The sequence below is a fragment of the Rhopalosiphum padi genome, chromosome 3, assembly GCF_020882245.1.
Source record: "Rhopalosiphum padi isolate XX-2018 chromosome 3, ASM2088224v1, whole genome shotgun sequence".
NCBI lineage: Eukaryota > Metazoa > Arthropoda > Insecta > Hemiptera > Aphididae > Rhopalosiphum > Rhopalosiphum padi.
This window is the reverse complement of record NC_083599.1, coordinates 54045763-54189941: the sequence shown is the minus strand read 5'-3', so window position 1 is coordinate 54189941 and position 144179 is coordinate 54045763. Positions and strand designations below refer to the sequence as shown.

General features: G+C 25.8%; 6 protein-coding genes and 1 long non-coding RNA gene across 9 annotated transcripts; 4 read left to right on the top strand and 3 right to left on the bottom strand.

Moving 5' to 3' along the window:
- Positions 1-12031: 12031 nt before the first annotated feature.
- LOC132926360 (protein wntless) lies at positions 12032-22990 on the bottom strand. Its single transcript, XM_060990711.1, has 12 exons — positions 22692-22990; positions 22433-22605; positions 22248-22353; positions 20605-20729; positions 20397-20552; positions 19939-20116; positions 18517-18644; positions 18389-18394; positions 17367-17525; positions 17059-17286; positions 16836-16986; positions 12032-12766 (listed from the first exon to the last, which is right to left on the bottom strand). Exons 1-12 carry the CDS (start codon positions 22798-22800, stop codon positions 12660-12662), a joined length of 1626 nt encoding a protein of 541 aa, XP_060846694.1. The 5' UTR covers positions 22801-22990; the 3' UTR covers positions 12032-12659.
- Positions 22991-34072: 11082 nt separating this feature from the next.
- LOC132927569 (nuclear transcription factor Y subunit gamma-like) lies at positions 34073-37620 on the top strand. Its single transcript, XM_060992119.1, has 6 exons — positions 34073-34687; positions 34753-35067; positions 35539-35670; positions 36707-36802; positions 37309-37413; positions 37476-37620. Exons 1-6 carry the CDS (start codon positions 34595-34597, stop codon positions 37548-37550), a joined length of 816 nt encoding a protein of 271 aa, XP_060848102.1. The 5' UTR covers positions 34073-34594; the 3' UTR covers positions 37551-37620.
- A 10560-nt stretch (positions 37621-48180) lies between these two features.
- On the top strand, positions 48181-54866 carry LOC132927561 (transcriptional adapter 3-like). The gene is made up of 2 exons (XM_060992112.1): positions 48181-48455; positions 52971-54866. The coding sequence occupies exon 2, from the start codon at positions 53006-53008 to the stop codon at positions 54506-54508; it is 1503 nt and encodes a 500-aa protein (XP_060848095.1). The 5' UTR covers positions 48181-48455; positions 52971-53005; the 3' UTR covers positions 54509-54866.
- A 5915-nt stretch (positions 54867-60781) lies between these two features.
- Positions 60782-64353, top strand: LOC132924960 (uncharacterized). Its single transcript, XM_060989394.1, has 2 exons — positions 60782-61233; positions 62961-64353. The coding sequence occupies exon 2, from the start codon at positions 63009-63011 to the stop codon at positions 63873-63875; it is 867 nt and encodes a 288-aa protein (XP_060845377.1). The 5' UTR covers positions 60782-61233; positions 62961-63008; the 3' UTR covers positions 63876-64353.
- A 3765-nt stretch (positions 64354-68118) lies between these two features.
- LOC132924548 (aspartate--tRNA ligase, mitochondrial) lies at positions 68119-74932 on the top strand. Of its 2 annotated transcripts, XM_060988924.1 has the most exons (14): positions 68119-68552; positions 68612-68792; positions 68867-69028; positions 69395-69536; positions 69632-69808; positions 69881-69978; positions 70055-70153; positions 70641-70811; positions 70872-71048; positions 71650-71829; positions 73710-74000; positions 74217-74396; positions 74484-74670; positions 74746-74932. In XM_060988924.1, exons 3-14 carry the CDS (start codon positions 68963-68965, stop codon positions 74907-74909), a joined length of 1932 nt encoding a protein of 643 aa, XP_060844907.1. In that variant the 5' UTR covers positions 68119-68552; positions 68612-68792; positions 68867-68962; the 3' UTR covers positions 74910-74932. The 2 variants fall into 2 exon arrangements, with proteins under 2 accessions (XP_060844907.1, XP_060844908.1); XM_060988925.1 differs by lacking the exon at positions 68867-69028.
- Positions 74917-115851, bottom strand: LOC132924547 (protein eyes shut). Of its 2 annotated transcripts, none has more exons than XM_060988923.1 (22): positions 115733-115851; positions 100619-100964; positions 98297-98445; positions 97678-97791; positions 96343-96459; positions 95214-95327; positions 94932-95100; positions 91689-92610; positions 90928-91137; positions 90698-90801; positions 89938-90157; positions 89684-89835; positions 88981-89117; positions 88141-88551; positions 86231-86474; positions 84193-84575; positions 77815-78006; positions 76917-77158; positions 76679-76823; positions 75573-75748; positions 75228-75468; positions 74917-75166 (listed from the first exon to the last, which is right to left on the bottom strand). In XM_060988923.1, exons 2-22 carry the CDS (start codon positions 100771-100773, stop codon positions 75009-75011), a joined length of 4755 nt encoding a protein of 1584 aa, XP_060844906.1. In that variant the 5' UTR covers positions 100774-100964; positions 115733-115851; the 3' UTR covers positions 74917-75008. The 2 variants fall into 2 exon arrangements, with proteins under 2 accessions (XP_060844906.1, XP_060844905.1); XM_060988922.1 differs by lacking the exon at positions 115733-115851 and adding an exon at positions 114685-114909.
- Positions 115852-122469: 6618 nt separating this feature from the next.
- On the bottom strand, positions 122470-127265 carry LOC132927774 (uncharacterized). Its single transcript, XR_009661833.1, has 4 exons — positions 127105-127265; positions 125536-125671; positions 125193-125349; positions 122470-122731 (listed from the first exon to the last, which is right to left on the bottom strand). It is a non-coding gene; the product is annotated as an uncharacterized LOC132927774 (long non-coding RNA).
- Positions 127266-144179: the final 16914 nt, after the last annotated feature.

The following is a 144179-nucleotide window of genomic DNA, read 5'->3' as shown; positions in this document are numbered from 1 at the left end:
TCTAGCTTCCAAAACCTTCGATCCACGGAGTCCGATCGACAACGATATTTAGGCGGCAAGTGTATCGGTCCGGTTGGTAAAACTTACACCGCAACCACGGTAAACCATACACTTGTGCGCCAAAATGCTAACAAATTGATAAATGATAACGACAAATAATACATTTTGAAAAATCGATTTATCAGTTACCGTTTACGCACTAAACAACTTAAAAATTAGATACTTAGAACTTAGATGTATATTATTGTACGTAAATTATTACTAATTAGACTCGTAGCCCATAGGGTATAAACACTTAACAGTTTGATCCTGCTCGTGGGGCCATGGATTTAAGCCTTGATTTTAAACACAATTATTTGTGGTTTTTTGCCAATTATAAAATTAAGTTCTAACATTATATCTAATTTTCATCACTGTTTTATTTTCTGTAGCCAATATTGTAATCTTAAACAAACAAAACTGTATTTTTTTTTCCATGAGACAATAAATCTTTGTGTATTGAAAATTTTATACAAGATTACACAAAGATACGTTGTTCTTATTTACTCATATATAAATTTACGTATTTAAACGTGAATAACGAAATTAATTATTTTTTTTATAAACCAAAACACTATTTGTGGAGATAAAAAATAAAAAAAAATTAATCGTTTATTATATTATTATGAAGTTTTTTACTATACCTACGCAATAACATTTATGATTTTTTTTTTTTGGAGATATTATTTATTTATATAAATGTATTTGTATGGACCTTTCTAACTGTATTTACAAAATTATTTTATTACATTTCGAGTTATATTTGTTGACATAATATAGTATAAATATTAAATACCTATAATAATTAATAATAATAAATATTATAATTATTAAATACCTACTATTTTATTAATAATATAATAATTGCAATATTTTTGGTAAAAATAATGTCAACTTACCGTAATACTAAGAAAAAAAAAATAGCTTTAATTGCTATATCAAAAAATAAACTTAGTGATAAAGGCTGACAAGCTGTCAACATCTAAAACACCTTTCATCTATATCACTACCAGGTACAATACATAATAAATATTGTATACAATATACATAGATTTATAGGTATATTTTTAGTGACTCGAATCGCCCCCGGGTGTTTTCAAAGCTGCTGCGAATTGCGTCCCGGTTATCTGTTATCAATTATATTTTATAAATGAGTATCTAAATCCATAATCGATATGATTTTTAAATCACGTTTTTCCTTAATTCTTACCTCTCTAAAGTACAAACTAGATCCAGTCCAAAATCATACTCAAAATTGAAACATTTTATTGACAACTTATCATGCACCTACTCACGCACACACACAAATATAAAAATAAAACAATACATCATTGTAAAATCAATATATTTATCGCTCCGCTCAGAATCTAAATATTAATGTTTGTGATTTGAACTAGAAGTCTAGAAATCAATTTATTATATCTATCGGATGTGATTTAAGTACAAGAAAGTCACTTAAAAATAGGAAAAAATTAAAGCGAATAATATTTCTCAACCTGGTAGACAATTCATGCGCACCCTATTTTTTACTTGAAATAATTTCAATTCATTATTATATAAGCTATTTATGATATTATTATTATTTATTTATTTTATTTTTTTATTAATAAGTTCCTTAAATAGGAAACATTTATGATACATACCTATTTAATAAAGTTTTACCTAAGTACCATAGCAATAATCTTCACTATTTTTATTATGTAGCTACTTACCTATATATGTTATAGGTGCAAATAGTTTGAAGTTATAGGGGGCTGTAGCTCGTTCTGTACTGGATTTCCAATGTATTATGTAGTTAAATCATTAGTTTTTTTTTGGGGGGGAGGGGGTTAAGAAATTCTAGGAAAGATGAGCCCCCAAGCCCAACCCTATTTGCGTCTATGAATTTTATGTATACAATTAATAATAAATATAATATATCATCCATGTAATATAGACATATTAAAAATTATAACATCATCGAATCACCGGTTTTATAATTCATATTACTATATTAGGTATATACTCTATTTAATTGGTGACATATTTATTAAAATTCAGTAGTCTACCAGTTAGTTTATAACTAAGTCATATGGTACTTTTGCCAATGCACATCATAATTTATTAATGACCAATGACCATGTCTTAACTTGTGTACCATTTACCGACAATCGACAAGAAATAACCAGTAAGGCAGTAACCAACATTTTTCTACTAACTTAACTTCCACACAGGCACACAGCAAGTAGAGTAGGTAGACACTAGCACAGAATATAACAAAAACACTAGTGGCCAACATTGGCCAAGTAAATCAATCGTGTGGACCTACTTAAGACCTACTTTCTTTTACTTATGAATTATGATACACATACAATCTATGCATTTAAATAAATAAATAAGTTATTTAAACTTAGGATTTTACTGATGTATGTACCTACAATATAGTTAAGTTCCTAATAAATAATTGTTTATACCCAATTGTCCTATCAATGTGTTTATGCACGAATTTTTAATTTATTATACAATATATTATTTGAAAAATACGAAGTAAAACTATTTAAATCGCAAACTCAAATATTTACTCAAGAATTATATTAATGTTGTAAAGTTTTCACAGAGTAAATAAATTTGAATAACAAAACACACTTAATCTTGTATGTTTCACAAAAAAAATCCAAAATTGATCATAAATGAATAGTTTACTTACCATCTCTTTAATAAACAACTAACCAGAATAATAAATAGATAGTAATAGACACCTGTTTAAAATTCAAAATTAAGGAATTCTTAGTAAATTTATGCATCATAATATGTAATAATAGTTAAATTTAAAAACAATCTAATAAATTATTAATGTTTTTACAATAACATATTAAAGTACTATTTGTCTATGTACCTATACTCTACAGTATTATTTCAATGTAGTAGCGACTACACATTTTAGAAACTTAATTTTAATATTTATTGTTCATACTAAAATTAACCTAACCTTTTGTGTCATAGGTAAAATCACCCATTTCATGAACTGGACAATACCTACATTGTGTACTTATTGTAATTATTATAAAACACATCTTTTTATGTTATTTAATAATAAATTATATTATATTATACTTTAATTTGATTTATTTTTCATAAGCCACAATTACAAAAAAATATTATAATTTATGACTGCATCCGAATTGCATGCCAAAAAAATGTCCACCCCTCTTAGAGGGGTCTATCCGAATTGCATGTCGTGTACCCACAAGTTTATTTGTCAAGCACGATGCACTTATATATGTGCACAACTTAAACTTTATTTTTATATATTTTATAATAGCATGTTTTACTGTCCAAGTCCTAATATTTTTTAATTAGCCGATGTCTTAAAACAAGTACAATATGATATATATGTAAAAATGCATAGTTAAAATTTAAATAATAGACGTTGGAAAATATTAGATAAAGAAAAATGTATAAGTTCAGTGATGACGGAATTTAAAAATAATGAAACAAGTTGGCATGAATTTGGATGCACCGTATTTTATAAATGACAATGTTACCTATGAAGTATTATGAAATACATAATATCCTTATTATTTATTTTTGCATGAAGATTTATTATGAGTTCAACTATTACATAGCATGTTATTTTTTAGACATGTACAGCTACTTTATTAACAAGGAGTTTTTGCCTTACGCAAACAAGACAAAAATCCTTGCCTTCCTAAAAATTTTTTAATCATTTCTCACACTGAAAATTGTCGAAACGCGTATTGCCGATATATTATGCTGATACATTATCACCATAAAACATACTATTATATTGTAATACTGTGATAAAGTCGGTGCAACGCGAAAACAACGCATACTGTAGCCGACCGGAATTTGTCTTCCGCTGAGCATTCTCAACTCTCGGTTCTCTCGCACATAAAGGTTGCCCCATAGTGGGGAACTGGTGAGTCGCATGCGTTTTATGCGATTGGGGCGCGTGAACATTATTTTGTCATGATACGTTCTCTCGATTGTAGATAATACTTATTACTTACGTCTTACATAGTTCCATGATATAATATATAATATCATGCATAGTTCTATATCATTATTATCGCGAACTAGAATATACCAATGACGAGGGCCGGTACCGAGATATACAAGTAAACAACGGTCCAGATAAAAAATGTGGTATATTTCGGTTTCAAGCACGTTTCAAGAAACGGTTAAAGATATTTAAGAAATATCTCAAGTTGTGATTACGAGGCAGTTATGTTTCAAGAAAAAATCGTTAGATGGCGTTATGAATACCGTACTACAGTCACGTACTCACCCGGGCCTGGGCTCGTGCGTCTAAGGTTGCGCGTCGATGTATTCAAGTGTCAGGTATACGGACAATATTGGTGTCGTGTGCGGACAATTGGTTCCCGGCCATTTTTTTCTTGAGACAGTGAACATTTTTTAGTAATATTTTACTAAATATTACTAACAAACACGGTATTGTATTAGTTGTAGTTAAATCATTGTTGAAACCACTAATTTTTCCATCACATCTATGGAGTGTATATTATACATAATGCATCAAAAAAAGGTTATACCCTCACTCTCACTCTAATAACATATTATCCGAAGTATTTAACAATAAATTTCAAAATATTATCAGGATTAAACATCCAAATATTAATATTTTTATTGAATTGATACAAATAATTAATTCTACTAAAATCTTTGACAAAGAACATTGAAAATGTTTTTTAAATGTAAAAGTACATTTTCGTTTCTCGAGTCGTTATTTTCCTGCTCAAAACCCAGTACTATACATATTTCGTAATTAACTAATAAAATTACAACGCAAAAAAAAAGAAAATGTAATTTTAAATATACATAATGAGTAAATATATTTAAAATTTTAATTTTTCTCAAATTGCTATTAAATTTCCTGAATGAACTGTTTGAACTCTTTAAAAAGACGGATGAGTCATGAGTGACGTCTATTTGTTGGTAAAAAAGCCTCAGGCACCACTGCATCAGGGTCATTAAATGAGAAAAAAAATCAATAATAATATATATATTATTATGTTGGTCGATTGCGTAAACCAACAAACGTAAGGACCAACAAAATTGTGTCCAGAATACCAGGGGCGCACGCGCTTACTCGTTTTTTCACGTCGTCGGTGGCAACTACGGCGGTAGTTGTAGACTTCAACGACCATTACGATCACAGCATACATTCCTGTTATAGTTCTTCCCTTATATGTTTCTCAATAACCAGTTAAAATCCGATTCAAATCTAGTTGGTAATGCTGAGTTTTGGAACAAGATCCATCATATAGGTAAATAAAACATAAAACATTTTCTAATTGCTGAGTTTGTATAAAGTATAAACCACAAAAAAAGGAATATTAACTTTAATATACTCATGTAAGCCCATGTATAAGTAGATGTATATATCGGTGCATCCGAATTGCGTGCCAAAAAAATTAACATAAATTGAAATGCCCAAATTGCACGCTGTCTCTTAGAAAGGTGTGTCCGAATTGCACGCCGTGTACCTATTACCACCTACAAGTTTATCTTTATTTATCATGCACTTACGTGCACAACTTAAACTTTATTTTTGATTTTACATTTTTACGTGGAATTTTAAATAAATAATAATATTATAAAATTTGGTGAACTTTTTTTGACAATAATACAATGTAGTACAAGTTCATGAATAATAATAAAATATGTCAATATGGAAAAAAGAGGGAATAGTTTAAAATCATTTAATTAACTAAATTACACTGAAAAATTACAAATAATAATAATAATAAATCAAAAAATATTTAAAATATACGGTAAAATATTTACTGGGATATAAAAATATTTCAATCTAGAAACTAATCAGTTGTAACAACCATATCATAAAATGTTTCTATTCATGATTTTTTTTAAAAAATTAGAAAAATCAAAATTAAAGTCTAAGTTGTGCATATAAGTGCATCGTGCATGATAAATAAAATTGTGGGTATACGGCATGCAATTCGGACATTTTTTTTTTTGGCATGCAATTCGGATGCAGCCGTATGACTTATAACGTTTATATTGCAAATCACTTCCGCTTCCTATATGAAAACCGGTCTGAAACATTTCAATATTTCTAATAAAATGCGTAGTTTAATTATTTATTATTTTTTATGGTAACTAATTTTTAAATAGAGTAACTGGTAAAAAATTACATACATATGTGATGTGTAAGTTCCTACACGGGAAAAAAGGTACGTATATGTTAGTTACTACACGGCGTAAGACAGGTTGGTAAATATGTACAAAAAATATACTATATTTTATACAATATTAGGAAGTTATCAAACTGATGATACTGACTTAAATAATTTAAATTTAAATATCATTAAATATTTTATTTTTATACATTTTAATAGTAAAAAAAAATATATATATTATATTATATTTTATATAATATTATAAGTTATAACTAGGGCTAGGATTTATATGCATTTGCATGTTTTTTTCCTTAAGTCCAAATCGATTGTTTGTCAAATTTGTCCACGATTTTGCTTACTCTCGTTTAAATAAAATCAATTTTTTTTTGCATATTTTTGCATATTTTAAACACAATGCATATAATTGCATATTTATAGATTTTAAGGTTTTTTATTTTTTTTTTAACTTAAATTTTTAAATTTTTATAAATTATTGTTAATTTTAAATGGCGTTTATTTCATAATACCGATAGTTTTTGGTTTATCCGTCGAATTGTAAATATATAGTATAAATATTACCCATCTAATCTTATCTTATCTACGATCGATAGGATTACCTAAACATTATTTAGTCAGTATAAATCTATTCTACGTTCGCCGGTCGTTCATATTTGAAAATTTGAAACAACAACTTATATTTAATGTAATAATAATAAATTATGAATTATGATAAAAATACATATCTAGAAATAATAAAAATTTGTTTTTGCATATTTTTGCATATTTTGGTAAATCAAATGCATATTTTACAATTTGTTATTGCATATAAATCCTAGCCCTAGTTATAACTATAAGTTATCAAACTGATGATGTGAAAATAATATCATTTAGAAGAATATAATAGTGTGGAGTAAGTAAAGATGAAATATTAAAACCACATAATCAATGAATTATTATTATATTAATATGTATGACAGTAATCAGTATTATATGATATTAGAATCTAGGAAAAAACGACACGGAAAAAATATAAAATATGATATTTTATAAATAAATATACATTTAAATAGATAAATAATAATAAAAATAAATTATATAGATATCATATCGAATAGTATACGACACGACAAAAAATGTTAAATGCAGTTAACTTTAAAATTTCAAATAGGTATTAATTAAGTATAAATATATTATAAAAAAAAAATTATTTTTATTAAATTATTAAATTTCCGTAAAGTATCGCGTATTCACGTCGAACGATCAAGACGTAACTGACGCCTAATGTCTTACAAAATATAGTAGAACCACTAGAACCTATAGTAGTATAGTTTATATCCATAATCTTACCATAAAACCCAAAGTCGTAACTTAAACTTTTATTATACTCAATAAGTAATAGGTGTCTGTTCTCTATATTATTATTATTATCGATGCAACTTCACTCATCAAAACGGGAGTTTACCAATTGCGCTTAAAATGACCTTTTAATATACCAATTGCGCTCTGTCTTTTTTGGGTTGATATACCAATTGCGCTCTGTCTTTTTGGGATAGATAGACCAATTGCGCTCAGTTGTTTTCAGGGTTTATAACATTATTCTACATTACACCTAGTATATAAAAATACTTTTATAAAAATATGTATTTTAAATTGATTTATAGGTACTATTATCAGCTTGTAGCTTGTCGTATTTTCCCGTAATTTCGTATACGTTTTGCTTTAAATTAAGTATATTTGAATGCATATTAGTTAGCTATATTTAATTGTGTATATACATATGTAACTTTTTCCGCCGTATAGTAACTTACATATGTCCATGTAAAAATATGGAGTACCTAGGTGTAAATTACGATTGGTTTATCGCAACCATGTTTATCATTGTATAGGTATACAAATATAACTTTAGGCTAATGACCTGTGATGTTGAAGCCTTACTACTACTAATAATATATATATATATATATATATAACTTACATATTAAAAAAATTAATATAAATGTAAAGTTTATTTCAATAAGTGTGCTTCCGAATTTCTATGTAATTTAAAAATAATTTTATTTATGACGACAATTATATTTAACTTTTAACCAAAATTAACATTTTTTGAGTTTTTCACATAGTTGTTTTTTTCCGTGTCGTTTTTTTACCGATTACCTGATATAATACTGATATTAGATTAATAACTTATAAAATATATATACGTACCTTTTTTTACGGTATATAGGAACTTACATATTACTGTGTAGGAACTTAGATATATGTACCTATTTTTCTTTGTAGGAACTAACATATGTATTTTTTACCTGCTAGGTCTCGACGTCTCGTGTAGGAACTTCCATTTGCCCCTGAATATTATTATGATGTCTATAATATTTAGGTGGGATGTTCACAGATATACCCGAGTACTGGGAACCATAAACTCATTTATCTCTTAAATCGTTCTTTTTCTTTATTGGAAACTCGTATTCTGTAAAATATATAATACAAATAATCAGAAGGTTAAACCAACTGTATATAATAAACCATTTTGAGAGGGTTACGATTGATTTTGAGGGGGCTTAGCTCCCCAAGTCCCCTCAAATTGCGCTTATGGTTATACCTAATTTTAATTGTCGTCAAGCGTCTTTATGTTTTAATAAATAAATAAAAAGCTTTTGTTACTTCTTGATAAATATTTTATAACATTTTAAGTATTTTTCGGACATTGTAATCCGATGGCCAATAAGTTGCCGCGTGAAATGTCATACTGAGAAATAACAAATAACAATTATATTTTGTATACACTTTAGGTTTATATTTGTTATAACTGTTTTACGATATAAACATCGAATATAAGTATTTTTTTGATTATAATTGAAGTGATCAATGGATAAAGGTGTTAACTGACATTATTATTACAAAAATGCATTTTGTTGCATGAATTAATGTATTACAGTGTTATAAACATTAAATTAAAGTTAGATAAGATTTTATTTAGTAGTTAACATTATAAAAAAACTAATAAAAGTGTTAAGAAGAATTTATCATTAGTTGTACGAGTAGTTGATAAAAGTGGTAATGTAAGTTACTCCCTAGAACAAAATTTTGATGTCAGTTAACACCTTTATCCCCTTCAATTATTAATAAATAAACCACTATTTTTTAAAACGATGAAAAATATAGAAAAAGAAAATTAATATAAAATATATATAATTGTTATTAATCATATTAAATATCAATCATACAAATACAATACCTAATTTCAGTTGGTAATTAAAATATATTAAAATAATAATGTAATATAAAATATAATATCCATTACATAAGTATCATAAGGACCACCCCATACGAATCCCAGGGAAGGAACAAAAAAAAAATAATGGTAGAAATTAAGAGCTGTGTGACACGGTTGTCACCTGCATGTTTGAAATTAATTAATTATAATTGAAATCAAATAATTTTATGATTTATTTTTGTCCTCTTTATACATATTTTTTTATCATTACTAACTACATTATTATTTCTGCATTTATGTATTGAATCTTATTTAAATTAAATATAAAAAATATAAATATATACTAGATCCCGGAGTGGGTTTGGTATCTTCCCTATGGACCTTTTTGAGCTTATATAATTATACTTTATACATGGATATAATATATTAATATGATATTTTAAAATGTATTGTTTTTGAGAAAAAATAATTCAATTTATTGTATTACATACTAATAGTAAAATAAATTACCTGCTTCATAGCAATATCACAGGACACATCGTAATTTATACTTGATGATATAAACTGACAATTATTGTTTTTCGTATACAACAATATACCTATCACTAAGTTCAAATTTAATACATCCATTACTGTGACCAGTGGATATTTTAACTAATATACTGGGTGACATTAATGAGAAAATTTTTTGTCGCCAGGTAGATGATATATTTAATTACTGGGCGTCGGGCGACAACGATTTTTTGTAAAAATGACAATGTTTGAAATTATTATATAATTTATTTAATAATATTATTTCTTATGTTTAATATTGTTATTTAAATATATATATACATCATTTCGTTTGATAATTTGAATTTGAAAGTACAAATTTAATAATTACCTATTGAGAATGGAAACCTAACCCATGTGACCGTTCGCTGCATGTACCTAGGCGCAGGGCCTAAAATTGTGTGCAGTAGCAGTAGTAGCACACACCATGTGCAGTAGCAAATTTAAAAGTCAATTGTATAATACGTATGAAAAGACAACTGACAAACATAAAACAAACTAACACTTTAGCACAGATGTTTTCACGTGTAATGTTCTAATATTTAACTTTATTTATGTTTATTAAATAATTTATATCAATTTACTTCAATATCAATGGTAACAGCACATAAATTGTTCTACTGAACACATATTTGCTATGAGAGGGTATTATATTTTATTAAATACAGCACTTAAACTATAATTTTATCATTCTTTTAACTAAAATAAATGAATGATATTTACAAAAGTTTCTAATAATTTGATAATTTATACTTAATTTTTCTAAACAATAATTGTATAAATAATGTATAATATTATATCTTGTATTAAAATAGTTTTAACTACACTAAATTTAAGTTTAACGTCATAGGTATTTATTTGTAATATTAAGCTGACTTCAAAATATTTGATTTCATTTTAAAAATAATAAAATTATATTTTGTATTTCTTTAAGTATAAAATTGATTATTAATTTTTATTTTCTTTATCATTTATCATAAACTATTGATTAGCTACTGAAAATTAATTTAGGCAAATAAATATATAATGCAGACAATAATTAAAAAAAATATTTTAAATATATTATATAAGGTTAATTGTTTAAACTAGCTTATAAATATTATCTATCTTAGTTTTGTGAATAATAGTATTGAAAAAATAATTAAATTATTTTTCTCTTTTAATGATAGATATTCAGTTAAAATAGAGCTATTCACAAATTATTAGTGTTGTTGTGAACTTTGTATTTATTGTATAAAATACATATGTATACATATAGGCACTCAGTCAGAAATTTATTCTAACAATAATAATCACAAAAATAGTATTTAAGCATATAAATAAATATATTATATACATTATACATTATACATTATATAGAATTTACTATAGTGCGTTTCACATTAAATGTGACTCAATTAGAGCATACCCACTGATGGTTTTTACTCAAATCAATGGTTCGTAAATTTATAATAATAAATAATAGTTCTAAATTGCTCGCCTCATTTACGCCCTATTATAGATAACTCTGACCAAAAACTGCCTCCTGGTGCGTTATGATCGAATTGTATTTGATGTGAAACACACTATGACCTAACATAAATGCTGTGGATAGCAGGCTCATATAAACATATTATGAAAATGCCCAGGTTACAAGTCATAACTATAGAAAGCCATCATAAAATCCTGGAGAGACCATTTACATAAAATTAGGAGGGGGACAGGTACTATAAATATAAATTAACAATTTAAATTAAATAAAATTCAATATTTTGCACTTCAAATATTTATTCAAGTTTAATTTAAATAAATGAATAAAAGTTATTTAATTTAATTATATTATTATTATATAAATGTTATTATTATTTAAACTTTGATGAAGTTAATCAGTTAAAAGTTTGTTAGTATTGGCACGCAACATTATTATCATTAAGATATACAGCAAGTATTTTTATTGTATAACGCAATGTTGGTAGGTTTTTTTTCTATTCTAAGTTCTTAATAAAATAATAATTGATAATTGATATGATGATATGTTAATAATTTATAAAAAATGTTTGAATTAAAATAAAATTATACACTTAAAATACATAAAATGTATTTATTTTGGTTTCAAGCAATACAGAATTCAGTGAAAGCATGGATCTAATTGAAAACTATTATAGAAATAATTCATATTTTTTTTTTATGGCAAAGTGTATAAGGTGACAAAATTAAAATACCATCATTAATAACACAATTAGCAGTGACAAATCTACAGTGCATAAACAACTTATTATTTTGTAGGTTTAAAAAAAATGTATATGCTTAATACATCCACAAATAAACTTAGTAATACTTAAATTAATTTAAAAAGTATATAAAATAAAACTAGTATTAATCTAAGTAGGTAATTTAAACACATATTCATACAATAATACAACGCATACTAAATTTTTAAATGTTGTTACTTATAAATATGCAGTACTAAATTAAAGTACTAAGTAAAGTTATAAAAGGGCATAAACTAACTAAAATAAAATTCAGTAAAAAAGTACAAAAAAAAATTTTCAAAATAATACTGTTGTAAATAAGATCTTAAGTGTAAATTAATGATAATTGTACTGTGTTTGTCTATCACAGACATAAAAATAATAAGTAAGGAAAATATTAAAAATGTCATGATAAACTTAAAATTAGGGCATAGGAAGATGTCATGGCATTCGGATGGATGTTCAGTCAAAAGCAGATTTCCTAGAGAATGAAGCTAGAGATGACATTTCTGTTGGCTCTGTAGGAAGACGGCTAAATTCAATTGTGTCACTTGAACTGTTGTTCACATCTAAAACAAAACATTTTAAAATGCACAAATATAAAAACAATCACAAATTAAAATTGATTTGTTGTTATTTACAATTAGACTGTCTATTACTATATAAACTATAATTAATTCTTGTCATTTTATGTCACTATTAATTCATATCATATACATTAATCTATAGGATTTCACTTATAATAATAGTATAAATAAGATTTATAAAAATGTATTCTAATATAATTTTTTAATATGTATATATCAGGGCTTGAAATCAATTTCAAAATCGACTTTAAATATCGATAAAAATCGTTAACATTTTTTAAAATAATCAAAATTAATATCAAAATTGTAAATGCTTGTTAATGATTTTCAAAATTTCTATTAAAATTGAAAAAAGTTAAAATCGATAATTTATATCAAAATCGAAATCATTACATAATCAAATCGATTTTAAATAAATTTAAAAAAAAAATCAAAAGTATATAAGCATACAGACATCAGGTCTATTTATACTTAATATTGTTCATATGCACACTCATTGTTAAATTGAGTAATAACATTGACTATACATATTGCATATCATGCGCAATATAGTGTGGATTATAGTAATAACTACTAATAATTAATAACTAATGTCTAATATTTTGTTTTCTGAGAATAGAATATTTACAATATAGTATACATATTATAGGATAATACTACAATAGCAATCGGGGTTCGACGAGCGTTTGTTGTTGACTTGTTGTTATTGCAAGTTTTATTTTTATAGGTACCTACACACATTTGACTTATTATTATTATAAAAATATTTTTTCCAATATTGTACATGATTTATTCCGTATTTAGATATTTTGTATTATGGAGATAAGATAACATCTTAGTCGTTGGCTTGCGTATGTCGTGTTTTAAACCAATAATAATATAATATGCAATTAAATAACCTAAAATAGTTTTATTTTGCTACGGATCGTCATCATTATATTTTTTCCGTTTGTCGTACTCGTACAGATTGCTGATGCGTGCCGTGTATACCGCTCACGCTAGTTAGTAGTTACCACATTTTAAACTTGTCGTCAATTGTCACATATAATTTAAAATGGGTAGACACCTAACAAATCCCGTAAAAAAAATATTTTTGACTTACAACATTGACAAAAATGAGTCGGTATGTAAGATTCAGGGTGTCGTAGACCTGTACTTAAGAACAGTATTAGTCATAATTTGGAAACGCACATACGAACAACTCATCCCGATGAAGCTATCATGTTGGATAAAGCTAAGGCAGATTTAAAGTTCGTAAATAGTGGTGTAAAGCGTCTAAATGATGAAGATAATTCGTGCTCATATAAGGTATGTATTTAGTATTAACTAATTTTTTTTTTAATTTTTAACTTTGTATCTACCTAAAAATCTTTTGAAACAGAAACATGGACCTTTAGATAAACATATTAAAATTGAAAAAAAAAATTAAATGTTAATTTAAATAAAAATTCATTGTTAGAGACGTGCACTGAAATGATAACTGTAAATGGTAGACCATTGACCATTTTCAATGATTCAGGGTTTTCAAAAATTCTGCGTCCTTTAACAGAAGCCATTAGTGGAGGTAAATAAATTATTTTAAATAAAACATTTAAATATTTTGGCTGTACACTGATGAGTGCATAAGATTTTTTATTTTCTTAGATTATATAATAATATATATGTATATATTCTGTGCAAGAATAATGACTGTTGTTGATATTACTAATGATATTGTTGATTCAAGTGATGAGAATACTCCAAACATTAACAATAATGATATGAATAATGATGACCTGATAGACGGTGATGATGAGTACCCTAATGGTGGCACACCAATATCAAATGAAGATATTGAAAACAAACTTTTTATCGATTCATTTAATACAGGTATATATTTGTTACAATAATCTGGTTTACAAAGCTTAAAAAAATAATATGAAAATTTATGTTGAACATTTTTCTAAATTTAAATAATAAGTACATAGGTATATTTTAAATTTGTATTCGAACTTAACAAAATAATCAGCTATTTATCAGTTAATATTTAAAGTATTTATTAAAGAAATATAAATGTTATTTATATTTACATTTTACACACCTAAACTTAATATGTAAGATAAATTGTTAAGATTATCTGAATTAAGATCAAATAAATTACATATATTAAATATATAAAATATTTTCATGAAAAAAAAACTAATATATTTTTAAAAGTAAAGGAGCTTTGTATTTTTAAATAAACAAAGCCTCTTTTATATTTAAGAGTCAGATGTTGGTAACTTAAATGTAAAAAAAATGAATAAATCTATTGATACCTTCGATTTTGAAAATTTAACTTTATACAAACTACAAAGTAAGTAGTTATCACATTATTGCACACACTTAAACACTCAATCGCAGTAAACCATAAAACAAATGTTGGTGAAGTGACTGGGCAACTTTTATAAATAAATGAAATTCACTTTAAAATTTACAGATGAAGCTAACATCGCTATTCAGTCTTTAGAAGACGATGTATTTTATGCCATATAATATGTCCTTCACCTATTACTTCATGTGTGCGGTGTGCTATGCATACTCTACAACTATGTATTCTGGAAGGGTTTAAAAATGTACCAACAAAAATTAAAAACATTTAGGGTATGAATTATGCAGTGGTTTTTTTTAACTTTATATTATTAGTATACTTTTTTATCTAAATGTAACTTTTAAAGTTTTATATTTTCTTACTTTTACTTGTCTTAAACTCATTAAAAGTATTATTTATCATACAGTTAATATTGATTGTTATTAAGTTTTGAATTTTTGAATATATTAGTAACCAATAAATATATTATTTGTATATAGATTGATGCATTAATGCCTGTTAAAATAGCTACTCTTGCTCTTCAAAAACAAGACATAAACCTAGGTGACTTCTATGGAATATGGCTTAAAGCATCCCATGGTCTCCAGTCTAACGGTACCATTTTAGCTAAACAGATTTTGAAATCTATGAAACAGCGTGAGAGGTGTTATTATTAAAGAATCCTGTTTTTGGCAGGTTTGTTTGATGAAATATAATAATTGTCATAATCATACACAATACCTTATATTTATATCCTACAGTTAAAAATTAATTTAAGGACTCGTAAATTGGTGCTGCTGTTTACCAAAACATTATTTATTCTTAACAAAAGCTTAAAAAAGTTTGTATGTTCTTATGTCTTATATATTTGTTTATATGTTTAAAAATTATATTATAAAAGAAAAACATTATATTATTGTGTGTACACACGAGTCCTAAAAACAGTGTACACATTACACAATGCTGTTTTATGCTGAATAATTGGTCTCTATTTAGTATTTGGTAATAATTGAAACTTTTTTTCTTTAGCAATTCCTCGATCCATGGTATCAATGTATGTTAAATGAAACTGACAAAAGTAGTCTTACTATTTTTTTTTCATTATTTGTGAATATTTTTAATAAAAGAATATACCTGTTTAAATTTCTACATTAAATTTCAGTTAAACAAGTATAAACAGTGCAATCTATCAATATTCAATCACTAAACCTTACAATTTAGAAAATAAAAAATAAAAAGTTATGTAGTATACAAAATTTTGTTATCTTTATATTTTATGTATTATACTTTAAAATTAAAATATTAAGTGAAAATAATTGAAAAAAAATAGTGATGTAGATAATAACAAACATTAGTGATAACTGATAATAATAAGCTTTTAGAAAAGGTAGTTTGTTAAAATTTGATTAGGTATCTACTATTGATATAATTAAGTTTTCATACATAAAATATAATTATGCCACCACTAAATTTATATATCAAAAATATGATACCTAATTCTTTTGTACTAAAAATATTTGTAATCATATTTAACATATTTTCCATACAACAAAATTGTATTCATTATAAACTATATTAACCACACTACGGAATAAATAACATATGTAACATATTTACATTTGTTATGTAATCTACATATTTATAGCAATAAATTAAAATTTAATTAATTCAGCATTTATATAACATATAATTTAGACTAATAATAATTATCAGTAGCTTTACCAATTTCTGATGGCCAGTGCTTGTGAGAAGGAGAGTAAAGAACAATGAGTGCAAATATATAAATATTCCACATTCCATAGACTCCAACCAAAAATGCTGATGCATAGTTTAGATTGTTAGTATCATTCCATTTCCAATGTCCTTCTGAAGCCTACAAGAACACACAAAAACATGATCTAATTATAAACATATTATAATTTGGAAAAAAAAATGGATATTTTACCTGGCCCAATATAAATCCAATTACAGTTAATGCAGCACATAATAGTGTGGCTATCATTAAAAATTTAAACCTATAAATACTGCCCTCATAATGTAACCTCCGAGCATTTGACATAGATGGTAATGCTGATCTTCGTGCACTTATATTACAGAAGACTTTCCATATCATATATGATAAAAATAAAAAGTACATTCCGCCAGATAGTGCTGCCAATATTATGAAACTTAACTGTATTGGTCTAAGTTAAAGAAAAATTTGTTTTCAGCAAATAAAAATTCCCAAACATAATATGCTTATAAAAAGGATACAGCTAGATTTGTGCCAGTATTGGTCGCCCATATGGAGTAAAATGGATTTCTTAATTGAGCTCCTCTTTCGCACATGTCAAAAACAAACAGTGAAATACAACCAACAGCAACTGCACTCAAATGTTTCCAATATGTGCGTAGATTTTTTTGTTGAGAATCCTATGAATTTCAAAAATATAGAAATTTGAATAATTTTCAATAGTTAATATTCTAACATTGTTAGTACATTACAATATTTATTGAACTTTTATTAAGTTAAAATAAAGGTTATAAGTAGACCGCGGATTTTTAGGCAATTGCATATTTTTTTTTTTTTAATATTTTTGGATTTTTGTCAGTTATCTCCACGAATCATCATAATTTGAAGTTAATAGTGAAATTTTTTTTCACATATTTCTGCATATTTAAAGGTTATTACATATTTTTGCATATTTTGGCAAAATTAAAAATTTATTGCATATTGAAGCGAAAATTTAAAAAAATGTATAAAATAATATTTTGTCAAGTAGAAAAATTAAAACTAAATTTCATAGTCACTAAATAATAATTTATATATATATTTAGTTATAAGATAAATAATCGATTACGACGTAAACTTCAAATATGCCCCAATTGTTGACGTCGAACGTTCATTCTCAGTCTTTAAAAATATGTTAATCGATAAACGACACAGCTTCACAGAAGAAAAACTTGAAGTGCATATGATTATTCATCTTAATAATAAATAAAATTTTAAAAATAAATTAAGTTCAGAAAATTCCCTAAATTTTTTTTTATTAAGTATTTAAGTAATTAATTATTATAAGTTTTATTGTAAATTTTAAATAAATCAAAAATTCTTGCATATTTTTTACATATTTTCATGATTTTTACTGCATATTATATGGCATATTTTGATACTTTTAAGTGCATAAAAATCCGCGCTCTAGTTATAAGATTGTTATGAATAAAAAGAGTTATAAATAGTGTTCTTAATAGTCATTCTATCAATACATACAAGTGTTAAAATAAATTAAATTTACCTGGATCTATAGAGTATGACAGTTTGTATGGAGAACATAGAAAAAAAAAAATTAATAAGTTTTCTATACATTATTTATGATAATACAAAATAATAATTAGTAGATTAAACCACAATTAAATCACTTACCATGAGATGTTCACCAGCAAAAATTAACCAAAATGAAAGTAATGCCGCATAAAATATACCTTGTCTTATATCTTGCAAAAGCAACATGAATGGCATATCATAGTATAATGTCAAAAATTCAACAGGAACTAGATAAAAAAAAAACAATTAAAAATATATTTTAACATGTATCTTGTTTTAATACTTATTACATTGTAAAAAATAGCCAACAGTTTTTATTTTTAAAAGGGTGTTATACCAATATGTGTTATTACTGTCATTTTAACACGTACTAAATTTAATATTCAGAAAAATCCAGGAAACTGTTATTTTTAATACTAGAACAAATTACTTACCACCAATTTAAAAATAACAGTATTATCTAGTTTACCACACAGGCCTTTTTTTTAAATTTTGAAGTGAACATAACATACTCTAAAAATCATGCGATATGTTGAATAATATATTTAATTTTTAATTTTATAAATCGGTTCACTCTATTCCAGCAGTTCTTAACCTATGGTCTGCAGCCCCCTGGGGGTCCTCAATACTCATGTTGGGGGTCTACAGCAGCTTTAAGAATATTAAAAATAAAATAATTTATACACAGTTTTATGAAAAATTAAGTTAAATAAAAATAATTATAAATGTGTATGTTTTGTTATGTCTACTTCTATAATTTGTAATATAAAATAATAATTATAATTTTGGTTATGATAACATCAGATGTTTTGTAAAAAATTGGTAGGGGCTCCACGATTTCTAAAATCTTTCATCGAGGATCCGTATTCTACAAAAAGTTAAGAACTGCTGCTCACCTCTAATATTAAAATTAATAGAGTAAAACAGATTCTTCTGAAAGTACAATTTGCAGTTATGAGTTAGTAAAACTGAGACCACATGTGGATATAATATCCTCACAACTAATATATTATATTACTATTATTTATTTTATTTTATAATAATTACGGACAAGTGCCCAATATAAACAGAGGCATAGTATGAGTATATAACAAAAAACCAAAAATTAAGTGAAATATATTAACAAATTGATCTAGAAGAGAAATGACGGATTTTCATAGGTGATTCTTGTCGTCCTAGTGAGAGGCTTTCTTAAGTAATTAGCTGAGCAGTATGGAATAAGAATTTTTGCAAGAGGATTTGTAGCATTTGCATATTTGTTTTGCTCAGTCACAAAAATATCAAAATACAAAACAAATGTTTCATGTTTTCACAGTTTTAAAATTTTATTTTGCATATAAATGCATATTTGGTGTTTTTTAATGGCTAAAAGTTCTCTGCCCTAGTAATAAGATACGCAATTAACATTAAAAAATGTATAAAAACTAAATTTTTAATCTAAATTATTGTATTCATTATAAACTCATGCATACCATTTAGGATTTTGTAAATTTATTTTAAAATATTTTAATTTTTACTTACGGTTCAGAAGAGTTAGTGCAAAACCAATAGTCATCAACATGCGTTCAAGCAACACTGGCTTACGGGCCAACATATGAACTCTGTTCCAAAACCATATCATTATAGCAACAATAAATGGGAAAAATATTGTTTTCATATAAAGCCATACGCTAGTAAAACCACCATTTTGATTTATAACCTATTAATAATATAATATTAAATAATATTATAACACCTTAATAAAAAAAGTTCAATAAGTATAATGATTAAATTTTTTTTAATCAGATGATAAATCAAAATTATAATAACTGTAAAATTTAAGCTATATTTTTAAGTATCAAATTAAAAACAAATAGTATAAATCTGACTTTATTTTTTATTATAATAATACCGCTAAAAATTGCCTAATATGTAATTATTACCTAAAGAAACATAATAGTTAAATTATTTATGAATCTAAAACATTTATTATTCCTTACCACAAGCCAAACATCTTTTAAATGTCCTAAACCAAAGTTAATTCCATTTTCTTCATCTACTGGTATTTTTATATTGATTAAATAATAATCATGATGTAAAGATCCGAGTTCAAAAAGCGGTACTAAACCACATTGATAATTATGACCATCTATTTTCTAAAACATAAAATCATTGAATATAACAAAAATTAAAAGTAAAAATATTTACCTCTTCTGAAATACAATCAAGATTACGCTTCTCAACAGAATTAGCAAATAATTTCCAATCCCCATCCTTGTCTCCTATATTACGATAACCAAGTTTGGTATCTAACGTTATCTCAAGATTACGATCTAGAAAAAAAATTAACACTAGTTACCCATAATTATTTTAAAAAGAAACAATTTGGTTTTATGATCTGTAAGTAAGAAATAAAGTATCTCTTTTTTTAAATAAATAGTTAAATAAATAATATTATTAATAAAAAATGTGTATGTATGTACTTATTAATATTTAATATTCAATAAACATTATTTAAACACACTACTTTTTTGATTAAAAATTTTATTTATTTTATTAAATTTTATTACTTTATAAAATACTTTTCATTGCAATAAAAAATTATATTTGGTGGCATATGGAGACAATTAATTAAATTATAATTTATAATCTATACATCATTATACTTAATAGGTTTGTTTTAATTATAAATGTTCATAAAAAAATGCAGGCTAAATATTTGAAACAATGAATATTATTTTAACTATTATATTTCAATCCATATTGATATTAAAAAGTAATCTCAAAATTAACAACAAACTATTACAGAAAAAAAATTAATACAGCATAATAATAAATTATTCTTACATTACATATTAATTTATTTTACCAAAAACATTCTAAAACAACCACTTAAGTATTTAAAGAAAATAATTCAAATCTGATCATCATATTATATTATATTATGGTCAAAAAAAAACTAATATTTTAAAATATTTGAGCAATATTTGAGCAATGAATTTTTATTTAAATTGAATAGAAATTAAATCATATAATTATTTTTAATAAAGAAAAGAAATATTACTCAGACTTTTTCTACCTTGACCTCTAAAATTGGATTCATTTATAGTGCGAGATTTCCTAATTTGCCAGTAATATTATACCAGAGACGGTTTTAAACTAGGAAACTTAATCTATTCTTAAAAGGACGCTACACCCATGTGTGCATGTGTTCTCTGTCTTACAAATGTAAAACAAAGCAAAAACTTTTTTGCATAGGAGAAAACCGAGAAGACCACAGTCATAAGTAAAAGACGGAATTTTCACCACATAAAAAGAACTTTGTGTGTAAAATATTGTTTAATTTTTTTTTTTTGGAATTACAAGATAATTATTTCTTATAAGTGATATTAAAAAAATCAAAATTTCACAAATAATATTCTCAACTATATTGTACGTACTACGTATATCAATTTGGAGTCTTAACTATCACTACAGCCCGGGTAATTCTATTACGCACAAAACAGTTATTGCTAAGTTTTACATTTTTAAGATGCAACACATGCCGGGTGTAGTGTCCACTTAATAATGTTATAATTGTTTTAATAAAACTGTATACCTATTTTTTTCATAATAAAAATGACTCAAATATTGGTAATCTATACCATATAGAATTTCTATTCAATAATTGCAATTTTTAGGACAAAATGCTTTTGTTGAATAGTGCTTTATTATAATTATTGTCATTAAAATATCGCAATGTACAATTTTTTACAGTAAAATGTGAACATGACTTTATGATCACTTAATATTAATTAATATACTAGCTTAATTTGATAAAATGCATAATTCATAACTCGTTATATTCATACCCATAATAGTGCCAATATGATACTCAATGTCAAAGTTGAGGACACCTATGAGATTCTGTTGCCATCGAGAATAATCCAATGTCTGACCATCACGTGGAGTGGGTATCTAGAAATTAGTAAAACAATAATTAATATATACAAAGTGAAACGGCATTATGCCATCTTCTAGGTGCGTAATTATTTACTTGAAAAGTGAATACAATATCATTGGCCATAGTGTTGGCGACAGGGTTGTCCTTATAGATGTCTGAGTGATATGAGAAGCATTTTCCTTCGCCTCTAATGTACGACCATGGATTGCTGTCATTGTACAAACACTTTGACGCCAATACCATATCAGTAGCGGACGGCGTTGGAGCTGTAAACGAAACAAAACATGAACATCGAATAAAGATAAAGTAATATTTTTAGCCTTCAGGCTTTATCGTATGAACAATGACTTACCAACAAGTCCACCGATCAGGAAACACGCGAGCTGGCAAAAGAGCAACGACAATACGAGCACAAACAACTTCTTTCCGCTCAAATTCTCAAGTATGACGCCGCCTGCCATTTTGTTATTTATCGATATGAATTATGAATAACAATCTCGGTCCAACTCTTTCCGCCGTTACTCTTACGATATTTCCTATAGATCTGCTGTACAAGGTACAACAGCTAATGGCGATTATTGGCGGCGGTGCGTCCGAATATTCGGCGGCGGTGATAACAACGTTTTTTCGTACTAAACAAACGCGAGCTGTTGATAAGACGACAATGAACAGACGCGAGACTGACGCGGTGAACGTTATCTGGACCGGCAAACAATTCCCTACTACTCACCGACTATGTACCAACCTTCTCATGCCACTTAAGAATCGCTTAAAGAAATTATTATCTATGCTTTAATCACTATTATATAAATCATACTACGGTTTGAAGTATACTGTATACTGTGTACAGTATGTCTGTATAGTATAGTCAATCACCACCAAAACACGATATAATATTAAAAAAACAATATAATTTAATTTAACTTATATGACATATTGACATAATACATTTTGTAAGCACTTATAACTTACATTCCGGGCCATTTGCTATACACGTCTTATATATATGTATATACATAAATCATAATAATAATATAATATAATATATATATATATATAGGTACTCTGTATACGTAATCTATTCATAAAGACTAAGGTAGTAAAAATATCTTTAATATTCATTTACAATCTTGAATTTATTATATTATAATTTTTTAACTAATGTTACCCGGTTACGGAGTTTGTATTTCTCTTTTTATAAAATACATATAAGTACATAAGCACGTAATAAAATCACTAACAAGTAAATAGAGGTACCACCACCTGCCTTACCTATATAATATTATATACCCATTTATAATATTAATATACATATCTACTATCGTATTATACATTTATATGTATTATTATATACCTACCTACATGCATTATGCATATTATAATAGCTAGGTAAATAAAATATAATATTAAGCATACATTAGTATATTACCATATTTTAGTATTTATATACCCATGTAAATATGTAAAATAATATATTCATATTACTATATTAGGTGCATGCCTAGGTACCTATATGATATATAAATATTAATAAATATACCTACTATTTATGTCTTATAAAAATAAAACTATATCTAAACAATCCATCACTCAGGAATGTGTTATGGTTATAAATTATAATAAATATATTTAAATTCATAAGGATAGTGTAAAAACACTTCTATAAAATATGTATTTAAAAATAAACCACATATTCGTAAACCGAAGGAGACGATTCTTGATAGTTGATCAAAAATCAAAATATCGTGAAAATTGCTTGCATCGTGACTACAGACCGAATATAAATGTATTTTAATAAGTTTTAATTTTAAGGTTGCAGGTTGATGGGAATTAAAAATGTTGATGACTTACCTATTTAACAGCCAACAGGGAATATTTTAAAAATAACGATTTTATATTTGAATAACTGTATATTTATTATTTGATTATATATTTTGTAAAAAAATAATTTTTCTTTTTATGCTTTAATTTTTTTCTATAAAAAGGTACTTTAAAAAATAAAATTGACTAAAACAATAGATATTAATTATGTTATTTTTTGCTTAACCAAAAAACGATAGATACTAATATATTACTACGATATTATAATTTAATTTATATAAAAGAGTACATATAATATTTCAAAAATAAAACCGCGTTAAACATAGGTAGGTATTAATTATTTAAAAATATTGTTAAATAGGTATATTTATGTCATTCGTAAAAAAAGCAGTATTTTTCTTAACTACCGGTAAAAACGAGAATTTTTACTCATAATCGATTTTGTTATTATTATTTTTTAGATTCTGAACGAAGTGAGGAATGTATTGATTTTACAACGACGTATGTTTTTTTTGTGTCTGTCATCACGTTTGGAGTAGAAATAATGCTTTGATTTTTGACTTCAGCCGCCTTTGAAAAGGAAAATTCATCTAGTTGGTACTTAGGGGGGGGGTCAAAAGTAAAAAATTTCCAATAGTTTTCAAAAGCGTCAGGAAAAACCATGAAAAAGTAACGGAAAAAACGGGAATTTTTACGCATAACCACTTCGACAAAATCGATTTTTTGGTTTTGCTGTAACTCAAAAACGAATCATTGTAAATACTTGAAATTTTCACCAAATATTTATATTAGCGTTATCTATCTACGATTAAATTTTCAAAATATTTTGACTTTTTTAAGCTACTTATAGACAATTGAAATTTTCGATTTTTCTAAGTTTTTTTTGAAATGCCTATATATAAAAAAATTAGTTATCCAAAAAATCTTTAAAATTTAATACAAGGTTTATTATAAGTTGTACTTATCGTAGTAAAAAAAATCAAAAATCGTTAGTCACAGTTTTTGTTTATAAGCATTTTAAGTTCAAATATTTACAAAATATGTTAAAATCGCGAAAATTTCAAAATCGCAAGGAATTTTGAAGTTGAAAATTCATAAAATATTTGTGGTTTATATCTAAGGTTAAAAAACCCAATACAAGGTTCTTCATAAGTTTTCCTTCAAGTAACTATAAAAAAAAATTCTAGCGTCCATATGGAAATAATTTTATGAGCATATTAAATTTAATTTTTTATGAAATCGCGTAAAATTACAATATATTACGATTTAAATATAGGTAATAATATAATATATCCTACTAATTATTCTAGACTGACAAATCATCTCCGTTCAGAATCGTTTTTCGTATACAATGACAACTGTCATTGCATTCAAATTTAACACATCCATTATAGTGACCTACTCTCCATCTCTACGCTCTACCTACTATACAGCACTAACAGCAGAGCGATACCCACTTGCCCACATTTTTTAATTTGACGCCCACTGGCATTTTAATACGTTTTTACGGCATAGAATAATATATAATATAAATACAACATAAGAATATAATAACAGTTTGTTTACTATAATTAAACATCGATTAAAATATTTATGCTCCGCCAAAAAAGATTGAAACATTTCACAATCCATACACACTGAAATTTTCAAAATATTCAGACTATCTATAAAATATTTAAAAACATTTAAAATGTTAAAAGTGTTAATAAAAAAAGTTAAGCTCTACATGCCAAAAAACTTGAAAAATAAATATAAGATTCCACCTAGGCACCTAACTTTAAGTGTTTTTTACGAGGTTCCTTATTAGTTTTTATATAGCAACATATTACCTACAAATATCAAAAAATACTTTGCAAAAATTGTTTAATAGACTTTTAAATTTAAATTTAAATTATAATTACAAATTTAGTTATATTATTATAAAATTGTAAATAGATACAAAAATATTATTCGTATGAACTTGGAACTGTTTATCACCATGTACATTATTGTTTACCATACACCATGCAATTTTCAACCATATTTACGTATACACACATTGGTTTGTTGTAAAAACTTAAATTTATTTTAATTTTGTTACTTATTTATTTATTTTTTTTATTATGGTAAACAAAAAAAAATAAACAACCAGTAATAAAAGGTTAATTGGCAATATACTTGTATATCGTGAATTCCTAGTTATTTGATATATTTTTTTAAAGCTATATATATTTTAAGGATATATATTTGATAATTTAAATATTTATATTGTATTATTCATTACTTATTAAATTGTAAGTGTATTTATACGTAGTTATTATTATCTAGCCTAGATAATCTAGATTCTAGGTAGTGCGTTCCTGCGTTATGTTAATAAATGTGTTACTTACTCAGTGGCCAGTGCGATAGCAGGACCATATTGTGTTTTTATTAACTTTAATCACTTACAAAAAACAAAACAAATCGTTGTAGCAATTTGACCAGTAATTTTATTCGCAAGTATCAATAGCCTTAGATATAATTTATACTGATTAGTTTTTTATAATCGATATTGCTGTGTGCTGTGTCAGTTAGTAAATTAGTTATCGACATACGTATCTACAGTTACCACTCACGATCGACACTCCATTTAGTAAGTTTAGTTTAGTCCATAAATCGTAAATGTGTCGAAAAAAATGTTCAATAAATTTCGAGAATGGATTTCCTCAGCAAATAAAGAAACCTATAAACCTTTATGGGAAATCTATGAGAAAGTCTCAGGTTTATTACATATAAACAGGTATTTATTTTTGTATAATTTTAAATTTTATTGTTTTGTAGTTATTGGCTTTATTGTTTTAACTATGTATTTTAATTGCCCGTACCTATTTATATATTTATTTTGTGAATTAAAAATTTAACTTTTTTATTTATTGCAGGAATCTATTAAAGTGTTAAATATTATATTGTAAACAAATAACAATAATCTTAGGTACGCTCCTATGGAACGCGTCAGACTAGATATAAACGAAATACGAATTTCTCCAATACCACGACTATCTGCTACTCCGATACATAAATTAAGATGGACATCAATGACACTGCTTCGACTTTCGCTCCAATTATCAATTACAACGATATTCAATGATATAGCTAAATAGCTTCGATATATTTTGTACTATAACCACATGGGTCTATCTGAAAAATATGCATATATAATAGTTATAATACCACGGTCTTGGAATATTAATCACGAATTTTAATTAACCTTGATTAATCACGTTCACGGCTATAAATAATTGCCTACATCACAAACTAAGATATATATGTATAGTAGTTCGTGGTCTATTTATTATTTGTTAAATTGTGATAATTATTATAATTTATATTATTACACAGATATGTATATATTATTTATTGTACTATTATTTGTTAATGCATATTATGCAAAACAATAATAATATATTAATATATAAGATCTTTGTATTTTGTATTTACAGAATATATACCTGTGCTTGTAGTAAACTAGTAAATAGGTATATGTATAAAATTATAACTTTGTAAGCTATAATAATCGTATTATAATTTATTCTACATTAGTATATTACACGTGTTGAAGTATTGTTAATTGTGACTGTTAATACTTAGGTAATTACGATAACATGATAATTTTAGAAAATATTTTGTTAAACAATTTACAATTATTATTAGGTAGTGACTAGTGAGGTACCTAGTCAATAATTGGTAAATGTTTTTAACTTATGAATTATGACCAGGTTAAGGTTCAAAATTTAACGACTTGCATTAAATTGTGTATCTAACAGAAACAGTGAGGAATTAGAAATCCACTAAAATCCAAATGCCGTGATTTGTAATGTGAAAATAATTTGTATTTTTTTCACTTGATTTTCCATAATATCAAGGGCGTAACCAGGGGGGGTCAGTGTTTAGACACCCCCGAAATTTTTGCTTGAAATAAAATCGAATAGGTTTAAATGCCTATTATATTTTAAACTTGTATAATATAACTTATTTAAATTCTTAACCACCCCCCCCCCTAAAAAAAAAAAAATTTCTGGCTACGGCCTTCCCTAATATGTTATTTTATGATTTATGTCACCAATCTCAACTTCAAAGTAGACGTCTTTAATATTTTACTAAAAATATTTTTAGAATATATAGACAGAATAATTTTTGTATTTAAGAGACTTATAGCAAATTATTAGCAATAAATCTATAATATCTCAGCTCTAGACATATCTAATGATTATTAGTTTCATGTAAGATTGCTGTAGTAAATCTTTGACTCAATGATAAAATTAATACACCTATACACCTGTATCTTGAAACATAAATTACACAACAACTAATAATATAAACTTTTTTAATTGATATAAATGTAATAAGTTCAACAATAAGTTTTATACATTTACTTAAATATACGCGGATGATATCATCTACTAAATCCCCGCAAACTTCATACAATTCTGGTCGAGGGTCTATACTATAAACTCTATAGTATAAATATTGTATAGACTCTATACAACTGGAACCTAACCAACCCCGGCTATAATTTAGAAGGAAGTATATACCTGATACATACTGAGGAGCACACATAGATCCTAGACACACAGGTACTGTAAGGTCCAACGGTAGTGTATTTTTGCTTCAAGCACCTAAAATATAAAATGTATAAGTACATTAAACCAACATTATTAAACACTTTAACTTCTAATAGATTCACCTTCTCCTATTCTAGGGAACATTATGTGGATTGGTTATGTTGTTGATAACTGAGTTTTACAAATTGGAAAACTATTTGTACAACAAGCTTTACAAGCATCACAACACCATCCATGTCCACATGGTAGAAAAATGTTTATACCTTCAACATCTTCATTGTTCCCAAGACATACTTGGCATCTGTTGGAAATCTCGCCTTGAGTAAAAGTAAGCGAACAATTTTAAAATTAATATATAAGTATAATAGTATAATATTATAATTATATCATAATAATAATATTATGTATTTGTTATATTTCATAATACAAAATAATAATATACCTATTACCTTACCTATATATTAATGCTGCAACTAGCACTAAATGTTAGCGGGGGAGGGGGGTTACAGCTCCACCTCAATAGTATACCAAATCCCGACTTTTGTATTATATATGCATTATTATGGTATTTTAGCATTTATTATTTTACTTATACAGTTATACACTTATACGTTTATTATATTATATATATATATATATTTAGTGTCCTTATTGACCTGTTGGCTGTTGCAGTGTAACGATATTGAAACTGTTGACCTACACCCTTGTTCATATCAAGAGCATCGAAGTTGCCTAAATGGCTAAATATAATTTTATTTTATTTTTATTAATAGCTTTAATTTATTTATTGTATTGTAGGTATATGATATTCTTCTAGTATACTTTGTACTTACCGTCGATTTGTGATACACGGCATTTAACATAAGTATACCCTCGTGAATCGGCATACACCATTGTGTCCTTTGAGGCCTCAGAATTCTTATAAACGAAGCCCCATAAAAAGCGGTATTTTCATTACCACCAATTGGCGACCTCGACCTCGATCTTTCATCTTAGTTAAATTTATAATACTATTTAATTAATATATACTAAGTTTTTGAGAAAAGTGTTGTTGAATCCAGTAATTATATTCACATATTTATAATTTACTAACATCTATGAAAATTCGTAGTACCTATTTTGTGCAAGGATTGAAATTGGTTCAATATTTTGATCACCTTAAAGTATATTCCTTAAAACTGTTCTCTTTTTATGGCTGTTATGTTATTTAGTATAGTCAGAATGTGGATATAATATACTTAATTGATGACGGAGAAAAAGTTCCAGACGTCATTACCAACACATAGAAAATCAACAAATATATTAGGTTAGCTGCTGGTATGCGAAAAACTTGGAGTAGAATATTATAAATTCTCTAGCACGAAAGTAAAAGATGCCAAACCATAGTAGTGATGATTAGGAATATTGTACTATGCAAATTATAGAGACAAACATAAGTAATATACCATATGATATTAAACCTAATATATTATAAAGTTGTTTTAAATTATACATATTATGATTTCAAATTATTCTGCAATAAATTAAAAATAACTTTTATTAGTTATTTCTGGATTTTTACTTATAATATATATATTAATATAAAATACAAAAATAAAAATATCATTTAAAATCATTTCATAATATTTAGTGTTTTTTCATTTTTAAAATATTAAAAAAATGTTTTATAAATCATTAAAAAAATAACTTTTTTTTTTTATTAAGAAGATATTTTTTAAATTTTTAAATAATATTTGAAATGTTTTTAAAATATTTTATTAATATTTTTAAAAGATTGATTTAACATTTTATTTTAAATGGAAAACTGGCTCTTTAGCATTTAAAAATATTTTCTACGACTTGGGGGAGTTGTTTCCAAAAGTTAATACTTTAATTAATAATGTGAAACAATATTCTTAAAAGCGCAGTCGAATCTTTATTTTTAAAGATAAAATTAATGATATCCCTTTACCACCTGTTGCAATTCTTACTGGGTGGGGAACACGAATTCTTGCATCGTTGTAATATTATGCTGATCATCGTAGCAAACAAAAAATTTAACGAGAGACTGTCAAAAGATGATGCACAGTATTAAAAAAGTTTTAGATAAAATTTAAGATAGTACTGTTGTCAATGAATTAAAATTTGTATCCACTCATTTGAATTTTTAGTGATAGCAAAAATGAAACTAACATAAAATGTTAAAATATGACGTTAGGTACATGCAAGCATTTCAATAATAATTATTGATGAAATAAACGAAGAAATTCAAGCTATTCCTGAATCGAAGGGGTTAACACTTCAAACATAATTACACTATCTTTCCAATAAAAATAAAGGTCTGGTAATTCTACAACAAATTAATGCAGTACTATCAGGCGGAAACGTTAAACTTGATATTTATCTGCAAGACCCAACATTAGGTACTTAGTTGTTTTAAATATGCCCCAACTACTTTGGTTGACAGTATCGTTCTCAGTATTTAAAAATATATTGACAGATAAAGGCCACAGCTTCACTGAAGAAAAATTAGTAATGCATATGGTTATTCAATTTAATAATAAATAAAATGTAAAAAAAATCAAATAATTTATAGTATCTTTTCTACGATATTTAAATGTAATTGTAACAATATTTTAAAAATGTGTGATGTAAATAATTAAAATTTTCTAGTATATTTGTTATAATTAATAAAATACATTTCTATATATTACAAATATAGAATATACTTATAGTATTTTTTATTTCTATTTTACATATTATATTAAAATAACATGAATAAAAAAAAGTTAGGTCTTAACATACAAAACAATAAAAAAAAAGGCTGAAAAGTCAATTAATGTTCTTAATCGTACTCAAAAGGTAGATTCATTTTTTAAACCGAAAAAAGTGTGTGACTTAACTCATCATTACTGTATGTAGATAATATCATTAATGAATTTTTTTAAATGAAATCTAGAAAAAACCTTTGTAAACAAAAACTATGAATTGTTAGCATTAAAATCACTTATATTAGTATATCATTATCCAATACCTATTATTTATTATATTTTTTAAATATTATGTTTTTTTGTATGCATTTTTACTTAATACAAATAAGTAACAGAAATTATATTTGAATTAGAACGATTTTTATTTAAACTTTAACTTAAATATGAAATATATTTACTGAATTTTGTTATATAGAAGTTATTTTTTGGGGGATAGGTGAAGGCAGCAGATATATTCCATTTGGGATAAAGGCGGAAAATTGTTAACCATACATGCATAAATAGTTGAAATAATATTTCCCAATTCAATGGTAATTTCGGATAGAAACTGGAATCTAGTTTGTACTTTAAAAGGTCAAAACTAAAAATTTCTAGTATTTTTTAATACAACAAAGAAAAACAAAAAAAATAAATTATTCCTACGCAAATCCAGATTTTGATAAAATTTATTTTATTTATTTGGTGCAACTCGAAAATTAATAATCGTAAAGGTACATGAAATTTTCACTAAGTGTTTGTATAATCATTTTACATACATAGTACTATTTTGAAAATTTTTGGCATGGCAATTGAAATTTTATTTTTTTTATAAATGACGATAAGCAATTTATGAATGAAGCCAGAAAATCTATAAAGTATATTTGCATAATTTGTTTTTATAAACATTTTAAATTAAATATTTTAATATATGAGTAACGAAATTCATTATTTAGTTATAATTCAAAATTAATATTATTCGTAAAGACTTATTATTTTTACATTTATTATTATATTTATACACGAGATAATATTTTCGCAAAAATTAATTCAACTTACGTTGTATTCTTAATATAGTAAAATAAATTACTTTACCTAATAAGCTATTTACTATATTATATGTTTTTTACATATAATTAGTGATATGACAGACCGTCTTCACTCATAATTGTTTTACGCGTACAATGAAGTTAATGCCGTTATATCATTGAATTCAAACTTAATATCCCATTAAACATACTTAATCGACACCCAATATATAACGGAGCGATACTCACTTACACACGTTTTTATATTTGACATGCTAATTCTCTATTTTTAATAATATTTCTTGCACCTGTTGACGTATGTATAACAAATTTTAAGGAAAAACACAATCAAATATCTGGAAATATTTTTCAACAAAGGTATTTCATATATTCAATATAAAGATAGTTTTTCCTACACTATACGTTTAATTTATTTTTAATTCTGAATGAATAAATAATGTATTGATTTAACAATGATGCTTTTTTTGTTTCTGTCATCGGAGCTATAAAAATACTATCGTTTTAAAATTTGAGGTAGACCAAGTATAAAAAATTTTCCGTACTTTTCAAAATTATAAGAACAATAACAAAAAAATAATAATAATAAGGAAAAACCGTAATTTGTATACAAATAAAATTAATCAACTATCAACCGATAAATCTTAATGATATTTTATTAAATAAGAATATTAATATTTATTTATACAATACAAACTGTATGTATAGCAATTATTTAGGTATAATTCATATTAAAATAAGTTCACAGGTACATAAATAAATTATAAAATATATATTTAGTTTAGGTATTCAATATTAAAAATTATATACTATTGTATTTGAAGTACATTTACAACTACCTGTAGTAAAATATTCTAACAGGTGTGGCAGTTGGATACCAGGTATCCGACACCTTAAAGTTTATCAATACATCAATACACCTTGCCCGGTCGTAACCATTTTCCTCCGAAAACAAGATACCGTTTACCTCCACTGTCCATTATCCATCAAAAAAAGGTTGGTTTCCGTTTTCCTCCACATTATTTTTGACTAAAATTATGTCTATTTTCCTCCAATATTTTAGCCAGTGTGTGTTGAGTTCCGAATTATAAAGATAGAATATGGCTAGGATCACATTTCGCGCGTATCTGTTGATTAAATTCTGGTCGCTTAATTTCTAGGTATGTAATTACAAAAAGTAAAATAATTATTCATATTAAGTCTAATTTTTATTTTCTTTAAACAGGTGAACATTTGTTGCTTAAAATGTCCTATAATTATAAAAAAATATTATATTATATACTGTAGTGGTTTTACTATATTTTATATTTTACATAATATTGTATGGTTGCATTATCATCAACCACTTATATATTATATATTATATATATAATTAATTATTATTATTTTATTTATTGATTGGTTGATGCATCTTTATCGACGTACGTATTTTTTTTTATTATATTCATTCTGTTTTTAGCCACCCGCAAAGTTCGGCGCGTACGGTGTATTTTATATTATAATTATACTTTAAATATTTAATTTGTTATTTAATTTTAATTTAACATTCTGACAATGAATGACGATTTTATTATTTTATTAATTGGAGGAAAATGGACAGCGGTGGAAAACGGTATTTCGTTTTTGGAGGAAAATGGACCCGCCCCCTTACCCAGAACCAATTGGAACATAAAATCACCAAAACCCAAACACGAATTAAATTAGGTTAGCCGGTAGTATTGGTAGTACTTATAGGTTAGTTTAGTTCGTTAGCTGTTATGTCGAGTATGCAGAAGAAACACGGTTAGACGTCGTATATGTATCGTTAAATAATTATTGGACATTTTGGTTTATTTTGTTTATAACTAGAAATACGTCTATTTTAATGGATGTGCTAATTTAAGCTGCAAATTAATTAATTTCAATTGATTCCTAATTGTGACTCGTAAAAATACAATAATTACGTTCATATTCTTGATGGATCCGTAAGTATCAATGGTCGACTATTGAGTGGTGTATGTTGTAATAATAAACGTGTTATACAGGTCCACAATAAAAAAATATAAAAACAATCCAACTAAAGACGATCCCAACACTATAACAATGCCCAGAGAAAAGAACAGTCAAACTTACAATGAAGTTTGCCTAAATCAATTTTGGTCCAAAACAATTGAAGAAATTAGAAATATTGGAACAGTAAAAACCATTTCTTGTATAAACTAAACTTATAATTGTAATAGAACAGTTTTTTTTTTATACAGATAAACTTTAAAACACAAACATTTCCAATAAGCAGGATAAAAAGAGTGATGAAATTAGATGATAATGTGGAAAGGGTCAATTTAGAAACTACAATAATACTTTCGAAAGCAGTAGAAATATTTATCAAGGAATTAAATCTTTTCGGGTGGATTCATGCCAAAAATCAACAGCGACGAATATTAATGAAAAATGATATTAGTATGGCAGTTGCCATGTATAATCAATTTTATTTTCTTACTGACATAGTGCCTAGAGTAAAAGCAACAAAAAAAACTGATAAAAGAGAATTTAAGACATCAAAAAATCCTAAACAAGTAATTATCACAACACCAACATTACATCTATCTTATATAAAATCAGATCTTAAATACTTTATTATAATGCACTTCACTAATGATTTATTATAGAATAATAAATATTACCTTTCCATAAAATATTAATGCTAATAAATTTAAATTATGATTTACTCTCTGTATAAATTAAAAAATTACACTTTTACTACTAAAATTACTTAAAATATAAGTTTGTTAACTAACCTTAACATAATTCATGGTATAACTTATGTGAGTTATGTAGCATATAATTATAACTAAAACAGTTGGATAATTTAAACTTCAAATTTGCTTAACTATGAAGAACTATAATGTAAATATTTCTATGCTTATATTTTTTGTATTACATTTTCATTGATAAAATATTTTAAAATCTGTTATTCAGTTAAATATTATTAAAGAAGATCAACTTATCGTTTAACTTAAAAAAAAAATTGTATTTTTAAATTCTAGGTTCAGTATTATTTTAATAATGCTAAACAACAACAAAGAAATAATGCATCAGCGTCTAGTACTGGACAAATAATACAAACTGTACAACCAATAAATCAAGTAGTACTTTTAGAGAATGGTATCCAAAATCAAGTAAATATAGACTATATATTATACTGTATTATAATCAATTATTATAAGTAGACACTAGACCAGATTTCCGTCCAATCGCATATTTTTATTATGTGTTTTAAATCCTATAGAAACAAGCTTTAAGAAAAAAAGTTTTATTTTGCACGTTCAGGTTATTTTTTACAAAAATGTACTAATTAGTACTTTTTACAAATATTTTTGCTCCATAATCTATTATAACATCTATCTACTTTATCATTACTATATTATGTTGTTATATGAATTATTGGGTTTTTATATTATCTAATAATATAATTATATAATATCAATATAATACAATGTAATTGAGATTTTAAGACCATCCCGTAAAACAAATTTCCCTCTATCTTATTCTGTTTTCAGCTATTTCTCTCCAGTTTGCTCTTGGGTCTACTTGACGATACTATTACAATTATCAATTACATATACATGTATCCATATACAGTCTATCCGCTGCAGCCGTAGTTAACTCGTATTTTCACAATTAAAGAAGATATAATTTTACAGAAAAAAATTTGGAAATGTACATAATAATAAATTTTAATAAAATAGTGTAAATCAGTTTATTATTATTTTATTTAAATAAAATAAAAAATTTGTTTAATTGTATATTTTAATATAATATTTAATAGTTAATGCCAACTAGTAAATAATACTATAAAAATAAATAGCATTAAAAATAAAATTTGAAGTAGGTACTTGCAATGAAATTTTTTTTACATAATTTCTAAAAAAAATTTGATTTTACACGATTTTGCACATTTTTGCATTTTAATTGCACGTTATTTAAGAGTTAGCTGCACGAAAATCTGGTCATTAATTACAAGTATAATAAAAAAAAGCCGATATATATTTGTTAGATAATTAAAAATTGTCTTATAAAGTATTATCTAGATTCTTTTAAGTTATACAAGTAACAAATATATCTAAGTATTATATATTTATATTCAGTCATTAATAAATGAGTATATCTATTTTATTTTTATGAAATAATATATATATTTTTTTTTACTCTTAGATTTCAAATATCACATCATACACTTTTACAACAAGTACTTCAACAACTGCGACAGACGGTCAAATGAAACTTATACCGTTACAATGCAATACACAGGTATTAAATACAAATTTAAATTGTGTACTTCAATTAATAAATGTTGTTAATCATACTAAAGAAATAAAACCTCTACCTGTAAGAGTTGTTAACTATTAACTACATACAGCGCTGGATTGGCAAGATGTCAACCTACCGAATTTAAGAATTTCTAACGTTTGATTACAGCTATTTTACGGTTTAAATAATTCAAATCAATTATATTTTCTACCCATGTTTGTACTAATTTATCTCTAAAATAAAAATAATAATTAAACCAGGCCATATTTTGAGCGACTCACTGAGTTTTCCTCGGTAACTCGCCAGACCAATCCGGCCCTGACTACATATAAGTATACAATTTGAAGTCATACTAAAAATTACACATAATATTAAATAATTATTATTTCAAGTAGTTAAAATTATGTATTGAAACTTTTTATACCGTTTTAGGTATCTAAAGTTTCATTAAAGGAGTCTAGAAACAAATCATATGATTAGAATTTTAAAGTTTTTTTTTTTTTTAGATGTCGACTAACTTATATAATGTGCAAACACTTCAAATACAAAATCAAAATTATCTTCAACCACAACAAATTCAAATGGTTTATTCGCAACCTCAAATCATACAAGTATGATGTATAAATTAATTTTATTTTTTATAATCAACTCACTATAATACATTTTTTTACAGATGACCTCACTAGTTAATGAATCTACACCAACATTCATATTTCAACCAAACAATTTCCCAGTTCTGAATAAATGATTGTAAATTAAGTTACTTATCTGTAACATAATATTATTATAAGAAACTTACATATGTATCACATTTCACTAATTTATGAATATTAAGATTACGGTATGAAAATTATTATCATCAATACCATTCAAGTTTGTTTAACATGTATTAAATTTATCAATATTTTGATGAAAAATTATTCTTAAGACAGGCATGTAATTTAGGTTATAAATTATTGATCATTATTGTGTATTATAATTCATAATTCCTTATGTTTTTGGCAATTAAACAGAACTTTCCATTTTTTCCAGTTGAAGGATATATTTTTTGATTTATTGTTTTAATTAGATAACCATTCATGTGTAAAAAATCTTAAATACACAATAAATTATTGAAATTATTTTTAATAATGTTTTTTTTAATTATTTTGGTAAATAAATTGTAAATTATTTGCCATGATATAAGTAGTTAGTAATTATATTTAAATTGAACTTATATTTTATTTTTATAATAATGTAAAATGTAAATTATTAAGCAAATAACAAATATCAAAATAAAAGAACTAAACTAGAACCAATATTCATTATTAGAATGTGCAGACACATATTTATAACCTAGTTACTACACGGAAAACAAAAAAAGAAATAATACATTTTTACTATTATGAGTTATAATTAATACATAATTATAATTCTATAATTAATAGAACAGTAATGTAAGTTTCTATAATAAATGGTAAGTATAAAATATATAAAAATATTGATAATATCCAATAAACATAATTAGCTAATCTTTTAGAAAACTCAAAAATATATCTTACGAGTTAAGACAATATTCAATAAAAATAAAGTTTATACTATTAAAAATTAAAGAATGTTCATACTGTTTATTTAATGACTTTTATTAATAAGAATTAAAAAAATATTATCAATTAATGATAAAATGCATTTACAGTTAGTTTTCTGAGAATAATATGTTTCTAGAAACATGACTTATAATCCAATCTGCAATACCAAAATAAAATGCAAGCTCATAAACAAAAAACACTGACAAAAGTTAAGATCAATTGACTAATTTTTTTTTAGGAATATTTTGAAAATCATTAATGTCATGAAAAAATTCTAATGAACACTAATAATTTTTAATATCTTATTCCTACAGTAATTAAAACCAGTATAACAGACCATTACACAATTATAGGTAGTATAAAAAACGTACAAATTAATAAAAAAACACATAGATAATTACTCAAATACAATATCATATATTGATTACAATAAGGCAGTTAAATTGTTATCTTGTATCGAATGAACTGGATTATTTGAAACCAATAATACTAATACTGCATTAGATATTTTTAATAAAATTAAACTAGACACTAGCATCAATTGTATTGTATCAAATCATATTTCAAAAAATAAAATTAATTCTGCAGGGCTTCCAATTTATGAAATAATAGAGGTTAAATATCCCACTCTTACACCTAAAGACTACTTAAACATAGTAAACTCATATTTTGTAACAACAGGAAGTAGATTAATTGAACACAATTTTCCCAATAGTACAAACAATACTCAATATATTTTTTAAAAAAAAGGAGTAAATACTAAAAACATATTAAACACAAATCCCATCTTCAATTTAAATACCATTAGTACTTATGAAGTAACCAATATCTTAAATAATCTGAATAATAATTTGACACCTGGAACTGATGGTTATACAGCATTATTTTTTAAACAAATAGGAGACAATGTGATATTACCTATGACCCACATAATAAACTGTAGTATAACAAATGGTATAGTACCAGATGATCTGAAAGTAGCAAGAATAGTACTAATTCATAAAAAAGGGGGTAAGATTTTATTAATTGTAGACCTATATCAATAGTAGGAATTTTAGCTAAAATCCTTGAAAAAATAATTAAAAATCAACTATTAAATTACTTGGAGAAAAATAAAATAATATATCATGGACAATACGAATTTAGAAAAAAATTAGGAGACGCTTTAATTGATATAAATAACTTTCTACGTAACAAAAGGGATTGTAAAAAAAAAATTCTAATTACGTTCTTGGACTTGGAAAAAGCATTCGACTCAATTAGTAGACAATTATTACTCAACAAGTTAAAAAAATTAGGCTTTGATGAAAATACATTAAAATGGTTCACCAACTAACCACCATAGGATCTAATCATTGTAATTATTGCTATGTCAAAGATTATGTAGTTACTCAAGGTACACAATTAGGCCCCATAATGATTTTATTATATATTAACTCTGTACCTGCATCATTATTAAAAGAAAAATTAATCATGTTTGCTGATGATATAGCACTATTTAATTTCAAAGATAATTGGGAAAAACTAAAACAAACCGTCGAAATAAATTTACGGTATATGTATGACTGGATAAAAAAAAATATATTATCACTTAACATAAATAAATCGGTCTGCATACCAATAGTTACAACTCGTTCACCGCTTCCTGTTGGATACAGCTTTGTAATACATAATTGTGGAACTGGTACGATAAATTGCAGTTGTAAACCAATTAGAATGGTTCTATCATTCAAATATTTAGGAATAACAATAAATTTCAATTTAAAATGATCAAAACATATCCAAAGTATTAAAAATAAAATAAGGAACTTAACTGCTTTATTCTACAAAATTTGATTTCTTAATAAATCAATTATAAGACAAATATACATGGCATTATGTAATTCAATACTACTATACGGTTTTACATGTTGGGGAGGCTCTAATAGAACAGACATAAATACATTACATATAAGATATAACACAAAAAAATGATAATAAAAGTAGCATACTCCTTACAATTAAAATACCCATCAGGGGAATTATTCAAACATACAAATATATTACCTATCTATAAATTAAACATTAGACAAATTTTAATAAAATCTATACAAAACAACACACTAAATGCTATAGAAATAATGGACAGAAGAACAGGTAAATACAATAAACCGTCATATACGTTTTTAACAAATTCAAGGAATTCTCCCAATCACGTGGGGAAAACTATAATCAACAATTTAAGTAATGATGCGAAAAGTCTAATAACAAGTTTATGTGAAAACTAATCTAATAATACCAATGATATAGTTAATAAAAATCAAATAAAAAAGGCTATAAATAAAATAGTTAATGAACTAGATGAGAATGTGTGTATAAATGAAATTTTAAAAAGTGAATATGTGTAATAATTTATAAATCTTATCCGAATGTGTATATGTTAAATTTGTTACTAAAATATGTTCCATGAAATTTTTGACTACTGTATAATGTTATATAATAAGTTGTATTTTTAATTGTATAAGTATCCCATTTAATAATTTTACTATTATAAGAATTTATAATCTATAAAAACTCCGTATACCAGATACGAGCTTAGCTCAGTTGGTATACATATCAGCTATTATTAATGTATTTTTAATGTAATAATTTACTTATTGTTATCATAATATAATTGTAATTAATATTTGGCTGAAATAAATAAATAAAATACTCAAACATATATATAATGATAATAATTTACATTTATAACAAAATATATATATGAAAAATGTTTAACTTATTTAATCGTAATATTTTGAGTAGTTACATTTTTACTTGTATTCTATGTATTATTTTATTAGGAATAGTTCACAATATATATTAGTACAAAAATAACACTTAACACTTATAAATTATAATGATTACACTATGTCTATATATATAATTTTTAGTGAACCGCCACACAAACACATTGAAAACAACTGTCAATATACAAACTATAAACTGACAGACTTGAAAGAATTTTTATTCATTTTAATTTTATTTAATGATATATTTAAACTAAGTTAATAAAAACTAGATATAAATTAAATTAAAATCTATCCAACTGAGTAATCTAATCTGATAGAAATGCAAAATCAAATACGGTTAATTGTACTATAGTAATACATTTAAAAAAGAAATATCTAAACTATTGGAAGATTAATTATTTTAATGTGACGTGTACCAATCAAAATCCATATTATAATTAATTTCTTTATTTTTTTTAATTTTAAAATTGTTTTTATTATTTTTATCAGGTATGACTACTAAATATAGATTTAACTGATTTAAGAAAGAATTAATTAATTAAATAAGTGGAGCTTAAATAAAACTATTGGAGCTAAGCCCCCAACATATTACCTAAGCTAGCATTTAAATACTGTAATAACACTAATAATACCTGTCTATAGGTACATAGCCATGGTTAAATTATGTGGTAATATTTGTTGTACGTACGGTATTACGGTAAATTATATTTCAATCACCAATAAAGAACGATGGAAGAGATATTAACCGAAGTGTAATTATTACTAGTTCTAAGTTCACTGTCAACTTATTTAAAAGTATTAATCCTAATTATTTCGTCATGATTCGTTTAACAACAGTCGAATTTAATGGTCAATAGTCGATAATATTTTTGTAGTACAGTATGCATGTATCGTACATTATCCTTGGACCCGCCCAGTGGTGAATTTAGCGCCTGGAAAAGTGGGCAGTTGCTTAGGGCGAAAATTATTAGGGGGCGCAATTTTAGACCAATATTTTATTGAAAACACGGTTTTTTTAAAAATAATATAAGATACTTTTATGAATTAATCTTTACAATTAAAGGAAACTACCTACCTATAATATATAATAATACATTTTCATATATCAAAAGTTAAATTAATTTTATAAATATTTATCAAGTGTTGATTTTAATGTTTCTATTTAACGATAACTATCTATTATTATTAAAGACGAAAGAATATTATTTTTATTCATAAAGAAATAAAATATTAAATCTAATTATTAACCAGAGCCACTGTGTTTATGTGGATATAACATACGTATTACGTATACAAAAATAAAACTTTTTTCTATCCGAAAGATAAAATTTTGTCAATTGTGATGATTGTTTTGATCACTTCGAGACTATGAAATAATTGAAAATATAAGGAATATTACACAAATATATAATATTATAATATATGCTATTTCAGAAATCAAAAATGTATCTTAAGTTATGGAAAAAAATGAATTATTTATAACTTATAAGAAAATCTTTGTTTTGTTTTTTTTAATTCTTTATAGTTAATTTTTAATTGAGGTGTTATTTCATTGTTTCTAAAAATGAAACGAGTTTGATGTTTGACGAGATTACGTGTGAACGTTAGTATTTACTAATTTACTATTTACTAAGTACAAATAGAAAATAAAATAATATACTCAGTAATTATACCAAATAAGTATTTAAAAATACGTTTTATTAATGGATAAATTTAATGGGACGGCAAAATAAAATTTGCTTTAGGGCGGAAATTGTGTAAATCCGTCTCTGGGCCCTCCATAGTAAAACCAACTACAAACTACGGGTGGATAAACCTATAACATACAACCAAAAATTATAAAGGAGGATTCACTGCCATCGTGCGTGTCATTAGATATTTCGAAAAAATATTTTAGTTTTAAATTCTTATAAAGTAATCAAAGTAGTAAGAAAACGTATTTTCTGCCGCCTGCTACCAACTCAGTCTACTAATCTCAACGCCACTTTCTCTTAACGATATCGCCTTACCACACTCCCACAAAGCCATATATGTATCTAACACCACCGCCAAGCGATCGATCTCACCACTACCTCTTGCTGCCGCATTTCTCACCACCGCTGGCCATCATTCACATTATCTTATAGTAATATAGTAAATTGAACCAACTATTGAATTGCTTGATTAATTTTGAAACCTAGAATCTAATATTATATGACACTATTTATGACTAGACTATATCATAGAGAATCAGTGTATACCTAATAAATTAAATTATTGTAATATTATATGTATATATTTTTTAACCTAACCTGGGGGGGGGGGGTGTTTCCAAAATATCTCTTAATCACCCCGTGAAATTCGAATAATTCCTGGATATTTTAGATAAACTGTGAACTAAGTTAAAAATTTACCTCAAGACTTGCAGCAGTCAGACCTAATAAAATTAATTTCACTATTGCATTTACGACATGTAGAACACCCCCCCCCCACCACCATTTAAATACACCACTGTAAAATATATTGATGTTGATTAAATTTTCTTTCAGAACTTTAACTGGTTATAAATTATCTTATGGTTAATTGACTATCAGTTAAAACTAACACTGAAAACCTGACCCTAAGTATAATTTTTACTCCAATAACTATATTAGGCTTATATAAAAATATATATACATATTTAGGCCAATAATTCATCACGGTTATTTCAACGTGGCTATTAAATATTTCAAATGCTAGAATTTATAAATAACAATTAAGTAAAAATATTTTGAAAATTATTTTGTAAGTCATTACTAGGGCTCGGGACTTCTAGGAGTTAATCATTAAAAACATATAGCTAAGTAATATAAAAATTTGTTTCATAGCAATACAAGTTTATATTTAATAAGTATAGTTGCATATTTTGACCATTTTTCATTTAATAAGTACATATTTTACAATTATGTATATGAATGGGTCAGTTTTTAACTCCCAACTTAAGAAAATATCTAATAGTTCAATAATGTAATGCTCAAGGTAATTAATAATTAGTACTATATTAAAAATATACAAATGTATTCAATTTAAGTTGTTTTTTTTTTTTTAAAAAAATTAAAAATTTTTGTTTTAGACTAAAACTTAATGTAAGATGAAAACAAATTTGAAAAAAGAAAATAATATCTCAAATAATTAATCAAATTTATCTATTTATGTATCATATCTACAAATATAATTATTTATTACAAATATACTTTTTTTAAATACATATTTTAATAGCATATTTAGTGATTCTTTAGGGCACAAATGTTTGCATATTTAAGATTTTTAGGACATAAAGTCCCTTGCCCTAGCCATTACGCATTGTGCTAATTTAAAATGTCTTAAATAAATAGTTTTTCAATTACCAAACAATATTATGCGTGAATTTTCGTAAAAATGTAGACTTCGCAACAGTGGCGTAGATAGGGGGGTAGGGGTTGATTTTGATTCTATAATTAAATGGAAATTATTTTTAACCCCTTTTTTTAACACACAAAAAAAAATATTTTTAGACTTACACTCGACATTTTTTTATGATTATTGTAAGTAAAACTTATGTGAGCCTTCAGCCTTGTATTGAATTTTCAGGTATAAATATAAAAAATTGTATGCATTTTTAATAACCAACAAAATTATTTTTTAATTTTTGCAAATACTATAATAGGAACCAAGATTAAATAATTTAACTTAAAAACTAACCGTAAAAATAATTACGTTCGTGCAGTCGTACTGAATGTCTACAACGACAGCGCGTGGCGCGGCCTTGATACGAGCAAATATCATTTCATTTGATTGCTAAGGGAGTAAGGGAGAAATCGTATTCGGTATCACAACATTCACAACGATCTTAACGTAATACTATAGTTAAAAAATATTTAATATAATTGAAATGTTTATAGTAAAAAACTGTTTTACGTTGAAAAGAATTAAGATTAAGGCTACAGTTATTATAAATTATAAATTATAACTAAGAATCAGTGTTTTACAAATTTACAATATTAAAATAGGAACTTTAATCCTTTAAATGTAAAATAATATCATTTAAAATTCTTCGATATCAGAACAAAAAAAGAAAGTATTCAAATTTAAAATCACCAAAATAATGGATTTGGAAACAATAATATTTATTATCGTATTAATGATATTTAAAAAGTAAAAAACGAAATTTCACAGGCAAAGTTCTTATTTTTATATTATGATAATCTCGTGTCTTCTCGGTTTTTTCCCGTGTAAAACGGTTTTAACAAATGAAGTTAGACATGTATACAGTCCTCTTAAAATTAAAAATTACAAATAATTTGTTAGGTTCTCGAACTTTATTTCATGTTTTTATTATGTATATTATATAATATGAAAATTGATAATAAATAATTTCAAAAATATTTAAACTATTTTTAAGTTAGTTATCACGTATGTACAGTAGGTACATACTACATTACTACATCTAGTACTGGTATTGATTTATAATTAATTAACTAATAATAACAAGAATACACAATGTATACACCTATATATAATTGTAAATATATGTATAATTATACAAAATATGTGATGTATTTCGGAAAAATTAGTAAAATTAGTACAAACTATACTAATGGCAATTTAATTAGATACTTAAAATATTCTTAGAAATAGTGCTAAACTACTGTCTCCGCCGTCCGCTCAAATGTTTTTTGTGTATGCAATGATTTATCATTAAATTCAAATTTAACATTACTATTACAGTGACCTACTTAATGACGACACCTACTATACAAAGTCACAACAATTTAATAAAAGTGTTTGAATTTAAATTTTGACAAAATTTAAACTAAAACTAACAATTTTAGTTATTTTGCTGTAATTTAAAATTATTTTTTGTAGGAATTTAAAACTTTGATCTATATTATTCTATTATTAATTTACTGTATTTTATATGTATACAGTATAATTTTTGAAACATTTTAATTAATTTTATGCTATTGGTGCTATTATCTATTCACATTTAAATATTTAATAGTATAAATGCAGGAATAAGAAACACAAAAGTTACTAGGGGGCCAATTTTTAGAACTTTAAAATCTAGGAGACCAGAGTTATAAAAAAAAGGCATAAAAATAACTAATAATAATTAATATAATAAAATAAATGATTATATCTTATTAGTCATTAGCTATGTCACTATGGATATAATATAATGTTCACAATTTTGAATTTTATTTTATATACCTTAAATTAAGTAACTCAATTTCTAATTCTATAAGTAATAAATACTATTTTGCAAATATTAAGTACCTTGTACTATACTGTCTATATTTAAGATATTCATTGTACCTAGTGTACCCATATAACTAATTACAAACTGTACATGTCCATGTAAAAATGAGTCCATCTAGTAAAATAAATATATTTAGACATTGAATAACTTGGCTATAGTTCAATACTATATTCTACGAATAATGTAATTTATAAATACAGATTAAATATAATATTTTATGAACCAATTCAAAAATGTAACATGGGTCAGATGAAAAAAGATAGCGTGCAAGATTCAGCTCGCTGGCCAACAAGCAACAATTGCCCATCTCTGGTTTATACTAAATGTCTCAATGTCTGTCTGTTACTAATAGTAAAATTAATCATTTGAATAATTGATATTCAATAATAAAAATATACTTATATAATAATAAACTAAGACCTGTCTTCACTCAGAATTGTTTTTCATTTACAATGATCGTTGAATTAAAATTTAACACATCCATTACAGTTATCTACTAAATAACAAGGTACACTTGGCTTATTGTACAGCAGAGTGGTTACTTACTTTCCCCCTTTTTCAATATATAATTAATGATTTTTGATTAATTTGTTATTAAAAAATCTAATATACCTAATATTTTTTGTCATATCTACCTTGTGTTCATCACAATCTGCTATGTATTAAAAGTAATAATTCTTCTTAAATTAATGCTTATTCTACATTTTATAATTTTAAAAAATAATCTTTTTTATCATTTAGGTAAAAATAATTTGATTTTGCTTGGTCTCATACAAAAATATGTAATACAAAAGAAGTACAAATAAATGGCAGAAGACAGAAAACTGGACAGTAAATATACCACTTAACTTTATTACATTATATTAATTTAAAATTATTTTTATAATAATGATAATAAAAATAATTTATGAAATCGGGGTTGAATAATGTTCCACGACGATCAGCGCTGTTTAAAATTCAATATTGTAAATTTTTTACAACTATAACAACTAGTTAATTTGTAAGTTTTTGATACAAAAATAATGCAATAATGCATTACTATTGACGCGAAATAGGTTATTACTAAAGACCGGATTGTTGTAAAGCTAACTCCTAAAAAACGTGCAATCAAAAAATAACATTACTTATTGGTGAAATCAATCAGAAATGTCGATACATGGCGACACTTTTTTTTCTCAACTTCGTTTTTAATATTTTATAGTTTCAATCATCTAAATTAATGTAAATTAGTAATTACCTGCCCTCCATTATTTGGCCGCTTGTCTGCTATAATATGAATATGAAATGTAAAGCTAAGCCCGTTAACTAAATAACAATGTTTGATAATATAGGTAGTAGGTATATAATATTATTATTTTATCATATTATTAATATATCTGAAATTTGTTTATGACGAAATGTTAAAAGATATAAATATGACTAATATAAGAGGGTAATACTTAAGGTGGATATATATATTATATTAACTAAGGACTTGTTAAGACAGTATAATCGGCAATCGCATAAGAATTTGACTGCTATAGTGCTATCGTCTAGTCGATCTAACTATTGCTCTATTTACAAGTTAAAACCGTGTCAATAATAATTAATAATATGTGATTATAAATAATCGTGTATTCGTGCTGTACTCTAACTATAAATAATATTATATTTAATTATTATTTATTAATATATGTAAATATGGCAACATTGCAACACGTGTCTACACTCTGCCGCGTCTGTCAGCTGGAGTCCCTACCAAATTAGTGTGATATCAGCAATTTCGTTCCCGCCGACCCAGCACCCAACGTGCAGCGTATCATCGTGGAACCATGTCTGATCATGCGTACATTGTTCGACTCATTCGATTTTATGACTTTATGTTCCTTATTTTTTTTTTCATTCATACGTCTTATTCCTTTAGTGTGTCCTACGCATAGTACCTAGTAAAATAGCTCATCATCGTGAACAAATCCGATATTCTGCTACAAATCCCATTCTTCTGACGCGAACACGCAGTGGATCGACGTGACTCGTTGGTTATTGAGAATTATTTTGCTCGATCGTCTGGTTTTCAAGTAAGTCTGTGATCCACAGAACGTAACCGTAGCTATTTACCTCATTTGTAGATGACGCGTAGGTACCTCGTGCGTCGTTGTGATTTAAATAATAGCGATGATTGCTTCCACCACACGAGAGTTGGGCCTTGTTTTTTTTACATACTTATAACTTTACTTATTATGATATGGTTTTTAAATTAAAATAAATAATATTGGTTGATAGTATTACAAAAATAATTTATTTCAATCGCCTACAATCGGAGAGGTCAGTTTTATCTATATTATATACCATTATATTCATACCTCGTTAATTTATGTTCAAATTATTATAACAGCTAGAATTTAATCACGGACTAAGATTTATCTAAGATTATGTCTTAGTCCGTAAATTTAATATAATATGGTTATCATAATTATTGTGATACTAAATTTACCATCAATGTTATAATTAAAAGACTGATTGTAGTGTCACTAATTATACTTTACAGTATAATCTCTCCTCCTCCAATAGTCCTCAAAACAGATTTCTGTCAAGCACTAAGACGTACAACGGCAATAATAATAATAGATTTAAATTTTTTGTTGGACATGTCTAATTACTATTGTATGACCATCTTTTACCAATAATTTTACTGTAAACAATTTTTGTGTAAAAATACTATCCTTTGTTGTTGTTTTCATAAGTAATTATACTATAAGATAACTTAAAAATCATTAAAAAAAAAAAGATTTTACATAAATACATTTTATATATATTGCACAAGTCTGATGCAGTGCTCGAATTGGGAGGGGGGCGCAGGCTGACGGAGTCCGCTTTCATTTTTTCATAGATTTCAGCGTCCTTTTCATTTAATTAAGCGAGAAAAAATACTAGCTTTATAGTACCTTACTATATGTGTTGGGGGTGTGGGGGACGAACTTCACAACGGGTTAGTTAACAATTTATTTGCTATGGAATGGTGTTTTCTGAACTAAAACCAGCGTCCGTCCTCAATTTTTTTTTTCAATTCGAGCACTGGTCTGATGGGTTTGAGAGAGATAAGTGTAATATTACTTAAGTTAGACAATTAAATATTTTCTTATGCATTCAATTGTTTAATTTATTTTTAATTCATGATTAAAATGCTAATTCTGAAATCCAATTTTGTTTCTCTCAATAAACTTAATAAAAATATTTTTATACCCAAGTACAAGAGTTTCAAATTTTTTTTTTCACTTTAGAGAACTATATTAAAAATTTAAATTTCTATGCTAGTCATAACATTTATAATTCAAATTTTTTTTGTTATGCAATTAAATATTATTCAAACATGATAAATAAGTGCAGCTTTTTAAGATTTTTATGGCACATTGTTTAAAAAAGTATTAAGATATATTTAAATTTAGTGTTGTGTGTTTTTCCCATTCTTAAACTAATTTATTATAATTATGTTTAATATTGAAAATAAATAAATAATATTATAAACATTTTTCCATTAAAAACCTCAATAAAAATAAACTAGTTCGTATAAATAGTTTGTTTTTGAACTGTTTGCTTGCTGCAGTATGTAGACCATTTAAAACTAGTACAAGCTGTAAATATGGCGATTTCAGCTTTAAAAGTTAGTAAATTAAGTTTGGAAATATAGCTGGTCTTCAAATATATTATATATAGGTATACCTATATATTTTTTTTTACTTCAATTTAATTCTTATCATTTTTAGTTCTTTAGTAATATATCTAGTTAAATACAAATTGATTGTTTTTTCTATTATTTAAACTTTTTAGTTTTTCAAATGGAATTTTCCTTTTTTTAAGTATATATTTTAATGAACAATATTTTTATGTATAAATAATGATTATTAAATTGTCATTTTAAATACTGTATGAAATGATGGATGTTTTACTATGATATTTGTTTTTATTTTTTTATTTTTTTTTGTGTCTGTTGTCAACTTTTAGGACAGTAAAAACTAAATATGCTTAATTTTGAAAAACTAAGATTTTTTTACAAATTAAATTTAGTTGGTACTTTGTGGACTCAAAAGTAAAAATATCTAGTGCTATTCAAGAAAATAATTTATAGGAAAAGCGTGAAAATTTACACAATAATAATAGTTTTAGATAAATTTATTTTGTTTTTTGGTATAACTGAACAATTAACCTTAGGTATTTGACATTTTCTTCAAAGTTAATATTAGTATTTTTATACATGGTATTATTTTCTAAGTATTTTGAGCAATATTTTTGGTTGGTTGAAATTTATTATAGAGTTTCTCATAAGTTGTTAATTTACCATTTATAAAATAACGAAAACAGTCACAATATTTTACTATAACTTAAAAATGTTTAGTTAGAATTTTACAAATTTTGTCAAAACTGCGAAAATTTGGAAATTGTTTTGAAATTAAAAATTCATATTTTCTTAATCCATACCTATTATTTGAAAATTTAGTACACATAAGTTTATTATTGCAGTAGAATTAAAAATAAATTGAGCATAATTCTACAATTTTTATGAGTGTATGGTTTTAAAAACTTGACAAAATTTAATATGTATGCATGTTATAACAATTCCTCATCATATTATTTTCTAATTTTGTTGTAGTAAAAAAGAAAAAGAATGATATAGATACTTGAAATTTTAAAATAAGTATGAAATTTGATATTTTTTAGTTTTTTTTTTCTATAAAAGTGCAAAACAATTTTTTCGCTCATTTAAAAAGTATTAAAATTAAGTATAAGATTGCTCATTTTATTATTATAGCTATTAAAACAATTTTAGGATACATATGCACAATATTTTTTAACATGACTGTTAAGTTCAAATTTTGAAAACAAAATGGCAAATTTAAAATAGTTTACAATTTATTTTGTTATGGAAAATGTATGAATGATTACATTTTTATGACAAACTTGAAAATTAAGTACAAAGTTCCTCATAAATAATTCATCTTATAATCAAAATATCGAATAAAATATACTTAAGAGGACACCATACCCGCATGTGTTGTCTTACTAACGTACATTATAACAAATTTTCATTCAGCAGAATACATTTTGTGATGTTGGCTTTAATATTAGAGTAAATTTACCTATTATCAAACTTAAAGGTATGAATATTATCTAGGCAATGACATATGCTTTTAATGATATTATTATTTTAAAGTGAGTTACAGCTATGCAAAATATTACAACTTTAAAATGTCCATAACTCACTTTAAAATAATAATATCAATAAAATCATACGTCATTGTCTAGATAATATACTTAGCTTTAAATTTGATAATAGTTAAATTTACTCTAATATTAAAGCTAACATCACAAAATGTATTCTACTGAACGAAAATTTGTTATGATGTACGTTAGTAAGACAGAGACAACACATGCGAGTATGGCGTCCTCTTAAATAGTATCTGTAATAGAAATTTTAATTACAAATTTGGACAAAATTACATATTTAAATGAAGAATAAATATTTTACTTATTTTGTTGTAATTTAAAAATATTATTTGTGGGTACTTAAAACTTTTAAGAGAACATCATACCCTGTGTTGCCAGTAAATTAATTAATTATGAAAAATATTAAAATCTTAAAATACTTGTAATTCACTTTAAAATTAAAATATTAATAAAAGCTAATGATATGCCCAAGATAATATTATTACCTTTAAGTTTGATAATAGGTAAATTTACTTTAATATTAAAATTAGCAGCATAAAATTGATTCCCTGAACGCAAATTAGTTATGTTCTATGTTCGTAAGATAGAGACAACACATTCAAGTATGATGTCCTCTTAACATATAGTTAATGATGTATTTTATTCACACAATGACTTTTTTTAATGCTGTTTTCAATATAAAATTGATTACAACATATTGTACTATTATTTTATTATTTTTAATATTAAAATAAATTACTTTAATAACAATATAAACATATCATAAAATGTACATGTAAATAATATAGGCTAATAAACTGTCATCGCTAAGAACTATTTTTGTTAAACAATGATTTATAACTTAAAAATATTATAAACAAATGATGCAGGGATAGTATTAAAAATTGTTGGTTCAACATTATGTACAGTACACTTATTAAAATATTTATTTTACACTCAAGACATAAGTGTAACTATGTAGATAAAAAAAAAATGTATACATACTTGGTAATATACTAGTCTGAAAGACTGCCTTCACTCAGATTCATTTTTCATGTACAATGATTTATTTAACACATTCATTAGTGACTTGGTATACTCATATTTACTAAGATAGCTAAGCAGTTATATTTAAAATATCACATCTTTGCAGGAATAACCAAAACACATTGTTTTTATAAACAACCAAACTTATTTAATGAATAGAATAAAACCATATTTTAATATTTACAATGTGTTCTTTAACATTTTCACAAAAAACAAAATGTTATAGCTAAACAACAATGTTATTCTGTATCTTAATAGCAGAACAAATTTATTTTGTTATTTATTAATTAAATTATTAAAACAATTCCAAATCAAAATTAATAAATTTATGTATTAATCAACAGGCTTGGTTGCTGTTAACTATAATACAAAAATCATAATGTCTTCAAAAAAACAAACTCAATGTGATGGAGGAACTAGAGGTAGTGAAAAATCAGCTAAAACAGGTTCAAAATCACATCAATCATTGTCATCTAATGTACTGAAAACTAATGATACCGAAGGTGATAGTACATCAACTGTACAAATGCATGCAGCTGTTGAAGAAAGAGTACTCTCGTTATCCAGATTAAAATCCCTACAATTTAAACATAATTCAGCAATCATGTCAATAATAAATCAAAATGAAAATAGTGAACAAACTATAACAGATGATCAATTAGACCGCATTCAATGGGAACTTGAATCATTCTTATCTGATGTGATTTTACGCAAAAAAACAATTAAAAATGATTCTAATTTGATTGCTTCTGTGCTAATGGATTGTTCTCAAAATAAAACAGAAAATAATTCTGAACTACCTGTGATCAAAACAAAAGTTGCTGTAAAAACATTTCACAATGATGAATGTTCTTCAAACTTAAACAATTTTGAATATCTTTCTTCTGACACAGAAGAACTACCTCCAAACAAAACTGAATCAGCAAAAAAATTTTGGTCTCTGGTTGATCCTTATCTTGCTGATGTAACCGAAGAAGATCTCAATTGGTTAGAAAATTTAGTTATGTCTTATGACTCTAAACTGAGTAAAATACCACCTTTAGGTAAACATTATACAAAACGCTGGGCACATAAAGAATTAGAAATGGAAAAACTACAAGCTTCATGCTCTCATCAGTCAAATACGAATCTTCGACTAACTGATCGAGTACCCCCTGAAGTGGTAGAATTAATAAATAAAGCTAATAATGCTGCACACGACGGTAATGAATCAACACCAATATACCAAAAAATTATTGCAGCACTTTTAGAGCATTCAAATATGTCTCAAAAAGATACAGATGATGATAGTGTTAGTGATGGTGATGCTGAAGACAAACCAGAAGTAATGAGTAATGTTTGTGAAGAATTTTATGGGGAACAAAATATTAGAAAGCAATTGCAGAAATTAGGGTTAATTGGTAATCAAAGTAAGCCGGTGACATCATCTTCAAATCTACCTTATTCACCATCACAGGATGCCGATGTTAATGATGAAATTTTTGAAGAATTGACTAAATGTGATGATGCATTAAGAAATTTACAAAAAATGAACAAAAACCATTTAACTAAATTACTAGAAAGAGCCCGTGTAGGTCATGCTCACCAAATGAAAAAAAATGAACTCCAAAAACTGGATAATCAGATTTTAAACTTTAAAAAACAAGGCAATCCACATAAAAATGATAGAAAGACAGCGCAAACGAGTAAAGAATATGAAGAAATTAAAGTTTTATTAGATAAACGCAATGATTACCTTATGCGATTACAATCCTATAATTCTTCTGATGTTAATGATTCTGAATTAAGTGCCGAAGAAGAAATAATCAATGTAGACGATACTATAAAAAATAAATCATTTGAAGACGAATGTATTATTATATCAGATGATGAGTCAAATTAAATAAAAGATAATATATTGAATAATACTCAGTTATAACTTGAAATAATATTTTGTAATTTAATTTAATATGTCACACAAATTCATATTTATATATCACTACTTATGTATGTTACCAAGAAAGATTACTTTTCATTTCTCAGATAATATTTTTGTATAAAATCTCTAGAAAGTACTAGATGATTTTATGATTTTATTGTTTGTGTCATCTATTTTTTATAATTAATTAAGGATGTACTACATATTTGTTTATTTATTGACTTTTATTTTTAATGTTATAACACTATACAAATTAATTCTAGCTATACCTTTTTATTTAAAACAACTTTGGTTAATAAAACACAGAAGATATTGTAATTAATATTTGTTTTTCTATCATCATGTGCACATATTGGTATACTCAACACAAATATTCAAATATACAATAATGTAAGATGTAATTAGCAATAATATGTTCACAGATATGGACTATACATTTCATTTATCTTTATTTTTACTAAATTAAAAATTAAATCAGCCAAATTGCTTTCTTTCTATATTTTTATTTTAAGATACAAACTACAAAGTAATCTACAATTTAAAACACTTTTTGACTATTGCTTAATAAAGTTATGTCCACCCCTTTACCTCAATGATACAATTTGTTTTATCAAACAATCATTTAAATTGTATTAGAAATGTTGACATTATTCTTAAATTATTAATCTTAGAGACATGATTGTATCAGCTATGAGATTGTTAGTCTTCATAGTATCACAGAATAATTATTCAGTAATCAAACATTCAAAATATTACCTGTACTAAGGCATATTGTTTTTGAGTAAAACAACTATACTAAAATTCTGCTATCTTAAAAAAAAGTAACAATACATTTAAAAAAATGATAAATTATCAAATTTTCTTTTAAAACAATGTGTTTAATAGGTATTAATTTAACCTGGTGTGCAATTTTTAATCTCTTTAGACAGTTGACTTAATGAAGGGAAATCAATGAAAATTATGTTAAATTATTCTACAATGGCAATCTCAAAAATAACCACATTATTATGTTGATAAAAATGAAATATTTATAGTTATCTACATTTTCCATTTAGTTGTGCAAATCCAGATGAACTGTAAATGCGGATTCAATGGAGTTTATACTCATTTACTCAAGGTCATGACTTTATTATACAGATATTATATATATACATCCCACTTCCTATATATTTAACTTCAAAGTCTTAAAATGTCATAGTAAAGGGAACTATTTTAAATTTTTATTGGAAAATATTTTATCAATAACATGCATTATTTGTGACAATTTTAAAACTATTATATGATTGTTATTGATATGTAGGCAATAATTTTAGACTGTCATTAATATTATTTTACGTTCTTTATACTTTTCAAACTATGTAACAGCATAACGACTACAGAAATATCCACTTACTATAATAAAAATCATACATATGTTTTTATCAAATTCAAATGCAAATGCTTTTGGGAATTGAATGATAATATATAAAGATTTTATTTTATTGTAGGGTCACCAAATAACTTGTATGTAGAACATATTATGATTAATAATGAAATGGTAAATAAACTTAAGAGGACATTATATCCGCATGTGTTGTCTCTATCTTACTAATGTAGATCATAGAAAATTTTCGTTTAGCACAACATATTTTGTGATGTTAGCTTTAATATTAGAGTAAATTTACCTATTATCAAATTTAAAGGTAAGAATATTATCTAGGGCATCTCATAGGCTTTTATTAATTTTTAAGTGAGTTATGGTTATGTAAAATATTAAAACTTTAAAATGCTCGTAACTTGCTTAAAAATTAAAATACCATGAGAATGAATGCCTATGAGATGCCCTAGATAACATTATTACCTTTAAGTTTGATAATAGGTAAATTGACTATAATATTAAAGCTTACATCACAAAATGTGTTCTGCAGAATAAACATTTATTATGATCTACATTAGTAAGACAGACGACAAATGCTAGTATAACGTCCTCTTAACTAGTTTTTTTAAAAAGTAATTTTGCCTGAATTACTTTCTCATTATAGATTATATTATATTATAAATAACTTAAAACCTAATTAATCATGAAGTGAATAAAACCAAAATAAAAAATAATGTGAGATGATACCAATACAGTTCATGAAAAGTTAAAACACATTCGTGATATGTGTACTAAAGATGGTAATCCAAATTTGTTAAAATTATCTTAGAATTAAATGTATACTGAAAACCTAAAAATAAAAATGTACATTTTGTAAATAAAACACATTATATAAGGGGTAATACACCAAGCATGCTTACCCTCAATTTTTCATTTGATAATGAATTTATTCAAATTCTTGAGAATATTTTTTGTATTACTTTTTTATATTATAGTTATGTTATAGTTTGTGTTTTTCAAATGTAAACTCCCCTATCAATTAGCTAGTGCATAAATATTATTTTGAATTTTGATGTACCCAAATCAAAATTTTTTGAAATAGTTTTTCAGTTATCAAAATATTTATATTAAGGATGAACCTTAAAATTATTTTATACAAAAATATAAAATCAATATATTATTTGACCCACTGGATTATTATGCTTGGATTATTTTTAAAAATTATAAATATTAATAGATTAATGTTTGTTACTAAATTGTTAGAGTTGCCATTATCATGGATCTATTATCCTTTGTAAACAAAGTTAAATAACTCAAAAAATACTCATTCAAAATTTGATTTTAATATGTCAAATTTTTAGATAAATTATCTGCTAAATAATTTATAGAACAAATAAGTAGTTTTTATTATAATAAATAGAAGTTTGGATCTCTTGAGAACACTCCATAAGTAGAATAAAAACATGATTTTAGATAAAACATTATTGAAGAAAAAATTGTTAGTATGTTTATTGAATCATCCCGTACAGATATTTATATATACATATTTATTTAAACATTATTTGTTGAACAATACATTTAACCTTAATAACTAAAAACCAAGGTTAGATATATTATATATATAATAAATTACTATTTACAGAATTTTAACATTTTTTTCCCCAATCTGAAGATACAATAAAACAAAATTATACATATTTATAAGTATCTCCACGTGTTTATTAAGAAATTCATACTTAGATATAAGTTCAAAAATATGTTAATCCTAAAAAGTATCATTCTCTTTGTGTCTTTGATAGAACATGGATGTGACTATGATTTAATTTTTAATAAAGTATTTTTTTTAGGAACAAAATAAAAACCAATAGATTAATTTATAGTAAATCTTCTATCAGCTAAAACTATATCTACTAGTAATACACTTTTTAATAAATTGTAATTTTCTATAATATGTTTGTCACTTGACCTGCCATACCATTAAGAAAAAAATAAATTATGTAACACCTTATAAAGAATAATTTCAAGAAAAATTTAGTATTCCATAGTGTTTTTAATTTTGAAAGAAAATCAAGTTTATGGTTAAGCTTTACTAATCCAATTTTGAAACAATCAATAATAACCAAAATTGAATTGCATTAAAAAAGAAGTATGAAAGAACATAATATCTCTCTACTTAGGTCTATAGATTAATTTCTTAAACATAATATATCTATAATATATATCTATGATTACAGAATATTATTGATGCAATTGAAAAATGTATGTTAAGCCTTTAACATAGACCAACAAATGGCATATTTAATCTTAAGAATAGTTTTTAACACTCGGTTAATATTAGGTCACTAGAACTTAATATGAGTTATATCACTTGTATCTTCATCAAAAGTAACAAAGAAGTTTTAATCAAATCCAAAACTGCATAGTGTTTTAAGTTTTTATGACCATATTCAAATTTCTTTGCACTTAGGTTTATATTATTTACTTGTTATTGACTTATATTTATTTGTAAACTTATTTAAACTACTTCTTGTATTTTGTCTAGATCAGCTATTAACAAATTTTTAGAAATAAATAAACTAGTTTACACATTACTTATTTCCATTTCAACATAATTAATTTAATTTATAGTACATATCTTATTTTCTATATTTTTTCCAAATCATTTGAAAATAAAATATATGGTGTCATTGTCATTTGATGTTTAACCCTTCTGCTTCACCTATATACAATTTAAACAAATCTTAAATTTAAAAAATATATATATGTAGCAATATGACACTGTTAAATTCTTATAAATATGATTGTATATGAATCAAATTAGTTAAAAACAACTTTAAATATATTGTTATATAAATTTCCATATTATACTACATTATATCTCATATTAAATTATGCATCAGTCAGTGTTTATTGTCTGTACAGCTGATTTAACTAAAATACAATAAATACATACTACTTTTAAAATGTACAGAGAACTGCATTTTCGCGAAGGTGATGAGAGCAAATTGTTTACTAAAAATCATTTTAGCGATCATTTTATCTCAAAACTGTTTTATGTTTACTAAATTTTTAGCTCCTATCACTAAACGACAAATGGTTTTGTTTGTATACAGTTTACTCGCAGTGCTCGAAGTGACAAGAATACAGAGGGATGATATCCCTCTACTTTTTTAAATTTACATTTTTCATCCCTCTACTTATTTTGTCTAGAATAACGCATCTCTTCTAAATTTTGTTTTTTTAAATGAAAAACATATTAACATTTGTATATTTTTAAAATGATTTAATTTAAAATTTTAATTATAGTATTGTATTGGGATTGTATTTTTATTTAAGAGAAAATTTTTAATTTTTATGTTGAAAACTTGAAAATAATTGTTTATAGCATATTTTGACTAGGCTTATTGTGTTGTTAAGTTAGGCCGTTTCGCAATAATATTATTTAGAGCCAATAATATAATATAATTAATAAATATATACTAACTAAAGTCGATTGGCGTTTAAAATGTAAAAATAAACGTTTTTACAAATAAATATCACAGAACAATAACGAAATTAATGATAATAAGTAGCGACGTAGACAGTGGCGTGTCCAGCACAAAATAATCGGGTAGGCCGTAGGCTCGTTTGTTCTGTGGTGTGTACATAAGCGTATTTCCAATTTTGGTGTCCTAACTCCTTGACGGAAAAATATATTGGCGTCCTTTTTCCCCTTAAAATAAACTTAATCCTAAAAATTTAACTTCTAGCGTTGCACCCCTTTTAGGGGCTTACAATTTGGTGCCCAAGGCGATTGCCTCCCTTCGCCCCTCCATAAATATGTCTCTGAGTGTGTGTGTTTATAACTATTAGGGAAGATTGGTCCTATCACATGGGACATGTCTATGATAATAATATTCAATAATAAGTATGAATAACAACATTTTTTTTTGTGATAACAAAAACCAAACAGTCAAATAAAAATTTGGTAGGCCTAGTGTCCGGGCAAGGGCGGATACAAGGGGGAGGCAATGGTGGTAATTGCCCCCCTCCCCCGTTTACAAAAAAAAGTATCATATATTCCAACAAAGTTTTTTTTTTATAGATAATGACCTTTTTTTAGTTGATAACTAACAAATTGCCCCCCCCCCCCCCCCCCCCGTTTAGGACCACTGTATCCGCCCTTGTGTACAGGCCTAGTTGGCCTACCCTGTAAACGCCACTGGACGTAGATATATACTAAAATCTTAAACGTAATATTTCTGACATTTTTTGTTGATAACTGATAAGTAGATGACGGATGTGTATGGCTATGAGAGTCCCTATTTTTATGTGTAGTTGCTCACACAGAAAGGTTATGTTTTCTAGTTAGGTACAACCTTTAAAAGATATTTGTCTAGATATGTTAAATGTGTAGTAGCAAAATTTATAAAAAAAAAAAATAGTTACTGGTGTATGGTACCTAGGTAAATCAAGTGTGGGTCGATCAATTGCTAAATGTATAAAAAAAAAAATATTAAACAAAGTGTGAAGAATGTTATGATGAAATGAGGAAATTTGAATTGTTAGGCATCCCTCCAATTATTTTAAACCATTTCGACCACTGTTTACACAATGAATAGGACCTAACCTTTGGATAACAACAGAGGATCTGAGATATCGTTATTAATCAAAATATACAAAAACACAATACGAGTGTTGTGTACTGTGTAGAAGCGTCACTCTCGTCGGTCAGTAAAACTTAACAATGGTGGTAAGCAGATTACAGATGTGTGGCCTATGGGGCGTGAACTGTGGGCGTTAAATACTAATAAGTAATAACAGTATAGGCACATTGTAGACTTGTAGAGCTGCTGGTGTGGTCGTTATCTATTGTTTTGTTATCTTGTCACTCTTATATCGCCGTGATCGTCGTGCAACAAGAGACTGTTAAAAATTATAAGACATTTTTTATATTTATTCTCCTTGGAGAGGGTGGTGTGACTGGTGTCAGTGTGAGTGATGCTGTGTTATCTGCGCAACTCGAAATTGCAACATGTGTCAGCCGGTCAGCTCCATCGCTATGTACATATGACCACGATTAAACCGTGCATACGACTATACGACTCATTCGGTCCTACCTCCTACGGAGTACGAGTACAGCGTCTGCCGTCCGCCATAGTCGTGCTACACCTGTTTATGTAATAATTTTACTTCTTTGATCTTTTTCTCAGATTTAGTGTTAGTTTTAATTTTTACACTTTCTTTGAACAAAATTGATATTCCTTTACGAATCTACGCTCCAATTGCTCTCCCCGACGTCGATACAGCTGAACGACCAAAGTTGACGATTTTTTAATCATCCAGTTCTCGAGTAAGTCTGTTACTTCTAAGGCTGTAACTATATAATGATTTAACAATATTGTTATTTTCCGCAAGTATTGTCGGGTGTATATACACGCGTGCTATTGATTATAAAAATTTAAATCCTTAGAAAAAAATTTCAACGTTTCTTGTATAAATCGATACACAACGTTCCTGTGAAACAAATTTCTATTAATTTTTTCATAAAAATCACATTATTATTATATAATCAATAATTGTGTTGGTGTAGTATTAAATCTATTAGGTCTTGATTTTTGTTTGTGCTTATAGTTGTATCTTAAATAATACAATCGTCAAAATAATCATTGAATAAAATAGAGAATACCTATTATTTTATATATATATATTTATTATTATCTATTATTTTTGAAAAATAATTAAATGGTTGATAAATATGTACATAATGGAAGAAGGATCACTATGTCATGGTAATTACACATTAATATGTTTAAATATAATTTTTAAAATTACCATCAAACGAAGAATTTATTTAACAATAATATTAATAAATTGTATTTTTTGTTTTTCTCAATTATCTTGAAAAGTACTAAGAAATGTTAATTTTTAACCCATTTTAAAGGGTTTAGTATATACTAGATCCAATTTGCCACCAGAAACCTTCCTCAAAAATTGATGAATAGACTATTTTTTTTTTTGTATTAGGTTATTCATCACTTGGAATCTAAAATAATTTATATATATTTTTTTTATTTAAATTTCCATGTTTTAGGATTTTTAAGGCATATTATAATGCACTTGTTGCCAATTTTTAGTGCTAATTATATGCTTTATAATCATTTTTAATGCTGCATTAAATTTGCAGCTTTGTGATAATCCCACACAGCAATATGCTTGAAAACTATATATATGGGAATATTATCATATTTTCATAATTCTGGCTTCCACAAATTTATTTTGAATAATAACTTGTCGTCTGTCTCCCTAAGGATTAATGATTATAAAATGTTATTTTAAATAAAAAATGTTTTCTTTAATAAATGATAGATTTGTTGAAAATAAAAAATCAAATCCCATATAAATACCATAATATATTTATTATTTTCAAGCAATATTTGTTAATATTTATAATAGAAATTATATAAATAATTATAAGTGTATTATATCAATTTAACTTTAAAAATAATTGCACTAGGCCATAATATGTATGGAAAATTGCAATTCACTTAAAATAACTATTAAGCTATTAAAATACAATTAATTATAGAAGTATTACAAATTTGATCTTAAATTTTAGAGTTAAAGTTGTTTTCACATTGTATCACATTTACTGCATATTATTGATATTTTGTTTTCTATCAAAACTTAGCAAGTTAAATATCTAAATCTCAATCAATCAAATAATATATTATTTATTGATTTAGCAATATAACAATACAGTTTTAACATACATTTTCATAAATTTATCTTTTAAATAAAGTTTAATTTTAAAATATATTTTGTTAATCATTATTGAAAAAAATAGGTATGATGAATTTAAAATGATCAACCTATTAAATTAACTAGTATTAATTATTCATGTTACATATCATACTTAACTAGAAAAACTATAATATTATGTTATGTACCTATAAATTATGAATATAAAAACATAATCTTTGTTGTTATTATGTAGGATAAATATATTTTGCTATGTATTAATTTAATGAACAAAACAATTCCTTATCAAAATTAATATATTTATGTATTATTTAACAGATCTGGCTGCTGTTAAACCATAACACAGAAACAAAACAAAAAACAATAATGTCTTCAAAGAAACAAACTTGCAGTAGAAGAGTTAATGGTAAGGGGAAATCAGCTAGAAAAGGTAAAGAATCAGATCAACCATTTTTCAATGATGATTGTGATAGCACCAAAGTCGAACTTGACACTCCTATAAATGAACTTGCATCAAAAAATGATGAACTTAAACCTACATTTTGGTTCATGGCTAGACTTTTCATACTCCAGGCAAATGAAGAAGATTTAAAATGGTTAGAAAAATTAATAAAAGACTATGAAAATAAAAGTGATCGTAAAACATCACAAGTAACAAGCGACACACCTGCAGAAAATAATAAAGATGAAGTTATGGTAAAAAACATGTTGAAAATGAAGCTAAGAATGCATAATAGAAATACAATGTCAGGTCTTTGTAACAATAAAAATGGAATGGAATATATAATAGAAGATTTCAAGGGAAAGCAACTAACAGTTTCAAGAGAAACACTGCAATTATACTTGCATAATAGTCATAATAATAATGATGTTGAACCAGAAATAGCCGTCCACCCTTCAAATGAAACTCAAGCTAAAAAAATCAGTTATGAGTTCATTGCAAGATTAATTGACTGGGATGAAATGTTTAGTCATTTAAAAGGAATACACCCAAAACAAATTAATGATTATGTAATTAAATGCCGTGAAGACGGTTGTCTTGAAAAAACTATAGCTAAACTAGAAAAAATGGATATAAAGATTTTAAGCTCTAAAAGGAGAGGCAATTATTCTCTTAAAAAGGAAAGGAAAACTGCATTATTGTATAGAGAACTCCAGGATATCCGTTTAATATTAGAAAAATTCAACTCTTTTGCTCTCGAAAAGCGGCATCCATACTTTATGTTCCATTAACATTTATGATAATTTATATTGAATTTTATGTTATAGATTTAAATATTATAAGTGGTTTGATTAAAACTACAATAAGAATAATATTATATACTATATACTTGGTTGAGTTTTAGTTTTCAATTATAATCCTTATAATTATATTTAAAATAGTACATTACATTTTACATTCCAAAGGGAGATTTCTCTCATTTCCTCACATAATATTTTTGTATAATTTCTTTAAAAATAGTAGATAGGTAATAATATTGCTTTTTGCAGCTATAGGCTATAACTCCATGTGTGATCCACCTGGTCAATCATTTTATGTTTTAACAGTATATTAATTGATTCTAGCTACACAATTTTATTTTAATCAAGTTAGTACCTAGTAGTTTTATTTTTAATTTTGTGGACTATGGACTAAGAGTTATATCAATATATAATAAAAAACTGATAATTAGATTTTTTTTTTAATAAAATACTTTGTCATTTTAATAAAAATCAGTGTTTTTATAACTGTGTGTTTTTACAATTGTCAATTTTAAATATAAGGTCACCAAAATGTTGTCTTTCATATTTTGAAAACTGTTATCCATATTATATAAGTGATAAGCAACTACTAAAAATCTTAAATAAAATGTACAACTTAAAAAATATATTATCATAATCTGCTCAATGTATACAATGTATTCTTATGTATAAATTCATTAACTATTACAGTATTTATTTAAATAAATTTAATTTATACTTAAACAAAAATAAATAAAATGAAGAAATACCATTTTTCAACTCAATTTTTTGATTTTTAAACAATAATAAATATATTTACTTAGAACTCTATTAATTTTGCATAACCTATACAAGATTATCCTTTAAATTAAATATATTTTTTCATTATGCTGACCACTGCTAAGCTATGTGAACTTAAAAAATACATATGAAAACATAAATCTTTTATGGTCCAGGCCCCAGGGGTCTACTATTTTTTTAAACTACGGGCTGATTATAAGATAGATCTATTTCAGTATAGCAGGACAACATTTTTCAAGAAGAGGTACAAAGATACTTTAAATACTGACTAATGTTGTAAAAATATTCACTTGGACAATTGTCGTTGTTTATATGTTGAAAATATTCATCTATTCAATTTACTTCATTTATACAAAATATACTTAAAAATTGTTTACTTATATTATGTTATGTTGTATAATAGTAATATAATTATTAAATAGTATAATAATAATTTATTATATTATATCAGATCGTATATTTTTTGACATGCATGTACTTTGCCAAATTTAACCTCCTTTAATTAAATCTCTAATACTGAGATTGAAACAAAAGAAAAATCATCTTATTATTTTAATTTGCTAAGGTTATGGTTCAAAAAGAAGCATATTAAAATGTAAAATGTTGATGTTTATAGAGGTCACATTTTAATTTAAAACTTTTTAACTTTTAATAAAAAAAAATGTCACACAAAACAACAAATAATACTATTGTTAAACTACAAACATTTTTTTCCAATTATTATTATCAAAAAGAAAAAAGTTTTTCAACTCTCCTATACTTTTTGACGTTTTTTTTAGATTGTTTATCATTGAAGTATACATATATAATATATATATTCTATATAAATAATATTTATGTTTATAAAAAAGACTTTTGTCTGCTCAATGTTTTGTGAGCAAACTACTATTTAGTACAGATGAAGGCATGAAGCGAAGATCGCAATTAACAAATCACTTAAAATTGTAAAATGAAAATATTTATTATTATTAATTATTTTATTTCCATTAATTAAGAGGACGCCACACATGTAAATAATGATACCATTAACGAAGTTTGAGCAAACATGTTTTAACAGAGCTATGATCACTCAAGACTCAAATTCATAATTTTTACACAATATAGAAAAGGATTATTTTTGTGATATATTTTTTTTTTTTGTTAAAATAATTAGTAAAAGAGTTATTAAAGCTTAAACATGTATTTTATGATATGTGTTTTTCAATAGCTTATATAATTACATAATTACAATTACAAGTTTTGAAAAAATAAAAATACTACATCACAAATAAAATTCTTCCAAATACATGGTGAAAATTTCAAGAATTTATTATGAATGTGGCTAACGTGGATTATGTATGTTCGCGTAAAACAGTTTTTAATCATCCTCTACGGTAATATATAAATTATTATTAAAATTATTATTTATAAAATAAAATTTATTATCATTTGTTGTTTTTAATGTTTTCATATCATTTACATTATTTTATACCGTTCCATTTCGAAAATTGAAACATTTATCGTATTCTTATACCTTATACAAAAAAGAATATATACATCATGATAAAATCAATATATTCATCGCTCTGTTCAGAATCTAAGTGTTGTTGTGGGTGTACAAATACTGTTCAGTGTCAGAGAGCACAAAAAAGAAATCCATCAAAACACACAACTTTTTTTATTAATTGAAGTAAAGCATCAACAGCAATGGAAACTGATGGAATCGTAGAGAAGGGTTTATGAATAGTATAAAATTCAATAAATCAATTGTAACTAATAATAAATACTAATACTTACAATATTTAGTAATTTATTATAAATTATAAATACCTATATATTATGATGCAATTATTTTTTTTTTGTTATTGATAAAAAATGTTTAAGTGATAGTAGTGTAACCAAATAGTTAAATGAGACATTACTTTATGAAACAACTTAATGATAAAAAAATGTATTTAATTATTAATTATGACAGTGAATTTTGGGGAACTAAATTGGTTGATAAATTTAAAACGTAATAATTATATAGGATGATTAAAAGTGTACGTTTGATCCAATTATTTTAATCGAAAATGATCATGCAATGTCTACTCTAGTAATCAGTATAAAGTATAAACGTGCAATAATAACATAATGTGAATAATTGTTGTATAATATGATATATTATATTATACATCATCCGTAATGAAATACGCATCGTTTTAGTTTTTGTTCAATACTGTATAGAAAGTTTGTACAAAATTATTGTGTTTGCCTAGTTGATAATTTTATTCAAAATATCAAAAACGAAAAAAAATAATTGAAAACATAGGTAAAGGCATAGAAAGTAGGCGAAATGAAACATTCTACTTTAATAGAAATTAAATAAAATATGTCTTAATCTAAGAATTAAAATTTTACTTCCTTGATTTTTAATCAAGTATGGTAATTGAAATGAAAAAAGTCTGAAATTTTAAAACTTCAAGAATTTTTGTTAAATAGGAAAATGATAAAAATGTAACTCAGTTGTAATGAGTACGTAGATAATTAAGCTAGCCTTAACATAAAATATTATTGAGAGAAATCCGATATCACACCCAAGCAGTATAACGATTTGAATATACAAAAACGTCGGAGTAAATAGTCCCAAAATTTCTATTTTTTAACTTTTATCCAAAACTATTATAGCTAAAAAGTTGGTTGATAGCACATTAATAAGGGATTATCAAGTAGATACAAAATATGATTAAAAAATTTCAAAAAAAATTATTTAATTTACCACAGTTAAAATAGTTATTTTTTGCTAGATTTTCATTTGCGTGGTAAAACTGGAGAACGGATTTTGTTATTTGGGGTCTTGTTAGATTCACATTGGCTAGGAGAAGTGCTGTGAAGATTTTCAGAATTTTATCTTTAATTGTTACCTCACTACAAAGCTATAAAGCTGAAAAACATAAAAATCGCCCAATAAAATGTGTTTTAATTTTTTTTTGAAGCTCTGTAGTGAATTAACTATAAAAGATTAAGTTCTAAAAATTATTAATGCACTTCTCCTAGCCAATGTAAATCTAACAAGAACCTAAACAAAAAAATCCGCTCTCCGGTTTCAGAGATCTATATCACTAAATGAAAATGAAAATAAAATACATCATACATACATATTGCATACAATTAATAAATTTCTAAAAACTGAAAATCAAGAAGTTTACACGCCGATCTCTGACTTGGCAAGCGTTTTTCTATCATTTGAAAAAAAGACATTTGTAGATAATTTGCTTTCACATAATCAGATCCGAGATCCGAATCTTACTGAACTAAACACTCATGAAGTAACGAAAATAATGTAAGGTACATAAACAAGTAAATAAACAAATAAAATATTGAATAGGTATTGAAATATCATTACTGATATTATTACCTCCACGTTATCTACGTAGATAACAAATAATAGTATTTAAAATAATGAGTGAGTTTCGCGGTACCGCCGACAGCAAACAATTTGATAAATTGTTGTCAAAACTGTTCAACATATTTTATCAAAATTTAAATTTTAAGATAATATTCTTAGTCACTTATGATGTTTACTAAAATGTTTGCTTGGACTTTTTAAACGGCTTAGAGTTTCTGGTACCTCTGATAAAACATGTTTACAAAATCTCTTTTCGGATTTTTTTGGTAAATAGCCTTCATAAGCCGTTGACAGTCGGCTAACCATTTGCTTTCGTTACCACTGCGAAAACTCGCTTTATGTTATCAAAACCGATTCTCTTTCAAAAATGATAAGCCCTCAAATTTTCTCTCGAAAACGGTACGATTGATTTTTGAAAATAAGTGCACCTTTCAATTTCCATAGAAACTCGACTTAATTGTGGTTTTTTGCACAATCGTTAATTTTATGAAACTAAAACAATCAACTTATTGTCAAAAATGGTTCGTATACCACTTAAGTATATTTTCAAAATAGAATAATTGTTATATTTATTTTATAGACAAAAGATTCCGAGCTGTATCAACATAATTTGTGTAACGGAGCAGTGTGATGATCAATAATAATGACCATTCTCAATTATTGCCTTACTCAAATGTATAGCAGTTGTAAATGATTTTGTAAATTACTTACATTATATTATACTAAATAAATATCATCGATAGTGGTCACTTCAAGTAATGGTGTGTATTGAATAGAATATTATATTCGTGGTTATTTGGTTGGACAGACATTTTAACTATTCAAAAATTTTCAGTGCAAAATACGGACCATTTCAAACAACAAAAAGCATAATATATATTTTTAAGAAATAGGCATTGAGTTAATAAATTACATTAGTTATTCAAGAAATATGTATCATACAAAATACTTATTTAGCGGTAAAATAAATATCTTTCTACAGAAAAATATTTACCAGGCAAGTTATGAATTTATTAAATTCTATACTCAATAAAATTCAATTTAAAAAAACATAGTCGGCGGCTTAACTATTGCGCAGGGTTGTGCTAAAGTGTGCTGCAGGTTTTTAAATGGTTGACTGTGGGCAGGATAAATTAGTGTTACCTAATTACTGCCCAACAAAAATTGGTTGCTAGCAGCTGTGTTTTTTAACTTGAACATAATATATGTGTTGTACTCTATGTAGGATAAGAAACATTCACAAAAATCAGCTTATGACGATTAAACAGCATCCATTTGTTACTCCCTTTCCTATGCTTCTTAACTCAAATAGGGTATAATTTATGCAGTAATTACATGTTTAATTTATTTATTTATTTTATAGAGATTAATTTCAAGGGACTTGAGCATATTGTCAGTTAACAAAAAGAAAAATATACTTACAAAACTATATAAATTTACAGTTGCAAAAACTGTAGACGATAAAGAAATTGTGAAAGAACATAAATACGCGTCTGGATTTCACAGTAAGCAATTACTATTATCATATGTCTTTCAATTAACTGTATATCATAATGAGAAGTGTAATTTCATTTTTACTGTTATAATTTTTCCTTCTTAGATTTTTCAAATGTTAATTTATATACCTCTCGTACTCACACGTGTAACCAACTAAGAATTGAAGACTCTGGAAAATCAGTTATTCTTTGTGGTTGGGTAGAATATATACGGTTGAATCGTTTTATAATTTTAAGAGATGGCTATGGTTCAACACAACTCATTATTCCTGAAAAGACAAGTATTATTATTGTTTTTGTCCTAATTATTTCTGTAACTTTACCAACAAATTAATTACTATATTTTAAATCAGGCATTGAATTTAATGATTTTATTAAAAAAATACCACTAGAATCAGTTTTGATGTGCCACGGTTGTGTAAAATTAAGACCCGTTGATGAAATAAACAAAGTGAGTTAATTTTTCTCATCAAAGTTTATACTTATACATACATCCATACATATTTACATATTTATGTATATTATAGAATCAAGCAACGGGAATGATCGAAGTAATTGTCGATAAATTACAGCTACTTAATGCTGTTGATACAAAATTACCATTTCAACTACGGAAATTTAATAAGGTAGTATCACTAGCTCTTTTTTTGTCTTACCTAAAACATAACTTAGCAACACATGATCATCAATTCTAATGATGTGTTAAATATTAGAGTGAATCATAAAACTTAAAAGCAAGAACATTAGTTAATGTTGTCTTGTTAAAACCAATGTTTTTTCTGATATTTAATTTTTAAATTAGTTATTACTTACAGACTACAGTTACAAGTATATAAAATATTACAATTTCAAAATTCATGTAATTCATTTAAATTTTAACAGTATAAAAAATCCATTGAAATAGCATAAACACATCTTGTCTTAAAGTTTGGTAATAGGTCAATGCACTCTAATATAACGCTAACCATAATAAAACATACAAAATTGAAATGAAATTACTAAACTTAAATTTGCAATGTTGTCCATTTGTATAACAAAAAGTGTAGACAATGTATGCTTGTATATTGACTACTTAAAATTAGTTTTTTTTTTTAAATATAATGTTGATTACAGGCCAATGAATCGTTAAGATTAAAATATCGTTATGTTGATTTGCGATATCCTGAAATGCAATATAATTTGCGTCTAAGATCAAAGTTGTTGATGAAAATGAGAGAATTCCTAATTAATCAGCGAGAATTTGTCGAAGTAGAAACTCCTACATTGTTCAAAAAGACTCATGGTGTAATTATTATGCACATAAATAATTTACATTTATTTGAATAAACCTATTTTTATTTATAGGGAGCACAAGAGTTTATTGTACCCACTCACGAAAAAGGAAAATGTTATTCATTGGTTCAAAGCCCTCAGCAATTAAAACAAATGTTGATGGTTGGTTCCATAGATAGATATTTTCAAGTAGCAAAATGTTACAGAGATGAAGGTGCCAAATCTGATAGACAGCCAGAATTCACTCAAGTAAATAGTAACAAGAGACAATAAATTAATTATCATAATATATTGTATGTGTTATTAAATGACAGTATAATATGAGTCTGCATATTTGTCTAGTATTAATATAAAAGTTATTGAAGAACGTCCTTAAGTCAAAACCCTAGGCTAAATTTATAATTGCATGTTGCATATTTGATTTGTTTTTTGAGACACTCCTGATTTACTTTTATAACCAATTTTTTCTTTTTAAAGTATATTTCTTTTTTGGGAGCTATTTATGTATACTGCAACTGCACTTTAAATATTCAAAGGAAAAACAATGCTTTTACTAATTTATTATTTTAAGTCCTAGCACTGCACAATGGTTGCAAGTCAATTGAATATTTGAGTGTATACACCGTAACCATCCTACGTATTGTACGTGTTTTATTTAATCTTAATATCATTTTAGATGGTATTATTTTATTTATATATAATATTTAATAATTAAGCAGTTATTCTATTCTTAGTACATATTTAATGGATTTAAATGCATATTACTTACATAATTTGTGATTTTTAGGGTTAATATTCTCTATCCTAGTTTTAAGTTATGAACTTGTAGTCTATTAACATATTTTTTCAGCTGGATATTGAAATGTCATTTACTGACCAAAATGGAGTCATGTTACTCATTGAAGAGTTGTTATCATTTATTTGGCCGTTAGAATTGGGAAAAATAAATATACCATTTCCTCGAATGTCGTATGAGGAAGCAATGCTAACATATGGTAGTGATAAACCAGATATCGGACGTAATACAAAAGTAATATTTCAATAAAAATAACTTATTTGTGTTATACTTTTTATTTTATTATTTTATTTAATAATATTGAGCTATTTCCCAATGTGCCATATACCATCAATAATAATTAAAGTAAAGTATGCAGTACTTAAAGTATACAAATATTAAATTTAATGATTTTATATGAATCAAATAATTATTAAAATAAAAAGATTAATACATTATTAATTATTATTTATAATTATAATCTAACCATGGATTCTTCGATGTAAAATATACTATACAATTATTTTACAAGAATTTTAAAAATCTGATTTTAATCTACTGTACTATTCTTATTAACACACTTTAATACACCACAAACCGCACTAAGCCAACTTAACTATAATTGTAATAATATACATATATTGGTATATATAATTGTTGTCTATTATAATATTAACACCAGAAAATATAAAGATACAATGTATATCATTAGTAATTACCAAAGATAAAATGTATTAAGTTGTTTAAAATAATAGATAGTATGGAATCATTGCGCTGTGGATATCCAAAGCACACAAACATTTAATAAACAGCATATTATACTCAAATTGTAAGATATTATGTAAAATAGCTTTAAATTGCAAACTGGAGGATAGCCAATAATTCTTTGTCCAATCATATTTTGGTGTTAATGAATTCTAAACTAATTATACTTATTGAATACATACAATAATTTATTTTATTAAGAGCAGGAATGTCATTTAAGGGTATGTTTACACCTATGGTTTTTGTAAAACATTTTCTTTGGCCTCCTACAAATAAAATCGTCAATATATGTTTTAAACTTTTAAATATAATATTGATTCATAATTTTTTACTTTTCATGTATATTTTTGTTGCTGATCCATAATGTGATCCATAATTATGCCTATAAAGATATTTTAATTTGTTAATCATTATAAGTCTATGGGTCTGATGATCTCAATGATTGACCAACTACCAAGAGAAAATTGATAACAGTTGTCAGTAAATCATAATATTCTACCTCTTTTATTATAAAGAACAGATAATAATTTAATATAAATATAGGTAATAATAAAATAATTATAGGTACATGAGGTCATGGCACAATGTTTCAATGTTTTGAGTCTATTCTAATTACAACCACAGTACACAAGACATAAACTGATTGTCCTATCATTAGATCAAGATTTGAGATAATAAGAAATTACAATAACATATATTTATTATTTCCCATCAAAAATAAAAATATAAGTCAAGAATTGTATTCCTAGTTGTTTACATTTAAAATCTCATATATATACATACTAATACAGTATATTTATACTGTATTACTACCTATATTAAGTATAATGCTGCTTGCAAACATTTTAATACCAACCATTCAAAAAAAAAAAACGCCTGATAAAGAGATCAAAAAAATGTTGCTGATATTAATAAGATTTCCACTTTATCTATTTACATATATCTCATTACACATATTCCAATATTAAGTTTAAATTTTAACTGTTATGCAAATAAAAACAATCAATGTTACGTTACATTATTAATAGACACTTAGTGTTTTAATAATTTAGAAAAAATTAAAATATGTAATTCTTATACTATGAAAATTAGCAACAAAATATTGATTTTTATTATTATTATTATTATTTAAGAGAGATACAATCATTAAATATCTTATTTTTTTAGCCTTTTAAATATAACTTAAAATTTTATTGATAAGTATAATAAAATGTCCCTAGTTTTATTTCAGTAGTTATTTTTTAAACATTTGTTCTTCCTATAAAATAAACATGTAATTTATGACTATAATTGTGTCTATCATATATAAATAAAATGTATTCACATAAATTAAATGTTTTAAAATAAATGTGTTGAATTATTATTTACAGATTTCAAATTGGACTAAGTACATATCAAATGCATCAAATGAAGTTTTTGCACTTGTTTTAAAAAATTCTGAAAATAAATTGACAAAGAGACAAATAAATGATTTAAAAACATTAATATCCACCAATTACTCAGATGTTAAATTCAGTCTCTTAAATATAAAATCAATAAAAACATTCAAAGAAAATCTTCTAAAAATGTTCAATGGGATTGACGCAGCAGCTGTACTAGATGCTGAAAGTATATCGGAACATGATTTAGTAGCTATTGCTTGTGGTTCAAAATATAAAGCTGTAAGTCATTAGTATGGACTAAAATAGAATGGTCTGGAAAACAAACAAATGGGAAGAAGTGACGAGGAGACTTAAGATTAAGGATAAGATTTAGGAGAATCTTGTACAAGAGGAAAAAATAGCAAATATGGCCTTTGTTTCCAGTCTAGAACTATCATAGTCCTAGGTAATTAGTTTTAAACTACTTGGTTTTAATGTTTAATTTTAAAATTACAGCTATCAGCATTGGGTAAAATAAACGAGTATTTCAAAGTGGATAATTCATGTGATGTTCCTTGGCGTTTTGTTTGGATAGTTGATTTTCCGTTATTTGAAATAGATTCTAATCATATTCAATCTGTTCATCATCCATTCACTCAACCACAAACAGAAATTACTCCTGACAACTTATTAGAGGTTAATTCATTTACTTATAAGTTATAACCTTAAACATTTTTTTAAACAAACATTTCTATAACAATATTTTTTAAACTATTTTTATAGGTTAAAGGGTTCCATTATGATTTAGTATTGAATGGAAATGAGGTAGGAGGAGGTTCAATTCGTATACACGATGCCAATCTACAAACTAAAGTTATCGAATCAATTTTAAATATACCTATAGATACTATTTCTCATCTAGTTGAAGCATTAAAGTCTGGTTGTCCTCCACATGGAGGAATAGCTTTAGGTAAAAGCCATTACAAATAATTTACTATTAATTGGTTAAAAAAATTATCTTATAAAAATATTTTGATATTTTTAGGTGTTGATAGATTACTATCAATTTTGTGTAATACAAATAGCATTCGTGATGTTATTGCTTTTCCTAAAACTTTTGAAGGAAAAGACCTCTTGACTGGAGCTCCAACAGAAATCACTACAGAAGATATGAAAAGATATCATTTAAAATTTGACAATATAAAATAACCAAATATTAATAATAATCATAAGTATATTGATTGACTGATTGAAATTGAACTCTTTAGAATTGATTAATTTGCTCACATTTATATAACTGATACTATTTCACCATGTATCACACACATCTACATTTACGCTCTCATAGTGTTTGAAATCAGTTATAATATTTTCTTGAACAGTCAGTTGTTCAATGCATCCTCGAAAATTGTTTTTAAATAACTCTTGTTTGTCATTTAAAAAAAATTTCTCTTCTGGAACTCCCCCTGTAAAAATATTTTTTGTTAGAAAACATGAACAATATTAATATGTAAATTTATTTATTACCTAAATAAATTATGTTATCGTTCAAATTAAAAGAATCTATATTGTGGCGATATGGATCTGATATCCAATCATCTAATTCCAATGTTATATCTGATTTTGTGACATTCAACCTCACCGTATGCCATTCACTATTGGTTATATTGGACATTGGTGCTGTCAATTTATTGGGTCTTTTATAACTCTGTGCCCATGTTACTGTCATTAATCCATTAATTATTCCTAAACCCATGTACCACTCTTCCTTTAAATAATAAAAATATACATTCAATACATCTTTGGTTACTATATAATACCTCCATTTTATGGTTTGCACCACTTGTGAGTAAAAGTCATTATAGTGAGTACCTGCGATGTCCAAATTAGCAATCCGTTGTCATATACAGTTGAAAAGTTAACACTTATGAATTGTGTTTCATTATCCACAGTTGCTTCGTCATTACCTTCTCTTTTAGTTAGTGAGGACAGTTTACTAAGAACTAAATACCCATGTCCTTTGAATAGTGGTGGACCAGTTGGAAGCTCTGAAAAGGATTACAATAAATTTTTTTTATCATAGTTAAATATTATTAGTTTATTACTTAAACAATATATTTTAGTACTTTTATATTTTTTAAAATACCAATTAAGTATTTGTAACTTTATTCTTAAAGCTAGTCAAAAATATTTATAGCAAGAAATTGATTTTGAACTTCATATGTTTTTTTTTCAAACTGGAAACAATTAAGTATCTATAACTAATGATTAATTCCAAGAAGAATAACTTATGACTTATTGATAAATCTTTTATCAGATTTTCAAAATAATGATACATGTAAGACCATTTGTAGACTAAATAAAAAAGAAAAAGAAATAAAAGGATATTGAATATTGAACCTTCAACTAACTTCAAATGTACCTATTTTATTTTGCAGAACACCATCTTTACTACAATAGATACTACATAAGACCATAACATATAGGTGTATGCACGTTATTGAGTACAAGTTTGAAAATTATAAATAAAAATAAGATTAGATTATATTTGATGGGATTATAGTCTATTTTTACTTAATTATATTATAATGTGATATTACTAAATTTTGTGAAACGATTAGTGAACACCATTTTACACAAGTTATAGAGTTACCTATTTAAAAAAATTAAAAATGTATAATATACCAATTGAGTTTTGAATCTTAAAAATTATATTTTAATTGCAATTATTATCACTAGCAATGCTACTTAATTTAAATTTAAATGTTTAATAGCTTCTGTATCTTAGGATTTTTTCTGATTATATTTTATTATCTAAACAAAAATATAATAATAGAAATAGGTAATGTTTGTACTTTAGGAAGATAAAATAATTAATAATTAGTGATAAAAAATTATAAATAAGTCATGATATATTGATTTAGATTTAGTTATTACTGCATGTTTAATACTTTAAAGTATAATGTTTTGGAACATACCTTTTGTACAGAACGGGCCGTCCCAGCCGGGTGGGCATTTGCACACAAACGACGTGTTGCCGCTTTCACTTACGCAGTGGCCTTTGTTCTGACATTTAAATTCGGTGCACGGGGCTTGTTTGTTACATGATTCTCCAGTGAACTCCTTTGGGATCAAACCGATATTTATGCAATTACATTTATGATGCCATCAGAAACGCATATGACATGAAGGAAAATTAAAAAAACGAGAACCCACCTGAAGGCAATGGCAGTGTGGTTTCATGTCCATATCCAACCAACAGCTGCCGCCGTGATGGCACAAGTCACCGCCACACGGCGTACCGTCGCAATCAGCTATGTTCCTACCAGCAGTGATCGAAGAATAGTTGAGTGGTATTGTCTCGTAGTCGATCGACAGTCTACGTATGCATCCGGTGAACGGAACCGGAAGTCCGGCCGTGGAGCCGGGTGGCATGCGGGACAGATCCGGCAAACCACCTTAATCCATGTTAAAACTGATTATTACAAGCATCTATATATATCATTAAGTATGTGTCGATGGCAGACAGAGTCTAGGATCTCGCGCTCTTCACTTAAATTTGGAGACTCATGTTTGAAAAAAAAAACAGGAAAATTGATTTCAAACACATTATTTTATAGTAGGTACTTATTTAAAGTTTATGAAATTTATTATGCATTTTTAGGTGTAATTCAAAGACTCCTTTTCATATTGGGTAAGCCTGTAAGATATCGAAACTTCTTCAGTGGACCGCGACTGGTAGTACGCAGATATCTTTTATTTATTATAATTTATAATTAATAATTAAAAACATGCTCGTCTTACGGCTGCCGAGAAAAATATATTGGCATTGTTAAAATTAAAAGTGATTTATTAGATAAAAAACTATGTAAGTAAATATTTTTTAAGTTAAATATAATATAAGGTATGCTGCTTTTATTAAGTAAAAAGTATGAGCTATTTTGTTAAGTAATTATTAATTAGTCGGCAACTTGATCTACAAAACTTCATAATGAGCATGCATTTATATCAACAATAAAAAAATCACTGTTCATATAACTAGGATGAAACAAATTTGATTGCCAGTCAAATGGTTTACCTGGGTAGAATGTTTTTCATAGTCCGCTATACATACCGAAGTATATGAGATTGTCAAAGTTTGAAATGCCCTCCGACGGCTGCAAGACGGCGTAGTTGACCATCCCGTCGACCCACAAGTACAGCTTGCGACGATACCGGCCCACTCTTACGCTATGCCATTCCGACAGCGTCAACACCCGACCGCTGCGGACAACCAGTACGTCGTCTTGACGTCTCGTTTCACCCACTAGAAACATACAGAGAAGGAAATCAGAAAATCTGTAGTGACTACATTGATTATCGTATGGAATTATTTTATAAAATTTAGAGATAAATTGGGGGGAGGTGACATAAACTTAAATAATACTTATTTAATTTTCATAAAAATTAAAATAATCAATAAACCAGAAAAACGTAAAAATACAAAAAAGGTCGTCCACGAAATATCTAATTTTTGCATAATTCAATTGATAAAAATAATTTTAATTTCAAAATATAAGAACACTCAATAATCTATGCAGGATTCCACTCATTTCTCTCTCTCTATATATATTTATTTAACAATATAACTACCATTTATATTATTTATAATATTATGATTCTTATGTAAGTATTAAATGTATTATAAATATTCATAAAAAAATATTATGGTTACTTGTAATTTGTTAATTCGTATCACTAATAACACATAATTTATTACATACATTAGTGCAATATGTTAATTTTGTTGTATTAAATTGAGTACCTAATTAATGTAAAAATTACCTGTAAGAATTAGTATTTTGTTCTTAATTTTGTATGTACTTATTAGAAAATATGATTTTACCACTAAGTTGTTCATCAGAATAAACATATTTCTATGTTTAATTATAGTTTTCTTTCTCTAGAATGGTGTAAATAATTTCGTAGTATATAACTTATATGGACAATAACATAAAATTGACTTAAACATTTTTTTTAATATAGATTATTTAACTTATAACCTTGTATTAAATTTTTAAATCTTATGTAGAAATATTTAAAAAAAAAACAGAATTTTATACTACAAAGTAATTTGATAATTTCTGGGATTTGTCGAAATACTAACTTCAAATGCTTATACATTTTTTTTATTGGATTTAGGGATCTAAATATATCTTTTTTCTATTAATTACAACTTATGAAGAATTGCTTTACATTTTCAAGGTTTTTAACTAAGCAAAAACATCTTTATTAACATAAAAAATAAAAATTCAATTGCTTATAAAAAGCTCAAAATAAATCTAAATATTTTATTGTATTTATTTTAAAATTATTTCATGACGTTCACGTTTAGAATATGATTTTGTAAAATAGTTTCTATTGTTTATTTGTTTTTGAATTATTACAAAATAAAGAAATACATTTTGTCAAAACTAATTTGACATAAAAACATTTTTTGTTCTCCTGAATATTAAGAAAAATACTGGGAATTTTTTTATTTTTAAACATTTAAAGTACCAACTAGATCCCATTTGCTGGTTGCTATCAGAAACCAACCCTTTAATTTGAAAATCGAAACATTGCGAATGCCCCTAAAATTGACGATAGACACAAAAAGAAAATATATCATTGTCAAACAATATCAAACAAAATCAACCCATTTCAGTGTTCCGCTCAGAATCTAAAATGACAAAAAATAATGAAAATAATAAATTATACTATTATAGTTATTATAATTATTATTATTTTTATGTTATTGGTAAATTATTTAATATTTTGAACTAAACTGAAAATTCTCTCAACTGGCATTATATTTTTGATTGTAAAATGTTGTGATAAGTAAGTGATCTTTTTTAACAAATTGTAATTTTTATTATTCTCAGCTATTTTTATTTCATAGTTTAGTTATATTATATACACATCTGGTATTCTAGCCCTCATTTTGTAAAATAATTCATACGCAGCAAACAATATATCGTAGGTACCTATACCTACAATAGACGATAACATGGTTTTATATTATTATTGTTTTCTATAGAATAATAAATAATTATTTTAAATTCAATCAATAAAAAACTTAAGCAAGTTGGTACCACTATCTATACATTATGATTTATGACTTTATGAGTTGAGTGGGTCATTGTATAATTATGATAAATTTGAACTCAATGATATATCATTGAATTATCATTAAATCATCACTGATTAAGTTATTTATCTTACTTTTAGTATTACAGTAGGTTGAATTAATACTTGTCGAAAACATAATCGCATATATTATATTATTAGTATTTAATTATCATATTAATATAATATTATACATTTATACATATTTTACTATATTATATTATTGTTATTAACTTTTGATTGAATAACATTTAACTTTAGATACCGAAAAACAATGTGAATAGGTTCATCGTACATTATATCTGAACTACTTATATCAAAATAATTAACATTGTTAAAATATGTATTTTCATCCAAATTTGAAGTACAAATATAAGGCCATGATGTGGTGTACTGATGTTTGGGTGCAGTCACTAATAAGTGCACCATCCAGCATGAAGCGAGAAACTACAAACCCTAATCACATACTCTAAAAACTTACATTACCATACCTTAAAGTAACAGACATAAAATCCTATAGCTAATATCCAGAGTTCTCAAAGATTAATTTATTAAAAATAAATATCTATAAAAAATAATTGTATTTGAATATTTTTAGATTATTTAGTTCTAGTATAAATTACTTGTGGCTACTAAGTTTAATAAGGGCTTGAAATTATAAATAAATACATATTTTTACTGTGACTTGATAAATTAATTTAGGTGAGTGATAAATTCGTTTCAAGGGATTTCCAATGAAATGAACTAAATTTTATTATACATGTTTTTATATATTTTGCCACAAGTACATGTTTGTACATATTTCTCAATAATTCCATTTTTTTCCTACATATTTTGACAATTTGTTTATTAAATGATCTATTTAACGTATTTAGCACACGCATTTCACCGAATATCAGAAACCACACGATCAAAATTTACAAAAATAGACCAATTAATATCTACAGTCAAAAATATATTATAAAAGCTTCTAGTCATATCGAAATATTTAAAAATGCATGTTATCATAAATTGTAATCAAAATAATTAATATTTTTATTTTTTTTTAGATTTTTTTATTAATATTTTATAATTTTTAATACGTGTAGTTTTTTTTTAATAATTTTACTATTTAAAATATAATTTGTTTCATTAGAAACTCATATGGATATATTATATAATTAAATATTAATAAATAAATCATATTAGTAAAATACATATTTTGAGTTTTTTAGCAAATATTTATATACATTTTTGGTAGCATAAATACATATTTTGGTTTCATAAATACATATAAATCCGAGCCCTACGTTATGAGGAATATTGTGTAAGTTTTAAACCATAATTGTATATTTGTATACAAAAAAATACTTACTTGTTTTTAAATAATTCTGATTTTAAAGAATTTTGTAAAAATTTTAACTTTAAATTCATATAACCAAAAATTTGTGCTTGTGCATTTTTAATAATTAAAACTTCAAATATGGGTATTCGTTTTTGAATTATTACTAATGAAAACAATAAAAAAATCTTTAAGGTTAAGTTAACTATTTAATAAGAATAACTATTAATGGCAAATTTTCAATATCGTAAACATTTGAACTTCAAACGGTCATAAAAATTGATTGTGATTTTATTGAAATATTAACAGAAATTTTTTTATGAATTTTTAAGTTTTAACTACAAAATAATTTGCAATTTTCGAGACTTTGTAAAAATGTTAGCTATAAAGTATAAATGTTTATAAAAAATATCGAGACTGTAAATTTTCAATATTTTTTAATTAGTAAGAAAACAACTTTATTTATAAAAAAAACTATTAATTATTATTTAGTAGTACACTAGTATTAATACATTAAATATGTGTTTTATTAAATATTATATTTTTAATTAATTCCAAATGTTACTTAGGCGGCAACTGTCAACAAATACTCGTTCTATAACTTGATTCAATCTTATTGTATATGTTATGTTGATGTTAAATAGTAATAGTAATAAAGTAATAAAATATCGATTTATTAAGAAAACACTAGCATAAAAGGGCATGTGGGCCTCTATTTAGTTCATCGTAATATTTTGATGACATTTATACATTTAGTTCTTAAAGTCGTAATTAAATGATAAAAACCATGAATTTTATTGTTTTTATCGTTTGTAATATTCTGCCATATTGGTATTATACTGTTATATAATACACGTCATATTTAAATGAGAAATGAGAATATTTTTCTTAGTTTGTTCATAATAAACATTGTAGATGTGAAACTTTCTGAAGCTTACATAATTATTTAATGAGTTATAATACTATTATTAATTAATACTTCAATTATTTTAATTTGTTTAGTCAATACACTTTATATTGAAATAGTGAGAAGAAAGAACAATATTTTTGTAGGGACAATTAAATTATTTTATAAATTATTAAAATTTTAAGTTATATATACAATTGAGGTTAATAGTTTTTAATATTATTGAAATATAATGATTAATATATCAATTAATCGATTTTATTTTGAAATATAACATTAATTAATTAAAAACTTATTCTGTTTTCTATAGCAAGAAATACATGTACAGCACAATTCAGACAACAGACATAACAAACACTGGTTGTTTGCAAATACAATGAATATTAATATTATGATTTCCAACAGTAAGGTTTTTTATAGTTTATCTAATTAAAATAAATAAATACAATTTAATAATTACTATTTATTCTAATAATTAATTGTTTTAAAATGTTTAATTATTGATAACACAATTTATGTGAAAAATGAAAGTTTCAGCTCAAAAATTGTATTAATTTAACATAAGTGTTTTTTCGTTTGAAGTTGTCTATAATTATGACTTTTTAGTATGTAAGAGAAAAAAATTGGTTTTATGTAATAATATTTTTTCCCACCGATTTAAGTTTTTAAGAGTACTGAATTTTTTTTCTTTTCAATCTCCAATCTTTTTTTTTAGATTTAAGTAACTACAAGAAACAGTTACTAAAGTTGAATATTTTTTCTGCTTTTTTTACTGATAAAGGCGATGTCAGAAAAAACATTTTTTATTTATTCTACATCACAGTAAAACCAATAAATTCACTATTCCGCTCCAAAAATTATTTTTAAGTATGAGTTTTGAAAAACTATAGTAACTAAATTTATTTAAGTTATGAATATAGAGTCACAAGTATAATATTTTATTGTACATTAAAATGTAAAATTTTTAAATCAGATGTTTTTCTGTTCATGTTTGACATATTTTTGACGTATTATTACTTAAAGCGTACAAACAATATACTATATTGTTATCGATTTCACGCTGATTATTATATTATTTATTATTACCCAACGAATCATTGAGAAATCACTTACTATTTATTCCAATTCTGACTACTGTAAATTTCTAAAACGACTAAAACGTTGTTTATGCATTGTTAATTATTGTACTTTGTACGGTTTGTTATTATTGTCATAATTTATATTTATATGATAAGTAATATACCTACTTATATAGTCATATGGATATAGGTCCAATTTCCAAGTAAAGAAATAAGACTATATTTTTTATTATTATTTTATTCGTTTTTTAAGCTTCAGATGTATAGTTCTTTTCCTGCGGTGGTTTATATTATTTTGTTAATAATTGCCATAATTGCACATTATTAATATTACAAGAACAATACTTAAGAGACAGTTGGTATTCTTTTAAGTATTAGGTAGTTAAATTTATTTGAAAAAAGTTTGAAGAAAAAGATGTTTGTGCCTTTTATAATGAGTTGTATTTTAGTTCATTAAACTATATTTTTTTAACAAAGAATACACAAATTGTCCCCAACTTTTATAGTTTTATTGAGATTTTCCTGCCAAGATACAGTATCTATGTTGTTTCATTGAAAATATTATCTTTACATTATTTACCTACTTTGGTAAGTATACTATACTTGTATAATACTCAAATATATGTATAATATTGTTATTGTATCAGTATTAGAAAAGTATAATTTGTTTGCATATTGAACAAGGGCGCCTTTTTCTTTTTGAGTAGAATAAGTATGTAGTATATCATTATATTGAGGTTCGGTTTTTGCAGATGTTACTATGTTAGGGCTCTTCTCAAAATATACAAGTAGCCCAAAAATGATAAACCCTCCTATATTTTTGGGGGTTTACATTTTCAATTACACAAGCCAATAGTAAAATTATACAAGTTCATCAATTCATCATCACAACCGTATAGTCATGATCGTACGATGACTTGAATTATATTAATGTTCGTTATGTCTCCCACTCCCCACCACACTTAATACGTAGAAAATAATTACAGTGCCAATATATAAATGTACGACCTAAATAATATTATGATTGTGGATTAATACCTCGGACGGAAATCCTCAATTCCAGTACACCACCATACAGCGACAGGCACATGAACTTCTTGCTCGCCGCGTCATGTCTGACGAAAAACACAATGCCGTGTTCGACGGACGGTTTGATCTCGAGCTCAACACTGAACTGCTGCATATTGAGCTCCACGGCCGCGGACACAGACAAGAACGACCGCTTGCCCAGAAACCGGACGTCGGACAGCCGCTCTTCTCGGCCGCAGTGTTTGCCGGTTCGGCCCGCCGGACAATCACACTCGTATCCCGCGCCCACCGGTACACAGGTAGATCCGTCCGAACAGTTGTGCCGATTCGCGTCACATGCGTTGTAACGGTGCGAGCACACAGGACCGTACCACCCGTCGTCGCACACGCACCTGCAAGAAGGCGACCGATAATAATAAGTCTCAATAGTCGCATGCTGGGTTGCTTGAAAAATCATTAAATATTAAATTAATCAATAGAGAGCTAATAGTCCTTAAACATGATTTCGTTTTTTTGGTTCTTTAAATTTGATTGAACCATTAAATTGATCATTTTTTTTTATGTAACACGTCAATAGAATGATATTATTTATTATTCTAAAAATGTTGTTTTTAAGCTTTTTATTTTCATGACTAATTTGATTAGCTACTGTAATGAACCTTTTACAGTAAATTTGAAAAAAATATACGGCGATAATTTAACATTATTAGTAATTAGAGTCGTATATACATACAGAGGTCATGTGTGGGTTTGATCCCTAGTGACCCTTTTTTTTAAACAGGATTTATAAAATAATGTTTTTTATAAAAAGCTTAAAAAAAAAAATATAATAAATATAATATTATTGTTGTTTGCATTATACATACAAAAAATAATTCTATTGTACTGGTGGAATCGATGAAATCCCATACTGTCACTACTTATATTACTATTCACTATATTATATATTATTTATCATTATCATACAGTAAATATACATAATATAGACATAGGTATATATAATTTCTTTGACAAAATTACCCCTACAAATGCTATAATGCAATAAATAAAAATTAAATTTAAAGTTATTGATTTTTTTTTAAATTAATACCTACAGTTTATTACCAATATATTTTTTAAAATAAATCTTGTACCAGTTGTACCTACATTTTTCAATAATTTAAGGTTTTTCATTTAGTGAAAAAAATAAGTATTAATAACTGTGACATATCTACATCTTAAAATACAATAATACATAATTAGTGTGTACCTCATTTTGAGTTTAATTATACAATAGGTGTTTAATGTAGGTACCTCGACATTGAAGAGTAAAGATAATATGAACATTTGGTAAACATTTTAAGTACTTTCTCTGTGGTTATTCATTTTTGAATTACATTAAAATCAGAAAATCATGATGATAAATGGTAATTTTGACCATGAATATCAAATTTTGTCAAATTTAAACTTCAGAGGCTCATAAAAAATAATTGAAGTATTATGAATATTATACATTTTGAATATAAAGTTCGACTTTTTTTAAAATCCTTGTATGCAAAGCTTATAAGTAGCCTTATATTAAATTATTAAATTTGAGGTATAAATTATACATATTAAAAATTGTATACATTTTTAACTACCTATAGAATAATTTGCAATTATTCGTGATTTTTATGAAAATTATTAATTTTTTTTTTATTGTTACATCATCAACAAAATGGTTATTAGCTTACAGTTTTGGTATTCGTGTAAAATTATGTAGGTATATACAATGTTATTTAATCATTATTTTAACCTAATCTAAATTAAAGTAAGTTTTACATTTCGATTTTTTTAGAATGAAATTATTTTTTTTTCAGATTATATTTTTATAAACGCATATAAAAGAAATAAAAATGTTTTTATTTTTTTTTTACGAATTAGCCTATCATTTATGATAAATAATATAGTTTAATGTAAAACAGATTAAACCTATTATGGGAAGGAGGAAATGTGATAAATTAATGACATTACAACAACACAATACCACTATAAAATGTATGTAAACAGTAAACATGAAGACACTCACGCCAACGAAGAACCGTGCTGAATGCACGCACCGTTGTGTTGACATATGTTGTTTCGATAACACTCGTTAGTCGAACACTGGGACACGGACCTGCCGGTGTTTACTGTGGAATATGCACGTGATAGACTCAGTGGGACAGTCACGTGGCCAGCCTTCAGTTTCACCTCACTCATGCATCCAACGAATCCAGTGTGCAGTGGTAAGTCGTGAGGCAAGTCGGCCATTCCAGGAGACTCGTGGCCACCTAGGATGACATATAGAGAAAATCTTACTTCAATAAAAATGTTTTAGACATGCCGTTTGAATCTATAGTAGTATAAGGTATAAAAAAAAACAATAACCTTGAAACTGATAAGCAAAAATTATTTTACTAATTATAGCTGAACTATGAAAACTAGTGAAAATGGGTTAAAAAGTGAAGAAAATTCACTTGCTATCATATCTATTCACTTCACAGTTTCATACACCTATCAAATGTTTATGGCAAAAACAAGTTTTTCTAGATGTAATTATTAATTACTGAGTATGCTTAATTGCGCAGAGGCTTGATGTGATAATATTAATATTACTTATAAAAGTAAAACTTAAAGGAACGAAACGATTGATCTGTATACTACTGAATGGTGTAAATATTACAAGCAATTTTAATATATTATTAAATAATTAATCATAACTGTATTATACTATTCTAATTATTTTATCCAATGATAATTAATTATATTATATTACGAATATTTTAACAGTTATAATAATGGTAATAATTTATCATAAACTCAATGTTGAAGGATGAATGGATGATCAATGCATTTGTATGCAGCTGTGTAAAACAAATGTAAGTAAATGTGAGTGTCTGAAAGCACAGATTTTGCAATTCCAAATTCTATTCTAATAAATCATGTACAAATAATTAGAAATTAATAAAATTCCAACTTATAACTATTGATTTATTTCGTACGGCGTATGCGTATCGCGTATGTCATCAATATTAGGTATACATAGGTATAGCTGTATAATAGGTTTACAGAGTGATTCTTTTATCATTAAACACTCATTATTTGAATGTTGACTTTTAATTTTTTTTTTTTTTTAATTTTAGTTTCGTGATTTTCAATACATTATTATTTTTTTTCACTCTTATATTTAATAGTGAAATCACTATCAACTTTTGATTATTAAATGATGATCTATATTTAAAATTTCATAAAATAGTGGGGATATTTTTATGGATTTTAAATTATTATTTTTCATTTAAGTGTTATTGAGTTATATCTGCTCAAATTTGGGTGATTTGAGGTTTTCAGATCTTCGTCCTACGAATTATTACGGCTGTAAGGCGTTAATTATAACACAATAATTATTTGCAAAGACAAGTAGTCAAATAATAAATCGTTATCGTTCAACCAAGGTAATAATCTTATTGTAGTTTTGTACCTGCTACTACCTACAACACGAATACGGAATACGTATTATTATAAATATGGTATTAGGTAATATTAATATTGACTACCATTAATCATTATGATCATTGTTTTAAAATATTATAATCATTAATATATTATCAAATAATTTTTTTTGTTTTTTTCCATCAATGTTATATAATTATTAATTATTAATTTATTTAATACAAAATATTGCACAAAAATAATTTGTTTTTACTCGCGATTTAAAGTTTCTACAACATGTTTATTATTATTTATGAATGAAAGCGTATGTTGAAACAAAAATACTAAGTATTTATAATATCATCTCAAAAATATGTCGGATATTCGGACATCACTCATCAGCGTGACAGCCCAAATACTCGTAAATCTTTAGGTACGATCAGTGGTATGCTCGGGGTTACCTACACAATATTGGCATCAAGTAGTAAACAACAAATATGCATTATAGGTAATGTATTACGTGATTACCGAGGTATAACACGGGTTTTGTGTTAAGCTGAGAGAGGCGGCCAACTGATTGACCGGTGACGTTCGGGAAGTTGTCCACCATGAGCCACGCAGTTTTTCCATCTCGGCCCAATTTTACAACATGCGCCCTTTTCGGCTGAAAGTTTATCGGCTTTGGCGTGAAAATCCTTCTGGCGCCGGCACCAAGATTCCACGTTAGTACAATATATCCCTTGATAAAACTCAGAGCTACGTGATCAGTGGACGCGTCATGACCTATATACATCATCAGAGCGATTTGGTCCATAAAATTCGGCACGAAATGCATCGACAGCTCGAAACTTTGATGGATCTCAGCCGGTATGGAGTATGCGGCGAACGACGAGAGTCCGCTAACGCTGCCCGGGAAAAACGGTTCTCCAATCTCAAGATCTATACCAACATTTTTCAAGGGTAAATAAAGTTTAAGATTATTATTGAATATGTTCAACAGGTGGTGATTAAAAACTGAAAACTTTTTATAAATGTATTTGTGACGTTCACGGCCGAGGGGTAAATTTGGTAGGTCTTTAGATAAACCGAAGCAAAATATTAAAAATATCGCAACAATACAAAAATAAGAATAATAGCTCTATCTATTGGCCACAATTTAAAGTAGCTAAATAAATCAAACGTATAAATAAACAACAAAATAATATTTGTTAAAATAAACCGAAGTAAATGAATCCCGCTTAAACATGATATTAAACCTTATCACACATATGTGACACTCGGCCGTAAACGTGTTAATAAACGATGGATACATAATTGATAATATTCAATAATCAATAAAAATGAGTATAATATACTATGATTACTTACCATGCTCACAATACATTCCGTGTTTTCCAAGAGGGCACAAACAAATAAAACCACTTCCGGGGTAGATCACACAAGTGGCGCCAAATTTACATGGATTGTTTTCACAAACTGACCGCTCGCAATTTTTCCCGACAAATCTTTAAGAAGATGAATATATAATTAATTATTATTAATTATAATTAGCTATTTGGTATAGGTGTATACGTGTAGTAAATATGTCGTATGTTACAATAGCCTATCGAAATGAATATTATCGTCGTTATTGACCTATTCTAAGTATCGCAATTGGACAAAGCGTTATAATTATATAACTTAGTTTTAAATAAACAAACTGTTATTAAGGTTATTATATTTTTATATTGTATTTATATTACGTATTATGCTATATTGTAAAATGACAAAGCCAGTTGGCATCAGTTTTAATAAAATAAAAATAAAATATTACAATAATACATAATGTTATTTGAACGTGACTTGTAGATAATGCAAATGTTTACCTAATATATACTAGCTATTAATTATAGTCGTTTGGTATAGCTATCAATTATATTTAATATTATTTTAAAATATAATTTTATTAATTAAAACAATTTTAAATTTTCATCCTTTAAAATTTAAATTATTGGTTTGTAGTTGTTATAGTTATTATCAATATTACACCGGTTAGGTTAATATAACCTAGCTTAATTATTATTAAACACACCCTGAAGGACACAGGCAGTTCCACGAGTCTCCGAACTCTACACAAGTAGCATAACTTTGACAGGGGCTGGACAAGCAAGTCAATGAAGCACATTCGATCACGCCATACCCGTCAGTGGCATTTTCGTATACGTTGTGAACAACTTCGTCAATCTGTATAAGTAAATCATATTAATATAACAATAACATTATGATGTTACCATACCATATGACTTTATAAAGTCAAACATTGCAGATAGTCTAGACCGCACTTACTTGTAAACGCGATATGCAACCAGTGATTCCTACTGCGACAGGAAGTTCAGCTGTAGCATTTTGACCAGCCGGAAGTCCTCCCAAATATAACAATGCCACTTTTTTTGCTTTCTCCGGCGCTGTATCTGCCGCCTGTTCACCGCTCATAGCTAACGTTTCATTCACCCTAAGAGACGCCTTACAGTGGTCGGACATAGAATGTGACATGGCATGCTCCAATCTAGAAACAGTTAAGAAATTGGTATACTTTATTGGTATTAATATATATACTATTATACTACTCCAGTGGTGTAACTGGATACAATTAAAACTCATTTTATGGCTTAGAAACAAATCGTAGGTACCCAATATCGTTAAATAAATATTAAGTACCTACATATAAGAGTTCATTTAAAAAAGGTATTATATCTAACTTGTTTGGAAAAAAAATAATTTGATGATAATCCTATAATCATCATAATTTATGAAATAATAATATTATTGAGTCATTTTGGTAACACAGATAATACGAGAACATTGATAATACATAACAGAAGAAACGTAAAATAAATTTACTTTATGCAATAATTTAAGAAAAAAATAAAAATGTTATTTTATAAATATGTATATTAAATGTATTTATTAATTATTTTGGAAGATTAACGTTTCTAGTGTTAGCATGTATGAAGAAACAAAATGATATCTTTCTCCCACAATTACGTTACTGCACTATGTATCATATTGGTTGGTGTTTTATTTGGTCTTAACATTTTAAACTTACGCGGCTGTCAGCAACAGACGATGACCCGTATTCACTCGGTATCTGGTTTCACTGAATAACATTGTTTGCACTCCACACGAGAATTGAAACTTTAACAAACCATCCTGTAACCAATATTATGTAGAACATTATAATTATGTTATTTTTACTTTAATATATTTGTTTTTTATAATAATATTCACTGTGTGTCTTAATAGTAATGTATTTATTTATTAATTGTTATTATTTACCTGTAAATAAAGACACATGTACATGTGCGTGGTAACTTGTGCGTAAAATAAAATTCCATTTGGCGCTAGGGTTCGTATTTCCATTGATATTTCAGCACCAGAACGGTTAGAGAGTCGATGGCTGAGAAATGATTGTCCTGTAAACGCAGATACCTTGATATCGATTTTCTCACTACATATTTCACCTTTCCACCCAAATGTACATTTGCACTAAAAACAAGTACCAGTAAGTATAAATATGAAGATCTGTAATTTATATATTATATTATTATGACCAGAATGGACACATGACGATGGAATACTGAAACAATTCTCCTATAGTTCAATAGTGTCATCTTATTCAAGGCACTTTACTGTGTTGATAGAAAAACATAAATTAAGATCATAAAAAGTTAATTTGCTCTACATACGAATAAAAAAGAAAATAATTAATTAATTAAATAATATTAATATTAAATATGAAAATTCAAAAAAATATTTATGATGTTCGTCGCATAATTTATTATTATTCATTAATACGAAATGAAATGTCATATTATTTTTTTGACATTTATCACAAATAAATACAAAATTGACATTTATAACATTGATAAAAACTGAAAATTATTAGTTAATAAGAAAACGATTGGCTTTCACATAAACTAAATTAAAACAATTTTATTTTCTGTATACCTGTAAAATGTAATTTCGTCACGGAACTGTAAAAAATATTTTTTCCCTTGTTTCCATTCTTGTGGCAGTGTGTTACCAAACATACTCACTTTGTGTCCCGTTTTTGATTTTTCACATTGTCCTCCGTTCAAACACAAAACATTAGCGCAACTCCGGTCCAGAACACTCGGACCGCGATCAGTGACCGGAACTGCGAAGCTGGTGAAGTTGTAATCGAAATCCGTGGACATTTCATCGTAGAACGCGGTGAACGACGTACCGGTGTCTCGGTCGGTGACCACGGATTGTCGATAATTAATCGTCGATCTGGACGACTGTGCGGCGGCGGTGGTGGTGGTAATTATCGGTTTTGGTATATCCGCTGCGGCACTTGTTGCGTCCGTCGAGATGCTGATGGCCGGTCGACTAGCCACCACCGCAGTGGCGGTGGTGGTCGACCTTCGATTGGCCGTATTCGTGGGCGCGTCGTACTCGTAAGTGTTGATCGCTCCATCGTCGTCGGTGGTCGTAGTGTCCTGGTCGGGGATACTGTCGGGCGAGGACGTCTGACCAGTAGCCGGGTGGATCGTGTCGGTCAACTGTGTCACGGTCGTGTCGTATGCGTCATCGCCCACGTCCGCATCCGTGTAGGCGGTATACAGCTGTGGTTCGGGTGACATTTCGGTGGACGTGGCCGCTGGGCGACGGTCCGCCGCATATGTGGTCGAAGCTACGAAGATGCTGAAGTAACCGGTACCGTCTGACGGCGACGATGTCGTTCCAAACGTAGTCTCGAATGATGTCGGATATTCGCCGTCCACCTGGGTGACTGGAGCAGTGATTGTCACAGCGGCGGTTGAGGTTGTTGTTTCCTCAGCGCCGCTGGTCGTGTAATATGGCACCACGACGCCGGTGCAATTGGCCGTGTGGTCGTCCAGGAACGCGCACTCGCATGACTGGCCTGTTAGGCCTTTCGGGCACGTACACGTATAACCGTCCACGCCGTCCACACACGTCCCGCCGTTGTCACATCTTAAAACACGTGAATATAATTATAAGGAAACCACCACATTCGCATGTGTTGTCTCTGTCTTATAAATGTACAACATGGTATATTTTACGTTCATACAATAATCGGTATTATTCTGCAGTTATTTTAAAAATTTGAATGAATTAATCTATTATATAGTAGATAGGTAAAATTATTATTTAAAGAATCTCAAAGATTTTAATTGATATTTAATTTTAAAACAAATTAATAGTTATTTAAAAATGTACATACAATATACAGTCTTAAAATTCTCATAACTTGCTTCGTAATTAGAATATCGATAAAAGCATCTGTTATGAACTATATACGTATGTTACAGTAAATGATGTTAAACATTAAAATAACGTTATTTTCTAGTAAATAACAATAATTACCTAACAAACTAGTGATTATCGTGGTTTATTATTTTTTTGGTTTGATTATTGATAATTTCTACATACGATGGAAAATGTTGGTATATAATGTTATCTTAATGGTATTAGATACCTACTAGACAGTATTACAGCCGCAGTAGATAGAACTTCGGACTTAGATATTCTGTAATATATAAATAAAGCATAAATAAGCTTAGTGGGGGGCTTACTAGTGTAGGACTTTATTGTAAATATAATAACTATTATAGATAATATTTTTGTCAGTTTTTCACGGTACGCATCGGATAGACATTGCCATTATATCGTCATATTATTTTTGTATGTTAAAATATTCGTAAAACATTGTGTTAATTTTCTTTATTAATAAAATTCAATATGGATGAACTTGAACTGGAAAACAAATTTAACATTATATCTGATATAATTAAAAAAAAAACGTAGTGATAATAACTCCTTTCTAACCATTGATGAGTACAATATTCGTATTGAATACAACCAATAAATGCACCTGTCGAGTGGTTGGGAAATTATGCAATTCTAAATGTCATAGTTCATTATCATGTGAAAATAAATAATAATAATATAACAGTTTAAATACAAATAACATGATTAACTAATATTGTTTGAAATTAACGTAAATCCTTAGTAATTAACGTTATAAACCTTGTAAAATATTCAATAATATCTAATAACGTTAATTGCTAGTTAATAACAATAATATAAATTTAACATCCTTTACTATAACATATAGATATAATAATTTTACTTTTTAATACTTCTTTATAAATTCGTGTTCTTTGATAAATCATTTTATAAAATCCACAAAAAACTTAACTTTAATATTTGTATAAGCCACACACCTCACATAAGTTTTTTTTTATACATATGCAGTAATTTATTTTATTTCGGTTTATACCAAAAATTATTTTTTCCCTTTTGATATTATAAATAGGATATTTTATAATAAACTTGAAAAGTTGTACTTAACACCACAATAATTATGTATACGTATTATAGAGGAAGCTTCATCCGCATGTGTTGTCTCCGTCTTACAAACATACAACATAAAAAAAGCGTTTCACGCGTGCAAGAAACAAAGAAAAACATTGGCTGTGCAACATCGTTTTTAATTTTTTGATATCACTAGGTAATATGAAAAAAGTTCTTATCTTTTCAAAATCCATTATTTTTATGTATTTTAAACTTGAATAAACTTTTTTTATGATTTTTATATAGGAAAAATAAAAACGATGTTGTTAAGTCCAAAATCTTCTCTTTCTAATACCTATTAAAATTTGGTTGCTTTACTTGGATTACAGCCTGAGTGGTCCTTGTCCGCGTGAAATAGTTTTTACTACGTTGTTTTAGAAGTATACGTAATGCATTACTCGCATTCTTTGTCTTATGAACATAAACAACAAATTTGTTCAGTGGAATCAATTTTATGTTGTTAGCTTTAACATTGGAGTCAATTTAACTATTATCAAACAATTAAAAACTTGAAGGTAAGAATATTATCTAGGCCATATCATATGCTTTTGTATTAATATAAATAACAAATAATAATAATATAAATTCATATTATTTTAAAGTGAGTTATGAGAATTTTAAAGTTATCTATACCAAATATTTTACATAATTATAACCTATATTTTAAAATGACAATACCAATACAAATGAGATGATCTATATAATATTCTTACCTTGAAGTTTGATAATAGGTAAATTGACTTTAATTTTAAAGTTCAAAATGAGAAATATCGATTACTTCTTTACTAGTGTATACCTTAATATACCCTAATATACCTTAATGTTTAACCTGGTATAGCTAGCAATGTGCTTACTTCTTATACATTAAATTATTATGGCTCTACAAAGCGTAGATATACCAGGATAATAGGGTACCGGTTTTTTTAAAATATCCTTACCTTATTCCTAGTTGGCACTCATCGTATTGATATTGGCAGTATTTCCCATGATAGTCTGGGACACAGTAACAAACCGATGTCTGGTCCTCGACTAAGCAAAGCGCATGATTTTGGCACTCATGTTCTTCGCACAGACGCAGTGTCACGTCACAGTCTCGACCCGTGTAACCTGCATAAGCCAGTGCAATTGTAGGCATAATTTTACTTAAATCTTTGCGAATATCCAATCATTTAAATTTTAAACAATAATAAGCATACTATTTTTAGTCTATAAGTAATTACCAAAAAGACAGGCACACGAGTATGTTGTCTGTCTATTGATGCACAGACCACCGTTCTTACATGGACGAGAATCACACTGGTCGATTTCTTCCTCACAAGTCCGCCCACTCCACCCTGAAATATGAAATATTATACTATATCTTTATATGCAAGCGGTCATCCCCTATTTTAGTGTACAGTACAAAAATGAAAATGTACATTACAAATTTTAAAAAAATGTGTACCTTACATTCTTATACTTAAATTTTATTTCTTATTCTTTCTAACTCTTATACTTAAATAAATGCGTTCGAAATTCCCAAAAACTATTCACAACTTATTGCCTATACATATGCTTAAACATAAGCCTTGACTTAGTATTATAATTAGACAGTGGTGTAATTACGAGGAAAATTTGTATTTCGTATATTATATAGTTATTTATTTGTTTCCGTGTATTATGCCATACATAAATACATTTATAAATGTACTTATAATATACATATCAGATATTAATAAATACAGTGAAACCTCTAAATACCAGATACTTATGTTCACCGATATTTTCCGCTATTTATAGAAAGGGTGGAAAAATAAACAAAATCAAAATATGTATATCAAAAAAATGATACACATATGTATATTTATATTATATTTTGTATGTATGAATATTAAATATACTTATATTAATTAATTATAAAAAATTATATTATTAGTTTAATGAGCTGGTAACCTATATTTTAACAGCCTAATTAAATTATTGAAAGTTTAAAAAATTTTATGAATGAATACAATTTTAATTATTCATTAAGACGCCAACGGTTCGTTAAACGTTTAGTAAAATGCAATCCGACATTCATATAGTTTAGTAAAATATTTGTGTCTATGAAAATTATATGTAAAAAAAAAATAAATGGATTATGTTCCATACCCTACACATCATAATGGTTATATTGAGAGGTACTTATGATGCATACAAACATTTTTGAGGGGAGAACGGAGAAATAGATAAAATTTACAAAAATTATATTGTACTCCTCCATTCATAAAGTCATAACGATCATTAAATTATAATACTACTTCACTAATATAAATAAAAATGTTCATGCAAGTATATAATTGTCAATTGATCGTCATCAATGAGACATACCTGGTGAGCAGTTACACGAAAAAGACACACCAGGACCTTCAATGCATTCGCCACCGTTCTTACATAATATTTCACCTGTTGAATTGCACACAGCCAAGTCGATTTCACAACTTGTCCCTAAAAACGTATACGATTGACAATTTTGATAAAGTAAATTTATTTATAAAAAAAAATAATTAAATATTGTACCTATTATAAGTCAAAATGTATTTTATGTATTTACCGTTTTACATATATAATAAACTTCATAGTTCATTATAATATGTTTAAATAATAATAAGCTAAATTCCTTTATTAGCAGGCATTATTATCTTCATTTTATCACCTAAAATATATTAATATAGATTTGTATGTCGTAGGCCATATGGAAAATTAGTTTTTTTTGTAAAAAGAAGACGGCTCTTTGCAATGGGGTAGCCCGTTTGCGAACTACTTATTATTTTTCCAAACAGCCTGCTTTTTTTAGGCTCATTGCATACAGACTAACAGCAGCTAGGCCTTTTAAGAACTACAATCATTTTATGGTAAAAACCATTTTAATTATTGTTATTATTATTTATATGTGTGTGTGTGTGTGTGTGAGAGAGAGAGAGAGAGAGTGTGTATTTTAGAGTAAAAAAAGCGCCTTTTGGAAATTATCTATAATCATTTTTTCGGAATGTATGATATGGTTTTAATGATGAGTGATGACTGATGACCTATACATTATTTGTTCATTTATTTTTTAATTAATTTCAACGTTTTCTCTTTTATAACCCCCCCCCCCCCCCCCGAAATGTTTCTACATTTTCATTATAGCTATTCTTTTATATATTTTGTTCTTATACTATTTCAATACAATGATCATTTCTATAAACTGTGATAAATATTTTATTCAGTAGGTATAATTATAGACAGTAAACATATTAAAATTCTTATTAATATTTAAATCAACAAAATAAAATACTTGTTATGAATAGGTAATATATTATATTATTATGTGATAAAAATATCTGTTGCATTCCTATACTATATCAGTGTTCAAAATAAATGTAGGTACTACAGGTAAAAAAAACATTAAATTTACTACACTCACATTATAATTCTTGAGTTCATCCAATCACTCCCTATACACAACAAATATCTAGAGAATATGCAATACCAAAAATTACAACAACATAATTATTATACAAATCTATAAATAAATATAAATATGAAATATTTGTGAGAAAATTAACTGTTTACGTGTAATTTTCAATTTCCAACAAATGTTGCAAAGCATAAAAACCAGAGCAATACTTATAAAATTGTATCTATATAAATTAAAACGTGAAATAAATTAAAATATCAACTGACCAGTGTAGCCGGCAGAACATTGACACGTGAATCCATTGGTGAAATCCAAACAAGTTCCGTTATTTTGGCACGGATTTGACAGACATTCGTTAACGTTGAGTTCACAATCGTGTCCTGAGGTATAAACAGATAAATAAATAATATTTAAATATTTAAAGCTTAAAAAATGTAGGACATAGTTCTAATCCCTATCTTGAGAGAGAAGAAATTATATTTATCCTCAAGTCACTGTTCAAACGGTGAAAAAGATAATTGATTGGAAGTTGGAACCAGCCACAAAGTATATAAACATATTGTTGTTAGTGTATGAGTTATGACACTGCTTACTATAATAGCTCATTTCAAAATATGAAATAAATAATATACACAGATGATATTAGAGAATTCAAAACACTTAAAATAAAAATTTAACAATTTTTCTTCGGCATACTCGACCAACCTATGTAATTTAAATCTATGTTCTCTATACATACAATATACATGTCATATGAAACCAAATATAATATTAGTGTATAACTGAATTTTTTTGTATTATAATTTATAATATTACGTACTTACGACATTTACACACTACAAATAATATTAATTATATGACTATGTTATTATTATTATTATTTACCAGTATAGCCTTCAGGACACGAACAATTGTAATCAGCTATTCCATCGAGACAAAGTCCACCATTGAGACAAGGAGAAGACCAACATTCGTCCCAGTTGGTCTGACACCGGACACCTGTATAACCATCAATGCAATAACAAGTGTATGTGCTGTAAAAATTAAAAATGTTATTAAAAATTAGAATGACGCGTTATTGAGTTGTTCGATTGATATTTCGATTTAATATTGAACGTAATATTGATTAAATACGTTATGTGTGAACTTAATTCTAAATTTCTAAAAAGAAAGTTACTAGTTTATACAGGCACGTTTAACAATGCAGAGTATTTCAAACATTTTAAAATTATATTTACTGTGTGTCTGTGTCCACCTAACACGAGATTAAATTTATTATTTTCATATATTATTTATAGGTCAGGAATAACATGTGATATTTTTAGATGAGTAGAATTCCGTATTTATGGAGAAAGAAAGAAGAAACAAAAATAAAATAGTAAAATTTTCTGGAATAATGCAATAAAAATCACAATTATAAATTTACTTATAATTATATAACCTTTACCTTAACTCAAATAATTCAATAAATCAATAAAGATAACTTAAAAATTTTAAATAATAAATTGCTTATGAATTATATGTTTTAGATTCTAAGCAAAGAGAATAGAGATAAATGTATTGGTTAATGGTTTTACATTTAACTATGTACATTTTTTACTTTCGAAGAGGAAAAATAAGAATTTTTTAGTAAGTTACAAAAGAATAGAATAAATAAAAAAAAATGGAAAAAATAAATAGTTATTTACAAAATTTAAATTGTTAAAATACTGTATTTATAATACTACTTATTTATTTACTAAATATTATGCAATTTTCAAAATATTCCGACTGTTTTCACGCAACTTATTAATAAATATTCGAATTTTTCGAATTTTAGATTCTGAAGCATTAAATGATATCTTTTTTTGTGTATGTGTACACGATAAAATAAAGTCAATAAAATGATTCGATTTTCAACTTTGAGGGTGGTTTTAGATAGAAAATTTGGTTTCAGTATAAACTACTTATTAAATTAAAAGAACCTTGTGTTGAATTTTAAAATTTTAGGCATGAAATAAAAAAATTTATTAATCTCTTTCTAGAAAATAATTTATTAGTTTTCTCGATTTCTATGAATTTTGTCAAAATGTTCAACACGCTTATCAAAAAATGTGACTATAGATTTTCAATATTTTTTAATTAAGAAATAAACTACCTATGAGGAGTTTTGTTTTGAATTTTCTACCCAGTAAATCATTTTTAATTGATATATTGATAAAAAAAAACCAAAAAAATTAAAATATTCTCATGCATATAAATAATGAAGCTCAGAATTGTTTTTCGTTTACAATGTATTGAAATTTAACACACCCATACGCCATAATAACTTACTCGACCTGTAGATCGACCACTCGACACCTAAATTTACATCTAACAGTTATCTACCCAATTGGTAACCTACCCACTTACTTTCCTTTTTTAATTTATGTATTTAATATAATAATACTTTAATTTTATATGTATTTATGTATTACAACTTACAAGAAGAACCTATAGGACAATAAACACGTAACACCTTATTTACAATACAGCAGACTCCAAAGTGACTTTTTGGCTTATTTTTATTCTGGAACTAGTGACTAATGGCTTTTGGAGGGAATATAATAGTCATTGATCATTATATTGTAATTAATTAGAACAGCCATCGTTAGTAAATTATCAATATATTTATCGTGGGAACTGGGAATAAGAAAATTTTATCGAAACAGTCGGGTATTACTTTATTAATAATTAATTACTAGGAAGAAACATAATAATATTATAAAAGAATAACATATTATGCTTGATTTACAATATATTATTTTTAAAAGATATTTCTCTTTTCTTTTTAAACACCGAAGATCTTTCATGAGAATATTGTTTTTACTATATAGTATTATCATATTTGTTTTTAACCATATAGTTAAGAATCATAAAGATATTGAGTATTATGTTGTTTTGATACACTATTGTATACTCTCAATGACTGCAAGAAAGTCGAAACCGGTGATTTATTTAAATATCTAAAGACACCTTTTATAACAGTTTACTTAATTTTATACGAGAGGCAATATTATATTGTGTATATTAACCTTTTTATTTGCCAACCTTTTTATAAGGATGGGAGGCATCTAGTATGCCGTATGTACAGACTAGCACTGTGTCCATCATTCCCTAGGATTGGCTCTTTTTGGACCCCTCTCTATCACAACATCTCAACATGGTATTGTATACTTTAATACTTGCCTATTAAGATGGTCAACGCATACGCCGTGCACACAAGGACTGCTGAGGCAAGCGAAACCAGCCCGCGCCGCACCAGGCGCAGATGACAGTAACGACGCGGCCATCGCGAACGCAACGACGATGACCGACACGACTGGCAAACGATTCGGTCGCATTTAGCATTTCCGTACAGGATCAGCCGTGGTGAGAGTGCTGGATACAATTGTACACCAACACTAAGCACTGCAATACTTGTAGACAAAGGATGCCGTTCTCGCCCGTTTTCAGCGAGCACTCACCTATCGACTCATATACAGGTTTTGGTGTCGTATAATGCCGATTGTTTGTATATTAAATCGACTGATGTCTGAAAAAAATCATGATTATTAGGACTGGAATTTTGATATAATGTAATTCATTTATCCCATCCTTTTATAACGTATCATCGTGAACGAAAAATGTTTTGGAGGTTCTGATTTTATTTATAGAGAAAATATATTTATATTGCAATGTTTGACGAATTAAAGAATTAAACTTTCAAATCAAATTAAGCACATTTTTCAAGTGTTTAGAAAAATGTTCAATAATTTATTTTAAATTAAGTTTTTTTCAGGATGGAAATAGTATCGAAAAGGTCACTGGGTCAGGAACTTAGGTTAAGGTTAATTGGTATTTTGGATCCCATACCACCATTTTAAACCTAGTCGTATTCCTAATCACCGATATAAAAATGTATGGGTTAAAACTTTAAAAGTAATACATTATAATACATCATATTTTAATATATTGAAATATCACTGCTTTTTTTAACATTTTACAGAATCATACTAATTATAATTTATATTTCCTATTACTATAATTTTACAGGAAGCACACACAAATAATGTTCGGAAAAATGCATAAGTCAATTCTTAATAATTAATATATAAAAGTATAAAAGTATAAAAGCATTAAAAGTTACATATAAGTAATTAATAGTATTATATAGTTTGCTTATACGGGATAACATTTAAAATCTATATGTCATATAAATCACAAATGTCTAATTAAATAACTAAATATAATAATAAGAAAATTGTCGTAAGCATATTATGTAAGATTAATTTATTAAATTTTATTTCATATAAATATGTACAATTGTATAATACTACAATATATACTGCAAAAGTTAAATTTTAATAAAATTATAAAAATTATTTTTTTCAAATTTTCTATTTGTTTCACAAAATACTTTTACCTACTTATAAGTTTTATAGTTTTATAGTATTGTTTAATTCTCTCTCTCCCTCTCTCTATTATTTTAATAATAATAATATATGAAAACAAAAATATAAGATTAATTATTTCTTATACTCACCAAATTACAAAAACAAACTTTTAAGATACCAAACTTATCGTATAGAAAGGGACATCGGCTCTAGCCATCCTATAATTACGAGGTACCATTTCACATGGATAAAATAAAACAATAAAAGGATAAATACAATAATTATAAGCGGCGTGCAATGTAATTTGTAAAAAAAGTAAAATAATATAAAATGATTGGTAAAATTTGTAAAAATAATATGAATAATACAATAATTTTATTTTATAATTATTAGTGGCATACAATGTAATTTGTCAATGTAAAATAGTATGAATAGTATATTAGAGTATAGTAGGTACTATAGTATGTATTATGTTTTATATTAATGACTAACAAATTTAAAAAAATCTAAATCTGCTAATATTATTATTTTTATATATATTTATAACATTTTCAATTTCGGTTTTGCTTTTATGTATAAGCTATTATTAGTGATATTTTTTGCTTCTTGTACTCTACTCATAGAATTATAAGAACTCGTTTGAATTTCTTTTAGATTTTAGAATATTTGTAAAAATAAAAATATTTGGATGTGCATAACTAAAGTTTTATCGAAAAAGTCTAATAAAATGATTCACACGCATTTGTAGTCCTTTCTGAATCGATCGAATTCATAGCCTACAGAAAGGCGGAAAAGTTAAATTGGATGAAATATATGTGTCAACTAAATAGTCAGAAAATTCAATTAATTTTTCTGATATAGCCATATAGGCTGAATTATTGATATCAGATTTTCAATAATTTACTTCCCCTATTTTACAGATTTGTATATAATAATATGTGGGGGCAATTGGTACATTTACGAAAAGTTATACTAATTAACTTTACTACCTATCTAAAAAAATAATGATCACGAGATGAAAAGCATTTTAACAAAAATCAATTAACGATATTTTAAGCATTGAGGAGCAAACACGTGCGTTGTGCGTATAAATGTATAATACTCGTGCATAGTAAGTACCTTAATAAAATAGTGTACCTATATACCGTTATTTTAATGCCTTAAGTAATAGGTAATATAATTTACAAATCTACATTAAAATGTCTTTTAAAAATGTAACAATAAGAGACCCAAAAAGATTCCATTTAAAAGCTAACGACACAGCACACAATATAAACTACTTTCATTATTTGTATATAGTTCTACCCATTGTTGTTAATCGAACAAACATTACCTCTCCAATGCTTCCTTTTAATTTTTGTAGGATATGGGCATATGACCGCTACGTGATAACTATTTTTAACATTTTAAAAATGTCTGCAGTGAAGAAGCATATTAAAGTGTTATTCTACGGAACACGAAAATTTCGTAAAATAATCACATATAAAAAATTATTTTAGGGTCAAAATTCATTGAAATAATTTTTATTAAAAAAAACAGACAGTTGAATTGAATTTTTAAGTAATTTATACATATTAAGAGTATTAATTAAGTAATAATTATCGAACCTCAAATTACACCAGAAATAAAATCATATAAAAAAATGACGAGTTCTATTTTAGATACTGAGCAAACAAGAAAAGTATAATAAGCTATATGTTTTGTTCGTTTTATATTTTAGATTCTAGGTTGAGTGATGAAATGATATACTGATATGTGTGTTTTTGATAGTGTATTAACCACTTTAAGATGCTCTATTATATTTTACTCAAGTTCAACAAATATACCAATTCTATAATAGAAATTTAATTTAAAAATATTATGTGAACTAAGATATAACGACTAGACTAGTCAACCATAATATTATTGTTATTGACCAAAAAAAACAACATTTGACAGTCATTATCTATTTTCTGTTTTTTCTTGTATAATTATTTTTTTCAAGTCCGGTTATTGTTTATTTTGATGGTAGGAAAAAAGTGCAAATTAGAATATTTTAAATAAAACTTATATAATCACTCTGTATGACATTTTATGACATAAACTTTTATAATTACTCTGTATAATATGTTAGTAGTTAGTTTGGTGTAAAAATCCAAAAATAAAATGATAAAATCTACTATTCACTTAATATTATACATTTATAGACTTATAGTTGGGACTGTTCATAACGAATCTTGCATTCTAATTTAAAGTATTTTGTTGTATCACAAATTTTATTAACATCAGTCTAAAAATAAAATATTAAGTAAAACTTTTATATTAAATCTGTATAAGTAGATCAGAAAGCTAACATTTTTTAAAAATGATATAATATCTATACAATTATATAATTAATATTATTTAAAATTTGATGACAATTTCAAGATTATGATTTCTATATTTGCTAAATTAACAATAACAAAATTAAATGTTAAAAACTGGTGATGCATAAATACTCTAGTTTACCGCTGTTTTTTTATTAGTTTCTCATAAATAATATGTAAATATTGAGAAATGAAAATCTTATTTTTAACTCAACGAATCAACTATACGCATCAAAATATGTTCTAATAAAAATGACGTTCAGTGTAGAAGATCGGAAAAAATCGTGCGAACTATAAATTACGATGATGTACAAAAATAAAATGGTAGGCAAGTGGGTACGGCTCTGGTATACAGCATTAGATATCAATTTTTGTCGTAAACAACGTAAACATTGCATTTATCATATTTTTTGTATTTAATTATTATAATAATATATATTGAATATACTTATTATAGGTACCTAGTTGTTAACATCTGAGACAACACAACCTTACAATAAAACAGTGTGAATAGCCAAATAGGTTTATGATAAAAATAGGTATAATAACTATATGTCTATATCCAATATATAAATCCCTATATAACATAGTATACGCAGCATAAAAATCTATGTATCATAATTCATAAGTTATAAATATTATATCAACTATTTATCATTATCGTGCATGTACAATGTACCATCAAATAAATATTTATTATATCTACTATGGTGATAGTATATAATAAAATATAAATATATAATTTTACGGATACAGTACCAGCTATAGTTTTAGTTTATGTCAATTTACAGATTGTATTTGATGATATATACGTAAAGACTAAAGTCGTAAAGTTATCGTTTTTTACAACCAAAGTGCTTTGGATATCATTACTTATTAATACTTATAATTTATTTTCTAATGACTACATAGAAAAAAAGTATTTCCGGTTTTGGAACTTAGCGTTGGCGTTATAAAGTTCAACAACGTTTTAAAAAATAAGAATTTTTTTTTCGAAAAATATTAAATACAATTTTGGTGCATGACCAAATATAATATAATATAGAGTCGATTATCCGCATTAATTGGGACCGAGAGGGGTGCGGATAATCAAATAAGCATTAAAAATAAATAAATAAAGTTAAAACGTATTTACTTGTATGTATAACTTTACTTATCTATAATAATATGATACATTATAATTTATAGAGTGAACCGTATAGAAGATAATAAAATAATCTCGCATTTCATAATATACAGTGATTCTTTTATCATGGACCACTCATTATTTCAAAAGTATTCATGTTTTTAAAAATATTTTCTTACATTGTTTCAAATTGTTAAAAAATCAACGTTTTTTAAAAAAATTATATTTTTAAATATTTTTTATCCTTAATTTTTTTTTAAAATTTTTTAGTTTTTTGAATGACAACATAGTTTTAATTTCATATTCCAAAGCAAAATATTTTTCTGAGTATTTTGATACATAAAAATCTAATTTAAGGCGAGTAGTTTATGAGTTATACGTATTTAAATTTTAGACAAGCGGAGTAGTGGACATTTTGCGGGATACCCTCCACTACGCGCATCAAAACTTTAAACACTTATATAACTCATATCCTACTCGCCCTAAATTAGATTTTTATGTATCAAAATACTCAGAAAAATATTCTGCTTTGTCCATGATAAAAGAATCACTGTATATTATGAAATGCGAGATTATTTTATTATCTTCTACGGTATAAATATTTTCAAAAACATGAATACTTTTTGAAATAATGAACGGTTCATGATAAAAGAATCATCCTGTATACACGATAAAACGAACATAACGAATGATAAAACTAAATTAAATTAAACAAAAAATAAATTTGTATAAAAATTCCTATGGTACGGATAATCGACGCTCTACTGTTTATTATGGTGAAACTTTCATATTACAGTCTTATAGGCAAAAAGCATTGTATTATAAAAAAATTAAATGAAAATTCGTTGTATGGAATTTTCATTATACATAATACAAATATAGAACTAAGTAAAAACCGAAGTTAAAAGTTTAAGTTAATATTTTACTTTGTAATTACTGCTTGTAAACTTGTAATTGTTGTATAATAAGTAATAACTATTATCTATTAATAAATTTAGAACTGAGGGTCATATAAAATGAGAAAATACTGTTGGTCTCTACTCTCTAGAGCCTTGTGAGTGTTTAGTTTATAACTTAATGGACCAGGGTCATAAATGAAATACTAAAAAATGTAAATACACACTGATTATATTATTAGTTAATAGTTATTGTTACAAATAATATATTATACCTAATATATCAAGTACCATCAGGCTTGTATAGATATTATAACAACAAAGAAAGTTTATGTTAATTTAGTTGCCTGGTATTATTAATTTTTTTAAATAATATGTCACACTAAATAAAAATAATAAATTATATTATTAAATGAATAAATTATAAATACCATAATAAGTAAATAGTAATATAGGTAAGTCCCCATCTAGCATTTATTTCCATAAAACGTCATGAATAACTTTTGACGTCATACATTAACGTAAAAATTGAGCTTATAATTTGCAATAATTTATTTATACATAATATTACCTAACTAATATTAGGTATAAATGGTATAATATTGATTTGAGTAAAAATGAACACAATTTTTTATTTTTGTTCCAAAACATATTTATTTTATACGCATTGTTATATTTATAGAAATTCATTATGTTTCATAGAAAATTATTGTTAAAATTGTATTATTTATTTTTATCGTGACACCATTATTTCCAAAATAAACCGAAAGAAGTGCTCGTAAAGTTACATAATTTTATATTTATTTTTTTTTTCATATTACCTTTTTATTCCCTGAAATAAAAATAAAGTTAAATATTTTTTGATTTAGGTATTAATAGAAAAAAGTGGATAGTGGGTCAAAAAACTTCACTGCAAGTACGCAACAATAATATAACACAATAATTAATATTATATTTCCTCGTTAATTCATTGAATTGCTGTTCGAAATAACTGATTCAACTACTAAAATAATTCAAGTCTATCAGTGTATGCATCCGATTCGAAACAATAATAATGTTACATACTCGAGAAATATAATAACCTATTTGGTAATGCACATGAACCACATAATTGGGCAATCGAGAAAATTACGAATAGAAAAAAATCAACAGACCAACACTTCTATATATTATACTTCTTATTTAGTACTTACCATATCGCCATATTGGTATAATAGTACACCTTATAAAATATACTTTATGTAGGTACCTATGTAATTTGACATATTATATACATAATTCAACCTATATAAATATACAATATATTTTGTTTAGGAATATAATTAAACATAAATAACGATAAGTAAAATCCAGCAATCGAGTCTGCGTGTGTGTGTGTATGTATTAAGAAAATCGGAGTTAAGAGCAAAATAATATAACGTCGGTAGTCGGTACCAGGGACGAGTATTTTCATATGCCTATACACAAACTGCGAACAGACACGCCACCGCCCCGAGACTCACGCGACATTCCGTTACTTATAATATAAATACATAATAATATCGCACTTTGAACTGAGTAAAAAAGTGAAAACACGATAAAAATACATACACACATAATAGACGTATAAAATATACCAAGGTATATTTCAAAAGATATTATATTTTTATTAAATTATTTTTTATTATAAAATATTGAAAAATATGTTACACATATATAAACTTCATATTAATTTTTTGTGTCAATGCTATCTTACCATTACTGTAACATAGTATAAACAGACAAAAATAACATATGATTGTAAAATCACATATTCATCATAAAAATCAAAAATATCTAATTAATTATAAAATATTAAATAATTTTCAACCTATTTTTTTTATATTCATTTGCATTCACGAAAGTATTCACGAAGAAATATTCCGTTTTTAGGGAAACTATAGCCAGGCTCTGATTTATGCAAGTGCAGATGGAGCACTTGCACTTGGCCCCCAATTTCTGGGGGCCCCCGGGCTCTGTAAGTTGTAGAAAATTATTATTTTTTTAATTAATTCCACAAAAATGTATTTTCTAAAATGTAATACCAACTATCAATGTTCAGACTTTAGTTTATTCTTATCATTAAATTATCAGTTGAATTTTGGTTATTTTTGTCATTTCATATCCCAGTGCTAATAAGTTACCATCACAAAATAAATATTAAAATAATAATAATAGAAAATTGTTTGAAAATCAGAAATATTTGATACCTAATAACTAATTTAAACTCTTTTATGATAAAATGTAAATAGAAATTGGCAATTTTTTATTTAATTTTAATTATACAGAATAAATTGTTAAATTAATAAGTTATTTTCCATTTTTATAATTTTACGGAAGACTAAAATTAATTAATTTAAATTTAAATTTATATAATAAAATCCTTAAGTATTTTTAATATTTTAATAGTGTATAATTTTGTTATGTTATTTAATTATTATTGTCTTTTCATTGTCCTTAATTTACTAGACCAAGTAACTAAATTGAGTAACTAAATTGTATTTATAGTACATGAAATAATGTACAAATATTTTATGAGTTTTGAGATAGGTATTTTGGTATTTAACACTTTTAACATATAAATATTTTTTTTTATTATTAAAATTTCCCTCTCTATGTAGAATTTTTCTAGAACATTTTTTTGACTTGAAGGCCCCCCAAAAAATTGTGCACTTGGCCCTAATTTTATTAAATCAGGCCCTGACTATAGAAATTTGGAAACCACTTCAACCACTGCCCAAATGCATACATCACGATTCACGGGCGACAGGCTAATGGTTGAAGAAGTTGAAGAATTTACCATATTATCTGTTGTAATAATTGTATGCCTTTGCGGTGTATATAATAAGTAATAACACATGAATAATATATATGTTTATGGTATATTGCCTAATATGAATGAATATGTGGCGTAGTGCCAACAAAGGTATTATGAATTATTGGTGTATACTGTATATAATATAATGAACGAGTATACCTGTTGGTGAAAATATCAGCAGGAAACATCGAGAAGGCAATTTTTGTATTATAATTCTATATAAAAGTATAAAAAGGGACATTTTGTTTATCTCAACATCCGTGAGCAATAAAGTTGTAAAAAAATGCATTAGTGTAGTCATTACGGCTGATGTTCATTATTGAAATAATATTGCATTGGAAATAGTTGTCGTATTCATTCGAGTAAATAAATAAAAACAAGCTTAATTGAATGCCAGGCCGTCGGGGCATTGTTATTTGTTTACTCTCTCTGACCCACAGCGCAGCATTGTAAATTTTCGTTCAGGTATACTTAATTACCATTTTCCTATATAACTTTAATATCAGAGTGAATTGTACCATAAAAATAAAAATTGAAGTAAAAAAAATAAAAGTAAAAACATTATCGGGTTATCTGCTTTTGTGCGTCGCCTGTTCTACGATATCTATTTACAATTATCTCCGATATTTGAATACTTTTAAACTGCAATATTTTACATCATACGATATGATTCATACCTACAACTCAAAAAAAATATTAAATATATCAAAAATATCGGAAATTCGGAATATTATAGAAAACCCATGTACGTTAGTAAAACAGAGACAACACATGCAGGTATGGCATCCTCTTAAATTATTAGTTAGGTACTATATAGTACATAAGTACGTATAATCGTATAAATGTCTGATTTTAAACTTTTATGATAATTAATTAATCAAGTAATAAGAAATACTAAAGTTTAAAAAATAATAGTTATAATAGTATAATAGTTCAAATTAATTTCACATACCTAGTTTATAATATCAATATTACCTATTTTAGATTTTGTATATTAGATTTAATTGTTTTTATATACAATAAAATAATATTATTAAAATAGGAATTAAAATTTTTATACACAGAATAAAGAAAAACGACCAATGTTAAGTTACTAGCTACTGGGCACAGATATAATGATTTAAAAATTATAACTTGTATTTTTAATTTTTTTCGAAAAAATTATTTTTACGTGTTTTTGGTATTTGATAACTGATAAGTAACCATACTAGGAATTTTGTTTTTGTGAAAACATATTAATTAAAAAAACATAATATACTATAGATGCTCGCTGATCCATGATGCTAAATATCAGTTGTCTAGATACTAGATATAGTAGGTTAGTAGGTATATGAGCAGTATTTGGCTTTGCCGTTATAATTTATGCTGTTGTATTTTGTATTTAGAATTATTATTTTTTTTTGATATTTGATTTTATCTACAATCAGCGATACTCGGGTGCATCGTGTATGTGACTGATTTTGTTTACTTATAAATAGACCCTTATTGGATTTTATTTTTATAAAAATCAAAGAAAGCGATATCATACACTTTTTTATTTGATCGTATTATAATTTTTTATTTTTGTTTAAAATTAGATATCTGTAGTCCCGAGTCAGTATAAGCTTCTGGGCTCTAACACCCTTGTGATACAATATTATTTCATACTACATTTCCACATTTTGTAAGGAGAAAATAAATGGGTAATAATTTATCGCGGACACTTTACAGTGATAATGCATTGATTGTTGCATATTCAGCATTCATGTATGTCACACGTTGTATTTATACTAATAAAATTATACTATCATATTACACGATCGATGGGGACTGTCTATCGATCTTAAGTGAATGAATCATTTTAAATATACATGCATTACAATTTACTATTTAGACAGTTAACAATAAAAAACTATAAAATACGTTTGTATTATTATTGAATTATTCATATTAGTAAAACTAATACTGATAATAATCGATCGTGGCAAATTTGTGCAATGAAAATAAACTGCAAAATATATCTAAAAATATGAGATAAAATTAGATTACTCGAAACTTCGTAAACTTCGAGTAAACAAACTCGAGTGATTTTAATCGTGAGATAGTAGTTAGTAGTATTAGTTTGATGACATTTAAAATAATTATGTAGTGCCGAACAAAGTGCCTTACAACCGAGTTTACTAGTTAATAATAAATAATAATAATATGAAATATTTCAAAATATTGTATTCAATATTACTCGTATATTAATAATTTACAATTAAATAAATTAAATTAATGAAAAAGGTATTGCAGCTAGTGCAGCTCAAAGTTGGTAGCTTTACAGTCACATTTGTATGTCAATGAACTCTATCTTATAAAGTAATAAGCACAAGATATTCATTTTTTTCAAAATTAATTTTTATAAATCGATAGATACATAAATATTTAAAATGTAAAATACAGATTAGCAACTGCATCTGCCTGGCATAGTTAGATTTTAAAATATCAGTCAAATTGTTCGGATTTGGATGGTTTAGATATTGGACTTGAGCATTGCACACGTTTTAATTAATATCGAAATATATCTATTTGAAAATTTCTGTGCATAAATTATTTAATATTACAGACTACAGTGTATCAAGTTATCTAAATAATTTAAATATTTAAAAAATAAAGTTATATTTTACAAATGTCGTTAAATAAATTTTGAATTTTTTTATCTGTACTTATGAAATGAATATATTTGAAAAATGAAAACAGCACATTCTATTGACTATCTACTAATGTTGTTTAATCGTATAACCTTATAATAATTATTTTTTAGACGTCGAATATGATAATAATTATAGTAAACCAATAGCCGTCAATATTCAACTGTGTATTATATCATCACTTTTTATTTATTTATAATTTATTGGGAACACATAAAAAGTAGCTATATGTGTTACGGAAATACGGACTGTTTGTCGGGTAATTTTCAACAAGGCTGTTTCACTTGATTTATAGTACGAGGTTATAACCGACTTGCCTATTAAAAAATCAAATATATTTGAATTACAAACTATTTTATTTTAAATAAAAAAAAAAACATAAGATTCTTCAGCCTGGCACCTTGAAAAATACATTAGTAATACTTGGCTTGAAAATTTCGAATTTTCAATTTGAAAATAATTGTGACTAATAGAACTTATTTTCGAAAAAAGTTTTAAAAGTTTTGAATTAGTGATGCCAGGATTTAGCTTGATGGACTTAAAAACAGTGAAAACCATATAATTTCATAAAAATGAAGTATGGTGAAAGGGATTCAATAAATCATAGAATGACATAGATTATTTACTTGAATCAGTATAATAATATTTAAGATTAATTTTATTGTATATTATTTATTTTTTATGTATACCTACTCGGTTTTTCATTTATTAGTCATGTATCATATTGTAACATGACATACTTTACTCTTTACAAAAGTCAAGAATAGTTTTTATATTTCACGCATTAATAAGTAATTCCTAAGTAGTAGGTAATAAGTACCATAAATTGTTAGTTTTAATCTTATTGTGCCAATGACTTAAAACTATTAAAGCCTTAAAATGCATACATTAAAAAGAAAATAATAATTAATAGTTTTTAATTAAAACGTTTTCTTGTGAATTTAAATCGAAACAGTCTATTGAAATAGCATAACTGAAACTGATGTAATTCCATAAACATCTTCAACAACCCGCCGAGTGAACATGTGACATCGCCTGATGTCGTTTACAGAGAAATGAAATAAAATGAATTAAATAATTTCTAAATATAAATTAGAGTTTATAGATTAATAATATAATTTAATTAGTCAATCCCTAATCAATACAAGTCATTACATGATTTAGTATTTTATTCTACATCTGTAGTATATAATATATCTAATATTGGCATATATGCAGTTTAATTCCCACGCGATTTTTTTTCTCCAAAACGTTTATTTTAAAGCACTGAATATAAAAGTCTAATTGAAAAATTTTCGCAAATCATTATTTGGAAGTTATATCTTTCCAAAATTTACGATATTACGCATTTACGTATGCGTACACGAAACGCTGTATTATACTTTGCTTTCCTACGTTTTCGTATTAATATTAATTATTGTTAATACATATTTTAGTTTTTACCCTGTGACCCACATAAGGTGGTTTTGCTTAGCAAGTCGAGGGATATTTTCGATTTGCGGAACGTAGCGACGAAAGCCGACACACGCGTAGCCACTGCCCGAAGTATATTGTGACATCGAGTTGTTATATTGATTTTATTAGTTATCAATGTTTGGAAAATGAAGAATTTGTTCCCAAAAATAAAACATTATTAATTCTATTGCCTTTTGAAAGTCGTGAAATATAATAATCTAAGTATAATAATTAGTTATAATAGTGATGATAATATTATAACAAGATAAATTAACATAATTAATAAGAGGTAACAATCCAATACGATCACGTAAGAAAGAAAAGTATACAGCGTTTCGCGCATACATGCGTAAATGCGTAAAATCGTAAACTTTGAAAAGATATAACTTCCAAAATAATGATTTGCGAGAATTTTTGAAGTAGACTTTTGTATTCAGTGCTTTAAAACACGCGTTTTGGAGAAAAAAAATCGAAAAAATCGCGTGGGAACTAAACTGCATTTGTTCCATAATATTATATCTCGTAATAAATATTGAAATTGAAAACATAAAACCCTATCATAGTTATTTTCTTTTATTATTTAGGTCTTAATGCATACTTACGTGTTTTCGTAATACCCATATAAAGTTGGAAACGATTTAGATATTTATACGCAGAATTTAATACCGGAAATACATAATGAACATGAACGTATACTGGAATTACTAGGAATAATATGTATTTATGTGTACAAAATAATTAAGTTTTGAAAAATTTAACTATGGTAAATACTCGTACTATCTATGTGACTATATAATTATTAAATTCAATTGTTGGTTTGCAACGTATTTACCACAGTTTACCTACTCCATGGTGTGGTATACCGTAACTGTGGTATAAGGTGGTAAGTACGAACCAATCAACCAAAATAGAAAATAAACTCGAATCATACTATAATGTCTATAATATATCTTCAAACGTCAAACCTCAAATCCGAAAGGTGTGAACTTTTTTCGTTACAGTATGGGACATAATGGCTAATATTATATACCTATTGTATAACACTAAAATATTTATATTAATATATAAATGATGTTGGCTTATTGTCGATGCGTATTTTTTAGTTTTTCTTAAATAATGGTTTGACGATATTTTTCGTGATACGGTCATAAGACGCATTTGCTTACTCATTAATTTATTATTATATCCATAGTGGTCACTGCAGTTTCGTCATCACTCATCACTCATCACTCATCAGTCATCAGTATTGAGTAGGTACATGTACATTAATGCATTTTCAACGCATAATATACTATAATATAACAGTTGTTTTAAAATGATTCTTAATATTATTAATATCATGTGATTTCAGTGTAACATATCAATTAAGTCAATAGCGATTCGCAAACTGCATTCTAATGAAAAAACGTAATTATCGGATCCATGAGACTAAATAGTGTATTAGTGTAGTTGTTTGAGTTTAAGTGCTCGTAATTCATAAATAATATAATATTTTTTTTTAATTATGCTTGTGCTTTATATGTGTGTGTTTACATGTGCGAGCATTTACCTGTGTGCGTCCTTCACTTAGTAGTTACGTCAAAAATCCACCCCGTGACGCGGCTTTCGGTACACTGCCGATCGCGCTGCAGTGTATACAATACGCCACCGGTAACACACATACACACACAGACACGCGCGCGACGGACTTAACGATTTACAGCGTAGCAACCGAATGTAGTTAAGACAACAATACACATCATTCGATACAACTACCTATATTATAGTTATATTTATATATGCACACACATATATATTTATAGTATTTATGTATATATATAATATAAGTTAATACTTAATATTATTGGTTTCACCATATACATATACCATCAAAACCGTGCACACGTCACACACACACTCAGACGACTCCATACCTCGGCTGAAAGTTGTTTCGAAATGACATCACACTATAGGCATAATATTGTATTATTTCTACCGACATACACACACAACATTCTGCCGCTCCCCACCACAAATTATAAGTCCTACTCCTACGAAAAAAGTTCAAACCGAAATATTGACCTGATATGCCCCGCGAATGAACGAATAGATAGGAATAGGTATATACTATATTATGATATAAACTAAACCTATATACATAATAACTAATAAGACATAAGTAATAAACAAAGTTATCTTATATCTATGTTCTATGTATACACGGTGAAACAAAATATTAGATTTTAGATATATTATGCATGCTAAATTCTTTGCCAATTATGTACAATTACACAAAAGTCTGACTTACTAAATGTCTTACTTTTTTATACTACCTATTAACGATATACAAATAGTACAGAAAATGTACATTTATCTTCCAATAATTTTTTAATTATTACATTAGAATTTACTATTTAGCAGGTATAATTACTTAATTTAAGTCTATCTATATTATACTCAATGTTAGCCACTATAGCAGTATAGCCACTAGGTATAATATAACTATATAAGTATACAACTATACTTGCAATGCGATAACAATATATTGAACATAGATTATAGATTGAGTAAGAATATAATTATATGGGTGATTGTAAACTCCAGTTTAATTTTCTTACCTGCAGTAATGAGTATAATACATAGACTCCGACAGTGTTAGGGCTTTCCTTCCTACATATTCTTTCCAATATCGTTGACATTCGTTGCGATGACACACGTCGAAATTACCAGTTGATAGGTATTAGTTTAATGTGTTGTTTAATTTAAAAATAATTTTATTTTTGTAATATCTGAAAACAATATTGTCAGTATAGGTACCTATAATATAAATTATAATATATATTTAATATATTATAGGTATTAATTTTATATACTATATTTTATTATTGTTTGTAATAAGTGATAAATATAAATATACACCCCTGTAAGCCTTGTCCTCGTCTTATAAATACATAACATAGTAAATTGTACATTCTGAAGAATCCATTTAACTATTTTATGCTTACAGTGAATTTACCTTATCAATATTATCAAATTAAAATGTATGAATGTTGTCTAGTGAACTATATAGGTTTTTTTTTAATATTTTTTATTTTGAAGCGAATTATGAGCATTTATAATAGGTAAATTCACTGTAAGTATAAAATAGTTTAATGAATTCTTCAGAACGTTTAAAGTGCTGTATTATGCGTTTGTAAGATAGAGAGAGAGACAACGCATGCAGATTTAGCGTCTTCTTATGAATAATTGTATCTACATATTCGTTAAAGCAATAATTTGAAATAAGATAACATTTATCGTTATTCGTTTTATTTTATGTCAAAATCATATTAAAGATAAAGTTAACTTTTTTTTATACAAAAGTGAATAGGTGATTGTCTCAGATAATCTGAACTTTTGAAGTAATAATACGAACGTCGGACTCAGTACACTAGTACACAGCACACAAAAAATTCAAATTATTTAAAAAGATAACAATTGTAATATAGGACTACTATAGAACTATTTTCTAAATTTTATTTCACAACTGATTTTGTAAACGTCAAATACTAAACTTGTGAAAATGAATAAAAAAAAACAATAACAAAATGATCTTACAATACGCCCAAAAATAAAAATAATATTATAATATAATATTTTCTTTTTCAAATATTTTTAAATATTTATTGGTTATTAATGTTATTATTATACAAATTATTAAATTGTAAAAACACATAACATATAACAAATATATTACTTAATATACTTATACAAAATATAAAATTGTAGTATAAATTATTACTTATTAATATTTACTATAGAATTCTATAGAATAAAATTATTATTGTATAATTGTTAATATTAATAAAACTATATTATGTTTATAAGTAAAATGTTATCTGAATTCAAAATTAGTTATATTGTATAGCAATTTATGTTTACCATATTGTCTATACTACAGACCACTTAAATATTATTTTATTAATTTTATTAAATTGATTATGTCTCTACTGTCCAAGCATAAAAATATACATATTATTTGTTTGTTGAAACGTTGGAATTTTTATTTAAATCAAAAAATAATAATGGATTGAATTCAAGGGATGACGGAATACTTGCAGAGGTTGAAATCAGCGATATTACTCTTTTAATGAAAATTTTTGTTTTTAATTATATGAGAATAAAAAGTGTTTATATTTTAAACCTAAAAATGATGAGTATTCAGTATCTATATAAACATTTTTTAGACCATTTTAGACTAGTAAAATATTAGTTAAATATTAATATTAAGTGTTAATTAAAAAATAATTGTATTTGCGTATTAGGTACGTAATAATAAAAATAAATATTGGATTTTATTACCAAAATTGTATTCCATTCGACTTGTTTTTCATAGAACTTTTTTGTCTGTATTTTTGTTGTCGGTCTTTTAAAGAAAACTTGCACTCATATATCTTCTCATATTTTTCGCATGAGCATTTTAAAACGTACAGTAAAAAACCTACATATGTGGGCTTAGAATAATATTCTTACTTTTAAATTTGGTAATACCTAGTGGCTAGTTCAATTCTCTACAATGTTAAAAATAACAGTGAAATGAATTCTTCTGAATGTAAAATTTACTATGTTATGCGTTACTATAAGTTAGACACTTAGACGTAGACAAGAGACAACATAATACTATATGGGTATTGGGTACGACAAAAAAACAACGTCTATGGAGGATAGTAGATGAATGTAAATATAATGTTTAGATTATGTATGTATCATTGGTTATAATTTTTAGTTAATGGGGTATTATTTTACAAGTTAAAGAGTATTAGAAAAAATAATTTGATAAAATAAAACTTACCTTTTAATATTAATATGTATTATTTATATCTCGTGCAATAAATAAGTTTTAAAAATTTTGATAGGCACGCATCACTAAAATTTTTTTGCGTAAAAAATATTTTATTGGTATTTAATACCTAAATACGTATTTTTATTGAAAATAAATTGACTCGTTAGACTTATCCAGTTGTGAATATAACTGTAGAATTACTGGAAAAAAACCGTTTTATTGCATAATTAGGCACACGCGCAGGGCGGTTCCCGCATAGGTTTAGGTATTAATTATATAATATGCAAATCGGACAACTCCCATTGACTGAATTAGATTTTTTTTGTATTATTATAAAATAAATTGAATTAAATCACTTTGAATAACTGTAGTTATATTATAATAAAAATAAATTGAGGAAGTAAATCAGAAAGAGAAAAGTTGATAGGTACATATATAATAAATAATCTCGTTAGTCGTTACTCTTATTATTTAATGTTGAAATGAACTTACCAATTATAGCATTCGTTATTCGTTATTACTTATTATTTATTGCATAATTATATTATAATGTATAGGTACTATTGTAAATGATACAATAACAAATCTATTGAATGTTCGTTTAGTCGCGGTTTTTCTTTTGCTCAGACATATGTAGAAATGTTTATATTTGAAATACATTGTTTATGTATTAATAAAAAAAATAAATGTCATCTTTACACTTTACATACGTAAGGAGGTACTTTAAAATACTTTCGTACGTCGTAATTATATCGTATAGAAAATAATAATATTATCATTTGGTAAAAATGCCATGCATCTACAGACTACAGTTATTTGATTTGAATTATAACAACATAAAGAAACACATTTTGTAGACAACTATAGTGTAGCATAAAAATTGAATTGACGTCAAAAAAGTTGAGTAAAAATTTAAATTATTTTTATAAAATAAGGCTGATACAAATACATAAGATATTTAATATGTTAAATTTATAATACTAAAGATTGTTCTATTAAAGATATTTGAAAAAAATAAATTACTAAATTATTTCAAATAGGGGCACCGAGTACAGGTGGGCTCGGAGGCTGCAGTCCCCCATGAGCTCGATAAGGTGGAGTTCATCCGAGCTAAGCCCCTTAAAATTAAAATTGCTAATACTATTAAAATGTTTTAACATACAAAATAACAAATAACTATATTTTAGTAATTGTTTAACGATTAGTAATGTTTAATACATAGTAATTATTTAAGTAAAACTGTATGTGTTTATAAGTGAGCCACCATGATATTTTCAAAACCTAGCGCCTCTGAGGTACTATCAAAGGTTTTTAACTTTATTTTATTGATTTTTCTAAAAAAATTCATATTTTTTTTTTCGTTTTTCGGGAAATATTTTTTTTAAATATTAAAGACCTAAGAATTTTTTCTACCACATATTATATTTTATTTTATTGTATAATGTGTACACAGTATACACATAAAAACACATTATTATTCTATGTAAATTCAATGCATTCATCGTTCTGCTCAGGATCTAAAGGGCCGTATTTATAATCAATTCCTAAGCCTATTCTTATCTTTTACTTTAAAAAGTAATGCTTAATCATAAATTCAAAACTCATAAGTATTCATAAACAGGCTTAAGTCATAATTTTAGAAGTTTTAAGCAAAAGTAATTCTTATTCTTATTTTGATAAGATGCATGAAATTATGAATTAAAATTTTTGTTGTTAATATTTTAATTTATATAGGTAGAACTATGTCCATAGCTAAGAATAATCGGTGAGTATAAATGCATTTTAATTATTTCTTGGGTATTATATTATAATATATTATATATTTATATATGCTATTCATAAGCGTGCTCATGTGGTAGTTAAGGTAGGCACTTGATTATACTCTGCACACTTTTTTTTTATACTATGAATATTCAATATTTTAATATTAATAAAATGTGTTCAACAAATTAAATTGTAAAAAATGAATATTAAAAAAAATATATTATTTTATTAATCATACGTTATTATTAAATTTTTATTTATTATCATAAATTCACTCACATTATCATGTGACCCTTATATTACCCTTTGGAATATTTTTGTATTAACTTAGGGCACTTAGGCATAAACAAAAATAAAATACATGACGTCCACATATGGTAATTTCTATTGAAAATTATTTCACTTACCATTCTTTATCGGCATAAAAATCAATTGGATTTTGCGTGTCTCTAATATATTGTTTATATAATATATCATTATTTTCTTTAGCTGCAAGGTTGTAAAAATTAATTAATTCTACAAAGTTTATTACATCCATTATTTTACCCGTTTACATAAATTATTGTCAAGTATGCACTTATAAAATTAAAAATGGTCAAATATGCACTTATAAATGAAAAATGGTCAAGTATGCAAAATATGCAACTATACATTTTAAATATAAACTCGTAATACTATGAAACAAATTTTTATATTACTTAGCTATATGTTTTTAAAAACATGCAAACTCCTAGAAGTCCCGAGCCCTATTTATTACCTACCTACATACATAATAATATTATATCATACATTTATATTATATACCTACCAGTCCTACCACCTACGCATTATATAGTATTCATAACAATTAATAATATATTTTAATTTTTACTCGTAGCCGTAGGGCCATGGGCTATCGCTCGTGCGCCGTCGGCGCATTGTAAATTTTAATCCAGGCCAATAAGACTGAAAAAAATAGGGGAGCCAAAGTATACCCTTTTAATAAAACAGGAAATCTATTCAATTTAGGTACATCAGTGAAATAGATACATTTAAAATTATTTAAGCACTGTGGTCTGTGAATTCATTCATTATACAATTTCAGGTCAACTGAGCACTGGAAGAAAAAACATTCATTTCAACAGTAGATATTATGCATAATATTTGTTAGTTTTCATAATTTATTAATAACATTTTAGTCGAATTTGTTTTATTTCTTGTTTATTAGAAGGTAATCTCACCGTGACATGGATATTATGGAAAAAAATGTAAAATGTTTAAAACATGACAAATCATCAAAAATCAGCAGTTTAAAAACAAAGCAAAAAGAAATTGATTTGGGGAAGATAAAAACTAGAGGTGGTGTATATAATATTAAAAAAAGAAATTACAGCAATCCGCCACCAACAGCAAAAAAATGAGTAATCCAAAATATTAAATAGTCTATTTTATATATTATAGGTATATAAAAAATATGTACCAATTAGGTATTTATAATTGATCTTTTTTATTTTAAATTGTTTGGTTTAGTTGATCATGATATTTAGTTTAAATTTAGTTTATTGTTACAAAAATCTTATTTCATATAAAATGTTTGAGAAAAGGTGTAATAGTGCAAATATTGCTAAATTATAATGTATTAATAAATAGTAATAATGAATAATTTAAATAAATCAGTAACATTATTTAGATAATAAAAAAAAAAATTGGAAAAATATAATATAAACAAATATATCCTGTTTGATATAACGTTTAAAATGAAAAAATCAATACAATTTATTTAGATTATAATACTTAATTAATAGCCAATATCAAAAAATTTTCAAATTTCATACACTTACTACACTTTAAGTGTTAGTCTTACTATATTATTAAGTAGATACCTACTGCACAACATTTTAAAATAATTATTAAGAATAACTATACTATGTATACTGTATACTTGCTAGTTGCTAAGTTATACGTGGATTTTACACTGTTCAAAACTTAAAATAAAATGTCAAAGTTAATTTTTTATAATTATAATTATTACTCTAGAGTATAGGCAATGAATAATAATAATTTATGATAACCTAAAAATAAACACAAAAAAAATATTTTTAAATTCTTAAACATCAATTTTTATAAAATGTATAAGATAATATATGGTATTATATACTTTATATATAAAATATATATATTCTTTGTGACAATCGTTTTAATATTAATGCAATCAAAATGAGTGTATATTTATAAGTCTCTTATTTTAACAAATTATTTAATAATATGTAAACTGTTTTGTATCTATAAAACATTATAAATAATAATTATACCTGGCACAATATTTGCAATTAATGATTAAATTGTTTAGAATAAGAACATAATTTTGATCTTTAGAATACAAAAATTGCAATGAAAATAAAATTAATATAAATTAGTACATAATATGTTTAGGTACAAAAATTAAACATATGGTTACTACATTTTTTAGATTTATTATAAAATTGAGAATAAAGATGATAATTGTTTAGACTAAACAAGGATTATAAAATTTCCACTTTCAATAAATTATTAGAATTTTTAAATATTGTTATTATACAATATAATATTTTATTAAAAAGAAATAAAATATTTTATTAGCAACAACCTTAAATTAGTTATTAATGGATAAACTTTTTATTTAAGTACTTTCAGTTAATCAAAAAAATATATTGTATATTGATAACAATTTATTATAACATGATTTTAAAATAAATTTTTAAATTTTCTTGAAAATTATAGTAATAAAAAAATGAGTATTATCCTGATATATATATCGCGTAAGAATCATTATATTCACTTTTATAATGCATAATAATTACTTTTTACTTAAATATTATTAATAAACTTTATTATTATAACTATTTTTTTTATTCATGATATACAGCTTGAACTTGATTTCTTGGGAGCTTATATAGGTTATATGGACTTTGGTTTTTCTTAGTTTCGGCAGTATACAAGCTGTTTTTCTGTTAAAGATTCACCACAGATTTGGCACAATACTGGTTTTTCTCAACAAATGACCATAGAACATCTAAAAAATTTTAAAATAAAAGTATGTATATATTTATATTTTTATGTATATTTGTAAAAATCTTAAATTATTTTAATAAGTATAAAGTTAGTAAACACTTATATAAATATTTAAAAGTTATTTACTAATATAATAATTTATTACTAAATAACGTGAGTTCTATGTCTAGTAAAATAGTTAACATAAACAAAATATTAAATTTTACATCACGGACGAAATAATTTAAATTGTTTATTAAAACACAAACATTGTTGTTTGTTTAATTTTATTTTTGTTATCATTGTAAGATATAAGCATTAAATATTATATTATATTAGTCATAAAATAGAAAATTCAAAGCAAAATAATTATTAATTATTAAAACAATTAGTTTTTATTAAAAAAAATAGTAATTGGTCACAATATCCATGGACAAAATATTCAAATTTTAAACATTTTATTTTCTAATAAAATTAATTCAACCAGGATATACAGTATTACTAATAGTAAAATAAATTAATAGCAATAACAAAGTATACTTCACAAACATTAGTTATTTTTTTATCAAATAATACAAAATAAAATATAAGTTAAAATTTGCAACTTCTATAATTTTATTCCTCATAAATATGTTTTAATTCGTCTTTTTTTTTATTTTTTATCTGTAGTGGTCCAATGATACATATTTCACACTGTGTAACTTTAGTATAGTCTGCTGCATTTTAGGTCGCATTTTTGATTATACAGTCGGGTCTCGATAATCCGAAGGAGATTGGGGAAAGGGGTCGTTCGGATTAGCGATTTGTTCGGATTACCTATGGCTTAAAAAAAAAACATCAAATTTATTGTAATTTAAATTATGAAATTTTATTTTTATCTGTAAAAACTCGTTATTTCAAAAGACAATGAATATATAAAAATATTAATATAATTATGAGTATAATTATGAACCTTACTATTTAAGATATTGATTTTTTTTTTTTTTTGTACACTGGTTTCTATTATGGATTGGTATGCCTTGTCCCGAAAACGTCTAAACAACATTAGTTCTTCGCAGCTTTCATCGTTCATACACGTGTGATTACAAACATAATCGAAAAATGTTATTACCGGAAAATATTATTTATAAATACATACATACGTACATATTACATATAGCGATAAGATAATTCTCAAGCCCGTTCGGATTACCGCGTCTTTCGGATTAGCCTGTGTTCGGATTATCGAGACCCGACTGTATTTATTATTATAGCTTTCAACAAAAATTAAAAGTTCAACTCTGAGGTGGATTGGGGAGAGATTTTATCTAAGAAGAACACAAAAGTACCAAACATAGAACATACAAATATACATACAAAATCAAGTTACAATCAGTCATTTTATTTAAAATAAAATTTTCTATGCTTGCAATTTTAAAATTTAATATTTGAACTAATTTTGATAAGAAAATATAGTTATATTATTTAGGTTTATAGATATTTTAAAATGTTTGTGTTTATTAATAAAAATGTTTTTCTAAATTTTTAAATTTCTGTGAATATTTTGATCTAGATTCACTAAAAATATATTATATTGACATAGGGTAGGTAATTTTTATTTTAGTTTATAACTAAAATAAACAAATTATAATATAATTTACAATATTAAAACCAAACCACTAATACAATATAAAGCAGGGGTCACCAATTAATATTTTTGAAAGGCCACATTAGGAATCTGAAATTTTTTTGCGAGCCATCAAAATTTTAAGTACATATTTACATATTTACATTATTTAAAAACCAATAATATTTATCAAAAATAATAATTTACAACAATAACACATATAATGTTGTCATAATATGTGTTATTTATTTTTTGTCTGTGTGCTGGATAAAATTTGTTCTATAGTAGTTCTTTTAAACTAAAAATTATTTTCTAAATCACAAAATTGACTAATTTAAATTAAAATGAAATTTACGAATTACATTTACTCTTTACTTTAATTTTTATTTCTTACAAATTTTTAAAAATTAATTTAATTTTTTTTTAATTTTTACAATAATTATTAATTCTCAAGACTAAGAAAAAATTGGGCAATTTAATATATTTACAAAAATTAAACAAATAATTACATTTAATATATTTTTTAAGCTAGAATTTATCGTACAATTTTAAAGTTAATTAATTATTAAGCTATAGTTGATGGCACAATATTTTAATAAAATATTTATAGATATTTTTAATAACTTATTACTTATAATGAAGGGTACTAACTAGTTAAAAAGTATAAGTGAAATTAAGAAGTTAAAATAATATTTTTTTTTAACTTAATTGACTGCCAAAATTACTTTTTCAGCCGATTTAAAAATAACCCATTAATAGTAGAAATGTTTGGATTTAATAGGTTTAAACATTAATTAGTAATTACGTTGTATACATTATTTTGCAAAAAAATAATCAATTTTACAATTATATGTTTCTGAATAAAATAATATTATACCTAGTAAAAAACTACTATTTATATGATCTATGTTCATTTAGTTCTGTACATTTGTAAATTGAATACCAGCTGCTTTGACTGTCCATTTTTCAGATGCTAAAATATATAAACAGGTTTTTGCTAGAAAATTCTCCCAGCATCTGCTATTGATAAGTACCTGTAAATAGGGAAATCTTCATTACTTTAGTAATTCATGATCATTTCAAAACTATTCAAATATTGACTTTTAAAGAATTTGACCTAAAATTCTTTATACAATATCTATACATATCTATACACACCTTTATAAGAAAGATATTATGTATAGTTAAATTTGGTAACACGCTAGAAGGGTTTTACTTACAGATTTTATGTTGTAATAATTTTTCACTTGTCATCCAAAATTATTAATTTATTGGCCATCAATAGGTTTAATTCCGTTATAAATTACACATTGTACATTCATGCCATTAAATTCATATCCAACATGGATTGTCCATCTATAAATATAATTAATCAGAATTAATAAAATAATATAATATAACTTCAATAATTAAAACAACAAAGATAGAAATAAATGTTAATGTTAATTTAGTGAAATAGTATATAATATTATTTATCCAAAATTAAATATTTAAACAATAAGATATGTATATTTTTGAAATCATGTTTATAATATACTTCAAATGTTAATTGTGCATTGATTCGGCTGTTGGGCATAATTTTGTGCTACATAATTATTAATTATAGATAGATAAATGAATAAAAATACCAGAAATCCTAAAAATGGTTAAATACTTAATTTTCACAGTAATAGATAAATAATAAAAAAATAAATTAATAATTACAATTTCCAATTTAAAGTTTAATTATGTTAAGAACTTTTTTTGGTAAATTAGAATGATGAATTTATTGACATAAGTATGATTAAATATAAATAATCAATGATAACTAATAACTAATAACATTCTCAAAATGATGTGTATGAAAAATGTATAAAATAATAAATAAGAAAAGATAATAAACTTAAGATGATAGACAAAGCATATTATCCAATTGAAACATATCGTTGACTAATTATGGCAGTATTTTCCAATTGGTAATGCACACTGACACAGATGAGAACAATGGTGGTAAGAAAGAATATACTAATGAGAGCTGACAAGGAAATTTTAAGTGTATATAACAGTATTGAGAAAAATATTTAATAGAAAACACTGGTATTAGAATGATACTGGAACAAGACAAGTACTGATTAAGAAATTAGTATGTGTGATACACTAGATAAACAACTAAAAAAATTGAAACCTTTAAAGTTAGCTATTTGATTATTTTTACAATATAATTTGGTCCATAACAAATTTAATGATTTAAACTATTGTTAAAGGAAATACTGATAAGTGTTTACTGACTTTACTTCTTTCTTTTTTTTTAGATGCCTTCCTATATTATTCATACAGTTTATAACTTAGAATAAGTTCTTTGAAAACAAATAACAATATAAAGTTAATAAGTACCTAATACCTATGTTCTTGATATAGGTGTGTCTAGACCTTTTTTCGTAATCTGCAGGTTGTGCACAAGCTTAATATATAAATGTGAATCCAAGTGGGGATGAAGAGTTTTAAATTTAAAAAATCATTATAATTACTTTATTATGAGTACAAAAAATAATAATTAAGTAGATAAAAATTTTTATTAAAAGAAACATCAATATTATTTAGTATCACATTTATACGTCATGTGCTGTTAAATTTTGCAGGTCGTACATGAGTCTGAAACGCTTATGATGTCGTATCAATAAATATATATATGTAGTTAATTTAATAATTTGAAAGTTATGTACCTACTTGATTTTAATCTAAGGATTAGAGTTTTTCACAATAATAATTAAGTGCTTGTTTAAAGAAAAAAAACTTATTTAACAACTTACCATAAGTTTTTAATTTTCAAAGTGACGAATCCATTGTCTCGATTTTCTAAGAAATAATTTAGATATTAATATATGAATTATGAATACAGTTTTATTATAATGAATATTATTGTACCCATTCAGAATGTTCAGAATGTTGTCTAATTTTTTATCATTAACTTAATACGTGTTATCAGTTGAAATTTTGAATGACACAAGAAAGTGTTGTACCTATAATGTATACCATATGTTATTATTACTAGGTATTATAAGAAAAAATATTGATTATCAATGACAATAACGAAGAATAATTAATTGTCAACAAAAAAAATATAATCGTTGTAAAATATAATTTTCATAGGCGCATAGCGCCATAGCAGAAACTGTGGCGCAAGATCTTTTCAAGGGGGGTCCGGGGGTGTTCACTATTCAGACACCTAAAACACCCCCCTTGGTTGTGCCAGTGAGCAGAACAATGTAGGGCCTAAAATAGTGTTGTAACCTTAAACCTTGTACGATCATTTAATATAAAGATAGTGGGTACACTTGCTCAAAGTATGTCGTATGGTTTAAGGAGAAAGTCCAAGTCCACAATCATTACAAAGAACAAAGGCATCATTATTCAGGAGTAATTTAATAAATAAAATTGTAGTAATTACTAAATATTTAAAGTTAAATAATATAACAACTAAGTTAGTACCTATTAATTAAGAATTAATTAAGCAAAATAATACTTCAAAATTGTGACTAAATAGGTAGCTTATAAATATTATAACTTTTTTTAAATTTTTACCTAACCCAAGATTGATTTATATTGATAACATGTTTGTTTCTCTCACAAAAATGTGAAAGTTGGAATTTTTAAGTTCCATATACATTTTTACCTATATAACGGGTTATAATTAATTGTACAAATTATTAAAAATACAGTCATATTTTTAATTTTTATAGGCGTTTGGAGTTTAAATTTTATTCGTTAGCCGTTAGACAATATTCATCTGTCATAAGCAGACATTTAAAATGTTTGTTTCTTTTTCAGATACCTAGTTTGAAAATATAATTCAAGATTCCTTATAAGTTATGTTTTTTTTTTTGTACCTAATTGTTCTTATATTTTTGAAATTTGAATAACTTATTTATCAAATTTAAAGTAAATCATATTGCATTGTTTAAAATTAAAACTATTCATTACTTTTGGTGGAATTTGATGGTTTATCCTAAGATATACCTATAGCCACGATTCATGCCCCACGTCCTGCAGTTAATCGCTATTCGCTACTGATGTCTGATTCTGTAAAACACTTTAACATTATTTTTAATGATTTAGAAAGACTCTATTCGAAATTCAAGTTACGTTTATATCACGAATTAAGATATCTTAATTCGTGGTTTATATATATTTAATTCAGAATCCTTGGTCGGATGTTATTTTTTTTGTCGTCCGTTAACTGTTACATCTATGTGTATTTACATGTTATTGATTTCTTGATAAACCGTTACATTTTGTAACGGTTTTCATAAATATAAAATATTAAAAAAAAAAAAAAAATATTAAAATGTAAAACTTAATATTATGTTGACACATCGTAGACAATGTATGAAATATTCATGTTTTATGTCTAGCTAGGTACTAGCTATAATTTCACGCATTAGAGTTGAATAAATAATATTCGAGAAAAAACTATATAGATATTCATATAGCGATATTCATGGTTATTTAAATATTATGATAAAACTCTTTAGGGAAATGGTAAAAATTGAAAACTAAAATTCGTGCGACTCGAATATTAATTATACCTACTATAGTTTGTATTATTGTGCCTATTTGTTAGAAATATAAATAAGTAGATAATATGCTCTACTAAAAAACTGCGAGCACTTTAATAATAAAAATGATAGTGATGTATTATCATAATAATTGATTAAAAAGAACATAAGTATTCGACAGTTAAACAGTTTTATCTATAGAAACGTGTAACCTTCAAAATTATACACGAAAAAATACTGTTATATAATTTACTATTGTAGCGCAGTTTTTTATAATATAGGTACAATACTAATATCATATTATTATTCCCTATTCATAGTTTAGAACATCATTTCGATGTGATAATAATTATTATACCTTTATAACGGCTAGTTCCAATAATTAATAACTCATTCATCATTGATAAAGATAAAATATATTACACATATCGGAACCCTAAATTATCATACGTCCATAAATTGTCTCGGGAGATTAGTGTCATAAATTATAATATTTTAACCTATATATTTATATTTTTAAAAAGGCGTATCAAAATTACATGGAATTATAAATATTTACGTAGGTCGTAGCAATAAGTACTTACCTACTACTGTCTACTTGTATACTATACAATGTAAAATATAATATGTATATATAGACTTTAAACATAACACGTTCGTGTTTATATTGTGTTTAGTTTATTTTGCGTAAACCACTTGGATATTTATCGAGATAGGAAATAATAAAATGTATCGGTAATTAAAATAAAACATTTTTCACTATCAATATTATTTTTTGTAGATTTACATTGTATTAGCTAATATTATTATATACAAATATTAATTAGGTACCATTATTGTTCTGTTTGCAAACTGTCGTTGACCTAGTTTGCTTAAAAAGACAATAATAATAACATAAGATTAATCATTAATATAATAATAATAATAATAATAGATTAATAAAGTAATAATAATAATAATAATAATATTAGATTAATATAGTAATAATAATAATAATAATAATATTAGATTAGGTAATATCTAGGTAATATAATAATAATATTATATAAGTGGACTGCGCTCAGATTTTTATACATCTCGCTAAAGCACAGGGTAAAATAGAGACAATATATTATTCTCTATTTGGACGTTGTAAATTATCGCATACGAAAAACTATAATCCATATGATATTTTAAATCATACTAATTATTTAAGATTTCATTAAAAATAGATATTGTTTATATTTATTTTTCATTACATGTTGTAAAATTATATCATTGATATGATGGTATTAGAACTATATGTCTGTATAATTTATTTTGTAGTTTGAAACAAATCAAGCTTTTATTTAGGTAGGTACGTTTTTTAGCAGCCTTTTAATATTTGCGATTAAAAATTGTATGATTTGTGTTATTTTAAATATTTAATTACTACGCAATATTTCATAAGAAATGACTGAAAAACCCAAATAAAGTTTAAGGTTCTCTTATTTCCAATAAGTCATTTATAATAATAAAAAAAAATCTTTTGGATCCTAGCTGAAAGCCTAAAACGAAAAAATGTTCTCATAGACTGCAGGGTGCTACAATCAGATATGTATAATACTATAATGTATATCATAATTATATAGAAGAACAGGAAGTTAAGTCAAACACTTAAAAACTATTTTTTTCTTATACAACAATTGTTGTAAAAGTCGGTACAGTCCATAATAAAAATTAAACATAACTTGTTATTTTAACTACGATATATATTATTAAAAATGTAATAATCAAAATTGTGTATAGTTTGTTTAAATAAATTATTATCATAATAATATAGTAGGTACTGTAATATATATAAGATACAGACATAATTTATATATTTTATTATTACAAAAATAATGATTACTAGTACGAAGTATTACGTTTTTATTGTTTTGTTCATTAACAATTATTGTTAAGAAAAATAAACAAAAAAAAAATGCAATATTAATTAAAAATCAGTGCACTATTTGATTTATAACGATAACAATTAGTAAAAAAAAAAAAATAGGTAGTTATTTAAAAAAAATGTAGTTTTGTAAATAAGATAATATAATTTGACATTATAAACTGTTGAATCGTCTATAAAAAAGAGTGGACCTAACCTTGTAGGGGTACGCCACTTATTGTGTTATTAATTTATTATGTTTTCTTATATCAATATCAATAAAACAAATATTTAATAAAATAAAAGTATAAATTGTATATTTATTTTAAATAAATCTGTTTATCATTATTATTAAATAAATAATAAATATATTATTCGTATTTATACAACTATATATTATTATTACCTAATTATATTTATAGGTATATCATTATTGTTCATAATCAAATATAATAAAAATAAAATCGAATTAATTTTTATTTTTAAAACAATTCTTTTTTAAAGTTTAAATAATTTATTTTCTAATCAGCGACCGATATAATATGTAATATAATTGTATGTACCCAGACCCGGATTGGGACCCAGAAACTTACCGAGCACAGTAATTTCACCGGCCATTTAACTTACAAGTTTTCCATATACATAAGTACAATTAGGGGCTTTTAGGAGCTAAGCCCCTCCCCCAAACTCATTCAACGGCCCACAATTTTTTTTTTTTTAATCGCATAAGATCAAGCTTTTATTGGGGGGCAGTAGGATGCTAAATAACAATAATATAATACTAATATAATAGTATATTTTTTAATTCATCACTTTTTTTTGTAATTAGATACATAATGTCATCGTTATTCGTTTTTAATATTTAACAAAATATATTTTTCAACGTTCATTAATAAAATGTATCCAATTTCTCTTGACTTAACGTGTTTCGCAGTCTATTGAAAACGTATTTCAGTTTTGAAAATGTTGTTTCACATTTTACTTGTGTACACGATAGTGTTAAAATAAAATTTTAAGGCATAAACATAGAATAATATTTTAGCGCAAGCGGCCCATGTATTATAATAATCTTGCGGCCCACCCTGCTTTGCGCGGTAGCTCGTCTGCCCAATCTGGGCCTGAATGTAATACCTATATTATTTTCTGTATATTTTAGTATTTTACTGGTGAGTGGTGGTATAAACTGCTAATTGCAATTATTTCTTATGATAATTTACCGGCACTACCTAAATCTATTTTACTATACCTATAATAACTACCAATATAATTAATTTTTTCAATTGCGCTAATAAATACTATAAATGTATATAATATCTAATGACTGCGATTGTTGTATAAGCGAATAAATTTGTTTTTTAAAATTAAATTTGAAGATTTAATTGTACTAATTGTTGTTAGATTGTCAACATATTGATTTGACTATTTGAGAATGTCTAGCTTATTTTTCCTTGTCTATCCGTGTGGTTATATAATGAACAGTTTTATATTATATGGTTTGTATACATTTCAAGAAATAAAAATAAAAATTGAGGTCATGTTCGAAGAATTATATTCACCAAGTTTTGAAAGTTTGGAAAATATTGAAAAAATATGTTTACATTTTCATCATTATATTAAGGACGCAATCATATAGTTGCACCTACATAATCATTATGTAGGTTCATAATTTACACGAAGTGCAAACACGATTACACGTACATACTGAATGGTTGCATTACTTGCATTGCTTTAAATATAAAAAAAGTTGTAAATTAATACTTTTATTATTTATTTTTTCTCTCATTGATGGTTGATGTAGGAAAAATAAGCTAACAAACCATTAGGCAGTAAAGATTCTTAACCGTTTTAAACAGTAATCAATTTAATTAATGTTGAAAAAACAAGTGTTTCACACACATAAATAAAATTCTAATGCTTTAAAATGTAATTTATTTAGGTACTCCTTATTTGTTATTTTTCAATAGATAATATTTAAAGGTAGTTATAGCCGAGTCTTGTTAGAAATAAAATAATTTATAGATATGTTTTAATAGTTTAATCTTTAGTGTAGGTCAAATATTGTACGATTTTATCATTACAAGCTTACCCAAAGATGCCTTCAATAGTTCACTCTTAGATATTAATCTAAATTAAAATTCTTCGAAGCTAAATTCGTTGTATTTACCTATATAATCCTAATTCCTACTTATCTATTTGAATGTAATATTTTCTTATAATTAACATGTAGTTTAAAATCCATCGTAATTCGTAAGCTAAAGAACTTTATTATTCAAGCACAAAATAGTTTGTGACTGATACATTTTACGAGAAGGTAAATTTCGATTTGTGGTTGACCTGAAATAAAATCGGATGCAAAGCTGGATTATGGTATTATTAGTAAAGGTATCATTACTACATAATATCTTACTTATAAATACTTATAATAAAGAAAAATTCCTTTTTTCACTAAAAAAAAAATAATAATAATAAAAATATATATTCGTATTATTCTTGGGCATCTATTTTTAAAATATTATTAGAATTTGATGCTTATAAGCATATTATACTGATTAGAATGACGTATTAAGTCATTTTTTTTCTTTCACGGAAAAAAATCTTAATGAAAAAAAAATTATATTATTACCTAATAAGGATTTAATATTCGAAATGGCTGAAATCTAATCAAATGGAAAACCATCAAAACATGTTTAATATATTATAAAATCGATCCTTTTGTACGTATCAATAGGTATTGCCGTATTGGCTATAAATGTTATTATTATATATTATTTTTCTCGGGTACCTATGTCCTATATGTGATTAATGAAGTACAGATAAATACATATATATATATAAATTTTAATATTCCCCAGTGTCTGTGAATATTAACTTAACTTCTTTGTAAACTTAAAAATTGAATAGAATAAAATCTTAAGTAATGTTCAGTGCAAGAAACAGATTAAAGTTTAGCACAGTGGCGTGGCAAGTGATATATTAACTACGGGCAAATAATATATAATTTTAAACCACCCACCTTTGATATTGGTATCAATTTGATTAAGTGGCAACATTTTTTTTCTGTATTTACACAATTTTAGTCATAAAATTTTATCAATGAGCCTTGGTTTGCCCAAAACGTCCTACATTCTTTTGCATTATTAAAAATATAGTGTACAGGAATGTTGATTCACAATAATTATAGTGGTACTGGGTCAACATTTGACGAGGACAATTGCTCGTTTGGGACTTATGTTCGCAACGCCATTACCACTGGGTTAAACTGTTAAACTTTTACAAAATCGAGAACTGAACTTAGTCATTTTATGACGAATTTATGATAAAATTATAACATAGAGCCTAGGTATTTAGTTTTGTGAACATAGAGTTTCACCAGTTGGTAGAACTGTTCGTTAAAATACAATAGTTTTAATCATAAGGAACTTTATATATCTGTGGGAAAAACTAACATTTTAACATTTTAAGCGGAGTTAATAGGACTAATAGAAGCATTGGTTTCACAACAAAAGATATATTTTTGTTCCCGAGAAAACTTTTTAAGGCAATAAAAAAACTCATATAGTTTCATACATCGCTCCTATACTTATTGAATGCACTATTTTCATTTTTGGTTTGTCTGGTAGGTAGTTTTTGAGAAAAAATATAAAAAAAACTACAGCTAACAACTTTGAAGAATTGTAAGTATTTATAACATAATATATTTATTACAAAAATATTAGTAAATTTAGTAACGCCCCTTAAAAACTAAGCTTGTAAGTTGTTATATTTGTATATTACATTTTATATTTACATACCTAGACATATAATAGTATAATTATATATACATATATAATATTATTTTATATTATTTATATTCTCACGTAGCTATGCACTATATTTTAATAGCAACTTGCTAATTTTAGAATGAAATGGCTTAATTTAGTGATGCTGTAAAAATTATTAATGGGAAATCTGCAGTTATTTGAAATTGGTCTTTATTAGTTGTCAGTTGCAATACTTGATTGTTTGCTAAGTTATTATTTAAAATAATAATAAAAATATAGGTTTATATATTTTTTTAATTTGTTTGTATACGTAAATAAGAAACAAAGATAAGTCTCCGTAATGTTAATCACAATTCTATTACCTAGATAATTGTAAATTAAATTAATATTATAATTAATTTTATTGTTTTATAAATTGCTATTTTCATTCTCAAAGATTGGAAATTTATTATATTAAATTAGAAAGTTATGATTTCGGTTTAAAATATTTCTCCACTGATCTTTTTAGCTTCTGCGCGGAGTGATGAACGCTCTTTTGCATCGATGTTTGTTTTTCAGTTTTAACAAAATATTTTAATAGTAACATTTTCTATACATTTTTAAAATATTTTGCCTTAATCTATTTATAAGCATTTAAAATTTTCTTATCGAATTTTTCTGTAGACCGATCGCTACTGAAGTTCCGTACATGTTTTCCGTTTCACACACTAAGTCAAAAATCGTACAAAATCCAAATCCCAAAATCTATTATTTCTCAAGTCTATACAAAGGCGAGAGCTACGTCACATTTATGTATTTATGGTTTCACTCGATTATCAAAAATAAAAACAATTCGAAAATGGATATGAAAATATATATACCACACATCCACGTAGTTCTTGTGCGTGTTCACTGTTGGACATCGAGAATCGAGATGTACAAGCGAAATATTCTAAAAGAAAATAACTCATAACGAAAACGGTCGATAATCGTAACAACATGAATACGTCACGATAAATGAAAACAAATATAATTACGATATTATTATTATAGCGTCACGTGAAAACAATGAACACTCCAATCGCCGTTATGGTGTCGGAGGTCACACTGGTTTCGCGCGAGAGGGACCGGCGGACCGCTCGCGCCGACTTACCACCGGCCTGCCAACCGCCTACGGCCTTTTTTCGCGTGATCCGCGTTTTACGCACTCGAAAACGCCGCCCAAATGAATGGGCGATCGGCGTAGTTATCAGGGGCATAGCAGCTGAAAGCGGGGGCGCTGGGCATGGCGATCATCGGCCAGTCCAAATCGGTACGATCGCGCCCAAGCCTCTGATAACGCTCTCTCTCGCGACCACGCCGTCTCGGAGAGGACCGCCAACGCGCGTACTGAACGTGCTTTCGGTAGGCAGATCTTTCCCCGCTTCACCGCACGATCGGGCGGACGGGACAGCGCGAGAGTGAACTGATAACAATATTTGTGTCTTATCTACTTTGGAGGTGATAATAATATTTTGTGATACATTACGATATTATTAATATAATATTATTATACATTGTCAGGACGGTTGGAAAATAATTTAATTTATCGGCGAGGTGCATTTACGACGAAAACGTTACCGACTCCGGAAACCTTTCCGTCCCCCGAACGCGCGGTCGAGACGCCCACCCCGACGTGCCGGGCCGCCCGGCGATCGGTCGTCCGCCGTCTGCTACATTATAGAATACGCGATACGACGCGGCGGCGAATGTTTAGGCGGCGTTTGTGGCGGGGCAACGTACGTGTGCGGTCGGGTAGCATAGTACGCGCGGGCGCGCGCGCTCGCGTGTGCGCGTGAACGTCGTCGGTGCGCGTGCGCCCGACCGACGGTGCGTGCGTGTGCGTGAACGAGCGCGAGCGGCCGTCGCCGTGCGAGAGAGTGTGAGTGCGTGCGTGTTTGTGCGTGCGTGTGCGCGTCCGATGTACCTAGTGCCATACTGATACGCGCGGTGGTGTGCAACGACTCGGGAGCCCCCCCGGTGTATTGTATTACCTGTGTATCGTTCTTGTCCGGTGCCGCCGCCGTTACTACTGCTGCTGACGCGCCGCCGCCGACACCACGGACACCGCTCGTGACGACGTGTGTGTGTGTGTGTGTGTGTGTGTGTGGTACACTGGTACGCCAACGGACGACGGACGTCGATGTACAACGTCTGTCGCTGCCGCTGCTGTTGGACGACTTCTCGGCCGAAGCTCGAGATGATACGGACGCCCGTCTGCGGCCACCGCCAATAGGTAGGTGAATATTATCTCCGGATAGGATTTCCGTGCTCGCGTGCCCCCCTTTTCCGGTTCGGGGGGCTTGGTTAAGCGTCCCGCGTAAACACCGTCTCGTCCACTTGGCCGGACGAAAATCATCAACGGATGTGCTCACATTTATCACACATTCTAACGATCGACCGTTCGGTGTTGCATTACTCTCAAAATGAGAGTCTCAATGCCCAGATGTTGGGTGCTCACATAATCTAACCTGGGTTTCTACCATAAGTGCTCTGTGTCTGTTTGTTGTAAGCTGTCTTTTTTACTTTTCTGTAGAAACATCACACTACGTGTTATGCACTTTTGTGTCATTCCTGACATGTCTTTTCAATTCATCAGATAATCACAGATGATTTGGTATTTAGTAGGTAGGTCAGTTTTTTTTATTCAATATTATTTTATGATTATTTGATTTCTAGTTAGAAAATATCAATAATAATATGATAGTGGTACTGTGGCTTGATACAGCTTAATATAAAATTCCATGTTTTTAATCAGGAGTTACAAGAGTAGATATCTAGTTAATTTAGAAATTACTTTTTCTAGTTGCTGATTAGTAGGTAGTCATTAATTTTAGGTATACTTTTTTTTAACTATCTATTTTGTTTTCAATTAGGCTATAGTAATAATTGAAATCGTTGGTAATTACAAAATAAATTTGAGGTGTTTGAACAATACATAATTCATTACTTACTGTTTCCGGAATAATTCATTTTTGCTGCTAAACACTTGTGCATAAAATAGAAAAAAATAGTTTGGTAATTAAATACCAATTTTCTAAATCATCAAATATTATACATTTTTTTACTAAATAGTATCTACTACTACTACTAAAACTACAAACTACATTCAAAATTATATATAATTAGTAATTACTTATATGATAGGTAAATTACAATTACAGTATTACTTATTATTAGGTAGATACTTGTTTGTGACAATAAAATATTTTAGCTAAGTAAGGTTATCAAAACTATTACAAATGTGTAGGTAAGCAGCTTTCTTACATTTTTAGGTTTATATTACAAATACAATTTTTTTCTATTTTTTTTTTTTTAATTTAAATTTGGTCAAAAAATAAGAATATTTCACAATTATAATATTTCATATTATTATTTACTTTTCCTTGTAGATACATTCAAAATATTAAATTAAAAAATATTTGATTGTTCTATCATTTTTATTTTTATTTTAGCTATCTATTTACCTTGAAATTATGTATATAACTCGGTATACAAATTTTAAAATAATCCAATTAAGTGTATTAAATAGAAACTTAAAAACTGTTGAACTATTATTCTGTAATTTATCATGTTATTACTTAATATTTGATTTTAGTATCTAACAATTTCTTAAAACATACATTATTATCAAAATAATTATTTATTTTACCTATTAATTAATTACTGACATGTTATGCATAAATTTATAGAGTAATAGCTATTCAGTATTCACTAATAATATACTAATATTCATGAAATATTAGGTGGTTAAATTTAATTAATGATTGATTTGCCAAATATTTTTTTATGTTTGTTTAAAATGTTCTTGATAACATATGGTTTTTTTACTTAAAATATATAAATAAATTAAAAATAAATCAAAACTATCATACATAAACTAATATTATAAATTATTTTTATGCTTAACAAGTACCCATAAGACTTATTCATCTATGCATAAACAAGTGTTTTAATTTTGAATTTAATATGTATTATTGTCACATAGTATGAGGAGGAAGTAAAAGTGTATGTCTTAATACTAAGTACCTGTAGTTTTATTTGTTTTTTTGTACGATAGACTATTGTTATTAGTATTAGACTTTAATAAAACTATGCGACTTACAATAACTTTATTAGATATCTAAATTGAAAAGATGTAGATAAAAAAATGACATATATATATAATACTTAAAGGTGTACCAAACTAAAACTTAAATTTAATCTATTGTAAAGTTAAACTTTAGTATGATTATAACTTATCAATTAATACTAGCCAATTACAAACATTTAGTAAATCGACAACAAAAACACTGTTTTAGTTGTACTTAATATTATAGTAGTGTATATCAGTGGCATATTTAAATGTTGTCTTTAAATTATTGAGCTATGAGTACCTAAGTAGTATTACCAATTGTAGAAAATTAATGAATTTAGTTAATATAGGATCTAAGTGAGAAACTGAATAATATGTTGGTCTTTAAATTGTTAAAATTGTATTGTTTATTTGATGATTGTGGTTACATAAAAATTCATTTTTACTGATGTTTTAACTTCAAATTTTATCAAAAAAAAAAATTCTAGGTAGATTATTTATTACTTGGTTGTTTTATTACTTTCTAAGTAATATAACTATTTATTTAATACATTTTAAAATTATAATACAAACTATATATTGTTATTAAATATATGACAATAAGAATATAAATAATTATTTAAATGGGTTTATTTGTAGAAATATATTACAAAAAAAAAAAAATAATAATAATTGAAGTAATTAAAATATAACTTAATAGAAATATATTAGGTATAAATAAATACCTAATAGATTTTAAATTACTCACAAACTTAAAAATTTATTCATAGGTATTTGTTTGCTAAAATATACCGGTTTTATTCAGTTTTTAATTATTTTAACAAATTAAAATCACCATTTACACAAATTGTTTTTTTTCTCAAATATGGATAATCCAATTATTTATTTGTGTTATATTAAAACTTAAAATTTGATGTTTGAGATAGTTTGTCTGATGTGTCAATTCAATGCACTCAATCCATTTTATTTTAACCTTGAATACATTTTGTAAGCAGGAATGGTTAAAGTATATGTGATAAAGAAAAGTGTACATTTCAATTGTCAACCTAAACCCAATATTTGTTATCAGGTAAATAAATGTCATCATTTGTAATGCTTAGATTAAAGTATATATTACAAATTATGAGTGACATTTTGTGTGTAAATAATGGTATTGTGAGGAAACTACAATTTTTCAAGTATTTATTGTTCAACACATGTCTGTTTTGAGTTTTGAATATCCCATTGACTAAAATATATATGGTATAAAATAAATGATTGATACTTTTTATTTATATCCAATTTTTGAAATTGAGTTAATTAGATCTATAGCTAAATTATTCAGTATTATATTGGTATCTTAATATTATATTGTCTAATAAAAGAGTCTTAAAGTTGTAAGAATTTCAAAGACTATTGTTAGTGTGTTCTTTAAATGTTGAGTATTAATGCGTTTAGTTACTATAACCTAGTGTTTTTAGTATTTTTAATTAAACACCTAAGTGAAATTTTTTTTAGTTATGACTTAAAAAAACCGCAATTATTATATTAGGTACATTATAAGTGTGCCTTTAAATTAAATTTATTATAGATGGTTGTATTAATTAGGAAAAAAATAGTGGTTAACTGATTAATTAACAATACTTATAGTAAGTTTATTCACAGTTAGGATCGTAAATGCCAAGTTAAATTTTTGCTAAACTATTTTATAATAATATGTTACCCAAGTGCCCAACATAGATAAAGATTAAACCATTTAGGAAGACATATAGGCATTGTAATGACCTAATAACATCCTCAGATATATATTAAACGGCATTGTTTATACATAGCATTGCATTATAAACAATCTCATTAATTTATATGTCAACTGTTGTCAGTTTGAAAGTTTAATGTTATTAAAAGTTTGAATTATTGATGAACTTGAGCATAGTTTTTCAGATTGAAAAAATAATAAAGAACTGTTCAAAAATGTCATGTTTGTTTTTAATAATGGTTGAACTTATATGTAGTTTATAAATTGTGAAATATAGTGTAAAAATGTAAAATTATACATCAAAATACCAAATGTACTGTTTCTGTTAATTTTGTAATTAAAAATAAAATAATCGTTGTAATAATTTTTCAAACAAACTTTCATTTAATGCTTAATATATTTTTTTAATTATATATGTGATTAGGTAATAGTTTTCTTTGTATTATATTATATTCTAATAATATTTTAAAAATGAAACTTAATTAAATGTTTAAGTACATTGAATATATTATATAATAAGCTCTACTGAGACTTGTTTTTCTGTTTTTAATGTGATATTATTTAAATACAATTTTATATGTTAAGACACCTACATTTGTAGATTATCAAGAAATATTGCCTAACCAATATTTAATGATTCCTATTTTTATTTTATTCTGTTTTGTATATTTAATTTTAGTTATAGTAATATTGTTATAGTATTTCAAACTTTTTATAAATTTTAATTTATTAACCTTTTAATTTAAACACCTCTGACATCCTGTTGCCACTTTTTTTATTTACAGTATATATAATGGGAATCTTCAATTGAAAAAATTATTCCTCAATAAAGTAAATTTAATGAAGTAGTTAAACCATTAATTATTCATATTTTGGTTTGATTCAATGAAAATATAATAACATTAAACTTTGGAATTTATCATTTTGTTATAGATTTAGTTTTTATTATGTATTCCCAAAATACATCTGATTTTTCCAAATATCTTATAATATTTAAAAATTATAGATGTACATGTTAATTATAAATTATGGTGTGCATTGAAATCTAATAATTATATTTATATTTTATACTATCAATAGAACATTGTTTTTATGTGTATGTTTTGAACGTCATCTTAATAAATGAACTGTACTGTAGAGTTATGTCATTAATCAATTTCACATTGACTCTTACTTAAGTAAATATGCAAATATGATGTTTTAATTGTGAATATATATTGCTCTTCTAAACTATACCACTTAGTTTCAAATGATCATTTTGATTCATTTTAAAAATTTGAATTCTAATCAGATTCATTTTTTTTAATTGACTATTAATTACTTGTAATCATTAATATTATTTTTATACAATAATCTAACGTAATAGATATTACTGTGAGTTTTATAACATTTTCACTACTAAATAAGTAGTTTTACAAATTAAATTTGTCTTATTTTATTTTTATTTATTTTTAATGATATTTTATACATTTTGATTTTCAATGTTTATTAACTAAATTGTTTAATAATGATATAAATTATAAGGATCAAATGCTTTATTATGAGTACATGTTTATTATTTTCATTATATCTTTTTAATGGAAATATTTTTATTAGGATATTAATCATAGTATCTGTTAGTTGTTAAGTTGAAATGATGCAATATAATATGCTTAATTTTGGTAAGTTAGGTAACCTAATACTAACTTATGCATCTAGTAATATATATTTTAAAGCTAAATAAAATATATTGCCAACTCTTAAAGGGCCTTCATATTGCATCGTGTAATGTTTTTACTCAATATATTGGTAACAAAATGTTCCTTATTCAGTGTAACTTACAACTTATAAGTTATAAATGTACTATATATTCATTAGATTTTAATCATTTAGAATGCATTCATTTTTAATTGAACAAGTAAAAACAAAAATAGTTATACAGATACGTACAAGATGTACGTGTGGGTGCTTATGTGTTTTTAAGTCTCTAGAGTAATTTTAGTTACCTAACAATAACTAACATTTTTCTCCTTATTATGCAAAATTAGGAAATTTGTACTTTGTGACAAATTCAAATACTAATCATTTAGTCATTAATATATGTTTATAGTATACTATAAAAGCAACCTGCATAGATATTTACCTCATTTTAAATGGGTATTTAGCGTCGTTTTTAATTGATCATTATGGTCATTTTTTGTAAATTTGTTTTGGCTTGATACATATGTGGTAAAGGAAGAGGGTATTGGAGGCTTAGTTCACTTTCTCAAGTATAATTGTATGTTTATTCATTGACCACGTAAATAGTGGTTAGGCTGCAGGCTCTTTTCATGTAGATAACTTCTTTCAAATTTTTTTAATAGAGTAAGACTTTTGTGGGGACTAACATTTTTTGGTTGCACCTATGAATACTGTTTATAGCATATATTTTATAGTCTATGTTCAAAATGTTTGATGAAAATAATTTTAAAGTGGTGTTGTTATCACTATTTATGACGACCAACATTAATAATACAAATTTCTTTGGGTCTACAGTCTACACTGATAAATTATTTAAATTGTGTTTGGATTATTTATTAGTTATCTTGCATGTACCACAAGTCATTTAATGGATGGTTTATGGTTAGGTAAATCTTGGTCATGAATTTGTGCATTTGCTTAATGTGTTAATAAACGTATAGTTATTGTTTTAAGATTATATAATATATATAATTTATTTTTGGGGAAAATAACAATATTTGTCATTTTTGAAATATACAATTTACTATTCTAAACAAGTACATATTTAATAGGAGTATTCTAAAAAATAATCTTAACAATGTGTAAAGTCTAAAACTATTTAACTTTTAATTGTTTTTATTTTTCAGTTAAAAATTGGTTGGATATCTTAAAAAAACTTGTTCAAATGTATTAAGAAATGTCTTCCGCCATGAGAACAACTTTACAGACTGTTCCAGAATCGCTTGCGACTGATCATGTAACAAACTCAAAGGTAAGATTGATTATTTACAGACTATAATCAGGTGTTCTTTATGAAATAAAAATTTGTAAATTTAAACTGGTTCGTTTATTAATGAAAAATTTTAAACTTTAAAATACACAAAAACGTCACTTTTTAACTAAATATATGTACAATATCTATATAGTTTTTGAGTATTTTTTTAATGGCTACAAAAATGATTGAATTGTAAAAATTATGTGATAAAATTCAATACATTTTGTTTTGTTATTTTACAATTGTATGGGACATAAGTTCTTGTTACTTAATCGTGAATTTGCTCATAAAAAATGTGTCTAGTAAATTGTATCATAACTAAATTTATATCATAGAAATAGGTACCTAATATTGTATATGTAGTTCGTTTAATCTTTTTAATATGAAAATCTAATAAAAGTATTCAAAAATTATTTAATTAAATAATTTATTATTATTATATTATAATCGTACGTAATCAATCTGAAAAATATTGTCACAATATTCTCTATTGTATTATTAAATGAATTAGGCATCAGTGAAAAGATTTTTATATACAAAATTGGTATATCGCAATTATATATACCTACGAATATGTTTTTCCTGATTTCGTCAACAGTATTTTTGAAATTAATCTATTCTTCAGATTTAGTGTACCATGTTTATATTATTAATCAGATGTTATAACTTAAAAGTAAGTTTTTTATTTTTTATGATAAGAAACACGGTTTGATACAATAACAAAACATGTTTTCACCACAAATTTTAAACCCTGTTATTAAATTAGTTCATTAAAAACTTTTCATTTTCACAACTAAATAGTATAATCTTCGAGTTTGATAATGTGATTTGAATTTATTGCTCATAGGATAATATTTTATTATGTAGCTTCTAAT

Excerpts from the sequence above, each read along its gene's own strand:
- LOC132926360 (XM_060990711.1), bottom strand. The coding sequence starts at position 22,800 with ATGGCAGGCGGCGTCATACTTGAGAATTTGAGCGGAAAGAAGTTGTTT. Across the intron at positions 16,987-17,058 it reads TTGGATTTATATTGGGCCAG|GCTTCAGAAGGACATTGGAA; the intron begins GTAAAATATCCA and ends GTGTTCTTGTAG. Across the intron at positions 12,767-16,835 it reads GCACTGGCCATCAGAAATTG|ATGTGAACAACAGTTCAAGT; the intron begins GTAAAGCTACTG and ends GTTTTGTTTTAG.
- LOC132927569 (XM_060992119.1), top strand. The coding sequence starts at position 34,595 with ATGCCCAGAGAAAAGAACAGTCAAACTTACAATGAAGTTTGCCTAAAT. Across the intron at positions 35,068-35,538 it reads CATCAAAAAATCCTAAACAA|GTTCAGTATTATTTTAATAA; the intron begins GTAATTATCACA and ends TTTAAATTCTAG. Across the intron at positions 35,671-36,706 it reads AGAATGGTATCCAAAATCAA|ATTTCAAATATCACATCATA; the intron begins GTAAATATAGAC and ends TTTTACTCTTAG.
- LOC132924960 (XM_060989394.1), top strand. The coding sequence starts at position 63,009 with ATGTCTTCAAAGAAACAAACTTGCAGTAGAAGAGTTAATGGTAAGGGG.
- LOC132924547 (XM_060988923.1), bottom strand. The coding sequence starts at position 100,773 with ATGCGACCGAATCGTTTGCCAGTCGTGTCGGTCATCGTCGTTGCGTTC. Across the intron at positions 90,802-90,927 it reads ACATGTGTCTTTATTTACAG|GATGGTTTGTTAAAGTTTCA; the intron begins GTAAATAATAAC and ends TATTGGTTACAG. Across the intron at positions 88,552-88,980 it reads CGGAATGTATTGTGAGCATG|ATCTTGAGATTGGAGAACCG; the intron begins GTAAGTAATCAT and ends ATGTTGGTATAG.
- LOC132927561 (XM_060992112.1), top strand. The coding sequence starts at position 53,006 with ATGTCTTCAAAAAAACAAACTCAATGTGATGGAGGAACTAGAGGTAGT.
- LOC132924548 (XM_060988924.1), top strand. The coding sequence starts at position 68,963 with ATGTATCATACAAAATACTTATTTAGCGGTAAAATAAATATCTTTCTA. Across the intron at positions 69,029-69,394 it reads TACAGAAAAATATTTACCAG|AGATTAATTTCAAGGGACTT; the intron begins GCAAGTTATGAA and ends TTTATTTTATAG. Across the intron at positions 74,001-74,216 it reads GTGGTTCAAAATATAAAGCT|CTATCAGCATTGGGTAAAAT; the intron begins GTAAGTCATTAG and ends TTAAAATTACAG.